Below are 104,387 nucleotides of genomic sequence, written 5' to 3'. Positions count from 1 at the left end.
AGTCATAAAGTAATTTGGATGCAACCTGAAAAGTAAAGTTGTTGAATATACTAAATGACTTCCCTCTGGGTGTCTACAAAAACACCAGTAGCACATTTTTCGAACATGCAAGCTCTGTGGAGATCAAGCAACACACAGGATCTCAAAGGATCTTCCTTACTAAAGGGAAATCAATCAGGCTTTTATTTTAGCAACCTACTTATAACCTTAATCTACTTGTGGTTGTTTTATGTCGTATTAAATATTTCTCATACTGGATTGGACTTCTTAAATCTGATTTTTTATTTTCAAATCAAAACGGGAAATATAGGGGTGCCTAGGTGGCTCAGTCGGTTAAGCGTCTGCGTTCGGCTCAGGTCGTGATCCCAGGGTCCTAAGATCGAGCCCCACATCGGGCTCCCTGCTCAGCAGGGAGCCTGCTTCTCCCTCTCCCTTTGCTCCTACCCCCCCCCACTCATGTTCTCACACACTCTGCTCTGTCTCTCTCAAATAAATAAATAAATAATCTTAAAAAAAAAAAAAAAATCTGCCTGAGCCAAGAGATAAGCCAGAGAGACGAACCCAACTAGAAAGTTTGAGGTCAAAATGGAGGCAGCCAAAGTCTTTCATTTTCAATTTCAATTATGTCATATAATCCATTGTTTCCAATTGTGTCCTGCTACAAGGAATACGGATTCTTATTGAATTTATGCAAATATATATTGCCATAAAAATATATGAACACTCGGGATGCCTGGCTGGCTCAGTCGGTGGAGTATGTGACCCTTGATCTCAGGGTTGTGAGTTCAAGCCTCATTTGGGTGTAGAGATTACTTAAAACTAAGATCTTTTAAAAAAAGTTGAAAATCTTAAAAAGAAATAAGAACACTCACTGACAGTTTCTGAATTCTGGAGGGATCAGGTAGGGACAAAAGATAAATGTTTCAATTTGTTCACAAGGGTATATTTTATCAAATTGCTATAAATCAGTAAGCTTAAAAGTATTTTTTTTAATTTGGAAAAACAAAGCATTTTTTTTAAAAGTCAGCAGTGTTTTAAACAAAGTCATAGGGCGCCTGGGTGGCTCAGTCGGTTAAGCGACCGCCTTCGGCTCAGGTCATGATCCTGGAGTCCCGGGATCAAGTCCCACATCGGGCTCCCTGCTCAGCAGGGAGTCTGCTTCTCCCTCTGACCCTCTTCCCTCTCATGCTCTCTGTCTCCCATTCTCTCTCTCTCAAATAAATAAATAAAATCTTAAAAAAAAAAAAAAAACAAAGTCATAAAAATTACATTTACCCTCTTCAGTTCATGCAGTTCCATGTTATTACTTTTTGTTCTGCTTAAATCCAGTTTTCCCCCTAGTTTTAGAAATTCTTACTCAGTTCACTTTTAGGATCTTTTTTTTCTTTTTTAAGATTTTTTTGTTTCTTTATTTGACAGAGAGAGACACAGCGAGACAGGGAACACAAGCAGGGGGAGTGGGAGAGGGAGAAGCAGGCCTCCGGTGGAGCAGGGAGCCTGATGCGGGGCTCGATCCCAGGACCCTGAGATCATGACCTGAGCTGAAGGCAGACGCCTTACGACTGAGCCACCCAGGCGCCCTTCACTTTTAGGATCTTAAGGTTATCAGGAACCTATACTCAGAGGTTTTCTATGAGTATCTTTTAATATGAAACACATTTGCACCAGCATCAGAGTATAACAGTAACTGTAAATGAACATTTCGAGTTAATAACATACCGAACATCGGATTTCTAGGAGTTTCATACCATTTTTAGAACACTTATCTTAATAAGATATCTATACAAATATAATCTAAGAGGGTTTAGTACCACTTACTTGACAATGCTTCTCATGTAATTTAACATACCAAATAAGCCTAGTTTAATGTCTCACAAAATCTTTGAAATGTTCCATGAACCCTTTGTAACACCTCAGATTGTGGCCAAAAGACTATTTTAGAATTTGATTTTGTGGAGCACCTGGGTGGCTTAGTCGGTTAGGCATCTGCCTTCGGCCCAGGTCGTGATCCCCGGGTCCTGTGTTGAGTTCCTTGCCCAGCAGGGAGTCTGCTTCTCCCTCTCCCTCTGCCTCTCCCTGCCTCTCGTGTGTTCTCTCTCTCTCTCTCTCTAATAAATAAATAAAATGCTTAAAAAAAATTTTATTTTGGGAAGTATGTTTAAAAAATATTAAAAGGTTTGAACATGTGATTAAATAGAATCATAAAGTATTATGAAACAATATCCATTTTTAACCAAAGTGACAATAAAAGATATTAAAGGCAAATATAGAAGGTTACATAGTAGTGAGCAAAATTTAGCTTTTTTAATATTAAGACTCAGTTTTTGTTTTTATTTTTTCCAAGTAATCAAAGACCTGACAAACAGGAAATTATTTTGGCAAAACATAGAATCCTTGTTTTTTAGGCAGATAAATTTATTTTATGTATGTATGTATTTGACAGAGAGAGAGAGCAAATGCACAGGCAGGGGGAGCAGCAGAGGGAGAGGGAGCACCACTGAGCAGGGAGCTGGATGCTGGGCTCGATCCCAGGACCCTGAGATCACGACCTGAGCCGAAGGCAGATGCTTAACCTACTGAGTCACCCAAGTGCCCCTAGGCAGATAACTTTAAAGGTAAAGAAAAACTTCTGTTTACAATTTCTTATTAAGAGCAGACCAATAGTTCAAGAAAACTTTGTCCTTTTAATAAAGAGAAAACCCTATTTTCATTTTTGGCATTAAAATTCATTTACTTACTGAAATTTATCGTAATCTTAGCCAGTATTGACCACACATAAATTCCTTTCAAAAGGTTCCTTTTGTATAAACCCTCTACAACTTTTTTTACATTCACATTTTGCCCTCAGTTTTCCCTCTTTAAATAACCAGCATCATTTTAGGAGAAAATCGTTTTATTTTCCTCAACTCAATAAAAATGTATTTCTATTCCTTATACTACTTCTTACCAAAAACACGTCTTAATTTCCTTGCATACAGAGTTGTTCCCCTTATTTCCAGTATTCTCATTTACATTTATTAGAATTCATAACTTTTTAAAAACTTAGTTTCTAGTAAAAACTAGTAAGCAGTTGTGAGCCATCTGTTATACCATTATTCTTTACAATAGCAAATTTATGAATACATTTCATAATTTCTAGAAACGTGCTTTTTCATAGTATAATTTTTCAATAAAACATAAACCAGGTTTACTAAAAGACCTATATTTATCTTTAGTTTCTCTGTGATAAGATAAAAACAGATAAACCTATGTTTAGTACTTGATGGTTTATTATTTTGTCTTATTTGGAAATGATTTAGGTATTCAATAAATTTAACTTAACTCATTATTTAACTTAGCAAAATTTTTAAAGTTTCAGGTTACCAAAGATTTTGAAACTACTTAGAAGTTTACTTATAAACCTTTTTACCTTATTTACATCTATTTAAACTACTTGTTCTTAACAATTACATTTAGATTACCCACAAAACTTTATAAGGCATCAGACAAAGTCAACCATTACTCTGGTTTTTTAGACAAATTTTGCAACAGAGATAACGGACTTATTTGACTTGCAGTGGACACAGGCAGACTACAAGTTTTATATTTAATGCTGTTAACTCTAAAAATGTGTATTTTAACTTAACCAACAACCTTAAATTAGCTTTCATATTGAATACTTTCCCAGATCATGTGAACTTGAAAAACATTTGGGTTAGTTTTTGTTTTTCTGAATTTTATATGCCCAATCTTACAAACACTTGCCTTCAAACTGACTACATAGATCTCTTTTATGAGTTAATTTTAGCAATACTGTTAGGAGTTAGTTGAACAGTTAGGTAGTCTGGGCCAGGGTCCCCGACAAGAAAATATGGAGTCAGGACAGCTAAAATAAAACACTAACATCCTGTTTTACAGCTTAGACAGGACCACATTAGTATTCTGCTTTGCAGCCTTTGCAGAAATGACTTCGGCAAAATGTCCTAAAATAAGGTAATTAACCACAAAGCATTTGTCACTATCACAGGCGAGGGGCGATTAAGACATAAGCCTCCAGATGTGAGCAAAAAAGACCATCAGCACAGAGACATTAACCTAATAGACAGATATGTGACCAAAGCCCTGATTGCTTAAGAAAGTTCTGCAAAAGAGCTCATAAAAACCCCTAAACTTAGAAACTCTGAGAGCAACCCTCTTGGGCCCCCCTCCCTCCCCAGGAGCTTTATACTCTTGCTCAACAACTTTGCTTTGCTGCCCACCACTCCTCTGGTCTACCTCTTCATTCTTCGAAGCAGCGTGACCAAGAACCTCGGGCACTAAGGGGACAAAAATCCTGTAACATTTACATGAGCAACCTGTATACTTTGAACCTAGAGATTAGGCTGCAGTGCTTCCTGTAAATCTTGTAGGGAAAGGGAAGTTACAACGGGCAGATGAAGCTGGGTTTTAAGAAGGGGAATTTACATTGGATGTGGACATTTATTTTTAAGTCATAAGTCTAATTTCCGTTATTTCATCTTGTCAAGGTGGTCCCTAAGGCGAGCTACTACACTAATAAGACAGTTGAGAGCTGTCTGTTAAAAAAAATGTTTTTAATATAGCCAATTTAAAGTCTCCATCCTTCAGCCATTGAGTAGGATGTATTAATAAACCAATAAGCCTTAATGTAAACGTTTAGCCAGAGATGCAAGGCTTCCAAAGAGGGGTTAGATGACACAACATCCATGATCCAAAAGTTTACTCCCAAAATTAGTCTAAGAAAGCAAAAGTGTGCCTTGCATAGGCAGTAAGGATGGTGTAGGGAAAACTGTGTCTCTGGTCCTCACAAAATCGTGAGATGCCTCCAGTTACAGACCTGCTCATCTGTGACACGGGGCAGGTGCTCCTGGAATGGGACTTTCCCGCACTGACAAGCGACGAAGTTTGAGATGACAGGGGTTCCTCTGGGCCAGAACCTCTCATGACAAAGTTCCCACAGCCAGACAGAGCGAGTGAGCCTCGGATCTCAGTCTATTTGACTGGTCAGCCAGTACGCTCAAGAAAGTGCACCCTCTGAATGGTAGAGACCAAAGACAATATTCTCACTGGTCACAAAGCCAAGCTCTTGAAAGAGGACTTCAACTACCTCCATTTTGACCTCAAACTTTCTAATTGATTAAGTTTTTCTTTCTGGCTTATCTCTTAACTCAGGCAAAATACCCTGTGGGCAAAGCATCCCCGGATAGGAACCAAAACTACCCCTTTAAGCCATAAGGACTGCCCTGAGCCAGCAAGACCCTGCCTGTGCTTGACTTCAGGACAATGATCGACTTGACCTTCACGGCCCACCTGCAGGTACTCACCCACCTTTGCCCCACATTTTCCTGATATAAACCTAGAAGTATTTTTAGCACTTTGGAGACAGTCTCTGAGACACTAGTCCACTGTCTTCTGGGTGTTGGCCTCACTGAAATAAATTCCTTTCTTGTTTCACCACCACTCCCTTCTCTGCCTTTGGATTTTGTCAGCAGTGAGTGGCCAAACCTGTTCTGTTTGGGACCCCCCCGAGCCAGGTGCTCTTGCACTCCTGTGCCCCGGCTGTACTCTTAAGACATAGAACATGACTGGGTGCCTGGGTGGCTCAGTTGGTTAAGCATCCGACTCTTGATTTCAGCTCAGGTCATGATCTCAGGGTCATGGGATCAAGCCCCATGTTGAGGCCCAAGTTGGGCTCCACACTCAGCGGGAAGTCTGCTTGGGATTCTCTCCCTCTCTCCCTCTCCCACTCGTGCTTTCTCTCTCAAATCTTGAAAAAAAACCACACAGAACAAGAGGAAAGGGCACATCTTTTATATGCACATTACAAGCCTTGGCTAGGCCTTGGGTCTCTTGGAGCCACAGCCACACTAATACTTAGGAGGGATGTGCAGCGGGGTTAAGGATTGTGTGTTGTTTTACAGTGTATCTCATTGCACGGAAGTTTTCTTGAGGTTCAGGGGTGACCTAGTGTCAATCTAACCTGTTCTGTGACCAACTTACCATAACATGGGAGCCTTCTTGAGGTGGTGAGCACTCTAACAGCTTTTAAGTGTTCGACCTGTGCCCACCAATTTTGCCGCTTTGGCTTCCAACATGTCCCTTAGCAACAGCCTTACCTCATGTGGGGATTAAAGGACACCGAAGACAGACAAAGGAAAACAGAGACCATCTCTGGGAGGAAATGGGTCAGGAACCCAAGAGCACTCTACCAAATGTAGCCAAAGTGTAACCTAGCCCAAGGAACTAGTTCCACAAGTATTTTCTCCTGCTAAATTCAGAAAGAGAGAAAAAGGCCTCTCACCCCTCTGGTTCCATTTGCCTCCACAGATAGAGATTCCAGGAGGCTGACATGGTAAGAAATCTTACCTGCTACCGGCTGAATGTCAGAAGTCCCAAGGATCTCTCAGCTGCAGCAGTGTCAGGGTAAGAGGTGTCCAGCGAATTCAAGTATCCTGCGGATTATATCATGTTGGGGAGAAAGAATTTCCTCTGCCCTTTAAGACCCTCTAGCTTGGAGGTGTTGGGTGGTGCAGTTGATTAAGCATCCTACTCTTGGTTTTGGTTCAGGTCGTGATCTCATGGTTGTGAGATCAAGCCCGGCATCTGGCTCCACACTCAGCATGGAGTCTACTTGAGATTCTCTCTCCCTCTACCCCTCTCCTCCACTCCTCCTGCTCATGGTCTCTCTCTCAAATGAATAAATAAATCTTTAAAAAAAAAAAAAAGACCCTCTAGCTGGACTAAGAGTCAAAGTGACATGAGACAGATTAATAGAAGAAAATCAAATTTAATAGCAAACATACAAGGAATCCACATAGACTTAACATTTGAGTTGTTTCTACTTTTTTACTAAAAGAAACCATTAAAGTCATTTATACTTTTTTGCTTAGTGATTAATTTCCTTATACCAATCATTTCCCTAGAATCATCTCTTAGAAGTAGATTTCCTGGGTAAACAGCTTTGATTATATGAGTTTATAGAATTTTGCTTGATTTCTTTCTTTTCTTTTCTTTTCTTTCCCTTTCTTTTCTTTTCTCTTCTTTTCTTTCCTTTTTTTGGAGTCCCTGGGTGGGCCCAAATGATTTCTTTTCTTATGCTATGATAATCATGCAGCAAACGAAGTTTCATATCCTGTTTTATTTTTAATGAAAATATTTCCCCATGTTATCACATGTGTTCTGTAAAGCAATTTTTAAGTTTATTTTTTTAGTAATCTCAACACCTAATGTGGAGCCCAAACCCACGACACAGAGATTAAGAGTCACATGCTCTTCCAACTGAGCCAGACAGGTCCCCCAGTTTTTAATATTGTTATGTGGACGTCAAGTTAGTCAATTTAATCTACTATTTCAGTTGTGGTACAGTTAGGTACTTTCTAGTTTTTCACTGGGTTAAATCACACTTTTAGTAATATCTCTTTGTAGAAAGCCTAGTGTACATTTAAGATGATTACTTCAGGATAAATTCTCAGAAAAGGAATTACTGCCTCAAAGGCCATGGACTTTTCTTTTCTTTTCTCTCTCTCTCTTTTTTTTTTTTTTTTTTAAGTAGGCTCCATGCCCAGTGTGGAGCCTAATGCAGGGCTTGAACTCAGGGCCCTGAGATCAAAACCTGAGCTGAGATCAACAGTCAGGTGCCTAACCGACTGAGCCACCCAGGCGCCTGGATGTTTCTGAGGTTAGTTGATAAATATTGCTAAATTGCTTTCCAAACTAGTTATATTAGTCTACGTTATAATGTGTCATGTCTTACATAGGTTAGATATTAGAACAACCTGATGGGCTGCAGAACAACTTTCCTTGGAGTTCTTTAAAAAGAAAATAAATTTGGGGCACCTGGGTGGCTCAGCTGGTTAAGTGGCTGCCTTCAGCTCAGGTCATGATCCCAGGGTCCTGGGATTGAGCCCCATATTGGGCTCTCCATTCAGTGGCAAGTCTGCTTCTCCCTCTCCCTCTGTGATCTCTCTTGCTTTCACTCTCTCTCAAATAAATAAATAAAATCTTTAAAAAAAAAAAAAGGAAAGAAGAAATAAATTTCTTGGGGCACCTGGGTGGCTTAGTCAGTTGGGCATCCGACTATTTGTTTTGGCTCAGATCATGATCTCGGGATCGTGGGATGGAGCCCCCACATCAGGCTCCACACTCAGCGAGGAGTCTGCTTCTCCCTCTCCCTCTCCCTCTCCCTCTCCCTCTCCTCCTTCCCCTGCTTGCTCTCTCTATGTCTCTCTCTCTCTGAAATAAATACATAAACCTTAAAAAAAAGAAAAAGAAAACAAATTTCCTTCTCTGTGCTCCAGTTTAAACTTTCAAAGACATAAGAAAGGTATGCCATCTCTCAATTAAAAAGAAAAGACATTTAGGGGCCCCTGGGTGGCTCAGTCAGTTAAATGTCTGACTCTTGGTTTTGGGCTCAAGTCACGATCTCGGGGTCCTGGGATCAAGCCCTGCCTTGGGCTCCCTGCTTCGTGGAGAGTCTGCTTGAGGATTCTTTCTCTCCCTCTCCCTCTGCTCCTCCCCTCAACTTGCGTGTGTGCATTCTCTCTCTCTCTCTCAAATAAATATATAAATCTTAAAAAAAAGACATTTAAATTATAAAAACCAGGAAGGTTAACATGGACTTGGTATTCTTGACCTTCTCTCTTACAAAAATCTTAGATTTGGATGGTGACTTTCTTTCCAAGTAAAACGTTATCACATTATCTGTACAAGCAAGGTAGGTATCTATTCTATGGACAAGGAAATACTGAGGCACAAAGAAAGTTTTTAAATTGACTTCCCTATAGCTATATAATTTATGCTAAATTCACATCTATAGTTTCATGCCTTGGTGAGAACTCTTTGCAATGTTAGTAACATTCAGGTTCACCTCCAGACAGACTAGATAAACAACAATTATTTTTCAAAGATGGAATTCCAGGAAGGAAGGCTCCATCTAAGTTCCATCTTCTTTTTTTAAAGATTTTATTTATTTATTTTGACAGAGAGAGAGAGAGAGAGAAAGCGAGAGAGGGAACACAAGCAGGAGGAGTGGGAGAGGGATAAGCAGGCTTCCCGCCGAGCAGGGAGCCCAATGCAAGGCTCCATCCCAGGACCCTGGGATCATGACCTGAGCCAGAGGCAGACGCTTAATGACTGAGCCACCCAGGCACCCCCTAAGCTCCATCTTTACATGAAAGAAAATATTATAATGTCAAAAGAAGGAATTTCTCATAGAAAACAATGCAGGGGCCATGGCTGACTCAGTCAGTGGAGCATCTGAGTCTTGATCTTGGGGTCATGAGTTTGAGCCCCCCAAAAAAACAATACATACAAGCTAGACTTCAACCTAATATTTTGCAGTTTGTAAGAATCAAGGTTTCCCCTGACAGTCTCTTGAGATGACTTTAAAATGATAATTATTATTTCCTTATCAAGAACCATTTTGTGTTATATTTAATTTAATTTTTTATTTTTAATTTTATTTATTAAAAATTTTTATCTTTATTTATTTTAGAGAGAGAGCTGGGGTGGGGCAGAGGGAGAGGGAGAGAGAGAATCTTAAACAGACTCCCCACTGAGCCCAGAGCCCAACGTGGGGCTGGATCCCACAACCCTGAGATCATGACTTGAGCTGAAATCAAGAGTCAGACCCTTAACTGACTGAGCCACCCAGACACCCCTTATTTATTTTTTTTAAGTAAACTCTAACCCCAACGTGGGGCTTGAACTTATGACCCCGAGGTCAAGAGTCACACACTCTACTGACTAAGCCAGCCAGGCACCCCTGTATTATATTTTAAGTATCAACGTGCTTGGTGTAGACTAGACATTTGGGGTCTGGATCATTCTTTCTTTTGGGGAGCTGTCCTGTACATTGTGGGATGTTTAGCAGCATCCCTGGCCTCTACCCCCCAGATGCCAGCAGCACCCTGCCCCCTTCCCAGTAGTGACAATCAAAAGTGTCTCCAGGACGCCTGGGTGGCTCAGTAGGGTAAGTGTCTGCCTTCAGCTCGGGTCATGGTCCCGGGGTCCTGGGATCCAGCCCTGCATTGGGCTCCGTGCTCCTTGGGAGCCTGCTTCTCCCTCTCCCTCTGCCCCTGCCCCTGCTTGTGCTCTCTCTGTCTCTCTCAAAATAAATAAATAAAATCTTAAAAAAAAAAAAAATTGTCTCCAGACATTGCCAAATGTTCCCTGGGGGACACAATCATCCTGGTTGTGGTACATGTAGTATATTTTATATACCACTGGTGTGGTACATATGGTATATTTAATAAACTCTGGTTACGTCTAGATGAATGACAGATGGAAAAGGTGGACAGCTTGGATAGTAACATCCTTTAATAGATATTTTCATATTAATTTCATTTTTTCAACTTGATCTAATACATTTTGGGAAAATTGTATGCCTTATCACAGCAAATAAATGGAAAAGGAAAATGGGAATCAATTGCTAAGTGTTCCAAATCTGTAAATAGAATGTGTGTGTTCCATATAAATTACAGTAAATCTAGAGTTTTTTTAAGGATTTTATTTATTTGAGAGAGAGTGAGCACAGCAGGGGGAAGGGTCAGAGGGAGGGGCTGAGCAGGGAGCCCGGCATGGGGCTCGAGGCTCCTGGCTCAGCGAGGAGCCTGCTTTTCCCTCTGCCTCTCTCCCTGCTCATGCTTTCTCTCTCTGTATCTCTGTGTCTCAAATGAATAAATAAAATCTTTAAAAAATAAAAAAAAGAATCTCGAATAATTAAGATTGGCAGTCATATCTTTGCTCTTGAAGTTTAAACTTTTTGAATTGTATTCTAATAATTGTGCCAATAAATTTGGCCAAAAAATTTTCATAACATATATTTTCACTGTTGTAGTATGTCTTTTCTCAGACATTATGAACAACCCTTTTTGACACCATAAAACCTGAGATGTTACCGGGTCAACCCTCAGGGCTCTATGCTGGGAGTCTCCCTTTATCCCAATGTTATAAAGACTTTCTCATATGCTTATGTTCAGTAATATGCCTTCCCAATATCTGAGGGAAAATTAGTAAATATTTGGTGTAAAATAGTTTCCTCTGGACTGTATTTAAAATCTTTTTTTTTTTAAGATTTTATTTATTTACCTGACAGAGAGAGACAGCAAGAGAGGGAACACAAGCAGGGGGAGCAGGGGAGGGAGAAGCAGGGGGCCCGATGCGGGGCTCGATCCCAGGACCCTGGGACCATGACCTGAGACGAAGGCAGACGCTTAACAACTGAGCCACCCAGGCGCCCCTGTATTTAAAATCTTCTTGAATCAGTTAAGATGCTTTTACCTGTGAATAAGAATATCCAACTAAAAGTGGCAGATATAACAGGAAGTTTCATTGTCTTACCTAACAAGAAGTTTAGAGGTAGATGGTCATCCCAGCTAAACAGTGTTGTCAGTGACCCAGGCTCTTTCCATCCCTGTATGTTGTCATTCTCAGCACATTCGCTTTTGTCTAGTGCTTAATGGCTGCAATATGGTCTCCACAGCTCCCATAGCCTATGAAATGACAGGAAGGAAGAAGTGGGAAAGAAAGCTCTCCTTGAATATCCCGCTTTCATCAGGATGGAAAATCTTTCTAGGCGCATCTAAAGAAGAGTGCTGCTGAAGGGCTCACTGACCAAACCTGGGCCACATGGCCAGCGCTTCCGGCAAGGAGGGTGAGAGAGAGAGTATCTGGCATTTTTAGCCTCTATTATAAGAGGCAGACCCTGCCAGAAGGTAAAAGAGAGAGAGGAATAGCTTTTTGGTAAGCAACCAAACCTGTGTGCCGATTCATATTTTGGGAGAATGTTCCTCAATCTAAAAACCTGTGATATTACCAAAGTTCTATGAGCATTCTAAATAGCTATCTCTTCTCTATAGTTCCCGTTTTTTAAAAAGATATTTTATCTATTTATTTGAAAGTGAGAAAGAGAGAGAGAGCACATGAACTGGGGCGGGGGGGGGGAACAGAGGGAGAGGGAGAAGCAGACTCCCTGATGAGCAGAGAGCCCGACTTGGGGCTCCATCCCAGGATGGGATCATGACCTGAGCCGAAGGCAGACACTTAACCGACAGAGCCACAGCAGCTCAGATGTTGGCAATCTATATGTTTGTTGCTCTTTGGGCCATTCAAAAAGATCAGCACGGGGCACCTGACTGGCTGTCAGTAGAGCATGCGACTCTTGATGTCAGGGTCATAAGTTCAAGCCCCACATTGGGCTTGTAGTTCAAATGTTTGTGGTTTATAATGTGATCCAATCATTAACCATTCTTTTTCTTTTGTTTCCATAGAAATGTCTCTTATTTAAAACCTGATTGCTTGAACCATAGGCCTAACTTTGAGAACACAATTGCATCACTGCCTCCTGAAATGAATTTAACTGAACTAACTTACTGCAGGGGCTGGTTCAACAAGACAGAATGATCTACCTGATTAACTTTTATATGTGAAACTTAAGGGAAGTTTCAGAGGAGGAAACTGTAGGGGCCAAGGACAGTATGCCCCAAGATGGGCCACTTTGGCATGAACATTATTTTGAGTCAAAAGCAATCAGAACCCAGCACATTCAAGAAAAGCTCTTTACCTCCCCCTCAACTGCTTGTTGGTTCCAGGAAGAGAGCTATTTACAGAGATTCCTCTCTACCCAAGAAACTTACCCACATAATAGGGCAACTTTGTTTTTCAAACACCTCCTCTCACCTTCCTGCTAATGATCTTTCTCCCCTTTGTATCCTCAGACCCCTGTCCTGCTCCTGAGCTCAGACAAGCCTCATGTTGCTTGACTATCTTTCGGATTTGCATGTCTGTTGATTCCATACTTATGAAATTAAATTTGATTTATTCCTGTCAATCTTTCTCATGTCAGTTTGATTCTTGGTCCAGTTAGAAGGACCTGGAAGAGCAGAAGAAATTTTTCCTCCCTGATACAACCTTTCCAATTTACTCATGACATACTCAGCTGGGCTAAAAATGTAGCTTTCTTATTTCTCTAAGTCTGCCCTGATCTACCTTACAAGCTCCCATATTCTGGGTGGAAGCTGGGAGGGGGGACAAGATCAAGTCTAATTTATTAACCTGAATTCAAGCCTATAAAATGCCTTTGTAGGTAAACAGTCTCTACTTGGATGACTCTGTGAAGAACTCAGCCAGTCAGATTTCCACCCTCCCCCTACTCCTCTCCAAGAAGACATCCAGGTGTGTGAGGGAGGGATGTGGCTTTTATGACCTCAAAGTGACAAAGGGCATATGTTAATCCTCCCAAAGAAAAGCAGAATCCAGACTGCCCCACTTCTGTCTTCTGCTTTCCCAGCAGCCTAGCTAACTTCCTTCCTTCCCCAGTACTTAAGCCTGGAAGGAAGAGATCAGGACAATTGTGTCTTGTGACCTTCCTCCCAAACTCCACTCCCCCGTTTCCCTGTAACTGATCCAGAATTGCTTTCCCCCTCATTCTTTACAGCCTGGAGGAGTCTCCCTTCTATTCTGCACACAGGCCCTATGTATTAAAAAGGAAGCTTTGTCATTTAGAAATCCCTTTCTCCAAAAAGCCTGGGTTTTATGTACGTTGTCTTACTAAAAAGTTAGGTGAAGAAAATCAGCTTTGAAATCGGCCTCTCTCTTATGAGCAGCACCTGTCTGTCCTTCCTTTCTTGGGACAGTAAGCTTGATGACTCTATCAGAAGGCTAATAGGACATGGGATTTAAAGGGGGGGGGGATCAAAATGCATTGATTTAATTCCTATAAAATATGTTCCCCAGAGAAGTGAAATTGGATGAACTAAAGAAAAGAGATTCATTTTCTTGGGTGCTTGTGAGCTCCATCTCTTTTTCTTCATAAAGACAAAGTATAACTTTCAAAAACATGACCCTAATGAAAATATAGAATGAATATATGTCACAGGTTTTATGCATTAATGAGGGAAGCAGGAGAATGGTAAATAAGGTACAGAGGAGAATTTGAAAGACAGATTTATAGGTTCATAAAGGAAAAGGATGCTGAAATAAGTTTGCTAAATTAGAAGCAAAATAGGACAATAAATCCAGAACCTCTGCACAGAAATCTTTTGCATCTCTCCTGGACAAAAACCTACAAGTTAACATGTCTGAGCTTTAACCAAGCAACAGTGCATTTCTCTGAAGAACTAAATATTCCTTTGGTGGGCCTGTTAGATAAAGGCCTTGAAATAAAGCTTTAGTCCAAGGTTCAAAGGACAAGCAGTCATCTTTTTGCTTTGGTTCCAAGTGTTAAGTAACTTTTCTTGACATAGTCAAATGTTGCATACATTCTACCCACCTTAAGGTAACCTTTGTAACCTTAAGGTAACCTTTATAACCTTAATGGTTACAAACCCAGTATGGTGGGAGTTGATGAAATAAAGGGCCGTGAATGGATTTATAAAGAGCCTATAGAAATAAAAGATGTGGTTTAAAGCAAGGTCAGTTTTCTACCTTAGAGATACAAGTGAATAGGTATCTTTAAAAACCTAAAATTGTGATGTTGCTCCAAACCTGCAGATTTTAGAGATATCTTTTTACTCACAAATTACCCTTTCCTGAGAATCATAATCTAGATATATTTAATTAAGCACAAATGATTCCATTACCAAAGCAGATTAATCTGGTAAATGAAACCATAAGGGCATGTGATTATTTTTCAATCATAGGTTACATAGGTTACTACAGCCCATGTAATGTATGCTAGCCTATTCATTTACTGACGTGACAAACATTATTTCATCAATCAGGCATATTCAGAGTTGGCTTAACTTTAAGGAATTTAGCATAGTTCACATATAAACCACTCTCCAACTGATAGTAGTTTCCAAAACAGATCTGATTTTTAAAAATTTCATAACAGCTCATTTGTAATACCATCCTCCCTATTCAGATGGTTATTGAAGTATCCTCTTGGTTAGAGACAAATGAAAGGAAATGAATATTATAAAAGAACAAAGCCTACTCTGAGTAGCAGTTTCCCCATGGAATTTCATTTTCTGAGTAGAGCCTAAGATCATCTGATTAAAAAGCTAAAATTTTCTAAAACTTTCTCTTGATGTCTGCGGTGTGTGTAACATGAGCACGTTTCCATATTAAGGTTATTCAGCTGTGGAAAACACAAAGTTCACACAAAGCTTTCCCTTTAAAAGTTGGAGATATCTAAGACGGCGTGTTGGTGTAGCAATGAGAAATCTTTAAATGTTGGTCACCAACTGTTTGGTAGTGGGTTTTGTTTGTTTTGCTTTGCTTTGCTTTTTGTCCTGCAAGAAAGCAAAGACAAACATTTTGGAAAGCACTGTAACTTAAAGGCATGACCAAAGCTAAGAAATTTAAGTAAGTGTGTCACAGAAACACAGGAACATAGATTTTGTTGGCTAATCCAAACAGATAATTAATCATGTTCCTGACAGTGTGGAATGCAGATTTGCCTGCTATTTGCAGAAACTTTAGCAGGCAGGCCAAGAGCTTTCTTGAATACTGGAATCTGGAGTGGCTTGAGGAGCTAAGACAGTGATTTCAAGATCTACAGATTTCTTGGACCAGTAAAATTTCAAAATAATGTTGCAGACCAACACGGTGTTAACTTATTTTGGCAAATAATAATATTGGGGGGGAAATCTTAATATTTGTAATTGACATCCAATTATGAACTAGTCTCAAAAAACCCGTTTTGGAGTTGGGTTTGGGTGTTTTGTTTTGTTTTGTTTTGAGGGCAGTTCATAATTGGATTCACCAGTAGATTTGGGGTCAAGATATCTTTAGGGTAACTTAGCTTGTTTCTCAAACCTTTCATTAGTGACTAACAAGCACATTGAAGTACCTGCCATCCATGGCTGATCAAAATGAATGCTACTCCTGAGAAGGGGAGTGTGACAGAATTAGACTTTGGCTCTAGATAAGGTCTTGGTTCTTGAGAGTTCTTCTTAGAGATCATCTTGTCTTAAGGAGGATTTTTTTCAAATGGTGAGGAGATAGGAGATTAAAACATTGACCAAATTCTGACTGGGGCATTTATTCAGCTTTCTTCTGACCTACATGACCTTTAACAAAAATCAAGTCAAATTCCTTGAATGTCTATTACTAAGAGTGTTGTGCTAAGCTCTGGGGCAAAATTTCTCAAACTTAAAGTCTTAATAAATAGAGCCTCAGAACTTATCAAAAGGGCAGACTTCTGTGTTTCAGGACTGAATGAAGTCTGAGATGGCAGCCCTGGAATCCCAATTTTTAACACATATAATGTGATTTTGATGCACGTGGTCCATGGACCCCATCTTGAGAAACATTGTTCTAGGAACTCTAAGGAAGTCAGTAATGGCACACTAGCTAATTCAGATCACCCCTCCTGCTGAACGTAATTTACTAAAAATTTAGAAGCATCAAAACGATAACAAAATATTGACAAATTCCAAGGGTGAGACCCAGAAGAGAATGGAAATCCAGAGGAGTGAGCCTGGTCATTTTTGGACATGTTCACCTTACAGTCATTAGCTGATCCTGAAGAGACAATTGAGAGGGTTAGCTGTCTTTTTAGCAACCTTGTGGGATTAGGGGGACAAAAGTCAGATCAGAACCTGACAAGGGTGGAGACCTGGTAAACCATTCCCCATTCCACATGCACACACTCCCCCCAGGAGTAAGGGTGAACTGGAAGTGGCTTGCTTGAAAAAAATCTCAAATCTTGAACTTGAACTAAAGTGATCCTGGAAAAAGCAAATGACTATTCTGTCTAGGAGAAAACCTATGAAATTGAATGATAAAAATTATCAATCCAAAAGGAGGCAAGGAAGGAAAGAAAACAGAACACAGGACAGAAGAAGAGTCGTGCATAAGAAGATGGTAGATTTGAATACAATTATACCAGCAATTACATTGAATATAAGTGGAAGAAATTTTCCAGTGAAAAAACAAAGATTGTGAGATGGAAAACAAACAAACAAAATCCAACTATGTGTTGTTTAAAGAGCTACATTTAAAAAGAATAAAGAAAGGTAGAAAGTAATGACAAACATTTTCCCCACAATTACTAGTGAAAAGGTATAGCTATATTAATATCACACAAAATAGACTTCAAAGCAAAAGGCCTTATTAGAAATAAAGCAAGTCATTTCTTTTTTTTAACATTTATCTAGTTATTTATTTATTTAAGATTTTATTTATTTGAGAGAGAGATAGACATAGTGAGAGAGAACAAGAGCAAAGAGGAGAGGGAGAAGCAAGCTCCCCTCTGTGCAGGGAGCCCGATGCAGGGCTCCATCCCAGGACCCTGGGATCATGACCCGAGCCGAAGGCAGTCGCTGAACGACTGAGCCACCCAGGCGCCCCAAAGCAAGTCATCTCTTTTTTTTCTTAAGAAAAGATTCAATTTACCAGAAAGATAGAACAATTTTAAATTTCTATGTAGATAATAACATGGCTTTAAAATACATTAAATAAAAATTGATAATACAAAAAGGAGAAGGCAGTTCTCAGTTATAGTGAGAGATTTTACTACAACTTTCTTATTAAGTAAACCAACAGACAAAAAGACCAGGATACTCTCCACAACCTACTTCAGGTATGACCATGGAGAATAATGAACAAGGACAAAGCTAAAGTCCAGAGAGGACCAGGTCTAGGGCATTCCTCCCAGAATACATAACCAAGGTCTGACACAAGGATTCCTTTACCCCAAGACAGGGAACCTGCATTTCTTGTTCAACACAGTATATCATTGCTATGCACCTGTGACTGCTAAATGCTTTCCATTCTTCCCCTTCCAAAATGGGAATTCTCACTGTAGATAACCTGTTCCCACTCCACATTATATACTGAAAGCTGAGTAATGGTGAAGGAATTACATACTGTTATTATATATACTGCCGGAGCTAGACCTGATGGAGAGGAGTACACACTACCCAGAGATGCTAGACTTTATTTTATATTCAGTGAATGGATTATACTTTGGGCTATCTCTTGAGGGGAGATAGGAATGCATTCTATGTGTGTAAATAATTATGGGTATGCATGAATATTTAGATGGCCAGGGCTTTGGAAATGTCAGTTTGCTAATTGTTCCCTGTGTCCATTTTCCCTTTCTACATTTTAGTAACAGAGCCCCTTTGAATGTGAGCTCATCACATGGCTGCCCAGCAAGATACTACATTTTCCAGTCTCCTGTGAAGGTATGTGTGGTCACATGACTGAGTTTGGACCAGTGGGATGTGAGCAGAAGTTATGTGTATTTATCTTTAATAAAGATGAAGCTTTCTTGGAGTGCCTGGCTGATTCCCTTGGTAGAGCACTCTCGGGGTTGTGAGTTCGAGCCTCACATTAGGTGTAGAGATTACTTAAAAAATTAAAAAAAAAAAAAAACTTCAAAAAAGATGAAGCTTCTTGCCTGGATTCGCACCACCACCACCCCCTGCTGCCCCAATTGGGAAACGACAATGATTGGAACAATTCCTCGAGTCCTAAGAGGGATGCTGAGAATGGCAGAACAGAATGGCTATCAGCCTAGGTTCCTATGTACCTTAATGCAACAGAGCTGCCCTGCAGGCCCTGAACTATTAGGTAAGAAAGAAAGAAGTTCATGTCATGTATCAGCTATTGTGCTTTGGGGTTCCTTCGCTACAGCGGTTTTGCTTATATCCTAACTAACACAGAGATATGTGTTACGGAGTAACAAAGGTCGGTGGGAAAGGTGAGAAAGAGGAGGAAGCAGTTGTTGGGAGCCTAATAGCAAGCTCAGGAGTCAGGATTTGAGGGGTTTGGGGAGGTGAAACACTGCAGAGGGACCGGGCGGGTGGTGCTATTGGTGGGGGGTGGGGGGGAAGCTAATTAAATGACTTTAGCTACCTCATATGATTTTTATAGTTCTTTATCTCCAGGAAAAAAATAATTCTGTATCTCCAGGCATATCTTTCTCCAGAATTCCATGCTCTTATTTCTAAGGACTGGCCAGATTTTCTGTCTGGAGGTCTAATAGGCTCCTCAAACTCAACATTTCAAAGCCTAGCTTTCTTCCCCAGAGAGCCTTTTCTTCTTGTATTCCCTATTCTGGTTAATAATTGCTCCCTTCAATACCACTCTCCACTCAGTTGTCCTCACTAGAAGCTAGGGTCACCCTAGATTCCTCCATCATCACACCCAGTTTCTCATGGAGAAAGGTTACTTCCGTTCTTTTTACTCATTTGACTATTCTCATTGCCAATGCCTTGATTTGGGTCTCCATTATCGCTTACCTCAAATGTTGCAGTATCCTCCTTTCTAACTGATCTTTCTGATTTCAGTTTCCCCCATGCTTCACATTGCTCTCAGGGCTGTTTACCCAAAACACAAACTTGACCGTGTCACTTCACCCATTTGTACACTTTCTCCCATTTCTTATAAGCCAAGGAGCCCAGGCTTATAGGCAATGTACTGTACAGATGAGTACAGATCTGGTCCCCTTTGAACCCCTATCAAGCCCCTCAGTGCACTGTAGGCCCTGAGCACACTGGGCCTTGGCAGTGTTCTCTGCCTGGAAAGTTCTTGTCCTGTCCTTACTTAATGGACTCATACTCAGCCTTCAGAACTCAGCTTAAATATGGCTCATTGGAAAATTTTTCCAGGACCCTCTGGCTTAGTTGCTTAGTTATTCCCATCTCAATAACTGATAAGTGAATGAATTAATTAAAGATAGAATACTAAGAACTGAATCCCAAAGAACACACCTAGCAGAAAAGCAGACAATTTCAGAAGTATAGAATTTTACAACTGGAAAGGGAACTTATAGATTTTTTTTTTAAGATTTTATTTATTTATTTGAGAGAGACAGAGTGAGAGAGAGAGCACAGGCCAGAGGAGGAGGGGCAGCGGGAGAGGGAGAAGCAAACTGCCCGTGGAGCAGGGAGCCCTATGTGCTAGGGCTTGATCCTGTGACCCTGAGATCATGACCTGAGCCAAAGGGAGATGCTTAACCAACTAAGCCACCCAGTTGCCTCAGGAACTTATAGATTTTAAAGATTATCTAAATGTGTTTATAGATAAGGTTCAGAAAAATTACATGACTTTCCCAGGATCAGAGAGCAGAACTAAAAGTAAGACATGGGTTTTCTGGTTCCATTTCTGGTGCTATTTTCCCACATTTTGCTGTGAAAGTGTTAGAGAATAACTAAATAGAAGGGTTTGTGTGGAAGGTTGAGTTTAAAGGTTTGGACATTTTGGCTTGTGGACTAGGTTGTATTTGAAGTCAGATATGGAATGATCAAAATGTCAGTGTAACCTTGTCACAGAGATAATTATCTAAATTATGGGCCGTTTCCCAGAGAAACAGATAGAGATCCTGTGTACATACCAATGTGGACATAAAAAAAGAGTGTCCAGTTCAAGGGCTCTAAATATTTTTTTGACCCAGGGGCCCTTTCAGTCTGGCTTCTCAGAATAATGTCTGTTTTTTGTTTTTATTTTTTTTTAATTTTATTTTTAAGTAATCTCTACACCCAATGTGGAGCTCGAACTTACAACCCTGAGATCAAGAGTTGCATGTTCCATTGACTGAGCCAACCAGGTGCCCCAGAACAATGTTTTTGAATGCACAAAACATCATACATAGGAAAACAAAGGAAACCAATTACACTGAAAATATGGTTACCAAAGTATAAAAATGTATGAATGTGTGATATAGGTAGTTCTTAATTTAATCTACTAAATACAAGATCTAACAGCAGTCTAATAACTGCCATGATTTTGATGTAGCAATGAGCATAAACGATATTTTAAGATATCTGCAACAACAGTAATATGATGTGAAAGTATTTGTGATTTCTATTAGTGACAAGTCACAGGTCCTGCTAACAGGATTATGGTTGGATACTTATATTTGCAGTTGAAGGAAACACTTTTGTTAGGGATCACTGAAAATGAAGAGCAGATGTTTTTCTCTCATAGTCACTGATCTGCTAAACCTCAGGTTGAGAACCCCTGGGTTAGTCCCATCTCTTCATTTTAAAGGTAAGGAATCTTTTATCTGAAATATGTACAATGAGTTCAAATAAAATTCAAAGAAAACCATGGGTCATGATCTCAGGGTCCTGGGATGGAGTCTAACGTTGTGTCAGGCTCCCTGCTCAGCAGGGAGTCTGCTTCTCCCCCTCCCTCTGCTTGTGCTCTCTCTCTCTCTCTCAAATAAATAAAATCTAAAAAAAAAATTAATTGGGGCACCTAGGTGGCTCAGTCGGTTAAGCGTCTGTCTTTGGCTCAGGTTATGCTCCCCGGGTCCTGGGATCGAGTCCTGTACAGGGCTCCCTGCTCAGGGGACAGCCTGCTTCTCCCTCTTCCTCTGCCTGCCGCTCCCCCTGCTTGTGCACACTCTCTCTCTCTCTCTCTCTCTCTCTCTAATAAATAAATCTTTTAAAAAATTAAAAAAAAAAGAAAGCCATTGGTAGAGTCTATGCAGTTGACCTCTCTCAACTCAGCATACCTCCTTTAAGGAACTTGGGTTAAAACAAACTTTTGGAAAAGGGAAGTTGCCCTTAAACCGTTTCAGCTTTTTTAAAAATTGAAGTATATTAACATATAATGTTGCATTACTTTCATGTGTACAGCATAATGACTCAACAATTCTATACATGGCTCAGTGCTCGCCACAGTAAGTATGGTCACCATCTGTCACCAAATAACGTTATTACAATACTATTGACTATATTCCCCATGCTGTACTTTAAATTTCCATGACTTATTTATTTTATAACTGGAAGTTTGTACCTCTTAATCCCCTTTATCTATTTCACCATTCCCTCTCCCCCTCTCCCCTCTGGCAACCACCAGTTTGTTCTCTGTATTTAAGCATCTGTTTTTTGTTTGTTCGTTTCGTTCTTTCTTTTTTTAAAGATTTTATTTATTTATTTATTTGAGAGAGAGAGATAGCACAAGCAGGGAGAGAGGCAGAAGGAGAGGGAGAAGCAGGCTCAGCTGGGCAAGGAGCCCAACGCAGGGCTCAATCCTAGGACCCTGGGATCATGACCTGAGCCAAAGGCAGACACTTAACCAACTGAGCCACCCAGGCGCCCCATGTTTGTTTCTTTCTTTCTTTGTTCACTGGTTTTGTTTTTAGATTCCACATGTAAGCTAAATCATACGGTATTTGTTTGTCTCTCTCTGTCTGACTTACTTCATTTAGCGTAATAACCTTGAGGTCCATCCATGTTGCCACAAAAACTATTTCTGCTTTCTGTTCCCTGTTTCTGGTCCCTAAGGCCTGCTTGGCACAAAGGACCTTGGGGAGGGGAGATAAAAGAACTAAACTCAACTTAGTATCTCAATGAATTATGCTGCCACCATACTAAGATCAATAAGAAAGATGACACAATTAATTATTTAATTTTTTAATAAATGCCAACAATTGGATAAGTGATATATACAAATATCAAATCATTATGTTGTACACCTACAACTAATATTATGTCATATGTCAATTATGTCTCAATGTAAAAAAAGAAATAATGTGACTATAGGTTTGGGATGTAAATTCCCCTGAACTGTATTTTGTTTTAATCAGATTCCATTCTGGGTTATTTTTTGTGCTCCTATTCTGGTTATTTTTAATTTGACTTTTTTTAAAATTTATTGTTATGTTAATCACCATACATTACATCATTAGTTTTTAATGTAGTGTTCCATGATTCATTGTTTGTGCATAATACCCAGTGCTCCACGCAGAACGTGCCCTCTTTCATACCCATCACCAGGCGAACCCATCCCCCCACCCCCCTCCCCTCTAGAACCCTCAGTTTGTTTTTCAGAGTCCATCATCTCTCATGGTTCGTCTCCCCCTCCGATTTCCCCCGCTTCATTCTTCCCCTCCTGCTATCTTCTTCTTTTTCTTTTTTCTTAACATATCTTGCATTATTTGTTTCAGAAGTACAGATCTGTGATTCAACAGTCTTGCACAATTCACAGTGCTCACCATAGCACATACCCTACCCAATGTCTATCACCCAGCCACCCCATCCCTCCCACCCCCCACCACTCCAGCAACACTCAGTTTGTCTCCTGAGATTAAGAATTCCTCATATCAGTGAGGTCATATGATACATGTCTTTCTCTGATTGACTTATTTCACTCAGCATAACACCCTCCAGTTCCATCCGTGTCGTCACAGATGGCACAATCTCATTCCTTTTGATGGCTGCATAATATTCCATTGTGTATATATACCACCTCTTCTTTATCCATTCATCTGTCGATGGACATCTTGGCTCTTTCCACAGTTTGGCTATTGTGGACATTGCTGCTATAAACATTGGGGTGCACATACCCCTTCGGATCCCTACATTTGTATCTTTGGGGTAAATACCCAGTAGTGCAATTGCTGGATCATATGGTAGCTCTATTTTCAACTTTTTGAGGAACCTCCATACTGTTTTCCAGAGTGGTTGCACCAGCTTGCATTCCCACCAACAGTGTAGGAGGGTTCCCCTTTCTCCACATCCCCGCCAACATCTGTCGTTTCCTGACTTGTTAATTTTAGCCATTCTGACGGGTGTGAGGTGGTATCTCATTGAGGTTTTGATTTGGATTTCCCTGATGCCAAGCAATGTTGAGCACTTTCTCATGTGTCTGTTGGCCATTTGGATGTCTTCTTTGGAAAAATGTCTGCTCATGTCTTCTGCCCATTTCTTGATTGGATTATTTGTTCTTTGGGTGTTGAGTTTGATAAGTTCTTTATAGATTTTGGATACTAGTCCTTTATCTGATATGTCATTTGCAAATATTTTCTCCCATTCTGTCGGTTGTCTTTTGGTTTTGTGGACTGTTTCTTTTGCTGTGCAAAAGCTTTTTATCTTGCTCTATGGTCAACTAATCTTTGACAAAGCAGGAAAGAATGTCCAATGGAAAAAAGACAGTCTCTTCAACAAATGGTGTTGGGAAACTTGGACAGCCACATGCAGAAGAATGAAACTGGACCATTTCCTTACACCACACACAAAAATAGACTCCAAATGGTTGAAAGACCTAGATGTGAGACAGGAGTCCATCAAAATCCTAAAGGAGAACACAGGCAGCAACCTCTTCGACCTCAGCCGCAACAACTTCTTCCTTAGAAACATCGCCAAAGGCAAGGGAAGCAAGGGCAAAAATTGACTTTTTAAAAAATACATTTTCAGGGCACCTGGGTGGCTCAGTTGGTTAAGTGTCTGCCTTTGGCTCTGGTCATGATCTTTGGGTCCTGGGATAGAGCCATGCTTTGGCCTCCCTGCTCAGCGGGGAGTCTGCTTCTTCTTCTGCCCCTCCCCCACTCGTTCTCTCTCTCTCTCTCTCTCTCTCTCTCTCTCTCTCTCTCTCAGGCGTGCGCGCGTGCATGCACAGATGAACGCTCGCTCTCTCTCTCAAATAAATAAAATATTTAAAAATAAATAAAATAAAAATACACTTTGTAAGGTATGGAGTAAGGCTGTAAAACATTTTTAAACCAAATAATTGACTAAATGTGGCAGAACAATTTATTGAATTCATGTCTCTACCATTGATTTATGATATCTCCTTTATCATGTATTGGATTATTAAATGTACTAGTATCTACTCCTTGAGTACATAATTCTTTTATTCTTGTGCCACTCCAATCTTGTGCTATACATAGACTCATCTAATTACATCTCTGAAATTTTGGACATTTGAACAATAATAATAACAACAATAAAATAATAATAATATTTAAAAAGAAGTGTTCAAAAATGCCCTGTTAAAGAACAGAATGCCTAACCTTAAACTGAACTGTTGTCATCCAGGGATCCTGAGCAGCTGTATTTTTCAAACCTTTTTGAGTACCACAAACAGTAAGAAATATATTTTTATTTTTTTAAAGATTTTATTTATTTATTTGACAGAGAGAGACACAGCGTAAGAGGGAACACAAGCAGGGGGAGTGGGAGAGGGAAAGCAGGGCTCCCGCGGAGCAGGGAGCTAGACGCAGGGCTCGATCCCAGGACCCTGATCATGACTGGAGCCGAAGGCAGACTCTCAACGACTGAGCCACCCAGGCGCTCCAGTGCGAAATATATTTTTGCCTTGGAACTTATCACACACATATTTATTTACTTGTGGTTTTTCTGTTCAGTCATTTTAATGTGGATTCATATATTCTTACATTATTCAATAAAATATAACCCTTAATGTTATTTATGTTTATGCTCAAATTGTTCCAGGGTTTTTCGACCTGGCTTCTGTGACCTTTTCCATGTCCCCACCACTTCTTGAGCACTCCCTTCCTTTTTAGCACAAGATAATCCAGGCTTATCCTGTCCTAAAGTCAGCCATTTCTCCAAGGATCCCTGGTTCCTTTTAGTGGAGAATGTTATTTAGAAACCAAGATCTGAGTCCTGGGTATACTTATTACTGTGGTTTCATTACTTCTAGACCCTGTCAGCAGACAGAGCTGGGAAATAGATGTATATATGTATATATACATATGTGTGTATATATACATGCACACACGTGTATTGAATACATACGTAACACTCACACGTATCTGTACCATTTCTATATCTAGCTGTCTCTACATATTAAAACCTATACCTTGGTCCCAATCCAACACAGCAGTGTTCAATCTATTCCTCCCCCTTTCCATAATTGTAACTACCTTCTCCAGCAATGAAAATCTGGATCCCGTCATTCACAATACATTGACTTACTCGATTAATCCTAGAATGCATAGAAAGTAGTTTCAGAATTGTGATCTCATGCCTATGCTAAAAAAACTTTCTTAATTTAGCTTGAGAGCATTGTAGTCCAAATTCTGGATATCAAAATTACTTGGACTAATGCCCCCTTCCCTGATGTGACTATATTATGCATTTGAAAAATGCTTCTGTTCATTTGTTTGTATTCAACTTGAAGATCCCCTAAATTGTTATTGTAAGCCACTAAATTCTGAAGTGGTTTATGTCACAACAATGGATAACCAGACACCATGGCATCACACCATGAGGCACATGATGTCAGTTTGTCCTGTTATCAGTGTTGAAAAGTTGGATCATTTGGTTAAGGTCTCATCTCCCAGATCACTCCATTATAATTAATAAGTTATCTGTGGGGTGTTTCATCTTGCTCCATGAGCATAAGACCACCATAACTACGATCAAGGGACCCTACTTCAGAGTTACATTTTTCTCTGTGGAAATAGCTGCCTTGATGCCACAGGAACACAGAGAGAAAGTGAGCACCTATTGGCTGATTACCCAGCAGGTGGACTCCACAGCTTGCAGAGAAGGTGGAAGTCCAGCTGTGATGAAAACACTTAATTCTATTTGTAGTTCAACAGAGTCTGTGCTTGAAACAGAATGCTACAAACTCTGTGTAGGTTTGCCAACTTGTGATTCTGATCCCAAATCACAAGATCTGGAGAAAGAAAAGCAGCAAAGAGCTGTCCTTTTATTTTAGGCTTTTCATAAGGAGTTCAGATTGGATGCCACTGAGAAAGAAGTCTATTAAGGACACTACTTCCCACTTTCAGAGTGATGCAGTTGTTTCCTAGATAGGATGAAGGTCCCACTTTATAAAGCTAGTCTGGTCTATGTTGCCTTCTTGGTTATGTCTTTCGATTTCTGCTTTTAAGTATATTGTCTGATCGTGGTACTTTTATATTCCAAACTTACAAATGTCCATGGCTTTATCCCTGGTGCCTAGGTTGGCACATAGTAGGGGCTGTGTGCATGCATGCATAAATGAATACATGGGGATTCTCATTCTTCCACTCATTCCTCACAGATTATAGCCTGCCCAATCTCCTGTTATAATGCCAGGAATTATCCTAGGCATTGAACCACAGAGGTTAATAAAACAGAGCCCCTGCTTCAAGGGCTCACAGGCTAGAGGGCAAGAGAGGAACATCAACAGTGAATTATAAAATTTGGGAGGGGGCAGGCACTGAAAGAAATATGCACTGAGTTTGTTGTTGTATTTATAAGGCATTGTCAGTCAATTTATTCATAATTTAGGCACATCGAAGTATTGTTCACAGGGAAGTGCCAAAAACCCACAGCGTCTCAGTAAGCAGTGCAAAGAACATATCGCAGTTATAGAAACGGGTGGAAGACTGCACAGTTTTGTATACATATTTATCAAAGTCATCACCATCATCATCATTTTTTTAAAAGTATCAGTTGAGGGCGCCTGGGTGGCTCAGTCGTTAAGCGTCTGCCTTCGGCTCAGGTCATGATCCCAGGGTCCTGGGATCGAGCCCCGCATCGGGCTCCCTGCTCGGCAGGAAGCCTGCTTCTCCCTCTCCCACTCCCCCTGCTTGTGTTCCTGCTCTCGCTGTGTCTCTCTGTCAAATAAATAAATAAAATCTTTAAAAAAAAAAGTATCAGTTGAATTAGCTGACAAGTACCTGGGATAACCAGAGTTGCCCAACTGTTTCAGAATACTGCCCTGAGATTTATAGCAACAGAGAAGAGGGCGGTAAGAAAAGCCCTCCTGCATTTAACCTGAGGTAAAATTATAAAATACTTTCATGAGATTTTTCTTAGTATAAATTATACTTTTAAAAATGAAGATAGGGGGCACTTGGGTGGCTCAGTCGTTGAGCGTCTGCCTTCGGCCCAGGTCATGATCCCAGGGTCCTGGGATCGAGCCCGGCATCGGGCTCCCTGCTCGGCGGGAAGCCTGCTTCTCCCTCTCCCACTCCCCCTGCTTGTGTCACCTCTCTCGCTGTGTCTCTGTCTGTCAAATGGATTAATAAAATCTTTAAAAATAAATTAAAAAATAAATAAAAATGAAGATAGTTGGGGGGAAAAATGAAGACCATCAGGGTGCCTGGCCGACTCAGTCCATAGAGCACGCAACTCTTGATCTCGGGGTCATGAGTTCCAGACCCACATTGGGCCCAGAGTTTACTTAAAAAAAAAATTAAAGGGTTCCTGGGTGGCTCAGTCGTTTAGTGTCTGCCTTCAACTCAGGCCATTATCCCAGGGTCCTGGGATCGAGTCTTGCATCGGGCTCCCTGCTCCATGGGGAGCCTGCTTCTCCCTCTGTCTCCTTCTCTCTCTCATGAATAAATAAAATCTTAAAAAAAAATTGTTTTTAAGTTTTAAAAAAATTGAAAATGAAAAGTCAGAAAAAGGAAAATATTTAAAAATCATGCATAAGTGACCCATAGTTAATAGTAAACATCTTTGTTTATTTCCTTATTTTTCTAGAACATATATACTTTAAAATAAACAAAAATAGAACTAATCTGTATATTCTCTTTTGTGACCTGCTCTTTCTCACTTAACAATACTCTGTGAATATTTTTCCACATCCACAAATATTCTCCTGTGATCTCAAAGTTAAGGGCAGTACTATATGGAAAGAGAGAATGTTGGAATATAATTGCTGACTAAGCTACAGAGTTAGATACAAATGCAACCATTAGTGTTGTCATTTTTACCAGGCAGAAATCATTTGCAGTTCTACCAGACAGAAGAAATCATGCACAATCTTATCAATCTTTTCTTTTTTCTTTTTTTTAACGATTTTATTTATTTATTTATTTATTTATTTATTTATTTATTTGAGAGAGAGATCACAAGCAGGGGGAGCAGCAGAGGGAGAGGGAGAAGCAGAAGCTCCCGCTGAGCAGGGAGCCGAACTCAGGGATTGATCCCAGGACCCTGGGATCATGACCTGAGCCGAAGGCAGACGCTTAACTGACTGAGCCACCCAGGCGCCCTATCTTATCACTGTTTTCTACAAGTTAACATGTATATATGTAACTTCAGGGAGTCTGGGCCCCAATCAATAGTAATCATTAAGTTAAAGTTACATTTCTCTAGATGTATACTATCCAGTATGGTAGCCACTAGCCATATGTGGCTACTGAGCACTTGAAAGGCTAGTGTGACTGAGAATCTGAAGTTTTTTGTTGTTTGTTTTTATATCATGCATGTGCCTCTCACCATAAATGATTTGTTTATTTATTTTTATTCAAATATAATTAACATACAGTGTTACATTAGTTATAGGTGTACAATATGATTCGACAATTCTATACATTCCTCAGTGCTCATCGTGGTAAGTGTACTCTTAATCCCCTTTTATCTATTTTATCCATCCCCCCACCCACCTCTCCTCTGGCAACCACCAGTTTGTTCTCTGTAGTTAACAGTCTGGGGTTTTGTTGGTTGGTTGGTTTGGTTTTGGTTTTGGTTTCTCTTTTTTTTTCTTTGTTCATTTGTTTTGTTTCTTAAATTCCACATACGAGTGAAATTACATGTTGTCTTTCTCTGACTGACTTACTTCACTTAGAATTATACCCTCTAGATCCATAGCGTTACACATGGCAAGATTTCATTCTTTTTTTTTCAAGATTTTATTTATGCATTTGACAGAGAGAGAGAACACAAGCAGGGGGAGCCGCAGTCAGAGGGAGAGGGAGAGGCAGACTCCCCGCGGAGCAGGGAGCCCGATGTGGGACTCGATCCCAGGACCCCAGGATCATGACCTGAGCTGAAGGCAGACGCTTAACCGACTGAGCCCCCCAGGCGTCCCTAAACTGAAATACTTCTTATGCTTTAAATTATAATAGAATTAAACTATTTTTAAAATAAGAAATAAGTATGGACTAATTTTTAAGTTTAAAATGAAAGCATACTACTGAGGCAGAATTGAGTGGAGATACAGATACTAGTATTGTGCCAGAAGAAGGAAAAAACAGAGATTAGAAGTACGTTGTGTCATACGATTTTATGCAGCCGACCAAAACAGAAAAGCTGTTTGTTGTGTAAAAATTGAGTAAAGATAATAAAGTGGACAATTAATAAGGGACATTTTGGGCAGATACAGAGTGAATTTGATGAGAATAGTCAAGAAAAAAAATCGATAAAATTAGTTGCCTGCATTCAAAATTGAATGTGCAATAAAAATTGTTTCAAAAATGATAGCAGGTTCTGAACTTGTAACTTTGGCCTGCTTGATAATGGCTTGGATTTCTGCACACAGAAGAAAACCAGTTTCAGATTGCTCAGTTCTCTGGAACAAACTATGTAACTGTCATGGATACAGTTGTTAAAACTGCTCAGCATATAGGTGCAAATGCTGTGACTCATCACCAGTGGTTATGGAACCATTGAAAGAAATAGACAATGATTTTAATGATCTTGTGTTTGTTGCCAGTGCTCTTTGGTTGAGCCACAAAAAGTTTTACAGAGTTTTACTGTGCTGTTGACTGCAATTCAAGATTTTCTTGAAACAAGAAGAATGCTTGCTAAATATTAATTAATTTTAAAAATGGCATTGTGATTTACATGTTTTCTCATGGATAAGTTTGAAGCTCCAAGGAAGAGAAAGCTTATTTGTGATTTAACTAGAGAGGTATAAGAATTTATGTTAAAATTGATAATTTTCATGATTCAAATCAATAATAATATTATACCTTTTTCTAACATGAGTCAATATGGGGAAGATTTTCATTGTAATAGACAGTGTTATGTACATCGGTTGTAAAAACTAAGAAAAAAATTGAAGAATCCTTTGTTTATATTGATAAATTTAGCATTGCTTTTCAAATAGCATAATACCCCTTTGAAACTAATACTGAGTTGACACAAATTAATGAATTTACATTGCTTGGACAGACGTAGTTTTTTTTTAAATAAATTTTTATTTATTTATTTGAGAGAGAGCATGAGAGGGGGAAGGGTCAGAGAGAGAAGCAGACTCCCTGCTGAGCAGGGAGCCGGATGTGGGACTCGATGCTGGGACTCGATGCTGGGACTCGATCCTGGGACTCGATCCTGGGACTCCAGGATCATGACCTGAGCCAAAGGCAGTCGCTTAACCAACTGAGCCACCCAGGCACCCCGGAGAGACATAGTTTTGAAACTGACATCCCTTTTACTTCAAAGTCAAATCACTTCTTCCAAAAAATCAACTAGTTTTATAAATGTGGATGTAAATATTAAAGGAAAATGATTTTTGGTACTCAATTTAGTTACTGGAAAATTTTTAGATATCTTAAAACAAGTTCTTTTATGAACTAACTTTTTTCAGAGGTAAATTGTATGAAATCTAAATGTAAATTAAACACTTCTCTTGCAAACATAGCATGCAAAGATGTGCTGTAAGAGTAAAATACATACTGAATTTCAGAGACTTAAGGTAAAAAAGATAATCTAAAATATCTCATTAAGGAGCACCTGGGTGGCTCAGTTGTTAGGCGTCTACCTTCAGCTCAGGTCATGATCCCAGGGTCCTGGGATCGAGCCCTGCATCGGGCTCCCAGCTCAGTGGGGAGCCTGCTTCTCCCTCTCCCACTCCCCCTGCTTGTGCGCTGGTGCGCTCTCTCTCTCTCTCTCTCTCTCTGTCAAATAAATAAAATCTTTTAAAAAATAAAATAAAATAAAATCTCTCATTAACAATTTTGTTGGGGAGCCTGGCTGGCCCAGTCAGTAGAGCACGCGACTCTTAGTCTTGAGGTTGTAAGTTCAAGCCCCACATTGGGTGCAGAGATTACTTAAAAAAAATTTTTTTTAATTAAAAACAATAATTTTGTTACACACTGAAAGGATAATATTTTGAATATATTGGGTAAAATAATATGCACTAGTAGCATCAATTTCTCCAGTTTCTTTTTATTTCCTTTTTTTAATGTGGCTACTGGAACATTTAAAATTGCCTATGTGGCTCCACTGGACAGTACTGCTCTGCATCAGGTAACACAGGTCTAGTATGGCATTGAAAGAGCTTGGACTAATCTTTTTATTATTTGATAAGTAATCTTATTACCAAATTTTGCATAATGTTTCTTTACATTACTGGCTCCTGAAAGACCACGCAGTAGCTGACACGAAGGCTAAGACCAGATTGTGGTGTATCTTTAAATTATAGGTGGCACTTGATCTTTACTCTGTAGGCATTTGGCAGCCATCAAAGGGTTTTAGCAAGAGGGTTATTGTATCATTAGATTTGTATTCTGGAAAGGTAACAATTGAAGCCAGTGGGGCATGAATTGCAGGGATCCACTTATTACTGTGCAAGATAGTAGGAATAAAGGCCTAAATTTAGGTAATGGGAGATAGGGGATGGGGGAAATGATGAGACAGATCTAAGAAAGATTTGATGGGGGGGAGCACCTGGGTGGCTCAGTTGGTTAAGCGTCCAGCTCTTGGTGTCTGCTTAGGTCATGATCTTAGGGCCCTGGGATCAAGTTTTGCTTCGGCCTCGACACTCAGCACGGAATCTGCTTGAGGATTTTTCTCCCTCTTCCTCTGCCCCTCCCCCTGTGCACTCTCTCTTTCTCTCTCTCTGTCTCTAAAATAAATAAATAAATCTTAAAAAAAAAAAAAGATTTGATGTTTGGTAGAGTGGGAAGGGAAGGGAAAGACTCAAGAATGAGTCCAAAGTTTCTGATGTGGTCAGCTCAGTGGATGGTGGTACAGTCTGTTTTTATTCTCCATTTACTCCATGTAAATATCCTAGGTTTGGGATTACATGAGAACGATCATTTTGGGGAGGAAGGTAAAGTGTTCAGTTTGGTCATTTGACTTTGACTCTGTAGGGGTAAATATAACCAGAGACAGGGGCAAAGCTCAGGGGAAGAGGGGGGAGCCAGGGACAGAGATATGGGAATCTTCTGCATATAGGTGGCTAGAATTGTAGGAGTAGATGAGATCACCTGGACAAAGAAGTTCTCCACCTTTGCTGCACCTTACAGTCCCTTGGAGGGATTGAAAAATCCCAATGCCCCAGCCATACCACTGACCAATCAAATCAGGGATGAGGACTCAGGAATGACCATTTTTTTAAAGCTTCCCAGGTAATTCTAACATGCAGCCAGGTTTGAGAACCATTGGTACATGATAAGAAGAGCAGACAAGGCAAGGATGGAATCCTGCAGAAGCTCAGCATTGAGAGAGAAAACAGAGGAACCTATAAAGAAGTTAGTGAAGGAGCTGTCAAGTCAGAGAAGTAGCAGGAGCCCGAAGACAGTGATGTCATAGCAGCCACGGGAGAAAGAGGTTTCAAAGACACAAAATAGCAAAGAAAAGATCAAGTGACAAAAGAACCAAAAAAAAGCAAACAAAGATTGCCAAATGTGGTGAGAGCCCAGCGTCGGGGGTAAAGGCACACACACACGCACACGCACACCCACACATATATGTGTGTGTAGGTGTGTGTGTGCCAGTCAGCACCAACGTGAGGTTTGCCTCGTTCTCCTGAGCAACAAGTGGAAAGACAGGAGGAGGCCCGAAGCTGGATTGATCCGGGTCTGGGAATGCACAGGGACAAAGAACCGGGGCTTGAGGGGTTGGGGATGTGAGGACCAACCATAGGGAGGGAATGGAGACAAGGTGAGTGAGAGAGGGAGCAGGAATAGTGTGCGGTCCAGGGACTGAAGGTCCTGGTGTGATCAAAGATCGGGGACAGCATACATATCTGAGTGGCCCTTCGCCTGTCCCTGGAGCTGCCTCCTCCTTCAACCCGCCCCAGGGATCCAGAATTACTGGAGCTCAGGTGATCAAGGAACTGACAACAGGGCGTTGGCTGAAATCTTCCACCCAGAAGCCCAGCTCCACCCAGGAGGAGGCAGGCACGGAAGTGAGGTCGTACACGTGTCCAAGTTGGCCGTGAAGGTGAGCTGCCCCCGGAGGCCTAATAGAGTGGCTGGATGAGGCACCAACCTACTGGGGATTTTTATTAAATCGTGAGCAATGGGCTGAAAGTATCAAAAAGGAGACCTTCCTGTTTTCCTCAACACTGCATTTTATTTTTTTTTCAAGCTTTTATTTATTTATTTGTCAGAGAGAGAGAGAGAGAGAGAGAGAGCACACACAAGCAGGGGAAGCAGCCGGCAGAGGGAGAAGCAGACTCCCAGGACCCCGGGACTATGACCCAAGCTGAAGGCAGATGCTTAACCGACTGAGCCACCCAGGCGCCCCTCAACCCTGCACGTTAAAAGGCACTCTGTTTCCCTTAAGTCAAGCTTGCCTGTTACCAAGAGATTTAAGCGTGTCTTAGACACCGCTATGTCATCTACACTTCAGGAGCCTTAGGGGTTCTTTTCCTTCTTCTTTTTAACATTCTTATGTTTTCTATACAGTCACTGTTTTGGGTAACTCTATTTTTTTTTTAAGATTTATTTATTTTAGAGAGAGGGTGGGGGGAAGGGGCAGAGGAAGAGGAAGAGAACCTTCAGGCTGACTCCCCGCTGAGCAGGCAGCCTGACTCTGGCTCCATCCCAAGACCCTGAGATCGTGACCTGAGCTGAAACCAAGAGCCAGGGCTTAACTGACTGAGATATCCAGGCACCCCTTTGGTAACCTTATTTTGATGATTATTTTATTTTATTTTAAAGACTTTTATTTGAGAGAGAGAGAGCTCGCACGTGCTCGAGTTGGGGGGGAGGGGCAGAGGGAGAGAGAAGGAGAAGCAAACTCCCAGCTGAGTGGGAGCCCAACGTGGGGCTCCATCCCAGGACCCCGGGATCACAACTGACCAGAGCCAGAAGCAGACGCTTAACTGACTGAGCCATCCAGGCGCCCCTGATAATAATTTTAAATGCCCGCACAGAAAAGTTGCAAAGAGAGTACAAGGAGCTCTTGTTTATCTTTACTAGTTTCAACCATCATTGACATTTTATGCCATTGGCATTATCGTCTCTCTCTCTCTCTCTCTCTCTGCATGCAAATATGCATATACATATTTACACATGCATCTATAATTTTTTTCCAAACCATGAGTTAGTTGGAGTCATTATGCCCCTTTACCCAAAATGCCTCAAGGTGTAATTCCTAAGAACAAGGGCATTCGGTTATGCAACCACAGTACACCAATCAAAGTCAGGAAATTTAACATTGCTACAGAGTGATTGTTCAATCCACAGTTGCTGTTCCACTTTGTCATTTGTCCCAATAATGTTTCCTATGGCTATTTTCCTTTCCTGGTCCAGGATCCAATCCAGAATCACACGTTGTGATTTAATTGTCATATCTTCTTAGTTTCTTTTCATCTGGAACAGTTCCTCCACTTTTCATTGTATTTTTTGACCTTGACATTTTTTGAAGAACATGGGCCATTCATTTTGTGGAAGGTCCCTTAGTTTGAGTTGGTCTGATGGTTCTTCATGATTAGATTCAGGTTGTGCATTTTTGGCAAGAAGACCACAGAAGGGATGTTGGGTTCTTCTCAGTGTCTCACAGCGGGAGGCACATGAGGTCAGTTTGGCCCAATTGCCGATCTTACCTTCGCTTTGTAACAGCAATGGAATGTTCTTTTAGCTGTATTTTTCCCATTTGGCAGACATCTTGCATTGCAGTACAATTTTCTTTTTTGCACAAGCATGATAATGCGAAGTTTCTGAACTATTTTTAATTAATTGCAAATAAGCAAAATGCAATAAACTGGTATTTTTAAAGGAAGCATGTTTAAAATAACATGTTACTTTTTACTTGTGGAGTTTTAATGTCAACTGGTATACACAGATTGAAACAAAATCTATTTCAGACAAAAATGAGAAAACTACATATTTGTAAATAATTTTGAAAATATGCCAGTTAAGATTAAGAAAAAAAAACTTTCTGGGACGCCTGGGTGGCTCAGTTGTTAGGCGTCTGCCTTCGGCTCGGGTCATGATCCCTGGGTCCTGGGATCGAGCCCACATCGGGCTCCCTGCTCGGCGAGGAATCTGCTTCTCCCCCTCCCGCCCCCCCCCCCCCCCCGCTTGTGTTCCCTCTCTCACTGTGTCTCTGTCAAATAAAATCTAAAAAAAAAAAAAATTCCTGACACAATGAACTTATTTTTAAAATAGTAACATTAGTATATCCTTAAAGTACAAGACTTTTGTGAGTAACATGTTGATGTGCCAGGCTATATAGTATGAAACCAAAAGAAACTTATGGCTTGGTGGGGAGGAGTGAAGTATCCTTTGCAGTGTGGTCTTGATTGCAGGGTCATGCTGAGCGTGGAACCTACTTCAAAAAAGGTTGGGGGGGGCGGGAAGGGGCTACCATGCTGCACAATGGCAGCTTCACTCCAATCCCACTGCAATTGGCTTCTGGGACTACCTCTGGCTGTTGAATTATATCAAATACATTTTAAGACAAGTGGCCCCTCTGTGGGCTTTGGAAATCTTTTAGCTCTGCTGCAGGGAAATGGCAGCCGAAATGGGAGTGCTCTGTACATGCCCAGGCACTCACCATTTGGACCAGGGCAAAGGAAACTACCAGTTAAACATTAATCGTAACTCATTAGTAATTAGTAACTAATCCTTCTGTGGGGCTTTTTACACACTAGGCACTGTTCTAAGTGCTGTACTTCTATGAATTCACTTAATTCTCAGGCACAATTGTGTGAAAGAAGTGCTGTTACGATGTGCCCTTCACAGAAAGATGAGAGCATTTGTCAAAGGTCACCTGCAAACTAATGGAAGAATAAAGGTTAGGATCCAGGCTGGCTGACAAAGGCCTGACCCTAACTATTCTGTGAACTGCTTCTCTGGAGACTTTAGGCAGTAAGGAGTCATTCTTACAGAAAAAATACATATTTAAGTAGCACTAATAGTTGAAAATTGAGTCACATCTTCAAGTACAGCTGTAGGAGGTGCTATATTCAGACAAGAAGCCAGGCGTTACTTTTTGGACCCAAAAACACTCTATTATTTTCCTTATTAACCCTTTTGATTATGTCATTATTTGGGCATAGGCGCTTAAGCAACGCCTTGCAATAATTAAGTCTCCCCTCCTCCTACTGCTGTTCTTTGCTGAAAGTGAGAGGAAAGGAGGAAGTGGAATGGGTTGGACAGCGTTTCACGTGGGGGCTTTGTGTCAAGTGGAGGTTCTCCCTCTCTCTCCCTCTCTCTCTCTCTCTTTTTTACTTATTTAAGTAATCTCTACATCCAACATGGGGCTCAAACTCACAACCCCAAGATCAAGAGTCACAAGCTCTTCCAACTGAGCCAGCGAGGCGTCCCTCATGTGGAGGTTCTCTTAAAAAGCCTGGCCCAGTGTGTCTTCTTGGGGCTGTATGACGGAGCCTCAGGTTGGCAGTTTTCCATCTAAGTCAGGCTTTCTCAAACTGGAGGAACCCTCCAGGGAGCTGTTTGGACACATCTCAGGGCACTGTGAGTCTGCAGGAGTCAAGAAAGTGGTTGCAGGGTAATAGCAAGAAGTGACTCTTCATGTCTTTGTGTTCTACATGCTAGTTCTAAAAGGGTCAGCAGAGGGGCGCCTGGGTGGCTCAGTTGGTTAAGGGACTGTCTTCGGCTCAAGTCATGATCCCAGGGTCCTGGGATGGAGCCCCACATCTCAGCATTGGGCTCCCTGCTCAGCGGGGAGCCTGCTTCTCTCTCTTCTGCTCCCCCTGCTTGTGCACTCTCTCTCTCTCTCTGTCAGATAAATAAATAAAATCTTTAAAAAAATGATATCAACATCCTCCTCATCACTGCTACCTACCATTTACTGAATACTCGTTATATGTCAGATATTGCCCTCTGTGCTTGTCGTATATTTACTCATTTAATTTTCACAACAGCTCTATGAGGTGGGTACTGTTATTAGCTCATTTTACAGAGGTGGGGGAGGAGGCACAGAGAACTTGATGAACCTGTTGACAGTCACATAGCTAGTAGGAGGTGAGCTAGGAATTCACCCCAGACATTGTTTGGTGGAGATAGGCAGTAGCTGCAGAGAGGCAGAACACCCACTCAGTTACATACACACCCTGCTGGGGAGGAGGCACCTGCTGCTGGGAGGCAGGCCGACTCAAGCACCTTGGCTTTGGGGAGCTGTAAGGAAGCACAGACACCTCAAGCCCGCAGGCAGGGCAATCACAGGCAGTACCATGGAGGGGTGAACAGCCGGACTCTGGAGCCGCCTGCCTGGCTTCTAGTCTTGGCTTTACCATTTTCTAGCCCTTGAACCTCTTCATGCCTCAGTTAACTTGTTTGTAAAGTAGCGATAATTACACCTACTTCTAAGGGCTGTTGTAAGGATTAAGTTAGCATCCGAGGCTGAAGAATGTTTTTCTCTGGGAAAACCGCGACCGTGAGGATGGTTTCCTAGCAGCCTTCAATTTTGCTCTTTTTTGTAAACACCTCACTTCAACTCCATCTGATCGGGCATGTACTAGAAATTTGCTTCAGGTAATGAAGTTCACTTAAATACTCCTTTACAGCAGGGGCACCTGGCTGGCTCAGTCCAGAGAGTTGGCGACTCTTGATCTTAGGGTCTTGAGTTCAAGCCCCACATTGGGCATGGAGCCTACTTAAAAAAAAATTTTAAAATTTCTGTATGGGGTGCCTGGGTGGCGCAGTTGGTTGGGCATCTGCCTTTGGCTCGGATCATGATCCCAGGGTCCTGGGATGGAGCCCCGTGTCGGGCTCCCTGCTCAGCTGGGAGCCTGCTTCTCCCTTTCCTGCCCACTTGTGCCCTCTCTTGCTATCTCTGTCTCTCAAATAAAAATAAGGTCTTTAAAAAAATTTTCTGTATAGTTTTACCTTATAAACTTGGTTCAGCTACAAGTCTTTTTTTTTTTTTTTTCAATTGAGGTAAAGTTTACATAACATAGAATTAGCTATCTTACAGTGAAAAACTCACTGGCACTTAGTACGTTTGCAGTGTTGGGCAACAACCACTTGCATCTAATTCCAAGATACTGCATCACCCCAAAAGGAAACCCCATACCTATTAATCAGTCACACCTCCCACTCAAATATTAACCTGATTTCTACTGTATGGAGTTGCCTATTCTAGACATTTCAAGGGGAATCATACAATATTTGTCCTTTTGTCTGGCCTCTTGCACTCAGCATAAAGTTTTTTTTTAAAGATTTTATTTATTTATTTGAGAGAGAGAGAATGAGAGAGAGAGAGCATGAGAGGGAAGAGGGTCAGAGGGAGAAGCAGACTCCCCGCCGAGCAGGGAGCCCAATGCGGGACTCGATCCCGGGACTCCAGGATCATGACCTGAGCCGAAGGCAGTCGCTTAACCAACTGAGCCACCCAGGCGCCCTCAGCATAAAGTTTTTGAGGTTCATTTATGTTGGAGTATGAGTCAGTACTTCATTCCTTTTTATGGCTGAATAATCTTTTGTTTATCCATTCATTGATCAATAGAAATTTGTTTTTTTCTACTTTTTGGTGATTATAAATACAATTGTGTACAAGTTTTTGTTTGGACACCTGTTTTCCATTCTTTGAGGCACATACCCAAGAGTGGAACTGCTGGGTCATATGGTAACTAAGTTTTTTGTTTTTTTTTTAAAGATTTTATTTGACAGAGAGAGACACAGAAAGAGAGGGAACACAAGCAGGGGGAGTGGGAGAGGGAGAAGCAGGCTTCCCGAGGAGCAGGGAGCCCGATGTGGAGCTCGATCCCAGGACCCTGGGACCATGACCTGAGCCGAAGGCAGATGCTTAACGACTGAGCCACCCAGGCGCCCCGTAACTGTCTAAGTTTTTGAGGAATCGCCAAACTCTTTTCCAGAGTGGCGGCACCATTTTACATTTCCACCAGCAATTGCTCCACATCCTTGCTGACCCTTGTTATTTTCTGGCTTTCAGAAATCTATTTACTTATATCAGAGCTAGCTTTGGGGGTGTGGAGTTGTATCTCTCGTAGTTCACACTGCTTTTTGGCTTTGCAGTGGCACACTTGGTTTTACGTTGGAATCTCCTGGGTTTTTATTTTTGGTAAGAATCCCAATGTTAGGGCTGCACCCCCGGCAGCAGGATTTAAAGCTCCCGAGGTGATTCCACTTTGCGGGCAAAGTTGAGAATCACTGTGTCAAAGATTCTGGGATGCTCTCAGTTGCATGGTCTTTTTACTCAGAAATTCAAATCATGTTTAACTTACTGGGCCAGGCCCACATTTATCTGAAAAATGGCAGGGGCGTGATACAGATTTCTGTCAGCCATTCCAACCCTAATAGCTAAGGCCAGGTTTTTTTGTTTTTTTGTTTTTTTGTTTTTTTTTTTTTTTGAGAGGAAGTGATTTCACCACAGCTGCACACAGGGGGCAGGGAGGCGGAGTGTCTCCAAGGGTCCAAGTGAACTGCTGAAAACAGAAAAAACAAAACAGTAAAACAAAAGGCTACTGGCTTTGATGGCAGGTGCAGCTGCTAAGGGCTGCTGGTCCCCACCCCGCCCGCCACCTCCCTTCACAAGGAAGGTTTGGAAAAGCAGCACTCTTGGTGACCTCTGGGTTCTTACACCCTGGAGAGGTTTCCAGGTAGCACCTTGCCTCCCTGCCACCACCTTCCCCTCTCTGACAGACAGCCTTTTTCCATGTTCCACTTCCTTCTTCCCACTAGGTAGTTACTCTTGCTGAGCTGGACAGACATTGTGGCTATTCCTCTGAGTTTGTAAAGATTTTATTTATCTATTTGAGAGAGAGAGAGCTAGTGGGGGGGGATGGGGGTGGGGGGTGGGAGGGGGAGAAGAGGGATATGCAGACTCCTAGCCAAGTGCAGAGCCCAGCGTGGGGCTCAATCTCACCTTCCCGAGATCATGACCTGAGCCGAAATCAGGAGTCAGAAGCTCAGCTAACTGAGCCACCCAGGCACCCCTATTCCTCTGGATTTATAAAAACTCTGTTGCGGCCTTCCAAGTTGGCCCGACCGCAAAGAAACAGGTGGGCCCATGTGAAGGTGAATTTTGCATAAGAGTAATACGTAACATCAGTAGCATTTTGCTATAGAGGTTCACCTAGGGTTCTTCACTCTAAGCACTGACTTCATGTTATTGTCACTATTGTTACCACTCTCCTGCCACGGCCCCTCCCGCCTCCAGGACCACACCTGGCGTGGAACGGCCGGTTCTCCTCTCGTGACAGCGACGGACCACAGGGAGCCGTGTGGGACAGGACCATGCGGAGGACTGTGCCTGTGGCAGGGGCTTTAGGGGAGCGTTTAAGGAAGCTGGGTGTTGCTCTGGATTGGATGCTGGCCGGAAGCGAGGTAATTCCATGATGGGGGGGGGGCGGTCCTCGTCAGTCTTACCTAGAAGCAGGAAAGACCAGAGGCTGTGATTGGTAACGAAGCAGCAGTCCCTCCTATTAGCCGGGATGCGGGGATGTGTGGGGCCGTTTGTAATTTGGACAAGGTTCACTTGTTCTCCGTGTTCAGCCAGGATTACAGAGTGGTCTTGTTTTTGTCTTGTCCCATGCTGGCCACAGAGTGGCCTTGTCTGATGCTGGTGTCCTGGGGAATTATTTATGTTCAGTGGAAGCCTGCCCGGCCAGTTCCCAGATGGCAGGGGCTGCTTTTCTGTCTCAGGCCTCACTTTTGGCCAAGAGCAGACAAGGTCAGGATGTGAATCCATGAATATCCACATTTTCACCATTGCCAAGATTCTGTTGATTAGGAGGTTGTTTTAAGAGTGCAGGCTGTAGTTGGGTAAATTTCTCTTGCTTCTCTGTTGCAGGATAGGTCGCTGTTGCTCTGTTGCAGGATAGGTTGCTGAATTATCTGGTGTGACAAAAGCTGCACAGGATACACTGGTAACTGTAACACAAGCAATTCCCACAAACAAAATGATTATTCATCCTGTAACAGACCTTGAAGCCAGGGGCCTGGATTATAAAACCCAGACAATGAGAATACATTCCAGAATCCAAACAGGTACTCACAGCCCAGCTGGAGGTGTTTAAAGAGGCCTCAAGACCTTGTTCCTGTCCATGACTTACCTTTAACAATTTTGCCAGGATTCAGTCCTTGGTAGGTAATGCACAATACTGCGAACACCTTTACAATAACTCCTAAAATTACCTCAACAGTGTGGGCTCCATTTCGAGGCCCATTGATCTCCGATGTTGTGCTGACATCATGAAGCCTTTTTGCTAAACTCCACTTTTGTTACGGCTATCTGATTAGCTAATGACAAAACCTCTTAAGGAATTCCACCTCTATTTTCCACCTTGCAGAAGTAAGGGGAGGTACTTTCGCAGGCCACTGCTGCCTGCACTGCAGGACACAAGCTGCTGAGCAGGACTGGCTACATAATTTTCAGGCTCAGTGCAAAATGAAAACCCGGGGTCCCTTGTTCAAAATGGTTAAGAATTTTAAGAAAGAGCCGAGAAACCAAGTTCAGGGCCATTCTGAGCCCCGGGGGCCCTGTGCCACTGCACAGGTCACATGCCCTAGAGGCCCACCCTGTGACACTTGAGACCTCTGGAGTCCTGCTGTCCATGTAGCACGACAAAGGACAACTGTGTCCCCCTGATTGGACTCCGGAGGAGTGGCAAGAACTGGAGAATGTCCAAGGACAAGAGCAGGCGCTGCAATCTAAGGTAGCTAGACTGAAGGCTGAGATAACAGAATAGCTCGTGAAATTGAGACTCTGGGATCCCACAAGAAAGGAAAACACGCAGAGCAACTGCTAAAAAGGAGATCCAGTTCCTAACAGGATGGCCTGTTAAAGAACACTTGTGAAGATATTGCCCAGTTTTTGTAGAATGCTGAAGGACTCAGGAAAACAGCCAGTGGGGACTGCTCTTGGGAGAGGAGAGTTCAATACCTAGTTTCTTCATGCCTTTTTTTTTTTTAATTTTATTTATTTATTTGACAGAGAGAGACACAGCGAGAGAGGGAACACAAGCAGGGGGAGTGGGAGAGGGAGAAGCAGGCCTCCCGCCGAGCGGGGAGCCCGATGCCGGGCTCGATCCCAGGACCCTGAGATCATGACCTGAGCCCAAGGCAGACGCTTAACGACTGAGCCACCCCAGGCGCCCCTCTTCATGCTTTTATGAGGGTACAGAAGGTCACTGTTTAAACTTTGTCCGGCCATTATAGCGATTCCTGCGGCGCTTCCGGACCCTGAGAGACGCACAGAAGACTGACGGGATGATGGAAGCATTTGCCTAGTGAGACTGTCAGTGGAATAAAGGAGGGCTTTAGGGCGCACTGATGTTCTCTCCTTTGCCACATCGTGTTGAATAGCAGCCATAAGCCCAAAGTCAAAGAGAAGCCCACAGCGGAAAGGTTCATCGCCTCGAACAGGGGCATCAGTAATGGAGGAGCAACTCTGGAATCTGTAATTTCCCAAATCAACATTAACAACCTTATCCTCTGACTTGCTTCTCCACCATTCCCATTTTTCATGCAAACGTAGGTAACTTAAATACGCAAGAGGCTTTTATTTGGTCCCGAAATGCAAGCCGCCCCTTGCTAATAATGCAATAATTCTGATGGGTTTAACTGTAGCATTTGAAGAGTTAAGGAAAAGGCGGCAGTACTTTTGGACTACAGGGTGGATCCTAGCATGATTTTCTTGACTTAGCCAGGAAATAAGAGGGGCCCTGGCTTGGGGGATGGTCTGGGGATGTGTGGATGTGTAGGGGGTGGGCCCCCCGGAAGTCGTGCTGCGCTGTTCAAACCTAAGGTGACCTAACGGATGGCGAGAGCGCCCGCCCGATCCTCGGCGCGGGAGCGGCCATTGGTGACGCACGCCGGGGAGTACGGCGCCCACGTTTCCACCATTACATTAGCGAGGCCCCACACCCTGCGCTCTAAGTTCGGGGCTGCGGGCGTCCTCGCTTCCTCCCTCCCGGAGGCGGGCCCGACCCCGCCCCCGCGCCCCGGATCGCTCCCGGCGGTCCCTCCCACCTCCTACCCTCGGCCTCCCCGGCGCGGCTCACTCCCCGCCGGCCGCAGCCCGACACGCCGTGCGGCCCCCCAGTCTCCCGCGGCCGCCTCCCCCAGGCATGGCACAGGGCCTCGCCTCACTATGGCAGCAGCACGGCACAGCACGCTCGACTTCAAGCTCGGCGCCAAAGGTGAGGGCGCGCGGCCGCCACCTGCCCGGTCGCCCGCGCCGCCCGCCGGGCTGGGGCCAGCGGGGACCGGGCGGGGCGCGCGCCGCGGGCCGAACAATGCGGACGGCCCGCGCGGCCCCGGCGTCTCTCCGGCTGCCGCGCCGAGCGCGCTGCGGGGCCGCGTGCACCGGCGGCCGGGGCGGAGGCCGCGCTCCAGTCGGTCCCCGCCGCAGCGCGGGGCCTGGAGGGGCCGCTTCCCCCCCACAGCCCTCCTCCGGCGGCGCCGCCCTTCGAGGCCCGAGTCGCCCACCCGCGCCCCGTGCGGGCGTGGCCGCCCCTGCGAGGGTCCCCTTTGCGCCGCGCGGCTCGGGAGGAACACCCCCCCCACGTCCGCGGGTCCCCCTTAGGGCGGGGGTGCAGGGGCGGGGGGCGTGCGCCGCGCGGGGCCGCCCGCGTGACCTTTTCCTGTTCTCAGAGGCGGGTAAATTCCCTCCACCCTGGGGCGGGGGCTCCCCTCGTGGGAGCCGGGGTTGGGGCAGGAGCGCGCCGCGCTTGCGGATTTCTTAGCCGACTGCGTAGGAGACGGGTCCCGCGGAAAGGGCCGGGGGGCGGGAAAGGAAACGATGATTATGGGGGGGGGTGGTGAGGTCTGGGCGCGGGAACTAAAACTCCCCGAGTCTTGGAGGTTCGGAATACAACCGGCCAGAACAGAGGACTAGAAAGTCGGAAAGAGGGCAGGAATTAGGAAGGGGAAGGGTATTTTGCATGCTTTTCTTTGGGTGTTTCTAACGTGGGGGGGAGGGGTAGGGCTGCCAGCCTTTTTTTCCGGTGGCTTTTAAACCTTTAAGTGCTGCAGACTTGAGTCTGCGCTTCCTGTACGTCCCACTTGGAGCATCTCATCCATATCTTGCCTTTTCACCGTTTTCCTTGAATTGGATGGAGTAACCTTTTCTGTTCCCACTTAAAACCATGAGTTTTTCACTTTCTCTCTTTCTCTTTTCCTTTCTGAAGTTCTGAAATCTCATTTTGCATTTTTCTCCCCCAAGCTTAAAGGCTCTCCGAAGGCAAAGTTTTGTTTTTAATTAAATCTTTGAGGATTTGAAGCAAGACCTAGGTTTGCATCTTGTCTTTCTTGATTGGCTCTGCCTGGGACTTCGGCCTTAACGTCTCAACCTTTCGGAGTATTATCCTCCCGGTGGTTTAAAAAAAAAAAAAAGGAAGGACGGTGCACACTTCATAGGACTTAATTTTAAGGGAGTTGCCCTATAACACCAAAAGGTTCTTAAGTAATGTCGGTGTATTCGGTGGTTGGGAAGTGACTTTGAGAAAACAAAGCATTTTTTAGTTCCTACGTTTCTTAGTTGAGGATAGAAGGGAGATGACTGGGAGAGTCGGGAGATAAAATGGTGATTGGGGCGTGCAGCTAGTGTTGGGTGTGAGATGGCTAAGGTTTTGTTGAGTAATTATCCCGCCAACTTTAGGGATTAGTGGTTAGTGAAGGTTCTTGCATACTGAATTTAGGGGTGAGGAGGATGAGGCTTGAGGAAGAACTAGTGGGTCAGGGTCACCCAGCTGCTAAGAGGTGAGTCTAGGAAGTGTCCTTGGTGGAAGCATGTGTGAACATTGACCTGTACTTATTGAACATGGGTTTTCTAGGCTCTAAGGGTAATATCAGGATGAGGCTTGGAAGATTCTGGCACTTCTCTCAGTCTGTGTCAGTGCCTGAAGCCTTAAACAGCTTTCAGCTTAATTCAGGTGTGGTATGTTGAAATGATGGCTCACAATGGGGTTCTGTGTTCCGTTGTAAAAGTGCGGGGCAACTTTCACTTTATGAAGAAAAGGAGAAAGAACTTTATTTTTTAAATTTTTAAAAAAGATTTATTAATTTGATGGGGCACCTGGGTGGCTCAGATGGTTGGGCGTCTGCCTTCGGCTCAGGTCATGATCTCAGGGTCCTGGGATCCTTAGTCCCACATCGGGCTCCTGGCTTAGCGAGGAGCCTGCTTCTGCCTCTGCCTGCCGCTCCCCCTGCTTATACTGTCTCTCTCTCTCTCGCAAATAAATAAGTAAAATCTTAAAAAAAAAAATTTATTTATTTGAGAGAGCGTGCACAGGCGCAGAGGGAGAGAAGGGGGCTCCCTGCTGAGCAAGGAGCCTGGCGCGGGGCTGTGTCCCAGAACCCCAGGATCATGGTCTGAACCGAAGGCAGACGCTTAAGCAACTGAGCCACCCAGGCGCCCCTATTTTTTTTTTTTTTTAATTAAGTAATCTCTGTGCTCAGCGCAGGGCTTGAACTCACGTCGGGGAGATCAAGAGTCACATGCTCCAGACTGAGCCAGCCAGGTGCCCCAAGCAAGTGAACTTTAACACTTGGGGCTGACATTGGCCAGAGAGGGAGAGAACCATAGACACACAGTTTAGAGGGGAGCAGGAGAAGCTGGCAGATTCTAAGCTGGCAAGGTGTGGAAGTGGTATCTAAATAATTTAGTTGGGCAAGGAGAAAATAAAAAAAAAACAAACATTCCCAGTCAATTATCCTTAATTCTCAGCCTGTTAATCTTTTTTTAAAAACTTTTTTAATGATTTTATTTATTTGAGAGAGATCGCAAGCAGAAAGGAGTGGTAGAGGGAGAAGCAGACTCCCCGCTGAGCGGGGTGCCCAATGGGGGACTGGATCCCAAGACCCCGGGATCACGATCTGAGCTGAAGGCAGATGCTTAACCGACTGAGCCACCCAGGCACCCCTTTCAGTCCGTTAACCTTAAAGATGAGAAAATTTTGAGCTGAAGAACATTCTAGGAAGAAATAATACTAAGGAGGGGGATGTGTATATATTCATCTTTGTTAGTTCTTGAGTCCCTACAAAAGTGTTTTGGGAGTAAGATTTTTTTTTATTATTATTTATTTTAGTATTTTTTTTTAAAAGATTTGGGGTAGAGGAAGAGGGAGGCTCCCCACTGAGCGGGGAACCCCAGATGGGGCTCCATCCCAGGACCCTGGGATCACGACCTGAGCCGAAGGCAGACGCTTAATCGACTGAGCCACCCAGGGGCCCAGAGCACTCTGATTCTTACTGTGTTCCACCATTACTTAATTTGGGGAAGACATGTTACCCTTGCTGTCAGTAGGTGTCTACACTTAGAAAATAAGGGAATCTGGCTAGACTGGGATCTTGTAAGTTCTTCGAATTTTCAGTTAGGGGCACTTGGTGAGAAATCTACCACCTGTGTGTGAGGTCTCCAAAAACATTTATTTTAATTGATAATAATGAGTCAAAAGGCATTAGTCTTGGCATGGTGAGTACTGGATGTGACTCAGGGGTGAGTCAAATGCCTGTGGAGCCTGGATTCATGTTCTTTTTCCCATTTGTCAGTAATCCTAATGCTCCAGTTCCATGATGTGATTTTAATGGAATTAAACTTGAACCACTTAGTTATGTCATTATGTTGTGATTCCATATAGCTTAGTTACCAGTGCAAGCCAGCTAGTACCCAGCAGCCACTGGGCCACTAAGGGCAATTATAGGTTGGGCCTGGTGGTGCCTGTCTAGTGTTGTGGCTGATGACATAATTCAGGAAATTTTAATTTTTGCTAAAAAACAAAACCTCGTCTTTGGTCATCTTGCAAGTGAAGTATTGGATTCTGAGGACTCCTGAACCCAGAAAACATTTTGTGATTCTCAGCTGAGGCTAACAAGAATAAACATGTCCCATGTTTGTATGGTTTGAGCATCTCTGGGCTGGTGGAGGACACACGATTTGTTCCTAGTCATATACACTAGGCAGCAAGCGGGCTGGGTATCCAGAGGGCAGTGTGGTGTGGTACTCCCAGCCTCTGCTTGCCCTGTTAGAGCAAACAAGCCTTGCTAGTCAGCCCTCCAAAGCTCGAGCAGTCCTCCTCTCCCTGTCTCATTTCTTCCCCTCGGCTGGGAGTATCTGCGAAGGCTGGCCTCCAGAGTCTGTATCCTGGACACAGTTCTGGTACCTCATAGATGTTTGATAAGTGCTGGTTAAAGTGCACCTGATTGATGTTATGGTCAAGATGGAAAACTAGTTCAAGTACCCTAGGGGGAAAATGAGACACACATTTACGGGTCCTGATTGAGGAAACCTGCCTGATGGTGTTACGTTTGGGTTCTGGACCGCTGATCTATAGTTGATGTAGGGAAACAAAGTGACTTATGTTACTCCAATTCAGAAAGTAGTTTTCTTTTTTTTAAGATTTTTATTTATTTGACAGAGAGAGAGACAGCCAGAGGGGAACACAAGCAGGCGGAGCAGGAGAGGGAGAAGCAGGCTTCCCACTGAGCAGGGAGCCCGATGTGGGGCTCGATGCGGGGCTTGGTCCCAGGACCCTGAGATCATGACCTCAGCCGAAGGCAGACGCCCAACCACTGAGGCACCCCCAGAAAGTAGTTTTCTAACAAAGATCTTGTTTAATAAATTAACAGAAGGCTGCTTAGGAATTGAGCTTAACCAGAAAGGTTTAGGATAGGGGTTCTAATTTTGTGCCTTTGACCCTTATCAAGGAAGACTGTGGAGCCTTAGAGTAAGAATTTTACTTTTTTTTTGAGTGGAGTGGGGAGGGTAAGAGGGGGAGAGAATTTTAAGCAGGCTTCAAGCCCAGCATGTGAGCGGTAAGCGGGCTCCATCTCACAACCCTGAGGTCATGACTTGAGCCGAAATCGAGCCGAAATCGAGTCGGACGCTTAACCAACTGAGCCACCCAGGTGCCCCTCAGAGTAAGAATTTTAAATGCACAAAGTAACACAGTTACTTTAAAACACAATTTTCAAAATAAAAAGTCCTAAATATGTAGCATAGTAATACGTGCTTCTTCAGTAGCACATTAAATAACATTACTAGCATCAGGCCTAATAACGTCCATAATTTTGAAGTAGAGCTGAGAAAATCGTATTTCAGCTGCGTTGTAAGAAAAAGCTCTGAGATTTTTATTGGTGACGATAGCCACCATAGTTGATGTGTGGTTTTACAAGCATAACTGAAGAAAATGCTAAATTTCAGTTAGTGAAAACAAGGATGTGTATTTTTTTTTTTTCCCATCTGAGTTCACAGACCCCCTTGAATTGTATCCACTGGCCCCTGGGAAGTCCCTGGACCCCTGGTTCAGACCCCCTGGACAGGGAAGGGAGAGTGCCATTTCTGTATATTGTTTCTTTTAGGCCGAGTAGGTTTCCACTCAAGGCCAGAGCTGTAAGCAAATGTCCCTGGTTCCTCTTCAAGACAGACATCTCTTTGAAAGCATAAAAGCCGGTATTTATTAGTTACCTCCTGGGCTAGGCATTGCCCTAAGCGCATTACACGTTATTTTACGTAATCCTCACAACAACCCTGTGGTAGGTCCTGTTATCCCCATTTTAAAGATGAATAAATAGGCCCATTGAAGCTTTTCACCTTATAAATGGGGTAGCTGGGATTCAAAGCTTTGTCTATTTGATTCCAAGGCCTTTGTTAATTCCACAACTGCGAAGCCTCTTAGTTTAAGGCAGTGATTCTCAACGACCCTGTCTCCCTTCCTCCCCCTTCCTGGGGATATTTGGCAGTATCTGGGGACATTTTTGGTTATCACGAGTGGGGAGATGCTACTAGCATTTCGTAGGTCAGGGGTGCTTGCTCAACACCCTCCATTGCACAGGACAGGCCCCCCACAGCATTGACAGCCCAAAATGTCAATAGTGCTGGGGGCAGAGAATCCCCGGTGTAAGTTCTAGCTAAGCCGATGCCCTAATGCAGATGACAGATCATCAGCGAAATTTCCCAGGTTCTTTTTGGAAGTCTCCATTATGCATAAATCAACAGTCATAGAGGGAGGGTGGGCCTTACCTTCCTCCTAGGTTTGCCCTGGGGTCTGTTAGGAGCGGAGGGCTTGGCAGCACTGGCTTCTGGTCACCCTCCCTCCCTGATTTCCTGAGCCTTGCTCGCATCCTCAGAGCTCCCACTGTTTTCCGTGTTATTTGTTGAGCTGCTTTCTGGTAGAAGCATAGCGTCTTTGTGCGATTCGTAGCTATAAGCACAGAACCTAAAAAAATCCAGTTTTGATCGCATCTAGTGTTTTGTTGTTCAAGAGGAGAAAAAGCTTTCCCCTTTGTCTTAGCATTATCGTCCCTTGTCGTAACACTTTATCTACCAGTGTGATATAACACCCCCGCCCCCACATACCCGCTTTAACAATGTAGCCTTAAGGGGGCGGATGCCTGGGAAGGGGGAAATGCATGCTTGGGTCCTTTTCTAGATTGACTGAATCACGGTCTGGGCTGGGGGAGTTTCTGGAATTTGCATTTTTAACCAGCTTCCTCCCAGTAATTCTGATGCTAATTAAGTACGAGAATCAGTATGGTAGGATCCTCATTAAAAACAAAAAGCCCTTGTATCAGGAACTTGGGGCGTGCCCCTACCCCAAGCACCAGGCAGCCAGGCCTTAAGTCCTGCGGATTGTGCCTGCTACGCGCTCAGATTCCTTGCTCACCTTTTCCTGGCTGCACCTCTTGGCCACAGTATCCCAATGTCTCCATTTTGGGGAAGGGCTCAGTCACCACAAACTCCCAACAGATTCCTCCTGTCCCTTTTCTCATTTAAAAAGCCTCGTGTGTGTCCTCATCACCTTGTCAGCCCTTCCTGGGGCCATTTCTGCCCAGCTGTCCCTACCCCTGCGCACATCTGAGTCTCACTCCCTGTGCTTCCGAGTAGCTGGGAGGCACCCAGACTCAGAATTTAACAGCTCTGGGGCAGGCATTTTTCGTCCTTTTAGGTATTCTCGCGTACTTAAATGCTGTTTGCAAATGTTTTATGGGCTGTTTGGGGGAGGTCTCAATGGAATCTCCCTTCATTTGGCATGCTCTTTTGCTTTTTTTTTTTTTTTAACTCTCTTTCCTCCAACTCTGCAAAAGATTCTTAATTGCACGAATCAAGCTGTATTTGACTCCAGGCTGAGTAATTGCACATTGCTGGGAATTAGTTTTGTGAGCTTGCCATTAAAAAATTGTATAAACCATAATCTTTTTAAGAGTGTAGTCCCAAAGTTACGCCCATTTCTTTAAACCTGTGGAGGTAGCGTATGGTAAAATGAGTTTGTGCTTTATCTCAAGAAGCCTCATCTAGTTATTTGGTCATTCTCTGTCGTTATTTTAAGTGCTGTGGAAGGGGTAACAGCTGTTTAAGAAATTGACTCCCTCATCCAGGCATTAAGAACAATCTCTACCCCAGCTAATGAGAGAGGTGCATTTTCAAGTAATCTGAAGCCCTGCATGTGACGTTTCTTCAGGATAGCATTTTCCACCTGCATAACCACCTAGTAGACACTTTGCCGTGTGTGTGTGTGTGTGTGTGTGTGTGTGTTTGGGACGGGGGAAGGTGCTTTTAAGTTGGCTAAAATTAAAAAGATAGAAAACGTATGTTTCTATCTTATGTGTGGCAACAATTTAGTATTTTTAACAGACAGCAAGCCAGAAGTTCTTCTGAATAGAAACCGGTATACCCTAAAAAACAAAAGCTTGTGATTAGGTAATGTAGGAGAGAAAAACATAACCAGTTGCGGCAATAGAGGTATACATAAAGGTCTTCAGCCTAACAAGGAGAGAAGCAAATAAAAATAGAATGGTCTTAACTTCTCAGATTGGAAACTGAAAAAATACTTAAGATACTAACTGATATTTAGAGCGTGAGGAAATCGTCTACACATAATGGAAGGTTTTGCAGTGGAGGAGTTAAACCACTTTCGAAATCTTCTTTGCATCTTAATTGTGTCATGAAATGGGCTGTATCTGAATGGCCGCTCAGGCCTTTGTTACTTTGTTGGGAGACAACCGAGGTGCAGGGGCTCCTCAGTCTCCGAGCTTGGGAAAGTTAGAGCTGCTGGTGTCAGGCGTGGTACCCGGTACAATTTGGAATGACGGGCTTTGTAATGTGAATTGAGACCGGCCTGGTTGTACTACTCCTTGGCAGGTAAGGATCGGTTCGGAAGTGCCTGGGCTGCGGTTGGGCATCTGTTGAAAAGCGTGTTCAGGAGAGCTGTGAGTGAGTTGAGTTTCTGGAGTCCCGCACACGGCAGGCGCTTGCCTCCAGCGGTTGTAACCCGGGCCGTGCCGGCCACCATTTCATGGGACTTTGCTTCCAGGCCCAGTTCTTTTGAAGAGTCAGGAAGCCTCCTCAAATGAATCTTTAAAGCAAGTATGTAAACCATTGCACGAATGCTCTTTGAAACCCTTATGACTAGGCACTTATCCAGACCCCAGGAAAAACAACTCTGGGGCCCTAAGTTGTGGTGGGCCTGGATTTCATTAAACTGATACTGTCATCTGTGTTCCTGAGGGAGCCACTGAGCTAGTGAGTATATTTGGGATCAGATGCGTTTATGTGCTAAGCAGCAAACCCAAAAGGAGCTGCTAAGAACCGGTAGCGTCTTCTAGATGACCCTCCGGGTAGTTTCACATGCGCCTTACTTTCTCCCTCTGCATGAAGGTGCTAATGATCCCCAAATCCCACACACTGTGTTGTTGGGTGGGATGTCCAATAAAATGTTTGGAAGAGTGTCAAATGATACATAAAACACTTAGCACTAATTGCAGTACTTAGGGCTGAGTACTTTGAGATTGTGCCAGTGGATAAAGATGCTCAGTTATAAAGAGGGGTGAATTTAACTTACTGAAAGATAAGGAAAGTTCTGCTGGCAAAAGAAGAGGCAGAAAATAATGCATTGGCATGCAATTTGAAGGTTGGTCTTTATTTAAAGGAGCTCTTTAAGTGAAAGCAGAATTTTTTTTTTTAAGACTTTATTTATTTGACGGAGAGAGAGCACAAGCAGGGAAATAGCCGAGGGAGAGGGAGAAGTAGACCCCCCGCTGAGCAGGGTGCAGAGCAGGGAGTCTGAGGCGGGGCTCCATGCCAGGACACGGGGATCCTGACCTGAGCCGAGAGCAAGAGGCTTAACCCAAGGCAGAGGCTTAACCGACTGAGCCACCCAGGTGCCCCTATTGCTGAATTCTTATTTGTTAAGGATTTGCAGAGGACTTTTGTGTTTATATATTCACGAGGGATACTGGTCTGTAGGTTTCTCTTTGTGGACTTTTTCTGGTTTTGGTGTTAGGACAATGGTTTCATAAAATGAATTAGGCATTCCTTTTCTGTTTTCTGCAAGAGATATTGTATAGAAGTGTGTTACTCTTTTTTAAATGTTTGGTAGAACTCTCCAGTGAAACCCATCTGGCCCTCAAGATTTCTCTTTGGGGAGTTTTTAAATTATGGATTCTATTTCTTTGGTAGTTAATAGGGCTCTTCAGATTACTTCCTATTGGTGAGTTGTGGTAGTTTGTGTTTTTTGAGGAATTGGCCCATTTTAAGTCGCTAAATTTATGTGTAGAGTTGTTTGTAGAATTCCTTTATTATCCTTTTGGTGTCTACTGGGGTCCTGGTTATATGGGTTATTAGATGTTATTTTGTCCCCCCGCATTTAATAAATTGCTAACTTGAATGGAGGAAGTATTTCTCAGATTATTCTAGTCCCAAATGCTAAGAATGTCACTTCTGGAAATTCAGGTTGTAGAATTACAGCTGAGCGTCCCTATGCCTGTTGGTGAGGAATTTAGAGCTGGAAAAGACCTTAGACGGGGGGGTCAACAAACTTGGGCCCTTGGGCCACATCCTGTTCTTCTGGCCTCCTTTGTATGGCCTTCTGGTAGTTGACAGAGCCCTGATTTGGCCTGCCAAATCCTGAAATCTTTACTGTGTGGCCCTCTAAGGAACAAGTTTGTCCACCCATGCCTTCAGACTGTCTTAAGTCCAGTGGCTTGCTTTAGAGCCATCTGGAAAAATATTCAAGTACAGATTCCCAGGTCCCCACATGGCCTTTTTCTCATCTGGAATCCATCATAGTATACATTCCTCCCTCTGTACAGGGAGTTTTGACTTGTGTCCTTTGACTTTCATCTCTGTGGCACTTAACTTTTCCAGTACTTCCTGGGCGCTGAGTAATCTCCTTGGAGGTTCATTCTGAAGGGCGCAGTCCTGAATGTTGACTTCGCTGAGTCTGCCTTGGCCAAAGCTGGAAGAAGAGAAAGTGCAGGGGGTCACCTCAGGGATGGCTTGATAAAAATGTGACTTTTGACGACACAAAGTCCAAACTGCTTTATCTCTGGAAATACTATTTCATTGTTGATTTGCAGCCTGGCAGAGAAGCTTGGGCACCAACCCTAGAATTATTTGCAGAAACACAAATGGTTAATAGATCTGAACCCGTAGGGTATTCTGCCCACCTAAAGGCAGTGGGAAGAGAGCTGGATGTTCGTGATACTGGTTAAGTGCTCCTGGACAGTAAAAGTGGCGATCCCACAGTTTCTACTTTGGGAAAGAAACCTGGTTTTCTTCTGCATGGAGCTGAAGGAAGCCATTGCCGTCTGACCTTGGGCCAGCCTGTAACCTGGTTTTATCCTGCTGCTTTGTGAGATGAAGGGGAGGTGGCAGTCGGCAGCTGGGATGGTTTTCACTCCTCACAGTGGACAGTGGAGGGCAGTTGTGAACTAAAGGTGTAAGGGCTGATTAGTTTTCCTGGTCCAGGTGCCTTAGGTCTTCTCCTTTCCTCTCACCTCATACCCTACCAGTTCCCTCTCACCACCTTGCTCATCCCTTTTTTGCAGCTGCTGGGTCTGGTTTCACCTCATTTCTTGGGCTTCTTCCTATTGGGTTGAGTACAGTGCCCAGAGAGGGCTTTTTGTGGTCCTGGTCTCTACAGTGTCCTCTGCCTTGGTGGTCTTCTGCTCTCTTCCACAGCTCTAGCCCGAGTTTACTACTTCCTCTTCTGGAAACATGGATCTTGAACCCGTGGAGTCTAGGCACACCTTATGTTGCTCAGAAGATGCCTTCTGGGAGAGTTCAGGTGGCCAGACGTCCGGCTTCTCAGGGCCACAGTTTATCTTCTCCCCAAGCGAAAGCCAGGCTTCTTGCATGATCTCCCCTTTCTGTGCCTTTCTTTATAATTCTTGGTTAGCCTCCCGTGTGGACTAGGTCAGAATGTGAGGACTGGATAGTTTGAGCGACATGAGCACTCCATGGAGGTGCCTCCCTCTCTGTGCTGACTGAGGCTTGTGGGTTGTGGCTGCTTTGAAGACTCCCGTAGTCTTGTCGGGGTGACGGGTTTCCCAGGAAGAAGAGGGTACAATATTGCGTTACTGGTTGGGTTCCAGACTAAAGAGGGGTTAAGATTGTGTCTCATAAATTCTTTTTTTTTTTTAAAGATTATATTTATTTATTTGAGAGAGAATGAGAGAGAGAGAGCACGAGAGGGAAGAGGGTCAGGGAGAAGCAGACTCCCCGCTGAGCAGGGAGCCCGATGCGGGACTCGATCCCGGGACTCCAGGATCATGACCTGAGACGAAGGCAGTCGCTTAACCAACTGAGCCACCCAGGCGCCCTCATAAATTCTCTTTTTATGAGCCCTTCTTTAATGTCATAAGGAGATTGGCTCATGGAGAGACCTAGGTGGTTATGTTAGAGTAGAGTGAGGCTCTTCCCCCTTTTCAGTAGGTGTTGGGGGTGATGGGAAATGCCTTTCTAACTGTTCTCTTGCAGTGGGAAAGGGAAGGCAGGGCAATGAAATAATTAGCAACACATTTACAGTATGCCTAGGGTACTGTAATGTGAGTTTTAAGAAATAGTCCCTGTGGCTGGTACTGTAAACAGTCCCATGTGGTTTTCTTTAATGCCCACTTGCATGAAAAGAGCTTGGGTGTTATGTCTGTGTTGTGTTGTATGGCTGTCAATCCAATGTCAGTATGTCTTTTTCTTTCTGTAGCTAATTTTTCCTGGTTTGGTGGTTCTTCTGTGTGAACATCAGAAACTGCTCTGGGGGGGTGCCTGCGTGGCTCGGTTGGTTAAGCGTCTGACTCTCTTTCAGCTTGGGTCTGATTTCTCAGGGTCGCGAGATCGAGCCCTGTATCTGGCTCTGTGCCTGGCGGGGAGTCTGCCTGGGATTCTCTTGTCTCCCTCTGCCCCTCTTCTCCCTGTCACGCACACCTGCGCTCGCGCGCGCTCTCTCTCAAAAGAGAAGAGGAGCTGTGCTCTGAAAACAAGCCCACCAAATTGTCATTTGTCCCTCTCTATGTTTTGTGGCCCCATCTCACTGCTATGATTTTTAAAATTCAGAAAATTTAAAAGAATTTTTTTTGTTGAAATATATAATGGACATAAAGCATTAGATTTAGGTGTACAACATAATGATTTGGTATTTGTATATCTTGTGAAATGATCACCACAGGAAGGCTAGTTAAGATCTGTGCCACACATAAATAGTTTTTTTCCTTGTGATGAGAACTTTTAAGATCCAATCTCCTGGCAACTTTCAAATATATGCTACACAGTTACTAACTGTAGTGGCTACGCTGTACATTGCCACTGTGACTGAACTGAGGCTGAGCCTGGTTGCAGGTGTGCATCCATCCAGTGCCCGGGACAGTGCCTGCACACAGCAGCTGCTTGGATACTCCTTTTTCTGTGACACGTCTGTGGGGTGGGGGAGGGTAGAGGAGACAGCCCCTCCCAGCCCCTTTAATCTGATGCCTCGGGCCTGGCTTATGCTTGGTTGAAAGGGGAGCAACCCACTTCTGGAACTCTCTGTTGCCTTGATTGCCTCACAGTAGCTGAGAATCTAAAAGTGCAGCTTGTATGTTTGGGTTCTTGGGGACAGATTTATTGAGATGACTTCTGTGCCACACCGTTCCCCCATTTAAAGTATACACTTAAATAACTTTCAGTACATTCAGAGTTGGGCGACCATCACCACAATTTTAGAACATTTTCATCACCCCGGAAAGAAACCTCTACCCCTTAGCCATCATCCCCATTCCTCCTAATCTCCAGTTGCTCCCAGTCCCTGGCATATACTAATTTGCTTTTTATGTCTAGGGATTTGCCTTTTCTGGCTCTGTCATACATATGGAATCCTACAACATGTGACCCTTTGTGACTGGCTTCTTTCATTTAGCATTATGCGATCCATGTCGCAGCATATATCAGTACTGCATTCCTTTTATGGCTGAATAAATAGTCCGTGGTATGGATAGACCACAGCTTGCTTATCCAGTTAGAGTTTCACGGACAATTTGGGTTTCCACTTTTTGATTAATATGAAACCTGCTGTTCTGAACGTTGCCGTTGTCTTGGGTGTTGTGCGATGAGATTAATCATCTTGCAGCTGTTGTAAAAAGAACTGGACACGGGAATTGAAGACGAAGCTGTCGAAGTAAGATAGCCCAGGCAACCACCTGCTTGACTTTCACTTTAATCTCTGGGAGTTTATTAGGCTTCTGAATGTCTGAGATGTCTCCTGATACACAGACCCTTTGTTAACATTTAAAAATAAAACAAGTTTTTAAATAATTTTCAGTGCTAAGCTCTTTGTGAAATATGAAGGCTTTCTCTGTATATCACTTGATTTCGGTAATCTGGGCTTGCTGCCTATCAACACTGATTTTTTTTTTAAAGATTTTATTTATTTATTTGACAGAGAGAGAGACAGTTGAGAGAGGGAACACAAGCAGGGGGAGTGGGAGAGGGAGAAGCAGGCTTCCCGCGGAGCAGGGAGCCCGATGTGGAGCCCGATGTGGGGCTCGATCCCAGAACCCTGGGATCATGACCTGAGCCGAAGGCAGACGCCTCACGACTGAGCCACCCAGGCGCCCCTGGAATAGATTTTTAAAAACTTGATATAATTTACATCAAGGAAATTTTGTGTACAGTTCTGAGTTTCGACCCATGCATACAGTCATGTAAGCACCACCACTGTCAAGATTAGGACATCTGAGTGGATGCTTAAAGCAGGTACTTGAATGGCTTCAAACTGTGTTGGAGTCCAGTTTTCCTTTCTTCTTTAGGTTTAGAGGAAGCCTAAGAGCCTATCAAGGTAACCCGAAAGCTGGTCTGTGTGTGCACAACCCAAACCTGGCTCTTCACTTCTCTGACACCAGGGTGTCTCAGGGTTGGGGGAAAGGATGCCCGCCTTGATGCTTCCCCTTGCTGTGAGCTGCTGGTGTATGTGCTGCCACTCACTGTCCCCCCTTTAGGGGAGTCCCGCTCTCAGAAACAAGGAGGGAGGGGGGCGTGGGGGTGGCCCCTGACCTGGATGGAAAGTGGAAGCGGGAGGGGGAGGCAGCCGGCGGGGTCAGAGGATGGAGGAGAGTTAAGGGCCCCGGGCTCCGGAGATGCCAGGCTCTGTGGAGGAGGGGCGAGGTGGGAGGAGGCCAGGCGTTGGGCCCCACCACTTGGGTACGGTGCCATGACGGCGATCATCAACCCCTTGGCGACGGACTAGCTTGAGCCATCGCAGGGGAGAACTAGGAAGCACACGGGCCTGATGGGGAGGTGTGGAATTTCCAGTGCTCGTAATTAAAGATACGCTTGGCAAGGATAGCACTTCGTCTCCTAGTTTCACGAGCCAGATGCTGCTCTAGCATGGGAGCAACTCGCCCGGTGCAGCCCCCTGACTTTGCGGAGGAGGCCAGGGCGGCTCTGGCCCGAGGCTGGCCAGGCTGAAGGTCCTGCGCGAGGGGCGGCTGCCACACACCCTGTCCCGAGAGTTCTTTGCTCAAGTGTTCGAAGTTGAAAGGACTTGAGGATGCACGTTGAGGTCCGCAGGTGTTTTCTGGAAGTAAGAGAATTGCTTGTTTCCTCAGGGCAGCTGCTACTGGAATTCAGCTTGTTGAGGAGGTTACAGGATCTTAGCCGTTACTTAAAATGGAAGAAAGTGGGAATGGGTCTAACTGAAGGATGTTTTCCCCCCTTTTTGCCAGGGTGCCGGGTGTCTTAGGTGTTTACTCAGCACAAATCCCTCAACTTCTTGGGCTGGTCAGCCTGGGTGAGTGCAGTTGCTCAACTGAACGTCCACTTGGGGCTGCCCACCTTGTGGAGCGCCGATTACAGGGCAGCCGCAGGCCACGAGCGATGGAGGGAAGGAACACTGGTGCCAGGATCCCTACAGGAACCCTGCAAAGTGGTGGCCCCACCTTGAGGGTTGAGGGTATGATGCCTGTTGGGGGGGGTGCCTGGCCAGTGAGTTTGGAGGAACAGAGAAGCTGCGGTAGGCGATTTGTGCAAGAAGCTTCAAGGGGAGCATCCTGGGGGATTTTTTAAGTGGCAAGGGTATTAACATCTAGGGGAGGGAATAGAGCAGTCCAAGCCCGATTTCAGACTTGACTGGGACAGTGTGTTGAGCATTTAGGCAGGGAGCAGTTTCCATTTGGGTATAAGGATTTGGGATTCAGCCATCTGGATGGAGCTGACCGTCAGAGTCAGAGTGCTCCAAGAGCAGCCTCTAAAAATGGTCTCTGGGAGAAAATGAGGCAGGGAGATGAAACTTGGGCCTTCATGCCCTGCCCCTCCTCCCCACCCCACTTTTTATCTTCTCTTCCTTTCTTTTGGTAGTGGTGTATTTAATTTGGACTAGACCTCCAAGTTGATTCTTTCTAAGTTATTGTTGAATAAACACAAAGTGGGCAGTGGTCTGGAAATGACATTGAGTTGTCTAGTGGACAAAGGACACATTTTGCCCTGGGACAGGTCACTGTGTTGCTGCGCACTTTGGAGGGCTGAGTCATCTACGAGTTGCACATCATTCTTGCCTGGCCAGAGTTTTCTAAGAACTTCTGCCAAACATTTTGTTAGCCTAGTTTGGATTACCATGCGTACTTGAAAGCCGTGTGATTATATCTCTTTTAGCATTTGAATTTGCTTTCCAATTTTCTGATTTTGTAGCCACTTAATGACATTGCAGTCTTGTGTTCCCACATTTGGGCATGCTCTGACCCCAGGCTTATTTTCACTCCTATGGAGCATCTAGTAGTTCTCAAGGGACTGTATTGCCTGCCCCACTTCTGTCCCTGGGCAGTGGGAGTGTGGGGTCTTTTTTTTTTTTTTTCTCTCTTCAAACAAAGTGGGGGACTACCCACATGTAATGTGTATGGCTGGGATTGCCAAAGTCCTGTGAGGAACAAGACTGTCCTTCACACCATATGTTGTCAACCCCAGTTGAGGAACCCCGATAACAGCCAAGTACATTTTGCTTGGTCATATTACATGTTTCTTACCAGACAGGCATGAAGGTTGAAATTGGATAACTGCAAAGCATTTTCTGGGGCATGTCCTAGGCTGCCTGTTAGTAAGGAGTTCAGGCTTTTTTCAGACCTTTTTCAACATTTTCTATAACCTTTTTGGTGACTCGACTAATTAGTTTGGAAATAGTGGGGTTTTCTTGTTCTTCTTGTATCTAGTGGTTTAGCTCGGTGGTTCTCAACCATGGCTGTGTATTGGAATTTCCCAGGGAGCCCTGAAAAATACCGATGCCTGGTTCTCACCCGTAGATTTTTATTTAATTGGTCTAGGATGTGACGTACCACTTTTAAAAACTCCCCAGGTAATTATAATGCACTGCTGGGATTGAAAACCACTGGTTTAGATATTCTAGAAACTCTGCAAAGATAACAGCAATATGGATGATTAATTTAGGCAACTGAAATAAATTTTCATTTACCCACAAAACATTTATTGAGCCCCTGAGATCAAGATGACCAAGTGAGCCTCATCGTTGAACCTAGTGGAGCTCACGTCTTTGGCTTTGTTTTCATTTTCAAACCTTGGTTCTGGAAAAGAGTTGCTGGGCAGTTTCAGCTCTAGAGCCCCTTCCTGGAATCATCTCCAAGGGCTGGGAGCATTGTGGAGGACGAGAAGACAGGAGGGGAAAGTGCAGAAAGGCGCACGGTCCGTGGATCCCCTGCAGGGCCGGCACATTCAGTGCCCACAAGGGACCAGGTGGTGGTGACAGCCAGAAATAACATTCAGACCTGGCAGATTTCTTCTGAACTGAGGGGCAAGCCCATAGTATAGACATCAGTAACACTCCATTGGGTTTCTTTCGTAATATGTTTTTTGTTCAGTTTGAAACCTGGTTGTAGGGCCTTTCCACTGATGGTGCCAGCTAGAAAAAGGGGGCGGTTGTCGTGCTGCATTTGGCCGGCAGTCAAGGGTTTTAGGAGTTTTAGACAAAGACACCCCTTTCCCTGGCCCAAGAGAGAGTTTGCCCCGGCTCAGCCCTGGGGCCGAGGTCCTCATATCCTGCGCAGCCTGGCCAGTGACGCGCAGGGTGGCCCTGTCTGGATCGTTCCCTTCACCAGCCTATAGGGGATTTGTGTTCTGTTTTGTAATGTGCCAACAGAACCCAGTCTTGAGGCCATTTACCAGGAGTGATGATTTGTTTTATACACTTTCAAAACAGAAAACATGTATTCTAGCCAAGGAGAGATTGAATAATGACATAGTAGCTCTCCTGTTCAGGGCAAGTAGTGCTGGGCTATGCAGGCCTCGGGGCCGTGCTGGGCACATTGTCCTTCCCGTCCTACAGCTCAGTCACTTCCGCGGTAGCTTGACCCCACCAGGCTTCAGTGACAAACAGACTGAACGAGGTCCCTTCTTTTGATGAAGTTTGAAATCGGAATTTTTTTTAGAGGATGGATTTCAGTCTTAGAACCGAATATCATTCAGAGGATATAATTCAGGCTTCCCCCTTTTAATTTCCAGTTTCAGAATAGTGAAGCCAGCTATTTCCTTCCAAACGAGTTTCCCAAAGGCACAGTTTTGCTGGGAATGAGCGAGACTAGTGAGACATGAGGTCACCACCCCTGTTGCTTGATGCTTGTGTTGCGATGGGTGTGTGGTGTGCTTTCTGCTCCAGGAGTCTTTCCCTGATGAGGGGCTTTTTCCTGGATTCAGCCTCAGTTCAGCTGGCTCTCATCGGGCTTGGCCATGCTCACATTCTCTGGCTCTGCCCAGGTCCCTGCTCCCTCCTGGGTGCTGCTCTCTCAGAGGAGGAGACGCCTTCCTTGTGGGTGAACCTCAGCTGGTATTTTTATGAGAAGTGTGAAGTCCCTTTGCTTTCTGATTTCCTCTCACATGGTTGCTGGTGGACACACTTGTGCCCACCTGCTCCTGTTTGGGGGCTTGGGGCCCGTACACTCACGCAGTTCTGTTTTTAAATGCTGTCCGTGAGTTTGTCTGTGTTCAGGGACTCAAAGGATTAGCAAGTGGATGCCCTCACGGCCATTTGTGCTACGCTATTTGCCATCGTTTGTTAAGTGAAGTTGAAAATACCTGTTTTGGGGGGTGTATCCGTCTGCCAGAGCTGCCCTAACAAAGTGCTACAGATCGGGCGGTTTGTTAAAACAACGGACACATTCTCCCAGTTCTGGAGGCCAGAAGTTCAAAACTGTTGTTGGCGGGGCCGTGGACCTTCTAAAGGCTCTAGGGGACAGCCCTTGCTTGCCTCTTCCAGCTACGGGCAGCTCCTGTTGTCAGGATCACCTGCTCTTTATCCCCTTCTTTCCTCTTCTGTCTGTCATGAGGGCACCTGTCCTTGGATTTAGGTCCCACCTGCATAATCCAGGATGATCTCATCTCTAGACCTATAATTACATCTGTAAAGACCTTTTTCCAAATCAGGTCACCCTCCCAGGTTCTGGGGGTTAGGATGTGGACGTATGTTTTTGGGGGCCACCATTCCACCCACTACATTGGGGTAGGTGCAATTTTTTTTTTTTAAGATTTTATTTATTTGAGAGAGAGAGAGAGAGAGAGAGAACGAGCACGGAGAGGGACAGAGGGAAAGGGAGAAGCCGATTCCTTGCTGAGCAGGGAACCTGATGCAGGGCTCAGTCTGATCCCGGGACTCTGGGACCATGACCTGAGCCAAAGGCCAGATGCTTAACCGACTGAGCCAGCCAGGTGCCCTGAAATCTGGTTTTTAAGTGGCAACTGACTTTAAATTTTTTTTTAAAGATTTTATTTATTTGTTTGACAGAGAGACAGAGAGCACAAGTAGGCAGAGAGGCAGGCAGAGGGAGAGGGAGAAGCAGGCTCTCCACTGAGCAGGGAGCCTGACGTGGGACTCGATCCCAGAACCCTGGGATCATGACCTGAGCTGAAGGCAGCCGCTTAACCGACTGAGCCACCCAGGCACCCTGACTTTAAATTTTTTGAAAAGTCTGTGCCTACTCGAATAAGACAAATTTGCTGTGCAATTTGGCCTCTGAACCCAGTTTGTGGTCTTCATTCTTAACTGTGCTCTGGAAGGTCTTGGGAACATAGTTCCAGACATGGCTGGAGATAGATTTTTTTTTTTTAAGATTTTGTTTATTTATTTATTTGAGAGAATGAGAGAGAGAGAGAGCATGAGAGGGGGTAGGGTCAGAGGGAGAAGCAGACTCCCCGCTGAGCAGGGAGCCCGATGTGGGACTCGATCCCGGGACTCCAGGATCATGACCTGAGCCGAAGGCAGTCACCCAACCAACTGAGACACCCAGGTGCCCTGGAGATAGATTCTAAGTAGGGTGAAAAAAATGCTTAACGTCTAGTCCAAGTGTTGGCACTACCTTAGTTTATGGAAGGAATTCTAGTGTGATTTTTCTGGTGAAACCACACTGCAGTCAGCTGTGAATCTTTTTGTTTTTTTTCCTTTGCCTTCGTTTAGGTCACAGACATACTCTTCGTACACACTGTCCGTTTTGACGCTTTGCAGCCTACACCGTGTTTTCTGTCATGTGGAAAAAGCACCAGCCCATGGAGGGCTCGTGGGACAGTACAGAGTAATTCCTTTTGTCTCATCTCGGTGCTTTACCTTACCCTTCTCAGGCAATGAGTGCTTAGCAGATCGAACTAGAGGAGAACAAATTGCATTTTGCCTTTTCTCTTAGGCGTCATAATGTTGGATGTTCCTGAAGATTCTGGCATCAAGTGAACCTGCAGAGATTAATGCAATTTCTATAACCTTGACCGAAGTCCTACCTGGGGATAACACTTGGGAAGTGGGTGGGGAAGGAGAGGGGAAGATGGGCCCCTGGCCAAGGATAGGGTCACAGTACGTATTGGGTTGTTCCATAAGGAATTGTTCAGTCTCTACAAAATAGAAATATGTTACTGAGTGGCCCCATTTAATTTCTTTTTCCCTGTTATAATAGCAACCCATGCTTATTGTGAGACACCTGGAACATAAAGCCAAAAGTTTTGAAGTCCTTTATGATACCCATCAGGAGTGGGTGGACATCCCCTTTCTAGCACTGTATAGCCTCATTAATTTATATACCCTAAAATGGAAGCTCATTTATTTGCATCTCTTTGATTTCTGGTTAGGCTAAACACTGTGTTGTGTCATCTCCGGTTGGCTGGAACACCTGTCTGCATCCTTGGCGCAGTGACTTTGGGGTTGGTGGTCTTGTGTCTGTCTTGTGTTACCCAGTAATCCGTGTAGCCTCTCCTCATGGGGTTGAGAACCTTTATAGTTCCTGACAATGGGCGTGACGCCGGCAAATCTTCGTTCAGGTTTTCTTACAAAGTCCAGTCGTCAAACCGCGCCTTGCTGGCTTTCCTTTGGAATGTGTTTCATCCTGACCACCTTGCCTTCTCTTCCTTGTTCTCCAGCTGATGGCGAGACCATTCTAAAAGGCCTCCGGTCCATTTTCCAGGAGCAAGGGATGACGGAGTCAGTGCACAACTGGCAAGACCACGGTTATCTAGCGACCTACATCAACAAAAACGGCAGGTGAGGTGGCCTTCGGATCTGAGCGCTTCAGCTGGTGGGGGTTGGGGGCGGATGACAAAGCGGGGAGGGCTAGCATCCAGGTATTTTTTTATTTACTCCTGTGACATCTTGTTAGGGGGGCTAGAATTCAGTGCTTCACAGTCCTAGCTGCAAAGTAGAATCGCCCGGGAGTGCTTTCACAAGACGCCATTACCGCAGTCACTCTCCCAGAGATTGAGGCCAGTGGCATCAGTATTTTTCCAAAGTCCCCCCCCCCCCACCAGGTGATTCTGCTGTGTGGCCAGGACCCAGAACCCCCCCTGGGCAGCAGAAGCAGTGTGAACTGCAGGCCACGATTCAGACGTGGTTAAAGCAGATTCCTGGGCCCCGCTTCAACAGTTTCAGATGTAGCCGCTCTGGGGTAGCACCGGAAATCGCATTTTCAGCAAGCTCCCAGGGGACACCGATGCTGCTGGTCGGCTGACCCCACTGCGAGTAGCACTGTTATAAGTTATTAGCAATTAATGCAGACCCATCAGGCGCCTGGGTGGCTCAGTTGGTTAAGCGACTGCCTTCGGCTCAGGTCATGATCCTGGAGTCCTGGGATCGAGTCCCACATCGGGCTCCCGCCTCGGCAGGGAGCCTGCTTCTCCCTCTGACCTTCTCCCCTCTCATGCTGTTTCTCTCTCTCTCTCTCTCTCTCTCTCAAATAAATAAATAAAATCTTTATAATGCAGACCCATCATCAGATGCGGAATGAGGATGTCTGCAGGGAGGTTGACAGGAAGCTGAGGGGATCCAAGATTTCAAGTTGGGTTTTTTTTTTTTTTCCTTAAGACCTTTATAGACTATCCAGACTTTACCTAATCAATATGTAGATGAGAGCCAATATGTTCTGGGAATAGGGAAGGAAACCTAAATTAAGAACTGACCGAGAACAGAAGACACCAGTGTGTTGAGCTCTTTGTGCTTTCCTAAGTCTAGGTTTGTATTCTATCTAGACTGGTTTAGTATGCAAAACTGGTAAGAGTCTTCATCATTTGCACTATTAATTTTAAAATGTGAACTCCTGGGTAATTTCAGTGGCTTTAATTCCATTTCCCCCAATGGTACAAAGTACTAGAATTCCACATGGTTTCATTAATATCCCACATTCTCTCCCTTGTTTCTCTATTAAAAGGAAAAATAACCACCCCCACGACCTCAGAGGCCCCAGAAGGCAATGCTGGGAGATCAGGAAACTTTGACTTCTGAGTGCTCCCTTCTGTTACTCTCTTCATAAGTCAACATGCTCCACACCATGGGGATTACTGGTCTTCCCTCTCTTGATGCCTCTCAAGGACTTCCCAGCTCCTCTCTCCCCAAGCCCAGATTTGTATTTCTAACTATGTAGCAAATCTCCACATATGTGTTGAGCAGATACCTCAGATGTACCTAAAATCATTTCTTCTCAAGGGTGATCCTAATTCAACACCACCACCGAACTCTCCTACCTTCCCTCCTCCGTGCCCTGGCCCAGTTAATAGCACGTTTCCTGCAAGTAGAGGTTTGCAGCTGTCCTTGATCCTTCCAGCTCCTGCAGGCTTGGGTTCAGCCTCTCTCTGTCCTGGCCTCTTTTCTCCACCTTCCCCACCATGGTGTCTTGCTGTCCTGGATGTGGTCCAGCCTTTGGGGACCACAGCAAATTGAACCCTGTCACCTTGCCACCCCGTAGGCTCTTTGAAGCCTCGATTCTCTTAGAATCTCCTAACTGCCTTTGCATCCAGGCACTTCTCTGCCTCACTTCTTGAATCTTCTACCATACACACCATTTCCAGATGTCTGGGGGGCCTAGAATTCTTCCCAGAAGGGAATTTTGAATGACAAGAGCTGTTTAGAAATTGCTTCAGAAAGAAAAAATGAAAATTGACGTGCTTAGTTTAAAAACGTATTTTCAACATTGGTCTCCCTCTTCTCTCGCTTGCTCCACTGGGACCCATCCCCATGGTGCCTGTCCTGAAACCTCACTGCTCCCACCCATGCCTGGGCGACCAGGCACCAGCTCAGGGGGACCATACCCAGCTTCTGGCCTGACTTCTGGTTAATAGCCACTTTGTGATGCTGAGGTCCTGGTCCTCAGCCCGGTTTTAATCCCTTGAGCTTTTTGTACTAACTTCCAGCACTGTCTGTGCTCCTGTGTTCCTGCAGTTCCATTGGCAGAGGACTGCACTAGAACCACCCAGCTGGTTAGGGGTGATGTTTTTCTACCCTTTCCCTTCTCCAGCCCCTGTCCTTTGTGTTGCGGGTGGTGGAGGGGGAAAGAATGATAGGCGCATTCAGGTGTAAATGATTTGTGGTTTCCTGGACCTGAACTTGATTTGGGGGCCATTTAAAGGCTGAAGGTGAAATTAACTAGTAGTAGTTAGTTTTTAAGCCAAGCACATTGCCTATATTCTCTGAACGGAATTCTTCTGATTTAGTATTTTTCAAATGTTTCTTTAACCACGACTTATAGTAAGAAGTAGTTTTATTTATTTATTTATTTTAAAGATTTTATTTATTTATGAGACAGAGACAGTGAGAGCAGGAACACAAGCAGGGGGAGTGGGAGAGGGAGAAGCAGGCTTCCCGTGGAGCAGGGAGCCCGATGTGGGGCTCGGTCCCAGGACCCCGGGATCATGACCTGAGCCCAAGGGAGCCGCTCAATGACTGAGCCACCCAGGCGCCCTATTTATTTATTTTTTTTAAAGATTCTATTTATTTACTTAGAGAGCAAGGGCAGGAACACAAGCAGGGGGAGTGGGAGAGGGAGAAGCAGGCTTCCTGTGGAGCATGGAGCCCGATGCGGGGCTCGATCCCAGGACCCTGGGATCATGACCTGAGCCAAAGGCAGACACTTTTAACGACTGAGCCACCCAGGCGCCCCAAGAAGTAGTTTTATATCATAACCTCGTAGTCATCTGTGTCTATACAGTACAGATAGATACACGTATGATCAAAACAGAAATTTCTCCACATAATTGACTTTTTATTACATGTGATACACTCTCATATTTTAAGACAAATGCACAGATCCCTTAAATTAGGGGTCAGAAAGCTTGTTCTGTAAGGAGCCACATAGAGTCTCTGTCACATTCTCTCTCTCCTTTTTTTTAAACAACTCCTTAAAAATGTAAAAACTATTCTTAGTCTGCAGGCTCTACAAAAAAAAGTCCTGCAGGCTGGATCTGGTGGTTTGCAGTCTGTGGGCTGGAGTGTGCCAACCCTGAACTAAATCACTTTAACCACCACCCGCTTGCAGTCAGAAAACCACGGCTCTGTTTTGAACTCTGAAGGTTAATTGGGAGGACCCAGTTTGTCCTTCCTACCCTCCCTTCGTTTGAGGGCCGTGGTCACTAAACTTGGCCGAATCACGTGCCAGGGAACCTTCCTAAAAATCAGGTTCACAGGGGCACCCGGCTGGCTCAGTCGGTAGAGTATGCGACTCTTGATTTCAGGATTGTGAGTTGGGGTGGAGTTTACTTAAAAACAAAAAACAAAAAACAAAAAACGGTTCACAGAACTTGCTACTGAATCACTTTCTGGCCCCAAGAACCCGTTATCTGAAAACGTTAGCATCTGGTGACTGTCTAAATCTTCCCTAAATTGATGGGTGGCTTCCCACCCCCAAGAAGAGGTTCTCATAAGAAAGCTAAAGGGTTAACCATGTAACTTAGGAAAAAAAGAGCAATGGTCTTTGCTTTTAGTTGGGTGGGTTGGTGTCTTTTCTTCTTTTGAATGCCATGATACAATTCCTAACCTTAAAATTACGCTTTCCTTTGTAGCTTTGCCAGTTTGAGAATTTACCCACATGGATTGGTGTTGTTGGATCTTCAGAGTTATGATGGTGATTCGCAAGGCCAAGAAGTTGACAGTGTTGGTTTTTCACTTTTATTACTTTTATTTAATTATTGTTTTCCTTATTTGTAATTACAAGTATTTGAGGATCATCAAATCTCATATTTTTAATGACAAAATTGTTTTACATAATTGCTGATCTCCCAGTTAACTTTAAATTTCCTCCCTCCAGATAAGTGCTTTTAGAAGAAAAATAGTGGTTCCTCAATTGTTGTTAGGAACTTGGCTTGTCCTCATTCCCTTGACTGCTTAAAAACAGTTTTACTTTCCATGATGAAATGTAAACTTTTGAGCAGGATGTTATATCTGCATTATCCATGTGCTCTCCCCTTTCCCATTATCTTGCTGGTGACTCGCACTGAAGGTAGCACCATGAGGCCTGGTTGGTGTGGGTGTGTGGAACTGGGCCAGGCCTAGAGGCTGCTGAAGGGATGGGGGAGGTCAGGAATATCACACAGCTCTGTCACCACAGCCTCAGCCTCCTGGAAACTTAGCTGTTGCACTCAGCTTATTCTATAGGCCCATTGACTTCTTTTCTTTTAATTGTAGCTTTTGAACAAAGTAGAAGAAAGAATGAAAGAATTGAGTCAGGACAGTGCTGTGCGGGTGAAGCGGTAAGTCCACTCCCAAATGTCCTTTTATATTTGTTTAACTGGTAAAATTGGAATGGTGGTGTTGTCCCCGAGCAGTGTCTGCTTCTGGCAACATGGGTAGACTGAGCTAATAGATGCCTCACATCCAAACAAGACAAAATGTATGAACACACACACACACAAACGCGCGCATGTTGTGTAAAGTGAAGCAAAGGTAGAAAGGAGGTAATGGAGTGAATCTCAGGAGCTGGAACTGTATAAAGCAGAGAGCCGGTGGGGGGGGGGGGGCTTCTGCCTCCGTCAAAAGAGAGTGAGAGAACTCCCCAACCTGGTCCAGTAACGTGAAAAGGTTGCTGTCTCTGCTCAGAGCTCTGGGCTCCAAAGTGGAATTCACTTCTAAGATTTATGACAAGATGAGGTGACAAAATTTGCTTCAAAGCTTTCAAGTAAGGTGACTTTGCAAGATACTAAGAATTGAGAGGCCACCTACTTTGAGCAGCCACCGGTTGGTTCTTTTCAAATGATACAAAAGACAGTTAAGTTTCCCCTCTCCTGACTATGGCTATTTAAACTTCAGTAAATAAAGATAGTTCCATTCCTCAGTCTCACTAACCTCCTGTCAGTAGCTAATGGCTAGTGACTATCACAGTGTACCGTGCAGATGTGGAACCTTTCTTTTGAACAGTGCAGCGGTATTTGTCCATGGTAACAGATGTGAAAAGAGCCTTGATAGATGTACCAGATTTGACATTTGTTGGAATGGGTAGAGTCTTGTTTGGGTCCTGGGAATTAAGAATAGGAGTTAATCATGGATGCCCAACAAGTAATTCTCACCAGTTTGCTCCTGTCCTGTCTGGGTGGATCCTTATCAGGCTCCAAAAAGTAGGAGGCCTGTCCCTTACTCATAACAGCAAACACAGAGAGACCTAGAGGGACTTTATCAAGGTCATGCCATCACTGATGGAAGTGACCAGAATACAGATTTCTCTAGTTGACAGCGTTCATTTGTAGAAGCATGCATTCATTTTGGCAAGACGTAGGATGTGAAGGACTTACTAGCTCAGCATGCTAAATTTCATCAGCCCATAGGAAAGCTCCAGGGCTGATGTAAGGTTAACCAGAAGGTTGGTTAATCTCTGGTAGGGTAGAAAGCAGGGAACTGCCAGTAAATGAACGTAACAGTGTACAACTTGCCCACGTGGTTGAAATCTGTCAGAGCATCTAGATTTGTTTACCCCACCTAAGTTCAGTGTACATATCCTCAGCCATATTTCCCTCTTCCCTGTCCTTAAAAGCATGTCCACACCCACACACTTTTCTGGACTTTCCACCTTTCCCTGCTTGCAGAGGTTTTCAGCATTCCTTCGACTGGTGCAGACCTATCTGCACCAACCTGAATTCAGCGGGTTCCCACTCTGTTCTAAAATGTGTTAACTCCGTGATAATGAATTGGCCAACATCGAAATGCCTCTGAGTTTTATTGGTCTCACTTTTATTAGGGTTACTTCTAGGAGTACATTTATGGGTTTCGGCACTCATGAGAAGTCTTTGTTTTGGATATAGGAGCTAAGTGAGAGTGGAGTCAAGCTTCATATTTTCAGTTCAAAATACAGACCTTGCTTTTGCTTGTCACTGCTCTTACACCTTTTTGTAAAATCAGGGTAGAGGGGTCCAGAAGTTATTGGGAGTACTTAGTGGCAGGCTTTTTTAATTGGCCTGAAAAGGAGAAGGGTGGCGCCATTTTTGTCTGGGGAGTGACATGGTTAGAAATTTAGCCATTAACAAGTAACTCATAACATTATCTGAAATCATTATTCCCCTGTGGCCAATGAGTTAAATCTGAATTTTTGACTAAGAAGCCATGGATGTGTTAGATAATTTATTTTTATATTCTACCTTTCCAAAGAAAAAGAACAGGAAAACAAGCTTACATCCGTTTTGTTGGGGGTTAGGGGTGAGGGAGATACTGCAGTAGACACAGTGTACCAGAGACCCAGGACGTACTCTGACTTTCTCTCTACGATTCATTTTCAATTTTCAGCAGTGAAAGTTGAAAGAAGAGTTGTGCTGGGCTCCAGAATAACTCCTGTAGCCCATTACAAGGAGAATGCACTTCATGCTAGGATGAGTACTTCATCAAGATAAATGGCTTCCTCATCCTGTTAGAGATCCTTGTTTCTTTGCCAGTCTTTAAAAACCATTGTGTTTCAGGGCACCTGGCTGCCTCAAGTCAGTGGAGCGTGCGACTCTTGATCTCCGGGTCGTGAGTTTGAGCCCCATTTTCGGTGTAGAGATTACTTAAATTAATCTTTAAAAAAAAAAAAAGAAAACCATTGTGTTGCAATTGAGGAAAGAGCTCTTTACTTTAGCCAAGGCACTTAGTGACACACTCAAGAATGGACATTTATTTTCATCGGGCTTGTGCAGTTTAGTAATTTCGTATAGCTGGCTGGCTGTCAACCAGGGGGTGGGTTTCCTCTCCTGAAAACCCATGATTTGATATTTGTCACCTTCATCTAATGTCACAGGTGGTTTACTCTCCCACCTCCGTCTACCCACCAACCATCAGCCAAGGATGGAGGCTTCCCCCAAGTCCCGTTTGCCTGCTCTGGGCCGGGCCGGGCAGGGGGGTGGGGGGTGGTATTGTCCTGTTTGGGGCTGCACATTTTACAAGACAAACCTGGTCTGCAGACATTCCAACACCTGCATTTGTTCACTTGAACAGTGCAAGAAGTGGTTAAATCAGGAGTTGCTAGGATTAAATGAGAGTTCATAGGCATTTGCTTGGTAAATCTCAGTGTTCTTTTTTTTATATATATAGATTTTATTTATTGAGGGACAGAGAGTGTGTGCAAGCAGGGGGAGGGGCAGAGGCAGAAGGAGAGAGAGAATGTCCAGCAGACTGTGCACACCCAGCACGGAGCCCGATGCGGGGCTAGATCCCACGACCCTGAGATCATGTCCTGAGCTGAAATCAAAAGTCGGATGCTTAACCGACTAAGCCATCCAGGCGCCCCAATCTTAGTGTTCTTTATGGTTGTTAGTGTTTGCTCAGAGGAAGCTTCATTAAAACAGGTTCAGACTGTATTCCTGGAAACAGGTGAGTGGGAGGGCAGAGACTCAGCAGAGCAAGTCAAGAGGTAGCATACGCCATCATACAGCTGTTTTACTGTTGAATACCGCTGTGTTGGAGAATACAGGACTTGCACACAGTTGTGTTAGTATGCAGCGAGTTCTCACTTTGTGTTTCTGTTAGATTTGCCAAGCCCCTTTTCTGGCTCTGGTTTTCATTGTCATTTAGTGTCCTCTGCTGGTAGTTTCTAGTACATTCACGTTTTCTGAAATACTGAGCATTTGCAAAAGAATGGAATGGGGAAATCCTCAGTTTGCAGTCCTTCTGGTAATAATAATTGATACAGGCAAGAATCTTCTAGATGCCAAAACCACTACTGGAGGTTTGTTGAGAGCTCAGGGGCTTCACCCAGCTTGAGAGGGCTACCCCACAGCCTGCTTAGTAATTTCAAAGGGAAAAAAGGTACCTTTGTAAATGGAGGGATCTGGTGCCATTCACTTGAACCAACTGGTCACACTCAGCATCTCTAATAATAGGACAAGCACACATCTTTTGCCCCTGATGTGATGCTTTTGTAAATATCTACCACCCTGACTTTAATGAAGAAAGAGGTCTTCAGGCAAACCCACCTTAGGGATTTTCTGCAGAACACCTGGTCTGCACTTCCCTAAGATGTTATGAAACACATTGAGTGGAAAAACTTAACTATACTAGATGAAATGAGGGTAAAAAAGGAAAAGAAAATACAGCATATGATCCTTCATTCAAAAGCAGAACAGCTGTAAATGACATGATTGGGACGGTCTTGGGGGCATTTGAATGTGGATTGTGTACCAGATGATGGTATTACACCCCCGTGCACTTGCATGAACGTGGTAGTGGAAGTGTGGTGGGGTAGGCGGTCTTAAGAGATTCCTGCTGAAGTATTTGGGGTGAGTGTGATGTCTGAGGTGGCCATTTTCTCCCAACTTTTTTTTTTTTTAACGATTTTATTTATTAGAGACATAGTGAGAGAGGGAACACAACAGGGGGAGCGGGAGAGGGAGAAGCAGGCTTCCCGCTGAGCAGGGAGCCCAATGTGGGGCTCAATCCCAGGATCCTGGGATCATGACCTGAGCCGAAGGCAGACACTTAACCCACTGAGCCACCCAGGTGCCCCTTCTCCAACGTTTTTTTTAGGGAAAATTGAAGGCATGCTAGAAAGGTTTATGAAAAAAGTAACCTCTTAATGTACAACGGTTTTTGAGATTTGATAGTGGCCATATTTGTATATAAAGCTGAAAGCCCAAGCTTTAGATTTGTATACTATTCTGGAATTGGCTGGAGGGCACGTCGCTTGCTTTTGTACACTCACTACTTCCGGGTTCACTTTTTTTTTTTTTAAGTAATCAGTACACCCAGCGTGGGGCTCGAACTCACGACCCCAAGATCAATAGTGGCATTGTCTGCTAAGTCAACCAGGCGCTCCTCCAGGTTCACTTTTTTTTTTTTTTTTTTTTAAGATTTTATGTATTTGACAGAGACATAGTGAGAGAGGGAACACAAGCAGGGGGGAGAGGGAGAGGGAGAAGCAGGCTTCCCGCAGAGCAGGGAGCCCGATGCGGGGCTCAATCCCAGGACCCTGGGGCCATGACCTGAGCCGAAGGCAGACACTTAACCGACTGAGCCACCCAGGCGCCCCTGCAGGTTCACTTTTAAGGCAGTGGCACCATAAGCAGTGTTCCTGTAAAGGCTCATTCTTGTTTTCCCCTTTTCCAGATTACCACCCATAATTCGAGGAGGAGCTATCGACAGATACTGGCCCACTGCTGATGGTCGCCTGGTTGAGTATGACATAGATGAAGTGGTGTATGATGAAGATTCACCTTATCAGAACATTAAAATTCTACACTCGAAGCAATTTGGAAATATTCTCATCCTTAGTGGGGACGTTAGTAAGTATTCCATCCCTACCCCAATTGCAGAGCAGAGTGACAGTGTTTTAGATAATGGTGCTTTTCTGACAAATAGCACCATTGTGGATTTGTCCTAGTTTGTCCTTGGCAGTGCTGTTTTTTTGAAAGGAATATTTATGTCATATTAACCTGTGGATTGTCTGGGCTTTCCTGTTTTTATTTTAAAGATTTTATTTTATTTTAGAATGTGTGAGCGGGGGGAGGGGCAGAGGGAGAGGGGAAGCAGACACCACTCAGGACAGAGCCCAACCAGGACCCGGGGTTCCATCCAACCCATGACCCTGAGATGAAACCAAGAGCCAGACACTTAACCAACTGAGCTACCCAGGCGACCCTAGGCTTTCATGTTTATAGCAGAGCCATGAAAACTTTGTCTTGATGTTCCTTTTTCTTAGTATTCTTAGTGTTGAGTATTTGGATTATACTCATATAAAGAAAATATGATTGCTTATTTTTTTTTGTTTCGGAAAATTTCAGAACTGAGTAGACAAAATAGTATGATGAACCCATGTATACTTACCATTGAGTGCTAACAATTAGAAACTCCTGGCCGATCTTGTTTCCCCTAAACCCTGGTTTACTTTGTCTCTCTCCTATTACTTGGAACAACTTTCAGATGCCGTATTTCATGTAATAAAAGATGTGATTGCTTTTAATTAGCATATCAGAACATTCTTAAGACTGAATTTTTTTTTTTCCACTGACCATGGTATATGTGTATGTATTATATTAGGTGTCAGAGTAGGGTTGATGAAAAGTCCACAATCCAAAAAAAAAAAAAAATAACCTCTGCATGTTGTTGATAGTTTTTAAAGATCAAAAATGAAAAAAATTTGAATTTTAGACTAGATTCCAGCACTTTCTAGTATGGCAAGTCAGGTCTCTCTGTGGGTTTGGGTAGAATCACCATTTTGTACCTGTGTTTTTCCTCCCTAGATCTGGCAGAGAGTGATTTGGCGTATACCCAGGCCATCATGGGCAGTGGAAAAGAAGACTACAGTGGCAAAGACGTGCTGATTCTTGGGGGTGGAGATGGGGGCATATTATGTGAAATAGTCAAACTGAAACCAAAGATGGTCACTATGGTGGAGATATCCTTTGGAGATCAAGTTCAATTGGCTTCTGTTTTCTTCCTCTTTGTCTTAAGACTGCAGCTAATGTTATGAGGCAAATGCCTTTTAAATACCGCCTTGAACAGACATTTCCATTTAGTACCAATAGCCTTTTCATGTGGCTACAAACAAAGCAGCAGAGATCCTCTAGTTGAGAAAACGAGAAAGCAACCTTGGTACTGTGTCTACTGCTTAGCACTTTCTGAAAGGGCTTCTTCATGAAAAGAGAAAATTCAGTTCTTTTTGAGTGACCTTGGTACAACAGTGAAATCATTGTCTCATTCATGGTTTTTTTTTTTGGTAAATCTGATACCCAAGTTAGTGTTAAAAAATTCATGTTTGTCTTACCTTTATTTTTTTTTTAAGATTTTATTTTACTTTATTAAGATTTTATTTATTTATTTGAGAAAGAGAGCCCGGGGAGGGACAGAGGGATAGAGAATTTCAGGCAGACTCCACGCAGAGCTGGATGCTGGGTTCCATCTCACAACCCTGAGATCATGACCTGAACTGAAATCAAGAGTCGGACGCGTCACCGACTGAACCACCCAGGTGCCCCTACCTTTTCTTTAAAGTATTACTATTTCAGAATTCTTTGATAGATCCAAATTCAGGATTAATTTCTCCTTGACCTGTTTGAACATTGACCAAATGGTGATTGATGGATGTAAGAAATACATGCGAAAAACATGTGGCAACGTCTTAGACAATCTTAAAGGAGACTGCTATCAGGTAATTATGTTTTCTAGATAACATTTTGAAGTCAACTAATAATATGTTATTGACTTGAATTGTACCTTCCTAAAACAGCTCTAAGGGTAATTGGTTAAGAAGATACATAGATTATCTTGGAGGGAAGGAAAACTTTTCCCTCTACTGTTAGAAGGTGGAGGAGGGACAGTAAAGTATCCCCCCAAACTGAGAAGGCACTTGGTGACTGGAAAACAAAGTGGGCCACTCCATAGAGTTTACACCGAGTTGTACTCAGGGACACCTAACTGACAGGTGGGATTGGGCGGAGGATGGTCCGCGGCAGCTGCATAGTTATTCTCTGCAAAGTCCAGACTGTAGTCCACAGATTTTATAGAGGGAGAGGACATGCAGGAAGGGCACTGGAGTGAGATCATACCATTCCCATGTACCTCAGAGGGTATGCATGCACCTAATTGACCTTTAATCAAGCTAACCTTTCATTAGCTTTTATGGCACGACCTGTGCATGAGGTTGGGGAAGACCATTATCTCTAACAGATTCATGGGAAACCAAAGTGCCAGCCTTCCTTGGCAGGCATTTTTGATGTACGTATATTAATCTCTAAGGTGCCAGAACACGTAGTCCCAAGAGAGGTCATTGAGCAAACATGAACAAGATAAGAGGGCCAAAGATGGACTCAGTATTATCAGCACCCTTACCCTCTGCCTTCCTAGTTCTTGGCTAAGACTCCTGTAATAAAAGATTAACAAGAGAAGAACAGAAGTCGAGTAACATATATATATACCTCATGTGTACTTGGGAGAGACCCAGAGATCAGTGAGTAACTCAGAGGTAGCTTTAAAATTTAGGCTTAAATATCAACTTAATAGGGAAAGGGGTCATAGGTGTCTTGGGGAGAGTGAGTGACTTTTAGGAAAGATAATGGGCCCTTGGAAGAATAGATGGGGTAGGTATGATACTTGTGACTAAATTTGTCTGGATGTGGTATCCATTTCCTGTCTTGAGATAGAGGTCATCCATCCCTGGTTGAACCCACTAGGGAGGGGATCTCGGACAATTGAGTTTCTTTCGGAGGATCTAAGGCAGATTGAAGGGGAGTTCGGAGAAAGCTGCCTTCTGCATTTGCTGTTTTTCAAGTGCCTGTACAGCTCAAAATAATATACCAAAGTGGCATACTTTGAGGTGGCATCTTCTACTTTTCAGACTCTGTGTGAGTTACGTGTACATCTCAATGGTTGCTTCTTGCTAATAAGCAAGTTTGTTTCTGTCCTAAATTGTACTGTGCTTCCACATTGACCAATCAGTTTGTTGGATGTTTTGTATTGTATTTTAAACATGCACATGTTCAGTGCTTACATCTACAATACTTGTTAGAACAAGATAACCAAGCAAATACATTTTATTTGAACAGAATCTTAAATGTGTGTCTTCAAAAAAAAGTTATTACTCTAGATTTATGAACAATTTAGACGAGTGCTTTCATTTGTTGATCTGTAAATTGCTTATCCCTACCCCATCTTCCCTAACGTGTTTGCATCCAAATTTGATTTCATGGTGCATGCCTGTTAATTTTTTAAGCTGAAAGAGAATTCTGTCTATATTGAAATGTAGGTGTGATTGTTTTGTGGGCAAAAGGGAAAGAAGGATATATGTATTTCACATGTACTGTTTGAGAGTTTTAAGAAGGGACAGGGGGAAGGGGGGTTAGGTTCATCAGAGCATGACAGATTTGTTTCACTCACATGGAGCTAAAAGTTACCATTGTTGTCAAATAATGTTTGCATTGTTAGCCAGACTCTCTGCCTAAGGTGTTTTAACCTGTAATGCTCAACCCTGCACCAGGGAGCTATTATTTCTCTTTTATGGCTGAAGAAGATTCAACTTAGAGAGTTCAAAGGACATTTATTCAAGGTTATAGGGTAACTTCAGAAGAGTGATTCACTCCGATACCCAGCTCCCTGGCTCCTTCTGTAACTTCCTTATATGGATTCAGAAAAACAATTGAAGCATAAGCAGAACTGCAAACCCAAACCTGCAGTACCGTGGAGCTGTAGATTGTTGTAATTAGAGGCTGGATGTACGTGGGATGATTTACGAATGGCTTTGGAAAACAACTCTTGCACGTCTGTCTGAAAGCGGAGCACCAAAGGCAGGTGGTGACATTGACAGTTGGACAGTCTAGGGAATGGAAAAGTAGTAGTTTATTTGAAATGGCTCTGCTTTTGAGGAAGTTGGGTGTCTGAATACATCCGCCCACCCCTTCCATCTTCTTGCTGGATTAGAACAACCACTGGGGGAGCCTGGAAAATTCTTCTGAGGTTGAGGGTTTTCTGAGTGCTCTCAAGGGGTGGGGGGTTCCTCGTCTGGGGGTATTCACAGGCAAGCCCCCTAGCCATTAAAATACTACCATTAAAAAAAACACCAGGTCTTTGCAAATGTTTATTTCAAAAACACATACTCTGTTATAACCATGTTTAGAAAAGTAGAAAATGTTTCAAAGCACTCCCCATTCCTTTTATAATGATTGAGTAACCTTAATACTAAAATCCTTAAGGTGGTACAAAAAGAAAACTAAAGATTGCTTTTGATGAGTATACAAGATTTTTAGTAAATTAAATCTAGCAGTTTATTTAAAGAACTCTAGTAGACCCAAGAAAGATTTAGTTCGGAAACATAAGAATGGGAATCTTAAGAAATCTGTCAACATGATTTATTATATGAATTATTTAAAAGAGAAAATAATGTACTAACAGATGACAAAGAATTTGGGGGATATTTAGCAGTCATTCAAAAAGTCTTTTAAGTAAGATAAAATTGCAATGGAAAGGAAACTACCCAAACATAACTAACTGTCAGAAACTTAATGTTATATAAAAAGGCAAAATACATTAAGGCATTTCCAGTAAAACTAGAAATAAGGTCGAAGATGCTTGTTAACTTTATTCAACATTGTTTTTGAGGCATTAGCTAATACAGTAAGGTAGGAAAATGAAAACAGTATAAATATAGAAAGAATCACTATTTGCAGATGAATGAATGCTTAGAAAAATCTAGGAAACTCACCTAGAAAGTTAGTTGAGTTCGTGAGAATTTGGTGAAGTGATTGGATGGAGATAGTCTAAAAAAATGTTTTTTAAGCTATGCTAAATGCAAAACAGTTTGAAAATTGGAGGTAGAGAGTGGGCTAGAGATCCTATTCAGAAGAAAGACCAAGAATAATGACCAATTGTTTTTTTTAAGTTACTAATTTTAATTCCAGTGTAGTTAACAGGAGTATTATATTAGTTTCAGATGTCCAATATAGTGATTCAACGATTCTCTACATGACTCAGTGCTTATCACGATAAGTGCACTCTTAATCCCCATTACCTATTTCACCCATTGCCTCACCCACCTCCCCTCTGACAACCATCTGATTGTTCAAGTATGAGTGAAATCTTACGGTATTTTGTCTTTCACTGACTTACTTCACTTAGCATAATACTCTCTAGCTCCATCCACATCGTTACAAATGGGCAAGATTTCATTCCTTTTTTTTTTTTTAAAGATTTTATTTATTTGAGAGAGAGAGAATGAGAGATAGCACAAGAGGGAAGAGGGTCAGAGGGAGAAGCAGACTCCCTGCTGAGCAGGGAGCCCGATGTGGGACTCGATCCCGGGACTCCAGGATCATGACCTGAGCCGAAGGCAGTCGCTTAACCAACTGAGCCACCCAGGCGCCCGATTTCATTCCTTTTTAATGGCTGAATAATATTCCGATGTGTGTGCGTGCGTGCAAAATTTTTTAAAAATCATAGTGCAGGGAAATTTGCCCTGTTGTTTGGTAATTTACTGTTAAAGCATAGTAATCAAATAGGGAGTATGATGTTGACACAGGAATGCACATATGAGAGGAATGGCACAGAGACTTTGAACATGTCTGAGTGTGTATTCGTACAAGTAATGGATGGCCTAAGGTATATTTCCGTTTGCTTGGGAAAAGGAGATTGAGTTGATTTCATAGGTAACACCAACACAATGGGCTGTCCATCTCCATGAGAACAAAGTTAACATGACCCTAGAAGCCATAGAAAAATTAATCTCAGATTGCTTAAGCTCTGGATACAAAAACTTAATACATTTAGGTAAATTTGACATATTTAACCTTGGAGTTGGAAAATCTTATAAAGAAAGACAAGAAACACAGAAACTACAACAACAATCTAATCCCATAAACGAAGCTGAAAAACTGGTAACAAACATGACAGGGATTTAATCCCTTTAATAATACAGAGCCCCTACAACTTTAAGATATAAAAAATAAGATAACTATATAGAAAAATAATAAAGGACGTGAACTGGTATTTCTCAGAAGACAAAAATCAAATATCCTATAAACTTATAACAAGATGCTCACCCCTGTTAGTGGCCCAGCAAGTTCGTGTGAAAACATTAGCAAGGGACTTGACAAAATAGAAAGAGGGACAATATCCAGGCAACAGGTGCTTGCATGCATTGCTAGTTGGAGTGTGAATTGCCATCTAAACTATAAAAACTAAAACGGACATGCCTTTGGTCTCAGCAACCCACTGTTTGAATATCTGGCCCTACGAGGAGGCTAAAGAGTAGTACATTTTTCATGGAATGATCTAATTAAAAAAAAAATACCATTACCCTTCAAAAAAAATTCTATCATTACCTAGAACGGTGTTAGATGAAAATTTTCAAGTTCAGAATGTGTGTGATCCTAGTTCTAAAAAAGAACAGCGTATGTGTTTATGTGAGAATGTGTGTTGGTAAGAGTATATGAGCATATCCCACAGGATTGATTAGTGTCTTCTAGATCGTTTTGTGGTTGTACTTAGATGGTGCATTAAGTGAAGCAAGTTATAAAACAGTAGGGCTGTAAGATCAGGTTCTTAAAATTGTGACTGAGGATCTGTGTAAGAACATTTCAGAGGAAAAATTCTAGAATAGGTTATTTTAGGGAATTTTGACAAACTTCTGACTTCTATGAATTTGTTTTTCATGAGTGTATTTTGTAACTAGAAAAGTAAAAGACAAGGAGAGTAACTCTTGCTAGTTTGTTGCTTACAGCAGCATATAGCTTCAGTACCTCAAAGATTGCAAGCCCTAAACTGAGTTCCTATACAGTTGACCCTTGAACAACATGGGGGTTTGGGGTGCTGACCCCCCACACACAGTCAAAAATCTGCATATAACTTTTGACTCCCCCCACAATTAACTAGTAACATAGTGTTGACTGGAGGTGTTATCAAGAACATAGTTAAATTAACACATTTTGTATGATATATGTGTTATGTACTGTATTCGTACAATAAAGTAAGCTAGAGAAAAGAAAATCATAAGGAAGAGAAAATACTTTTACAGTGTTGTACTGTATTAGGAGGAAAAAAAAAACTGCAAATAAGTGGACCCAGACAGTTCAGACCCATGTTCAAAGATAAATGTGTTTACTGCACAGGATCTGTTCGAGAATTCCAACTCTTAACTGCTGTACTCGTTAGTAATTGTGATTGTGGGAGTTGGTATTTCTTACACAGTTGTATTACCAACAGTACTCAATCAAAGTCGTTAAAAAAATGAAAAACTGTAGGTTAATAGTTCGAGGTAAGATGCAAAAAATCAATAGACAATGAAGTCATTCAGTGCCTAGCATAAAAGAAAAACTAAAAGTAGAGGAAAATAGAGACAGTAGTAGGAGAGGCAATATAGATTAGAGTTAAAAGTGTGAAATTGGCTTTCATATAGATGTAGGTGTACTTCTTGGCTTTGTTTCTTATTGGGTACCTTTGGACAAGCTACATAACCCCTGCCCCCTTTCCCTCCCTTTCTCCCTCCCTCACTCTGTCTCTCAAAAGTATGGGACGCTTTAGGAATTTGTGTTTCATCCTTGTGCAGAGGCCATGCTCAGCTTCCCTGTATCATTCCAATTTTAGTATGTGTGCAGCCGAAGAACACACTACCACATAATCTCTCTCTCTCCCTCTCTCTTTTTTTTTTTAAGAGAGGGAGGGGTGGAGGGGTAGAGGGAAGAGACTCTTAAGCAGGCTTCATGCCTCTCCCAGCACGGAGGCCGAGGTGGGGCTCGATCCCACAACCCTGAGGTTGAAATCAAGAGTCGGACCCTCAACCGACTGAGCCACCAAGGCGCCCCTACATAACCTCTCTTAACTTGGTTTTTCCATTTGTACACTGTGGATACTAATAGTACCTGTAGATTTGTTGCTTAGATTAAATGAGAAGGCAGACAAAGCCTCTAGCAGGCACTGAATTGTAGCTGTTAGAGGCATGGATGGAAGTCATTTTTGTTTGGATCTCAGCAGCAGTTTGCGTTTTCCTCCCTCCTCTACAAGGCTTTAAATATTTCCACCCACATGCGTCAGCTCACGTGCATCTATTCCTCTTCTCTTTGGAAGGTTCTAATAGAAGACTGTATTCCAGTACTGAAGAGGTACGCCAAAGAAGGGAGAGAGTTTGATTATGTGATTAATGATTTGACAGCCGTTCCAATCTCCACATCTCCAGAAGAAGGTAGGTTCTGTTTTTTTCTTATATAACCAAGATAACGTTCATGAAAATGTTTTACTTGGCACATTGTGAGAATGGAAGGATCTTGGAGCTTGTCTACTTGATTGGTTCCTTCATTTTTTCAAGGTCGTTCAGTTGAGGCCCACAGTGGAAAAGATGGCTGGATTTCAGTCACTGAATGAGCAAATTTACTCAGTTGTTGGAGAGAAACATTAAATAAAATGACTCACAATTACATCATTGAGAAATTAGCTTGTTTGAGAATTTATTTCTTTTATGTGATTTTTAACCCGTACTGGGACAAACTGGTGAGCTTTCTCAGCAACACCAGAGACAGTTCCCCATTCTCAAACCACACACTCCAAATCAACCGCTGGTGTGGCATTTCGGTGTTAGTGTTTTTTTCTATAATCTTGCCTTCCTGCTGAGCTGGCACGCTGGGTCCCCACGTGATGACTCTTGCTGTTTCTCTCTTGGGATGTCGCTGCTTCCCCCTTAAGCTGTTGTCTTTCAGATTTCAACCACTGCCTTTTTGGTCAAATCTTTATTGGTATCGTTAAAGCAGTGCTAAGCACATGAATATTTGCTTTTGACCTTGCTTGAGTATGTGCACGTGTGTGCAGGACACACAAAAACGACAGTAAGTTTTCATGAATAAGCTCTTGAATATTGGGTCTTAAACCCTTGGCTATTTCTTTATTTTTTGGGTATTGTTGAATATTAATGTGGATAATTTGACTTTTTAGATGTTGTTTCTGATGAATGCAAACCTATATATTAATATAACTTAAAATTTTTTTTTATCGTCCAGATTCCACATGGGAGTTTCTCAGACTGATTCTTGACCTCTCAATGAAAGTACTGAAACAGGATGGAAAATACTTTACACAGGTAGACTACTTGTTTTTTCCCAAAACTCTCAATGAGAATTGTATATTTTGAAATTTGCATGTATTTTATTGAAATTTATATCTGTTAAGGATAGAACGTCGTAACTGAATTATGTTCTTTCAGGGAGTAGTTTATAAATAGCTGACCTGTCATCATCTCTTGGGAATTCATGAGTCTGTGCGTGTCCCCCTTGCCCACTGTCCTGATTGAGCAACCTTGGGCTCTGGCTGTAGTACGTGCTGCCGCCACCAGATGGAGACACAGATTGGGATTGGGAGGTTTTTTTTTTGACTTCTCCCTCTTACCCTCTAGGAGATTCTTCATTGGAAAGCCAATTTATCAACATAAGTTTCATAAACTTACTATGAGCTCCTACCACCAGATGGAAGCAAATTGTTTCTTTCTCATTCTCTATGGGATTCTTAAATTTAAAAGAAAGTTTAAAGTTTGTATCTCTTGTTATATAAAATATATATTACATATATATAACCTACTAAAGCCCTGAAGAAAATTCTGAAGGTGATCTGAGTCTCTTTACTTGGTACAACAATCCCTTGATTCATAAGCGGAAGATAAGCACTTACTTGGGTGGTATTGCACTATGGTCCCTGTAATTTTTGTTTTTTTGTTTTTTTTTTAAAGATTTTATTTATTTATTTGACAGAGAGATAGAGAGCACAAGTAGGCAGAGTGGCAGGCAGAGGGAGAGGGAGAAGCGGGCTTCCCGTGGAGCAGGGAGCCCGATGCGGGACTCGATCCCAGGACCCTGGGATCATGACCTGAGCCGAAGGCAGACGCCTAACGACTGAGCCACCCAGGCGCCTCTGTACTTTTCTTTATAGTTGTTTCACATATGTGTAATTTCCTAAATCATTATATTGTTTACCTTGCTTTTGAACTTGTTAAGAATGTATTCTTCTGGGGGTGCCTGGGTGGCTCAGTTGGTTAAGCGACTGCCTTCGGCTCAGGTCATGATCCTGGAGTCCCGGGATCGAGTCCTGCATTGGGCTCCCTGCTCAGCGGGGAGTCTGCTTCTCCCTCTGACCCTCCCCCGTCTCATGCTCTCTGTCTCTCATTCTCTTTCTCTCAAATAAATAAATAAGATCTTAAAAAGAATGTATTCTTCTGGACCTGTTATTTTTTTTTTTTTACATTATAGAAATCTTAACCTGCTAACTGTAAAATTTAAAAGATAAAAACAGGTGCCTGGGTGGCTCAGTCGGTTGAGCATCTGACTCTTTTTTTTTTTTTTTTAAAGATTTATTTATTTCATTTGAGAGAGCGAGCACTAGTGGGAGGGGCAGAGGGAGAGGGAGAGAATCTCAAGCAGACTCCCTGCTGTGCACAGAGCCTGGCGCAGGGCTCAGTCTTACTACCCTGAGATCATGACCTGAGCCTAAATCAAGAGTCGGATGCTTGACCGACTGTGCCACCCAAGCACCGCATGTATCTTACTCTTGATTTTGGCTCAGGTTGAGCCCCACATTGGGTTGTGCACTGGGTGTAGAACCTACTTGGGATTCTCTCCCTCCCTCTCCCACTGCGCCATCCACCCCCATGCTCTCTCTAAAAAAAATAAATAAGATAAAAACAGTACAGAAATCTATAAAGTAAAAAGGCAAGTGTCACCTACCCACACGTAACATGGGGCAAGGAAAACTTAGACCAAACTACTGAATTGGTATTCACCTCTTAGAATGCCTTCCCCTCCAGTGATTCCCTTCCCATCCTTAAGAGGTATTTAATTCTCTGCTATTGGGTTTTTGTTCTGCATCTCTGTCTTTTTTTTTGGTCCACTGAGACATTTTATTTGCACGTATGTATTACATCCCTAGAAAAAGAATCCTAGGATTTTCCCTCCTGTGTGTTTTCATCTTGCTTCTTATGGTCCATGATGCCAGCTAAGGGTGTCAGTACAGTGAAACCAAACCGGTGGGGCGGGAGCAGATTCTTCTGCCATTTTTCTAGATCTTTGAGTTGTACATCAGATCTGGGGCTGATGACTCCACACTTGTTTCACCTGCCCGTGAGGTTCACAACAATGTTCCCAGCTCTGTGATCATCAGTGATTTCAGATTCACCATTGTAACCGTGCTAAAATGATAAGTCCTACCCCACACCTATGGAATGAAAATCACTTGTAATTCACATGCACAGCACAGTGAGAAACCAGACATTGACTTTGGAGCCTGGCTTATTAAGTACCTGGCATTTGCCTCCCTTCTCGGCATTGTTAGTGCTCTTGAGAACATCTGCCAGGACGTTCATGCGCACCGTTATGGCAGCAAAGATCCAATATGTCTTTCTTAAGAAAAGAAAGAAATGTATTTCCATTTAAAAACACAGGAAAGTAAAATGTATCACATTACTTTTTTTGGGTAGGTCTCCATTTGTGGTGAGGTTTTTTTCCTTTCTTTTTTTAAACTGCTTTTTGACAATGTTGGGGAAGAACAAATTGAAACTTTCCTATATCCTTACCACATTCTCAGGAATGACGTCCTCCCATATGACCTCAATAAAGAGAGTGTGGTGTCAATTTTAAGATGGCAAGAAAAAACACTGAACTGTGCACCTGGGTGGCATTTTCCATTCTATAGCTTCCCCAGTGGTGATGTGTTCTAAAAACATCCAGGCAGTGTTTTCTATTTGTGAATCTTAAATTACACATGTGGTGTTTATATACTCTCACGGTGAACTTGATGTTGAAACCAAATTATATACTGGCCAAGGGCACTTTGGCCAAATCCCACTGCAGGACCCTAGATGATGGGTTACTAAACAGGCTGGCACTGAAGGACGATGTCATGCTGAGCGAAGGTGCCAAGTTAAAACCACTGAGGGTAGCTCTCAGAATAGTTCTTTTTGCCCACTTGCCTGTGGCTGGTTGGTTGGTTTCGAAATGCCCTTCGTGGGGATGCTTACATCACAGGATGCCTTCATTTGTAAATGATTTTCATTTTACATTGTACTTGGCTGTTCTGAGGCTCATTGATAGTGAAGTTGTTAAGAAGAAATAGAATCAGTATATATATTCAGTAGTCTTCAGAATGCTAAGAACTTCAGAGGTTAAAAGGAAATAGATGATATTAAGTACCCATTATGAAAAGCCCTTGGGGGAAATTGTGCTACAACGATAAGCCCTACCCCACACCTACGGAATGAAAATCACTTGTGATTCACACGCACATTACAGATTAAGAAGCTCCACTTTAGGTGCGCCCGGCTGGCTCAGTCAGTGGAACGTGGGACTCTTGAGCTTGGGGACCTGAGTTCGAGCCCCACGTTGGGCGGAGACATGACTTTACAAAAATAAAAAAGCCGCAGCAGCACTGCCCTGGAGCTACGCAGAGGCTGCACCCATACCTCTGCTCTGTTCTTGGCCTGCATCTCATTCACCCTTTTTTCCTTCGTGGTCACAGAGCGGCTGCTGCAGCTTCTAATGTCCCCTCTAGGTTCTAGGCAGGAATTAAGTGAAGAGGCGGGTCACTCTGTTTATCCTTGGTTGTCTGGAAGTGGAAACCTTCCCGGTCACCCCCAGCAGACTTCACTGTAATCTCCCTGACCGCTCCTGGCTGCTGGGGGGTGCTGAAAAAGTGGTGGCAAGAAAGGGAGAAAAATTGGAACAATGAAGTCAGGAGAAGATGTTTGATAAGGAGTGGAATTGCGGGCTAGCCTTAGTCCATATATTCTGAATAAACTTTTGTTCTCATAAGGCTTCAAATTACATATCTGGGGGAAAGCATGGAGATGGGAATATAGTTCCGTATCATTGTCTTAGATTAGGGTTGTAGTTTTAAGCCCTTCTGGAAATCAAGAACATTATCGTTCTGATGCTTCATTCTCAACACCGTGGTGATGACTGGGCAAACATTTTGAACGGCGATGTGTATGAACCTTTGCTAATTCTGTGGTGTTGATACAATGACTGCGTTACTAGTGAGAAAGTGGTCTCCCTGCTTTCTGTTGCTTCATACGCTGAATCATTTGAAATGGCTTGGTAAATGAGGTAGAAGAATAATGAGCTAATGGATCTATAAGTAGAACTGGATGCAATTTGTCAAAGTACAGAAGCCTTATCTCATGTTCAAAGATGAACTTCCATCTAAAGCTAAAATTGTTTTCGTTTATTAGAGACCTTCAAATGAGCGGGGGGCCCCCAATGAGACTCAAGAATCCCATTGTTTGCTTTTCTTTCTTTGATTTAGGGTAACTGTGTCAATCTGACAGAAGCCTTGTCACTCTATGAAGAACAGCTCGGGCGCCTGTATTGTCCTGTGGAATTCTCAAAGGAGATCGTCTGTGTTCCTTCATACTTGGAATTGTATCCTTAGAGCAAAACACTGTGTTGTCAGACTGCAACACCCAAGTACATCCCATGCCACTTGAACATTTGAATCCAATAATAAATGGGATTGATTCACTCTTTACTCCATAAGGCCGTGGTATTCCAATGCGGCTGCACGTTGGAATTTCCTGAAACTTTAATTAAAACAATACTGATTCCTGGGTCCCACCCTCAGCTTCTGGGGCATGGCCTACCATAGCTCCCCAGGTGGTTCTACTGAGTAAGCCCTGCTGGTTCTCAAGCCCCACCCATCAGAGGCTGGAGCCAAGGCTTGGTCAGCCATCTTAACCGGCCTGCCTGGAGACTGATGTGCATCTAAAGCTTCAGAAGCCCTAGTCGAAAGCACCCCCTGAGCTGCAGCAGGCAAAAAGAATGAATATGCTCATTCTGCTTTTATATTAAAATTAACCCCACTTTAATATTAGTTTCTACACTTCACTTGATCGTGATTTGCACTAGAAACCACGAGCTAAAAATAATGCTGGGGATTGCAGAGTTAATGTTGGTGTTCTTCATTAGTTCCCCTTAGTAAAGTTAGTCCAGAGAAATAAAGGAACCCAGAGAAAAACCAGAATGAGAATTGTCAGTGGAAATTTAAAATGCCTTTCTTTCTCCTAAACGGAGGGACTCTGGTCTCCAGATAAAAGCTTCCTTATCTGAGGTGGCCGAGTCCAGTTTCCTGTCACAGCAGTCTGCGTTGCTGTCTAGGATCCTGTGACTACTAGGCCCTCAGGGAAGTCCTTGCCTGCAGGCCCCCGGCAGCCTCTGACAGAGACACAGGTTCTAGGAAGCCCCCTAGATCCCCCTGGGAGGAGGGGAGCGGTCTGTCTGTGGGGTGGCCATTTTCTTCCATGGCCTGAGGAGATCCTTGATCTCCCCCCCCACCCCGCAGCCGTCCACCTTCATCACGGCTTCCTTATGGAACATTTTTTACAGTCAGATCTGTTTATATATTGAGAGACTATAAAAATCATCTGATAACATCTGGAGAAAAGGCTTCTACCCTCTGGCCCCCCCTCCATCCTTCCATCTTTTTCTCCTCCTCTCCCACCCTCCCAATGTCTGCCCTCCCCCGCCCTTCCTTGTCCTACTGTCCTAAAACATCTTAAAACCTAGGAAGCGGTAGCGTTACCGGAGGGAATATTTGTATGCCTTTGGCCTTTTCTCCACTTTGCTCCTTTCACCTCGCAGGTGAGAGGCGTTCAGGCCGTAAAGCGGCCTTGTTAAGAGGCCTTAATTCTCATCGCCGCAATGCTTTGAACCATGAAACTCATCCATCTTCCAATTTGTAGGCCAGCAAACAAATTTTAAGTGCTGCCTGTTCTTCTTTGAATTACCTGCTCTTATTCCTTGACTGCCTGTCCAGGTGGGTATTTTACACTGTTTGGAAGAAAGCTAAACCTTGAAGACCAGTCTCTCCTAATCATGTGTGCTGCAAATAGCCTTCCTGACCTTCATATGCTGTACATGACATCGAAATGAGTCAGGCAATTGATTGTGATTTCCTTCAAGTTTTCTTTTTTTAATTATTATTTTTAATTTAAACAAAGCAAATGGAAAATGTATATTTTGATGCGCTAGGGTGTTAATTTTTTTGAAAGTCAGCTGAAGGATGATTAGACAGCACAGCGAAGGCTGCTAAATGCACTGAACCCCTAGAATGTGATTTTTGTTACTTTTTTGTGTGTGTGTGTGGGCTTTTTGTTTCTGTTTTGGTAGACTTCGAATTTGGTTGTTTGGAGGAATGAACATCATTGTTTTGTTCTGGAGGGAAGTTCTTTGATGGTGTTTCTTTCCCCCAAAATTGACTTAGCTATTAAAATTTGGTGCTTATAAGAAAGAGTTAAGAAAAAAAATGAATAGCAATGCTTCGATTAAAATTATAAATGAGAAATTTCATGTGTTTGTTGTTTTATTTCAGCTAGGTCCCCACTTTCTCACTGCTGATCTCACAGAACAAAGGTGTCTCCTGGTCTTTTTTTAGTTCTGTTCTATCACTCAGTGCCATTTATCTCTTTATAACGGGATGGCCATTGGGCCTTTTTTGAATAGTAGTAATGACTTTGTTTACCACGGTGGTAAATGACACACAACCTATTACATTCACCAGTTCTTCATTATAAAATTGACCTGAGGATAGGAAAAGATTTGGCTTCATGCTTATTTCTATTCCCACTCTTAGTGGTGTATTAGATGTGGAAATAAAGATCATTTTGGATTGCTGCAGGGAAACTTTTTAAGAAGATTTTCAGATGCACAGAGCTAGGATGATAGTTTGTGGAGAGACCCGCAACAAGAAAGCATAAACTCCCCTAAGGAAGTGCAGGCAAGTAGCAGCTTGGTGTAGTGTATTCGTCAGTAACAAGCCACATCAAGGGTGGAGATGTAACTGACTCACGTTAGACATCAGTGGTTATATTGTTTTCATAAAAGGTTTATGCTGTATCAAGGGATTGAGTTCATTTATGGTGAATTTGCAGTAAGCAAAGCATTAAAAATGAAAATATTCAGTGTGTGTTTTGAGATAGAATTAGAGTCAACCCAGAACATCCTTCTTCCCAAGATAGGTTTGTCTGACAGATGTTTTTTTTTTTAATCGTTGTTTTCATTTTTTTTTAAGATTTTATTTTATTTTTTAAAGATTTTATTTTATTTATTTATTTGACAGAGACACAGTGAGAGAGGGAACACAAGCAGGGGGAGTGGGAGAGGGAGAAGCAGGCTTCCCATAGAGCAGGGAGCCCAATGCAGGGCTCGATCCCAGCACCCTGGGATCATGACCTGAGCCGAAGGCAGATGCCTAACGACTGAGCCACCCAGGCGCCCCTAAGATTTTAGTTTTAAGTAATTTCCACCAACGTGGGGCTTGAACTCATGACCCCAAGATAAAGAATTGCATGCTCTACCTACTGAGGCAGCCAGGCGCCTCTCTAATGGATATTCTTTAAAAAGTGAGTGCATGCCGACTTTACTTTTTTACTGGATTGGCATGGGAGAAGAAACTAACAGAATAAAGGGATAGTTAGTCATGTTGGAACTAGATCGGCTTTCAGCAAATATTTTTCTTGTGCATAGAGCTTAAAAACAGCATTGGTAGACATTGAGACTCCTACCTACCCCCTGAACTCTTCTGTAATGCTTTGCAAAGGCTTTGTTTTTGCCTACTGTGTGAGATTAAAAATGGTGGTATTATGACCGTTAGAAACACCATTTTAGCTTAACGGAATTGGATTTTTTTTTTCCATTTTAGAAAAGAAACTAAGTCTATTTGCTGTCTGGATATGGTGTTACCAATATGTGGGGCATAACTTTATACTTGAAGCCGAGCTTGGTGCCAAGGCTCAAGCCAGTGCTGAGTCTAATGACACACTCTTCCCGCCCAGAGCTGAGAGTTAGAACTGAGGTGGAGCGGGCTGGGCCAGACCATAGAGGATGCATTCGGGAGAGAGTGAGGGGTGCAGTATGGGAGCAAGAAGGGAACGAGATACTTGTTGGGGGTGATGTGGTAGATTCCGACCCTGCTCATTTTTTTGTGTTAGAGAAAGGATGATGCCTGCTTGTTTTTGAACATCTTTGTAACTGTTAAGGCAAACTGAACTGTGATAGCTAAAAACAACTACTTTTGCTGCATTTTGAGGAAATGTAATACGATCTAAACCATTATTTTTCTTTAATGGCTGTTACGCTTTATATGATCTATATATAATCAAACAATATACCATCCTATCAGCCATTTTTTTAATTAAAGACAAACACTGGCTATAATAGAAATTCCATTCAACACATGAGCAGATATCAAGAATTGGTTTATTTTTTAAAAATGCTTACTCCTACAAATGTGATTGAATATTTTATGCAATTTTTTTTTTTTTTTTTAAGTTGAGAGAGAGAGAGGGCAGAGAGACTCACAGGCAGATTCCCTGCTGAGTGCAGAGCCCAATGTGGGGCTTGGTCCCATGACCCTGAGATCACGACGTGATCCCAGCTCAAAAGTTGGATGCTCAACCGACTGAGCCACCCCGGTGGGCACCCCCCCCCGGTTTTTATTTTAAAGATTTTATTTATTTGACAGAGACATGGCGAGAGAGGGAACACAAGCTGGGAGAGTGAGAGAGGGAGAAGCAGGCTTCCCGCTGAGCAGGGAGCCCGATGTGGGGCTCGAACCCAGGACCCTGAGATCATGACCTGAGCCGAAGGCAGACGCTCAACGACTGAGCCACCCAGGCTGGCCCCCCCGCCCTGGTTTTTAAATGAAATTTTTTTGAGAGAGCGAGCTTGGGGAAGGGCAGAGGGAGAGGGTGACTGAATATCTTAAAAACTCCATTAATAGTGGGCTGGAGGAAGCCTGGGTTAACTTTTTTTACTGGGCTAGAGCAGTGCTGATGTCAAAATAAAACTGTGCCTACTACTTCCGGTGCAGTGGAATAATCACCCCCTTGCTTGAGTTAACTATTACTGATAGGAGTTTGCGTCTGTCTCGGCTGGATGAATTTTGTTCCGTTCCCATGACTCCTGGGATTGGGCACAGGAAGTGTGTGTGTGAGGTCATGTGTCCCTGACCTGTTTGAGCCTTGAGAGCAGCACTTCTCAAAGTGTGGTCCTTCGGCCAGCTCTTGGTTTCTAAGCACTTTGTTTACTTCAGCTGAACTTCTTGTTCCTAGCGAGACCTTCTTCGAGAAGGAAGCTGTCTGCTGATTGACAGACACTACAGCTGTGCTCCTCACCCAGTCCGGAATAACACATGCTGTGACACTGTTCTAGAAGCTAGTTGGGCAGCATCGTTTGATGACAGGAGCCGCTATGTGGCCGTGAAGAAACATTGAGCCTCTTTCTATCACCCTGTTGCTGCGCGTCTTTGTACTAAATAATCTTTTATATTGCTGTGCGTTGGGCTAATAAACCCCTTTTATTTACATTATCTTGCGCAGTTTGAAAATAGCTTTGTGAATTCAGTGTTCCTGTCACCGAGTGGGCCAGTAGTCAAGATGTGAAATGTGCCCCAGGGGTCCCACAGCTGGTCACGGTTTGAACCTGCGTTCCAGCATTCCGAATTGGCTATTTGTAAGCCTACCACAGGGGTTCTTAACCTTTTTTTGTTTTTGTACCTTGGACTCCTTTGGCAGCTTGGTGAGACATAAAGTAGATATGATTGATGACAAGGAAACGAGTTATATTGTTTTTTAAAAATTAATGACAATATTTGTGCTGTCATAACTTCTTACATAGCTGGATCTTGTGGTGGATCAGATACCATAATTCTGGGAGGAGTAATGGACATAAATATTTCTAAGACCTGCAGCAAGTGCACTGTGGTTAAGAATGCATCTGATTTCTCTTGTTGACAGACTCCTAGTTACTGCCTGTACTAATATGGTTTGTTGCCTACGTTCATGATTGAAGGAAGTGCTACATCTCAGGTAGAGGTTAGTGAGTAAAGATAGAAATGTTTTGCCATTCAAGTTTAGGGACACACAGTTCTGTCCAGAGGTCCCAGTTTAAGAACCTCTGGCCTACGGTGTTTGCTTCCATTGTTTGATTGTATTTAGGTGGTGGGGAGGGGTAGCTGGGTCCCTTCACCCTGCTGTCAGAACCTCAAATGAGTGCTGGCAGATCAGTTCCTTTTGGCCAGAACCATTTAAAATCTCAATTACCTAGTGCCGTCATTCCACCGATTCCTACTTTACTCATTATTTCAAAAATGAGAAATAGAACATGGGCAAGAAATAGCCCAGTGCTTTTGGAAAGCTTTTTGAATACTCTTGGATGTGATTTCCCTGGGAAATCAGATGATAAATGTGACTGGACAGGTATGCTTATCTCCTGTATCTGGGGGTCTGGCCAGGAGACGCCCTGGCCAGCTCATTAATGCAGACGCAGACGCGGTCCCTGGGCGGCAGCCAGTGATGTGGCCATTTTAGTGAGCAGCGGCTTTATGAAGAAGTATCAGGGAACAGGTCCCCCTCTCTGCCAATTTGCTCAGGAATGTAATAGAAGAAATTAAAAGCAAGCTAAACAAGCCAGGTCTGTTTTGACAGAAGCACTCCAGTATCCAAAGAGGGAATCCTGGAGGGTTGTCCCACCCCATTGGCTAGAGATGAAAACCCGGGATTATAAATACAGGCAACGGGCAGGTCTCCATAGACAAGGACTTTGACTCGGGTGTTAACTTAGGAGAGACTGCCCCTGATAGGTTGATGATTATGTCGGTAATTTAGGTTCTCCACTAAGTGAGTTGGACAGCTCTAAATTCATTGCAGAGGGGCAGAAATGCTCCTTGGGCTACATTCCATGTCTTCCACTTTCTAGGCAACTCTGCCTTTGCCTGCGTTCGGTTGTGCGAGTTAAATTTGATAACACGAAATTCCCCATCCTCTCTCCCAGGGCTGAGGGGGAGCTACCAACACGCCCTGTGCAGGCCCTTCACACTCAGTGTTTCTACTTTTTCCTCAAGGCATATTAAATATTCTTCATTACGTATCGTCCACATGTGTTTAAATGTTTAACGTCTGAAGAGACAGTGTGCCCTCATGAGAAAGAATACACCTCGGTATGGGTTTTGACTGCCCTGTAAGAGCTGGAGGTTTTTAACTGAAGTTTGGGGGCAGAGGAGGCAAGTTCTTGAGGCCAAGTCTGGTTGACAGATGGCGAGAATGTACGCTCCAGAGGCCACAACCCGGTCCCTCTTGGTCACGTTTGTTTAACGCTTTGCACATATAGTAGGTACTTAGGAGGTTCAAGTGCGCCGTAAGAGGGAGTTCTTGGAATTGCATTTTCCAAGTGGGACATGGAGGAAATAGGCTGGTGTGAAGACATTACACAGGGTTGGGTATGTTCAAGAAGAAAAACAGAGATACAGGGAGAAGTCCTTGCACCTTCACACATAGAAGGAGCAAGAATGTCCACCCTACCCAAGTGAGGGTACCGTCCCAGTATGGGTGAAAGTGCTGTGTTGGTGAAAGGGGCCTTTCACTAGGGCTTGTGTCTTTTGGGCTCCTCCTTGGTGCCCTAAAGGGCTGAAGAAGCACAGAAACTCAGGAAGGTATACAGCATTCAGACCGTAAAACTGGAACGACATGAGGATCTGCGGCCATTTTGGTGTCAGCCGTATCTGTGAGTTTTCTTTTTCTTTTTTTTTTTCCCTGTTTGTGGTCCACTGTCAACTTACAGTCTTGAATGTCTCCGTCCTTGGTGACTCCCCACCCATTAGGTGGAATTCTTGCACCAGGCGTCCACTTTGGGCCATGGCTTGGGTCCCAGTGCCGGTCCACAGAGACCAGGCAGCAAGGCCACAAGACAGCCTGGCCCTTGGCTTCCAGTGGATAAATCCAGAAGGGTTTGTGCACTAAAATAGTTAAGCATAGTAATGAATTACAAGCCATTGAAAAAAAATTGTAAGAGGGTATATGGAAAACAAATGTACAAATAAATGGGGACACATAAACAAACATAATGTGCTTGCCATAGAATGGTGAGTGCTGGAGTTGAAAAATTAGCATTTTGTAATCATCACAGTGAAGACCAAATCAGGCAGAAGTCACCCTCTGATGTAAAATCTTGGGGAAAATTTGACAAGGAGCCTGTTATGTGGCTGTAAAGCATCTCCTACAGATTGCTTATGAGTTGTGTATCAGGTTCCTGTTGTAGCTCGAACAAGTTAACTGCAAAATTCCTTCCTTTAAAATGACACAAAATTTATCATCTTACAGTTCTGGAGATCAGAAGTCTGAAACTAGTCTTTTTTTTTTTTTTTTAAGATTTTATTTATTTATTTTGACAGAGACACAGCGAGAGAGGGAACACAAGCAGGGGGAGTGGGAGAGGGAAAAGCAGGCCTCCCGCCGAGCAGGGAGCCCGGTGTGGGGCTCGATCCCAGGACCCTGGGATCACGACTTGAGCCGAAGGCAGACGCTCAACAACTGAGCCACCCAGGTACCTGTCTGAAACTAGTCTTAGCAGGGCTCAAATCAAGGTGTGGGCAGGGCTGGTTGCTTCTGGAAAGTTGAGGGGAGAATCCATTTTCCTGCCTTTTCTAGCTTCTAGAGGCCCTCTGCAGGCTTTGGCTTCTGGTCTCTTCCTCCAGTTTCAGAGCCAGCTCTGTAGTATCCTCTGCTACTGTCTTCACATTGTCTTCTCTTTCTGACTCGTCTGCGTCCCTGTGGTAAGGCCCCTTTGGGATTACATAACAATCCCCAATAATCCACCGTCTCCCCAATTCAAGATCTTCCCACAGCCGCAAAGTTCCTTTTGCGATATAAGGTAGCATTCACATAAAGTAATGGAGAAGGTTCTGGGTTTAGGATGTAGACATCCAGGGGGGCCCTTCTTCAGCCTCCCACTTATTGCTAGAGAAAACAACTTGATAATGGAAAAATTGAACAACACCTTGCCCAGGTGATCAAAATCACCAACAAGGGGCAGATGGACATATGCGCGTCCAGTACTCTGTGAAGGGCCCATCACCACCTGTGCGGTCCTGTGGCTGGCTAAGAATGCATTATCTGAATCTGATCACAGGGAAGCATTAGACCCAAAACGAGAATATTGTTTTAAAAAGGCCTGTGTTCTTTAAAAGTATTAATGTCAAAAGACAAAAAAAGCCTGAAAAGGTTTCCAGATTAAAGGAGGCTAAAGAGATGTGGCAACAATACGTGAGACCTGGCCCTACCCTGGGTCCCATATTGGAGAAAAGATGCTTAAAGGGGATTATTGCATCAGTTGACAAATTGGAATATGAACGGTAGTTTCGATACAAGTATTGTATCGGTATTAAATTTACTCAAGTCCTTATTGCAACCTTTCTCTAAGTTTGAAATTCTTTCCAAGTAAAACATTAAACATTAAGAAAAAAAATAGGGACGCCTGGTTGACTCAGTTGGTGGACAGTGCAACTCTAGATCTCGGGGTTCTAAATTGGAGCCCCATATTGGGTGTAGAGATTGCTTAAAGTAAAATGATTTTTTTTTTTTTTTTTAAGCAGGCTCCACACCCAGCATGAGTCCAGTGTGGGGCTTGAACTCACGGTCCTGAGATCAAGACGTGAGCTGAGATCAAGAGTCAGACTCACCTGAGCCATCCAGGCGCCCCTAAAATAAAATCTTTAAAAAAAATTAAGAAAGGGGTGCTCCTGGCACAATTGGTCTCCTGTCTGCCTGATGGACACGATAGCAAGGTTTTTGGACACAGAACCAAAAACCTAAGAGGAATAAGGCTCAGGGGACCCAAATAAGTATGTGCTGCTTTTAAGATCTAGTACAGGATGCGATGTTCTTGAGGCAGAAGTTGTAATGGCTACACTGGTTTTGGGGCCTTCTGACTGTCCCTACACAGTACCTGCCAGGGTCCCCGCTAGAGACCATGAAAGCTGAGCCAGCAAGAGGAAGGGGATCGTATGGCAGTTGGCTCTCCATCCACTTGCGGATTCTTGTGGGTCCTGCTGGCTTAGAGGCTAAAGGTCTCTGGCAAAGATTTCGCTTCAAAGACACCACTGTTTCTTTGCCGTGTGATGTTTGTTCCTGAGCTTCTGCTAAGACGCTGCAGGGCGTGAAAAGGTTGATTGTTTTCTTTCCCCAGGTCTGTGGCAGAAGAGAGGAATGGAGAGAGGGAGAGCGAGCCTGAAGCCTCCTCTTTACTGAAGGCAAAGAGCCCCATATTATACTATTTTAGATTTACAAATAGGATAACAGTAAAAAGCTATTTAATTAGTTCTATAGGAAAACTGGCTGAGGACTTTAAAAGGTTCAGCTGGAACAGTAGTTGTCCTGCTGTTCAGAAACAGGAATAGAAAAAAGAGGGCAGTGCTTCTCAAACTTTAGTGCGCAGAAGGATTACCTGATTATATTTTTAACAGTCTGATCAGTAGGTCTGGGGCCAGGCCCAGGAGTCTGCATGTCTCACAGTCCAGTCGGCTGACGTCAGTGCTGCCCGGGTGCAGACCACGCTTGGAGTAGTTCTCAGCGAGAGTGCTGTAAGTGGAAAGAAAGATGGGGGGCCCTGTAGGAAAATGCAGAAAGCTCTTGCATGGCCCACTGCTGAATCCAAATGTTTTGATTATCAACTTACTGTTACAGGTAGCCTCAAAAGTAATAGTTGTTGCTGCCGTAATTGCTCAAGTGAGTTTCTGTTTGATTTCCAAGGGTTAGAAATGTTCTCGTGGATTTTGTTAAAATGGCAATTGGATCGGGGCGCCTGGGTGGCTCAGTCGTTAAGCGTCTGCCTTCGGCTCAGGTCATGATCCCAGGGTCCTGGGATCGAGCCCCGCATCGGGCTTCCTGCTCGGCCGGGAGGCCTGCTTCTCCCTCTCCCACTCCCCCTGCTTGTGTTCCCTCTCTCGCTGTGTCTCTCTCTGTCAAATAAATAAAATCTTTAAAAAAAACGGCAATTGGATAAACCATTAATTTGGAGCTTGATTTTAAGCTCCCAGTACTCCCCAAACCAAAAGGCATTTACACTCCCAGCATTTGAAAAATTGGCAGCGGATGGAGGCCAATTAGTGGAGACCTTGAGGCAAGGAACAGTGTCGAAATTTTCGAGTCATCCTCAAAATTCTGAAAGGATATGGAGAACCCCCGGTCAAGGGTGCAGACATTGCCCCGACAGCTAGAAGGTTTTCAACACAAGGATAAGGGATTATACTTTTTAGTCAACTAAATATGCAACTTACTGAAGCCTGGATTGTGCTTTGATTTCATGGGTTTAGGTTAAGTTTGTTTATTTCTGTGGAGAGTAAAACCCAGAACAAATTAAAATTCGAGGTTGGGTCTTTTGCAGGTTTATTCAAAATGCGAAGAATAATAAGTGGAAGGATTGGAGGTTACATACCAGAGCTTTCTGTAGCACTTATTGGCCACTTTGGCGACAGCAGCCTCTGTGTAGGGGGTCCTGGAAGACAATGTTTGGGGGCTGTTCAGGGCATTGTGTAGAGGAAGAAAACCTGTGGGCAGCCTCTTAAGGAGCAAAGAACAATAAGCATAGAACACCAGCTCAAAACAACGGAGCACGCTATGAGGGCTGCAGGAAACGGAAGCATGCAGGAGTAAGCATGGGCTTCCGTAAGGTGAAGGCTATAAAGAAAACAGGTTTTCACTAGGGGATGGGTAGGGATGGAGGTGATTTATACAAGTGGTTTTTAAAACCCCAGTCGTTTAGAAGAAGACAGCAAAACCCAGTATTTATCCCAACTACAGCCCTACAAAAAGGTGAATAACTCTTGGGCGCCTGGATGAGTCTTTTAAGCGTCTGACTCTTGGATTCGGCTCAGGTCATGATCTCAGGATCATGAGATCAAACCTCATGTCGGGCTCTGCGCTCAGCACAGTCTGCTTGAGATTCTCTCAAATAAACAAACAAAATCTTAAAAAAAAAAATCAACTCTTAGACTTGCCTTAACCAAAGGCCATCGGCCCTTCCAGTCTTACTTCTCCCCCACCAGGAGGACATCTGGGATGCCGCTGTGGTCGAATCGTGTCCGCCACAAAAGCTGTTGAAGTCCCCACCCCCCAGTACCTGTGAACGTGATCTTGTCTGGAAATCGGGTCCTTGCAGGTGGTCAAGTTAAGATGAGGTCATTAGAATGGGCCCTCATCTGATACGACTGGTATCCTTATAAAGGGAAATTTGGACCCAGAAACATACATTGTGGGGACACGAGAACATTATTCTACAAGCCAAGGAATGCCTCAGGAGAAAGGCATGAAACTGATTCTTTCTCACAGCCCTCAGAAGGAACCAACCCTGCTGACACCTCGATTTCAGAGGCTTAGCCTCCAGACCTGTGAGACAATCAATTTGTTGTCTGAGCCGCCCAGCTTGTGGTACTTCGTTACATGCATCCTGGGAAATGAAAACAGGTGGTCTTCAAGATAATTAGGTGGCACATGGAGGATACTAATATTATGTATTAGTCAGCAGTTGCTGCAGTAATACTGCCTAGCAAGCCGACTTCAAATTTCAACAGTTTATAGTAGCAAGTGTTGATTTCTCTCTCACCCACCTGTGGGTTAGCTGGGGTTCAGCTGATCCAGGCAGGGCTCTGCTGAGCTTTTCTCCCAAGTTGTATTTTGGGTCTAGGTCTGCTCCACACGCCTCTCCTCCTCCTCGGACCAGTGGCTACCTGAGACACGTTCTCATGGCAGAAGACAGGAGGGCAAGCACAATGACGGGGCACATCTCTAGCCTCTGTTTCAGGTCTGTCTCTGTCCAGTTGGTCAAAGCACATTGCATTGCCAAGCCCAAGGCTGAGAGGCGAGGAAGTATGTCTTTTTCAGGGATAGTAGCACAGACTGTCCATCTTAACTGACAAATATGTGAAGACTGAATCTTAAAACCCTATATTGCATTTTGAGTGAAGCAGTCAACAGAAGACCTCTTAGTGGCGAAGAGATGGTGAAATCTTGAAGGAAAAAAGCAAAGCACTGACAGGTGCCCCATAAGGTAAAATAGTACTGTGAATTGTAAAGATATACTACTTGGCTATGAGATGCCAAAGTCAGTGGCTCCCTGGAAGGAACATCATTCAGGAAACTTAGGGAAGGTGCCATTTGGCAAACATATTGGTAATTAGGGAGCCTGAAACACAACACTGAATTGTTGCACATGGAAGTCAAGGCAGCATTGTTACTTCACTCCTTGCTTTTAGTAGCAGGATCAAGACGTGGCTTGAGAAACCATTATACATTTCCAGAACTAGAAGTCAGTGCTTCAGACATACTTAGTGATGTTTCAGTTTACTCCTGCAAATACGAGTTACTTATGGGGTGCGGAACGTGAAGGTGATTTTGAGCAGAGGCTCTGGGCCCAGACTACTGGCTTCAAATCCTGGCCCTGCCACTTACTGGCTCTGGGATGTTGGCCCTCTTTTGGGCATCTGTAAAATAGGAATAATCATGGCGACTCCGTCTCCATCCATTAGAGCTGCTAGAAGAGAATACCATAGACTGGCTGGCTTATAAACAAGTTTATTTCTCACTGTTCCGAAGGCTGGGAAGACCAAGACCAAGGTGCTGGCGGATTCAGTGTCTGGTGAAAGCCAGCTTCCTGGTTCATAGATGGCTCTCTTCTGTGTCCATGTAGTGGGAGGGTCAAGGAGCTCTCTGTGGTCTCTTTTATAAGGGTACTAATGCTGTTCATGAGGGCTGCACCCTAATGACCTAGTCACCTCCCAAGGGCACCCTCTCCTAACACTATCACTTTGGGGGTTAGGATTTCAACATAGGAACGTGGACGGACACAAACATTCAATCCATAGCAACCTTCTGGGTCGTTTGAGGCTTAGATTGGTGCCTGGCACAGAGTAAGGGCTCAAATGTTAGCTTTTTATTATTTACCAGCAAGAATCAAGTTTCAAAAAATGAGTTATGCAAAGTCATAATTTATACCACTGTGGCCAAACTCAAGTTTTTTGGGCCACTGCTGCCTTTAAAAGAAATCGTGTGGTGGAATCTTAAGGAATTCTAAGTGCCATGCCCTCTTCAGTTTTTATACTCACCAAGAACAATTATTCAGATTTGGTTTTACCTAATTTTTAAAAATCAGTAATTCTCCCAAATGCTCATTTTTTTTTCTCTCCCAATTTCTCTACCCATCTTCAAGGTAACTGGCTATATTAAATGATAATTAAGTGAGGGCAGTAAGGAGGTTGGGTATTTTTGATGTGTCCTAGAAAGACTCATTTAAGGCAGGTTTGGGTGATCTCTTTTTGTGTGTTAAAATCGGTTAAGTTTAGATATTTATTATATAAGCTCCTGGAGAGTAAGAACCATGCGCTAAGGAGCTTGACATCCCCAGGGTTGAGCAGGTACACAGTACCCAATAAAGAGAATGAAAATATAAATGATCAAAGGAGATTCTATGGAATGTAAATCATCAAAAAGACAGTGTATCTGATAGTTTGGGTATGAAAGACCCAGTAACCTACAAAAGCCTTAGCAAGTGTTTCAAGGTTAACAGTAAGAATAGTGACTAGTTTATGTTTCAACTTGGCACTGACATATAAAGAAATTAACAACCAAAGAACTGAGATGGACAGCTTTCTCTTTCATGGAACAAATGCATTTAACCTGCCTGAAATCCACAGGCCATCAAAATTTGGAAGACTAACAGGCAACATCCTCATGGAAGAATCAGAATGCTACATTCATGTTACTAGGAAAAAAGCAATGGGGAAGTTGGAAAACAACATTATTGTGGATTTCTGTTATTCGCCAAAGAGCTCCTTTAAAAACCTCACCCCTTTAAAACAACACCGCATGTGAAGGGCTAATAAAATCATCAGAAGTTAGAAAGGTACTTGGCAACATTTATCAGGTGACCTACACCTCTTCCTTAATTATCTGCTACCCCCTACTGCTTGGCTCCCCAGCCTTTAAATTTACAATTCTTTTAGAAATAGCACCTCCTGGTAGACTCATTTAAAAACAAACCACTCTTCCAGGACCTTCTCACAGGTTTGCTTCTTCAGGCTTCAACTTTATTAGATGTTGTTAAATTGCTTTCCAAAGTGGAAATTTACACAAAGTACCAATTTACACACTTATGATCAGGACAATCAGAGTTGAGCTTCCTCCATTGCCAACACCTGGTATTGTTAGAATTAAACATTTTTGCCAGTCTGGAGGTGTGAATGGTAATGGTTTAAGTTTTTATTTACCTGATTACTTAACTAATGAGGTCGGGCACATTTTTATAAGTTAATTGGCTAGCCAGTGTTCCTCTTTGGAAAAATGCCTTTCTTCTGTCCATTTGGCTATTGGGCTCTTATTTTCTTGTTGATCTATTGTGTTTATATTTTTAGGATAATAATCCTGCGTTGCTTGTATGGTTATGAGTATCTACTCCCAGTCTGCCCTTGTGAAATCTTTTTAAGCTGCACTTTGTTTTTAATTACATTTTGTAATCATCAGGAGACCAGCTTTGGCCATGCTTTATCTTTTCGTTTATTTATGGCATTTTTTGATGCACATGAGTTTTTTATTGTAGTCATATTTGTCAGTCTGTTTCCTTTATGGTTTGTGTTTATTGGTCTTGTTTTAGAAACTTTTCCCTAGCCTGATCTTATATATATATATATTTTTTTCCCCCTCGCCCAGTGTTTTAAACTTTTGCTTTTCATACTTAATTCTTTCATTTATCTAGCATCCTTTTTTCTTTTTTTTTTTTTGGTAGGATGTGAGGAAGGGTCTTTCGGGGATTTTTTGTTTTGGTTTTGGTATGCTAGGAGTTGTTTTGTTCCATTGTAATCACCACTTGTCCCAATACCCTTGATTAAATTGTCCATTCATTCGCCAGTGATTTGAAATGCCTTTGTTGTCCTACATTAAGTTATTCATTTATTCATGGGCCTGTTTCTGAGTATAGCAGCTTTTTTGGACTTTGAGAAAGTGATATTTGACGGGGCTGTGCCAAAAATGTACTTTAAAAAAGATATACAGATGGCCACAGAATGCCAATGAATTGTATTTTATTCTAGAATATTAAAAAAAGGAAAAGATGCTGATCACACTCTAGATGAAATTATTTTTTCAGATGGCTCACTATATAGTTTTTTAAAGATTTATTTATTTTAGTGAGAAAGGCAGCACGCACCCGCGTGCGTGTGCATGCGCAAGTCAGGGGAAGGGCAGAGGGAGAGAATCCCAAGCAGACTGCCTCTGATTGCCGAGCCCCCGAGACTCGATCTCATGACCCATGAGATCATGACCTGAGCCTAAACTTAAGAGTCAAACACTTAACTGACTGAGCCACCCAGGGGTCCCCATAATTTATTTTTAGACTTTAAATTTAAACATTTAAATTAACAGCTACATTGTGTGGAATTAGTTATCGTAGGCTAAACAACTACATTACAACACATTACTGAAGATGCTGTGCATAAAATATTTTATCAAATGTGGTAGTTATATCTAAGTCTATTACGTTTGTGGACAGAACAGTTCAGCCTATGAAATCGACCAAAAAAAAAAAAAAAAAAAGAACTGTATCTTGGGAACAATTCAAAGGCTAGTAAATATGTTCAGCCAGGCTCCGCGCACCACCTTAAAAAAGAAACATTACTTACTTAGTTTTTTGGTGGCCACAAAATTGTGCTTAGGTAAGCAATGAAATCCACGTAGTTATCTGTCTGTCTTCAGACTTTATAGCTCAACTCTTCCCAGGAGTGGTCAAAGGCAGCTCACAGGGTGAAAACACATTTAAAAGAGTAGGTAGCTGGGGGCAGAAGAAAGCCGTTAGCTGCCATACTGTATTGCTCACCTATTCCAACCCCTTGCAGAATGATTCCCTTCTGAGCTTTTCCAGGATCTGAAGGCTTTTTAATTTCACCTCTAAAAAACAACCTTGTATTAAGTGCAATGTTGTATAATTACTCAAAGCATAGTCAAACCTTGTGCCCTGATGATTATAAAATGTAATTAAAATGAAGTGTGTCTTAGAAAAGATTTCACAAGGGCGTGCCTTGTCAGTCTTGTCTTTGCCACCAAGTCCTGGGAGTTCTCCTATCTGTCAGCCTCTATCCAGTGGAATTTGAATGGAATCATCCAGGATCTTACATCTAGACTTTCTAAGTCTTAGATTCGAAACCTTGTGCTAGTGGCACACTGGCTTAATTCACTTCCCCAGGGAACTGAGGCAGACATTCTTTATGCCAGGACCCCCTGTCAGTACTACATAGTTCATGAGGGCACAAAGGTAAGCATTCGTTTATTCAGTAACACTGTGGGTATTTGTATGAGTCGGCCCTGGTGGGGATACCAAACATACGAAGATGACCAAGGCCTCAGAAACATCCCCCAATCTACTTGGGGAGACTAACTCACAGACATAAAATAGCAGGCTGGTGTCTCATGATCCTGCATGGTGTGCCCCATGGACATTTGAAACAGTGCAGGTAACAATCTAAAATAGCCAAAAATGGACAGAGGAAGGAGGGAGGGACTGTTTTTCAGTACTCGAACGGAAACGCTGATGGTTAGGTGGAAGATACAGTGAAGGGACAGCTGTGTATTTTCCAGGTTTCTTTTTTTTTTCTTTCCTTTTTTTATTCATCATCATTTCAGATAGAAATGTTTAAGGGAAACCAGGGAAGGG

At 43.4% G+C, this 104,387-nt stretch overlaps 1 protein-coding gene and 1 non-coding gene across 2 annotated transcripts; one reads left to right on the top strand and one right to left on the bottom strand.

The window, feature by feature from the left end:
• Window positions 1-43,492: 43,492 nt before the first annotated feature.
• SMS (spermine synthase) lies at window positions 43,493-89,202 on the top strand. Its single transcript, XM_088028850.1, has 11 exons — window positions 43,493-43,674; window positions 64,119-64,239; window positions 68,022-68,112; window positions 68,644-68,708; window positions 73,519-73,694; window positions 74,652-74,808; window positions 75,472-75,559; window positions 81,961-82,075; window positions 82,884-82,963; window positions 87,169-87,284; window positions 88,675-89,202. The coding sequence occupies exons 1-11, from the start codon at window positions 43,626-43,628 to the stop codon at window positions 88,712-88,714; spliced, it is 1,098 nt and encodes a 365-aa protein (XP_087884976.1). The 5' UTR covers window positions 43,493-43,625; the 3' UTR covers window positions 88,715-89,202.
• On the bottom strand, window positions 81,398-81,504 carry LOC114223642 (U6 spliceosomal RNA). The gene has a single exon (XR_003612206.2). It is a non-coding gene; the product is annotated as a U6 spliceosomal RNA (small nuclear RNA).
• Window positions 89,203-104,387: the final 15,185 nt, after the last annotated feature.

Source organism: Eumetopias jubatus, unplaced genomic scaffold (genome assembly GCF_037043125.1).
Source record: "Eumetopias jubatus isolate StellerSeaLion01/CBP00866 unplaced genomic scaffold, mEumJub1_p1.0 scaffold_11, whole genome shotgun sequence".
Classification (NCBI taxonomy): Eukaryota; Metazoa; Chordata; class Mammalia; order Carnivora; family Otariidae; genus Eumetopias; species Eumetopias jubatus.
Note: the sequence above shows the minus strand (reverse complement) of the source record. Positions and strands in the feature narration are given on the sequence as shown.

Coding starts and splice junctions, on each gene's coding strand:
- SMS (XM_088028850.1), top strand. CDS start 43,626: ATGGCAGCAGCACGGCACAGCACGCTCGACTTCAAGCTCGGCGCCAAA. Junction 75,560..81,960: donor TTAAAGGAGACTGCTATCAG/GTAATTATGTTT, acceptor TCTCTTTGGAAG/GTTCTAATAGAAGACTGTAT. Junction 87,285..88,674: donor GTTCCTTCATACTTGGAATT/GTATCCTTAGAG, acceptor CTGCCTGTCCAG/GTGGGTATTTTACACTGTTT.